At 43.2% G+C, this 144,179-nt stretch overlaps 6 protein-coding genes and 1 long non-coding RNA gene across 13 annotated transcripts in view; 4 read left to right on the top strand and 3 right to left on the bottom strand.

Annotated features, from left to right (window-relative positions):
• Window positions 1–10,934: 10,934 nt before the first annotated feature.
• LOC110537912 (apolipoprotein A-IV) lies at window positions 10,935–12,548 on the bottom strand. The gene is made up of 4 exons (XM_021624383.2): window positions 12,450–12,548; window positions 12,290–12,345; window positions 11,912–12,062; window positions 10,935–11,802 (listed from the first exon to the last, which is right to left on the bottom strand). Exons 2-4 carry the CDS (start codon window positions 12,327–12,329, stop codon window positions 11,226–11,228), a joined length of 768 nt encoding a protein of 255 aa, XP_021480058.1. The 5' UTR covers window positions 12,330–12,345; window positions 12,450–12,548; the 3' UTR covers window positions 10,935–11,225.
• Window positions 12,549–15,581: 3,033 nt separating this feature from the next.
• On the top strand, window positions 15,582–17,199 carry LOC110537898 (apolipoprotein A-IV). Of its 2 annotated transcripts, none has more exons than XM_021624364.2 (4): window positions 15,582–15,681; window positions 15,791–15,844; window positions 16,044–16,194; window positions 16,349–17,199. In XM_021624364.2, the coding sequence occupies exons 2-4, from the start codon at window positions 15,805–15,807 to the stop codon at window positions 16,923–16,925; spliced, it is 768 nt and encodes a 255-aa protein (XP_021480039.1). In that variant the 5' UTR covers window positions 15,582–15,681; window positions 15,791–15,804; the 3' UTR covers window positions 16,926–17,199. The 2 variants fall into 2 exon arrangements, with proteins under 2 accessions (XP_021480039.1, XP_021480047.1); XM_021624372.2 differs by having other exon boundaries at window positions 15,667–15,710.
• Window positions 17,200–29,413: 12,214 nt separating this feature from the next.
• LOC118938435 lies at window positions 29,414–77,998 on the bottom strand. 3 transcript variants are annotated; one of them, XR_005035709.1, is made up of 4 exons: window positions 77,655–77,998; window positions 39,481–39,591; window positions 34,233–34,313; window positions 29,414–29,765 (listed from the first exon to the last, which is right to left on the bottom strand). It is a non-coding gene; the product is annotated as an uncharacterized LOC118938435 (long non-coding RNA). The 3 variants fall into 3 exon arrangements; XR_005035708.1 differs by having other exon boundaries at window positions 77,844–77,998; XR_005035710.1 differs by lacking the exon at window positions 77,655–77,998 and adding an exon at window positions 40,018–43,113.
• A 165-nt stretch (window positions 77,999–78,163) lies between these two features.
• Window positions 78,164–94,822, top strand: LOC110537882 (probable ATP-dependent RNA helicase ddx6). Of its 3 annotated transcripts, none has more exons than XM_021624345.2 (13): window positions 78,164–78,279; window positions 79,826–80,886; window positions 80,980–81,084; window positions 81,201–81,330; window positions 81,917–82,063; window positions 84,489–84,583; window positions 86,267–86,389; window positions 86,573–86,701; window positions 91,572–91,688; window positions 91,808–91,871; window positions 91,972–92,073; window positions 92,210–92,421; window positions 92,711–94,822. In XM_021624345.2, the coding sequence occupies exons 2-12, from the start codon at window positions 80,647–80,649 to the stop codon at window positions 92,416–92,418; spliced, it is 1,461 nt and encodes a 486-aa protein (XP_021480020.1). In that variant the 5' UTR covers window positions 78,164–78,279; window positions 79,826–80,646; the 3' UTR covers window positions 92,419–92,421; window positions 92,711–94,822. The 3 variants fall into 3 exon arrangements, with proteins under 3 accessions (XP_021480020.1, XP_021480011.1, XP_021480026.1); XM_021624336.2 differs by lacking the exon at window positions 78,164–78,279 and adding an exon at window positions 78,628–78,805; XM_021624351.2 differs by lacking the exon at window positions 78,164–78,279 and adding an exon at window positions 78,696–78,716.
• A 1,903-nt stretch (window positions 94,823–96,725) lies between these two features.
• Window positions 96,726–101,850, top strand: LOC110537877 (mitochondrial import receptor subunit TOM40 homolog). Of its 2 annotated transcripts, none has more exons than XM_021624323.2 (10): window positions 96,726–96,878; window positions 97,385–97,596; window positions 98,225–98,292; window positions 98,508–98,600; window positions 98,710–98,811; window positions 100,165–100,270; window positions 100,500–100,622; window positions 100,721–100,797; window positions 101,078–101,180; window positions 101,319–101,850. In XM_021624323.2, exons 2-10 carry the CDS (start codon window positions 97,386–97,388, stop codon window positions 101,456–101,458), a joined length of 1,023 nt encoding a protein of 340 aa, XP_021479998.2. In that variant the 5' UTR covers window positions 96,726–96,878; window position 97,385; the 3' UTR covers window positions 101,459–101,850. The 2 variants fall into 2 exon arrangements, with proteins under 2 accessions (XP_021479998.2, XP_036798245.1); XM_036942350.1 differs by lacking the exon at window positions 96,726–96,878 and adding an exon at window positions 96,889–97,084.
• Window positions 101,851–101,925: 75 nt separating this feature from the next.
• Window positions 101,926–127,698, bottom strand: bcl3 (BCL3 transcription coactivator). The gene is made up of 9 exons (XM_021624309.2): window positions 126,603–127,698; window positions 125,959–126,130; window positions 112,491–112,599; window positions 107,037–107,238; window positions 104,042–104,130; window positions 103,776–103,853; window positions 103,372–103,539; window positions 102,873–102,978; window positions 101,926–102,790 (listed from the first exon to the last, which is right to left on the bottom strand). The coding sequence occupies exons 1-9, from the start codon at window positions 127,252–127,254 to the stop codon at window positions 102,306–102,308; spliced, it is 2,061 nt and encodes a 686-aa protein (XP_021479984.2). The 5' UTR covers window positions 127,255–127,698; the 3' UTR covers window positions 101,926–102,305.
• A 5,111-nt stretch (window positions 127,699–132,809) lies between these two features.
• LOC110537752 (E3 ubiquitin-protein ligase CBL) overlaps window positions 132,810–144,179 on the top strand; it is a 16,996-nt gene continuing 5,626 nt past the window's right edge. Inside the window, exons 1-4 of the mRNA XM_021624116.2 lie at window positions 132,810–134,127; window positions 140,940–141,086; window positions 142,968–143,124; window positions 143,347–143,468. Coding sequence (XP_021479791.2) covers window positions 133,751–134,127; window positions 140,940–141,086; window positions 142,968–143,124; window positions 143,347–143,468 — 803 coding nt within the window. The 5' untranslated portion in view covers window positions 132,810–133,750. The remainder of the gene's footprint in view (window positions 134,128–140,939; window positions 141,087–142,967; window positions 143,125–143,346; window positions 143,469–144,179) is intronic.

The following is a 144,179-nucleotide window of genomic DNA, read 5'->3' as shown; positions in this document are numbered from 1 at the left end:
ATCACGTGAATAATACTGTTCACTATTCACAATCCAACTAGGATCCGTCATTTACCTTCAGAAAGTATTCACATCCCTTTTCTTTTTACACATTTTGTTGTGTTACAGCCTTACATTTAGATTTTTGGCATACATTCAATAACTCATAATGTAAAAGTGTAATAATGATTTTCAAAATGTGTACAAATTAATTAACAATTAAAAACTGAAATATCTTGAGTCAGTAAGTATTCAACCCCTTTGTTATGGCAAGCCTAAATAGGTTCAGGAGTAAAAAGGTGCTTCACAAGTCACATAATAAGTTGCATGGACTCACTCAGCGTGCAATAATAGTGTTTAACGTGACTTTTAAATGACGTTAAACACATCTATGTTCCCCACACTTAAAATGATCTGTAAAGTACCTCAGTCGATGTGGAATAAATCAAGGGGTATGAATACTTTCTGAAGGCACTGTAACTGTTAACATCTGTTATTTCCTCAAAACAATAACTCCCCAGGGTAAGAGGGATCAGTGCAAAACAAGACAGGAGATACTGCTGTTCCCAGGGACATGTCAGGGCTTGGGGATAGAGCTGGGGTGCAGTAGGAAGGATTATGAGTGGGCGGTAGAGAGAGTGGCGTGAGGGGCAACAAAGACAGTTCATACATCACATAAATAGACTTTTTGAGGTAAAAGGAGATACTGTAGAAAATGTAACCTCAATATAACTCTCAAAATAAGGATTTGACAGAGCTAGCTTTATTGTTCACAGCCTGTAAGGAACTGAGACGATGACAAACAAACAAAAGAGAAAGTGCTGACTCCAACTGAGCCATATGAGTTAAAATCACACACCCAAATGTAGCTCTAATTCTCCTTTTTGTTAGGTCTAGTCACAGTTTATGTATTGTTGGACATCAAGGTTAGAGCTTTGGGCAGTAACCGAAAAGTCGCTAGTTCAAATACCAGAACCAACAAGGTGACACATCTCGCTGTGCCTTTGAGCAAGGCACTTAACCCTAATTGCTTCTGAGGCGCTGTAAAATGGAGTGCAGGGAGTGTGGCCGTGACCACACTCCCTGTACAGAAAAACTACTTAAGTAGTACTTTAAAGTATTTTTACTTAAGTACTTTACACAACTGATGAATACAATTGAAGTATATCAAGGCCACATCCTGATCAACAACAATGTCCTTATGGTGTTGCTTGTTTATCACATCATTTTTTTCTGAACATGTTCTGCATAGGAATTTGGTCAGGCATAGTAAGATCTAAGCATAGTTAAGGCTTGGTTAAAGATGGTGTTGTATGGTGAAAGTTAACATCTTGGGCCTTGTAATGGATTCTGGAAAGCCCCAGTGGTACAACAACAGAGCTTTCATAATGATGAATCTTCTGTTGAGTCATTGTTATACTCAGGTAATGAAAGTCTATATATGTGCAATGCTGGCCATATATAGGCCTTGTTATCAGCGCCACTACTGATTCCAGCAGTACCGATGACCTTTACCGAGAATGGTCCAGCAGGTACGCTACCTCTGCTGTCAATACTAGACATTCCTCTCTGTGTGGTAATCAGAAGAAGCCTTCTCCCAAGAAACACAAACTGGAGTTGATTGGTGTGTTCAGAGCCTGATAGTATGAGATAAACTCCAGGAGTCAACTTCTACCTCTTCACTGATTGGTCGGAATGGATATGTACACTACTGTTCAAAAGTTTGGGGTCACTTAGAAATGTCCCTGTTTTTGAAAGAAAATCAATTTTCCATTAAAATAACATCAAATTGATCTGAAATACAGTGTAGACATTGTTAATGTTCTAAATGACTATTGTAGCTGGAAACGGCATTTTTTTAAATGGAATATATACATAGGCGTACAGAGGCCCATTAACAGCAACCATCACTCCTGTGTTCCAATGGCACAGTGAGTTAGCTAATCCTAGTTTATCATTTTAAAAGGCTAATTGATCATTAGAAAACCCTTTTGCAATTATGTTAGCACTTCTAAAAACTGTTGTTCTGATTAAAGAAGCGATACAACTGGCCTTCTTTAGACTATTTGAGTGTCTGCAGCATCAGCATTTGTGGGTGCTTCGAGACAAGCAACGCTGAACCATGCATGAGAGCACCACCTGTTCTGGACGACTGTGTGATCTCACTCTCGTAGCCAATGTGAGTAAGATCTTTTAACCTCTCTAGGGTATGTGGGACGCTAGCGTCCCATCTGGCCAACATCCAGTGAGGTTGCAGAGCGCCAAATTCAATTACAGAAATGCTCATTATAAAAATTCAGAAAACAAAACATATTTTAGATAGGTTTAAAGATGAACTTCTTGTTAAACCAACCACAGTGTCATATTTAGAAACATGTCAAACAATGTTTATATTCAATCCTCAGGTTGTTTTTTAGCCTAAATGATCTATAATATTTCAACCGGACAATAACATCGTCAATATAAAAGGTAAACAAGAAATGCACATGCGCCTGAAAAAACTCTGCGTCACGTTAGGGTCCACTCGTTCAGACTGGTCTTATTCCCTCATTTATAAGAATACAAGCCTGAAACGATTTCTAAAGACTGTTGACATCTAGCAGAAGGCATAGGAACTGCAAATGGAGTCCTAAGTCAATGGATATTGTAATGGCATTGAATAGAAAACTACAAAACCAACAAAAAAAACTACTTCCTGGATTTTTCTCAGGTTTTCGCCTGCTAAATCAGTTCTGTTATACTCACAGACACTATTTTAACAGTTTTGGAAACTTTAGAGTGTTTTCTATCCAAATCTAGGCCGTTTAATTTGGGCATGCTTTCCACCAAAATTCCGAATGCTGCCCCCTACTCTAGAGAGGTTACAGTTTTTCTCAGTCGCTTTGGTACATTTTTCACATCATCCCTAACATGTGCAAAATAATAAGTGCATTTCTCAGAACAATTTGTACAAACTGCAATATACAATAGGTATGTTTCTGAAGCTAGTCAGTCACTAAAAATCCTTAGTACATCTCTCAAAAGTAAATATTCATGCCAATGATCATGTCAGTGTCATCAGAATGATAAGTCATTGAGTCATTGTTCACGAACAAGGTCGTCTAAATGTTTAGGCATGTTGTCAATGTAACTGTGTACTTTGACAGTATTACCTGACATAAACTTAGGCTACAGTTTGGATGACAGTTACCTTATTGAAAATGCACAAGACTGCACTTCTATGGCATATAAATTTTAACAGTACTATTTACATATTACTGTATGTGGGTTATTTATTGAAAGAGACTGGACAACCCAAGGGGCACAAAGGAAAAGAAAGAAAGAAAAGAAACACAGGAAACCACCCCTAAGGCACAACTCTGCCCGCAGCACTGTTGTGCTGTCTCTACACATCCTGACGTTCCTGTCTATTCTCATCCACTTCACACCGGATATTTTCCCTTCCAATGCAACGTGGAAAGAATCTTTTGGAATGCCTTATCCATCCTCTGCAGGTGTCTACTGTGATGTCCTCACATGCTGCATCCATTGCAGCCAGCAGGGTCATCTGTGTGTGTGGCTGACGATCGTACACCTTCCACCTCCATGCTAAAAATAACTCCTCAATTGGGTTAAGGAATGGTGAATAAGGTGGGGGGAATTCTATGAGCATCCTCGGGTGGGTCACAAACCATTGCCTTATGATGTTTGATCGATGGAAACTCACATTATCACAAATGACCACATACTTTGGCAAATCCTCTCTAAACAGACCCCTCTCATCATCAGGGATGAGAGCCCTATAGAGAGTCTCTAAAAAGTTGAGTAGATGCTGGGTGTTGTATGGCCCTATAAGGGGGAAATGGGTTAGGACACCATGCTCCGAAATAGCAGCACACATGGTGATATTTCCTCCCCGTTGGCCTGGCAAGTCCACAGTAGCTCTGTGACCGATGATATTCCGACCCCGCCTTCTGCATTTGGTCAGGTTGAAGCCAGCCTCATCCACGTATACAAAGTTGTGAGAGGGTTCACTTGATTCCAACTCCATTATACGCTATATCCCAGAACACACAGTTGAATTTGTTTTGGTAAGGAAGAGTGACATAAAATGTACATATATTGCATGTTCCTTCCACAGCAATGGAAATGTGTGCAGTTTATGCTTACTGTACTATGTATCACTATAAAATGTTGCTGTAAAGTAGTTACATAGATATATGTTTTACCTGTACATACTGGTACCGTAGCTCCTTAACTCTGTCCTCATTCTTTGGAATGGTACACGGTACAGCTGTTTCATACTCATCTGGTTTCATTGCAGCACCCTGTCGATGGTTGAGATGCTAACCGTATGGATGTTTTCAAAGACATTGTTGTCTTCTATAATGGTCCTTTGTATTTCCCTGAGTCTCATGGCATTGTTTGCTAGGACCATGGTGCAAATAGCCTCCTCCTGTTGAGGTGTGAAAACGCGTCCTCTGCCACCGGTTTGAGGTAATCTTGCAGTCCTATGTGGGGAAAAATGCAGTGATGCATCGCACACTTTCACATAGACAAAAACTATGCGAACACACATTTTACTGTAAAACATACAGGTGGGTGCATGTAAGGTGCAGTATGTATCTGTATAGAGTATATTTCTGTATGCTGTGAAATACAAGTGGACTACTGTAATATGAAGCATTGTAGGAAGTATACAGTATACTGCTTATATACAGTAACAGTGCACTGTACATTGGTGGACATTCCTGTTCTCTCTTCGAAACGTTTGAACTATTGAGGACACGGTTGATCTCCCAATATTCAGCTGCATCCTTCGACCCGCCTCAGCCATTGTAAGGCCATGATTGACAACATGGTCTACAATAGTGGCCCTTATGTCATCAGATATGCGCCTATGTCCTCTTCAGCCTCTTCCTCTGTTTTGCCTTCCACCACGCATCCTTGCTCCTCTTCTTCCTCCTCTTGGCTGTTGATCCTGTTCGTTTCCTGGTCCATCCATTATTGGAAAATTGCAACTCTGTGTTGTGGTCTGTCTATATATGCTTGCCAATTGATTCTTCATGAGATGCACCTTTGAGCAATTTAGACAACTGGTTGATTGTTGGTTGAACTAACACTTTACATTCCTTCATGAGTGAGGGTCAATTTCACCTGCACGATTCATCAATTCACGTATTTGTACAAAAGGTCTAATAGAAATGTGTAAAACTATGATTGACAGTTTATGACAAATAGTTCAACAATTTTGCATGTAATGGCTTATGCAAGGAACTAATGCCTAGATGTTTTGAGGGGTAAGACTATTCATCAGAGAACCATCTACTATATTTTGATCAACATGACATGAGCAATTGATCATGTGGAAAAAAGCTGACACTTGTACATTATCAATTGCAATTTGTTCAAAGGAATAAGAAATTGCTTTAATGATGTGCACAAGTGACTAGATGATTTGGAATTTGTACAAGTAGTATCAAGAATTGCACTTTTGATCTAAGAAATGCACCAAAGCGACTGAGAAAAACTGTAAACAGGTTAACATTTACAAGGCCGCGGGGTCAGACGAATTATCAGGACATGTACAGTGCCTTGCGAAAGTATTCGGCCCCCTTGAACTTCGCGACCTTTTGCCACATTTCAGGCTTCAAACATAAAGATATAAAACTGTATTTTTTTGTGTCCCAACAAGTGGGACACAATCATGAAGTGGAACGACATTTATTGGATATTTCAAACTTTTTTAACGAATCAAAAACTGAAAAATTGGGCGTGCAAAATTATTCAGCCCCCTTAAGTTAATACTTTGTAGCGCCACCTTTTGCTGTGATTACAGCTGTAAGTCGCTTGGGGTATGTCTCTATCAGTTTTGCACATCGAGAGACTGACATTTTTTCCCATTCCTCCTTGCAAAACAGCTCGAGCTCAGTGAGGTTGGATGGAGAGGATTTGTGAACAGCAGTTTCCAGTTCTTTCCACAGATTCTCGATTGGATTCAGGTCTGGACTTTGACTTGGTCATTCTAACACCTGGATATGTTTATTTTTGAACCATTCCATTGTAGATTTTGCTTTATGTTTTGGATCATTGTCTTGTTGGAAGACAAATCTCCGTCCCAGTCTCAGGTCTTTTGCAGACTCCATCAGGTTTTCTTCCAGAATGGTCCTGTATTTGGCTCCATCCATCTTCCCATCAATTTTAACCATCATCCCTGTCCCTGCTGAAGAAAAGCAGGCCCAAACCATGATGCTGCCACCACCATGTTTGACAGTGGGGATGGTGTGTTCAGGGTGATGAGCTGTGTTGCATTTACGCCAAACATAACGTTTTGCATTGTTGCCAAAAAGTTCAATTTTGGTTTCATCTGACCAGAGCACCTTCTTCCACATGTTTGGTGTGTCTCCCAGGTGGCTTGTGGCAAACTTTAAACGATACTTTTTATGGATATCTTTAAGAAATGGCTTTCTTCTTGCCACTCTTCCATAAAGGCCAGATTTGTGCAATATACGACTGATTGTTGTCCTATGGACAGAGTCTCCCACCTCATCTGTAGATCTCTGCAGTTCATCCAGAGTGATCATGGGCCTCTTGGGTGCATCTCTGATCAGTCTTCTCCTTGTATGAGCTGAAAGTTTAGAGGGACGGCCAGGTCTTGGTAGATTTGCAGTGGTCTGATACTCCTTCCATTTCAATATTATCGCTTGCACAGTGCTCCTTGGGATGTTTAAAGCTTGGGAAATCTTTTTGTATCCAAATCCGGCTTTAAACTTCTTCACAACAGTATCTCGGACCTGCCTGGTGTGTTCCTTGTTCTTCATGATGCTCTCTGCGCTTTTGACGGACCTCTGAGACTATCACAGTGCAGGTGCATTTATACGGGATTACACACAGGTGGATTGTATTTATCATCATTAGTCATTTAGGTCAACATTGGATCATTCAGAGATCCTCACTGAACTTCTGGAGAGAGTTTGCTGCACTGAAAGTAAAGGGGCTGAATAATTTTGCACGCCCAATTTTTCAGTTTTTGATTTGTTAAAAAAGTTTGAAATATCCAATAAATGTCGTTCCACTTCATGATTGTGTCCCACTTGTTGTTGATTCTTCACAAAAAAATACAGTTTTATATCTTTATGTTTGAAGCCTGAAATGTGGCAAAAGGTCGCAAAGTTCAAGGGGGCCGAATACTTTCGCAAGACACTGTAGATATCTACCTTAATTACCTGCTACCCTTGCACATCCTTACTCATTGTGTATTTATTCCTTGTGTTATTATTTTTCTATAATGTTTTCAAAAAATAATTCTCTCTGCATTGTTGGGAAAGGCCCATAAGCATTTCACTGTTAGACAACACCTGTTGTTTATGAAGCATGTCACAAATACAATTTGATTTTATTGTAATTTGGTTCACTCTTTGTATATAAATGTCTCAGCCTGAGCTGAACTCAATACCCACTGCTGCTCTCCCTGCTGGGACAGACAGACATGTCCTATTAAAACTGGGACCACGAGCGACAGGGATAGCAGCACAGCTGTTATGAAGAGTAGTGCAGTAGAGCTTTTGTAATGGCTTTCAAGGCATGAACATTGGGGTCATAGAAACAGGGAGAGAGAATGAGAGGGAAGTGAAAGAGAGAATAAGAAGAATGATGGTACGGCATAAGTAGCTGTAGACAGACAGACCGACCGACTTCTACAGAGTTCTGTAACAGAAGACACTTCCTCTTGTCCTAAAAATATATACTTCTTTGTTCCCTCTCATTGTAAGGATGGGTGATGTGGTAATATGCGTCTACCAGGGCAGTGTGTGAGAGGTTGTCGGTTAGCAGTGAACTCTCATAACCCCAGCCAGCTCATCTTGGAGTCAGGACTGATGTGACGGGAGCTGGAGGACTGTGGTCTGTGGTTAGTTGGTCACCTCTGGTCAGAGTGAGACCTCTCACCTCTAACTTCACATGAGTCTGTGATGTCACCACAACTGGCTGTGCCTGGGCCAAAGGGCGCTCAGCTGGGCCCAGTTTGGAACTAGGTTTGATTCCATTATCTGTGTGTGTGTGGTCAGTCATCTGCTTCTGACTCACTGATTTTGCTTACGTAGCTGACTGGTGGTAACTTGCACCGAACAATAGGTTTACCTCACCTCCAATGCCCTTTTTACATAGAAATACAGTGTCCGTTCACTAGCAAACAACAAGGACCATAAATCAAACACAGTTCACTATGTAAAAATGCTGCTCCAATGAACATAAGGAACACCGTAAGGACCATTTCCGTACTTGTCTCTTGTCTCTTGTTCTTATCTATTGACCTTTTGCCAGTTCATTATAGGCTTAGATGTGGGCCATTTATTTAGTCTATCATTACAGAACCCCTGTGGCATAAGGCAGATCTCAGAGATTTGTTTTACAGTCTTACTACCAGGCAAAGATCTAAATCAACATCCACTTTTGGTTTATGTTGAGTTGTCATGTTCCCTGTTCTCACAGAGTTGTTTTATGGACATACGTTCTGCTACCCAATGCAGGTAACAGTAAACAAATAATATGCTTGTCTAACAGTGTTTGGAGCATTAACAGTTTGGCCAGTTGAAAGCGTTTTACTGGTAATTTATATTAGGTTGATAGTGTAATGATGTTGAACAAAGGAAGTTCATGGCTAACCCAGCAGGGTTAACGGTTACTGGTGCCAGTGGCAGTTTGGGGCAGAGCCAAGGAATTTTGTTTACCTCTGGGTGAGGCAGCATGGGAGAGCCCTGGCAGAGCCGGAGGGTGAGAAGGGGAGGATGGGTGATACAGGTACATCATCAGACATGCAGAGACAGCTCTGAACATGCTCCATACCCACCTCTGGAGGGGGTTTGGGATTGTGGGGTGTGATAGGATTTCAGATAGTGTTACAGGACTGTGTTGTTTTTACAAGTAATTCAGAGAGAGAGAGGGAGAGGGAGGGGGGGTAGAGAGAGCTGTACATGACTGTTTGTCAGGTCATTGTATATATGGTTATTTTCTGATTTCCGTGAAGAGGTCAGTGAATCACCATCATTGCACAGGGCTTTATAATTCCCTGAATTGACAATGAACTGCCACTAGATGGCATTCATTCTAAAACTATGTTGAAGGAAAAAGCAAGCCAGTGGTGTGTATTCATGGATGCCAAGGGAAGCCAGGCTTCCCCCCAAAATGTACCAATAAAACATATACAATCATTTATATATTTTGAGCTAAACTGAGTGAACTCAACTGTGAATGGTCCTGGTGCACCAAAAAAAGTGTTTATTGAAGCCAGTTTGGATTTGGATTCACACCAACCACATCACATCAAAATAAACAAAAAACTTGAATTGTTGCATCTCATTGTGTTGTTGTCCTCCGGTGTCCTTATCCAAAATTAGCCATGGATGGAGATAGGGATTTGGATCCAAATGTTAATTTATACATTGTGCCCCTGGCCTCAGAGGGGGGAAGTTCAATATGTAGCTACAGTAGACGTTTTAATAAAAAATAAAAAGTTTAACCTTAATTTAACAAATCAAGTCAGTTAAGAACAAATTCTTATTTACAATGACGGCTTGTGCACCGCCCTATTGGACTCCCAGTCACAGCCAGATGTGATACAGCCTGGAATCGAACCAGGGACTGTCGTGACATCTCACATTGAGATGCAGTGCCTTAGGCCACTGCGCCACTCAGGAGATGACAGCTGCACCACTCAAGAGATGTAGTAGGCTAATGTTAACTAACTGGCTAATCGTTGCCCATGAAAGGAAGTTAGGCTAGCGAGCAAGCATTTTAGCCCAGTAGCCTAGGACAACAACAACTAAAAGCGTGTACTGTATGACAGTCGTAGACCGTTTCATCAACATGAAAGAGAGGAGGATGACATTGGTGTTTCTCATCATGTAGGGTGTCAACATGTTTTTTTCTACTTTTTCCACACCTTCCACACACACACACACACACACACACACACACACACACACACACACACACACACACACACACACACACACACACACACACACACACACACACACACACACACACACACACACACACACACACACAGGTGATTTGATGATGTTGAAATGTTGAAGTTGAAATGGTGCTGGAATAGTGGAGGCTCCTGTTTTCTTTGGGACCTGCAGTAACTCTCCGGTGTTCTAAATCAATAGTTGTTCAGTAGTTTGAAAATGTCAGAAATATTAACTTAATTGACCCTGTTGTAGGTCATGCAACTGTTTGTTTAAGGTAATATGTTTTGTGGACTACACCGGACATATGTTTCTCTCCGGTTTTGTGATGAGACAAAGGTGTGGTTGAATTTATTCTGCCACTGTGTCTTCTTATTGTCTCGGCCTTGGGCCTATATTGTATATCACGGTGTCAAAGCACATGAACTCACGGGTTATAGAGCAAACAACACCATTTTCACAACACAGAGGTTGTAATTATGGCTCCCACTTTGAAGACAAACACTGCGGCCTATAATCCTAATAGCTTTAACTCTCCCTTTGAATAAGATATTTAGCTACTTTAATGAGAAGAAATGTACTTACTATGACAGAGATATGTGGTTGTCTCACCTAGCTGTTTTAAGATGAATGCACTGATTGTAAATCGCTCTGGATAAGAGCGTCTGCTAAATGACTAAAACGTAAATGTAATCTTTAAACATCTTCAAGATTTGTTTATGCTGTGATACACACTTCTTTCTGATGGTATATGAAGCTATACTTGTACCTCTTTTTAACTAGCAGGGGCATATGCGTATTTTACGGAGAGATGACTGGATCAGCGGCGTACAGTAGTCCTACATGCAACCAGTCTTATTGGACAATGTTTGTGTACTATTTGTATGTCCCAATATGACTTTCCACCTCATACTCTTGTCACCACATAATCATTTGGGGAAGCAGCTTAAAACCTTTAAATTAGCATCATAGACACGATACATCAGACACGATACATTTAAGTTATGTTTAGTTTAGCTTTTTATTTCTATAAATTAAGAATACAACACCAATATGGCACAGTCACTGACCAACCTTCAGATAACAAACAAACAAAATACAAAGATGTCATTGACTCATCAGAGCCAATTCAGTTCATACAAAATACAGAATGGGCCTGTTCTGCATTACCAAGTTCATCTTTGTAAACTCTCCCTCATTCTATTGACAACGGTGGTATGTTCTAAGACTTTGAAGGGAGAATACAGTCTTCAAAAGGGCAAGAGCAGTCAGATGGAGGAAAGTGTTTGTGATTTAGTTGGTGTTGGTGAAGGCCTGGTAGAGGGCGGTGAGCTGGGCCTTCAGGTCCTGGGCGTAGGGGTCCAGCTTGACCTTCAGGTCCTCAGCATAGGGGGCTAGGCTCTTCTGCACCATCTGAGCTCTGGTGGTCAGCTGGCTCTGGAGGTTCTCGGTCAGGGGGGCCACACTCTTCTGGAAGTCCTGCAGGCGCAGGTCCACTTTCTGCTTCAGCTCATCTGTGTAGGGACCCAGCTGGGACTGCATCTCCTTCACACTCTGCTCCAGACTCCCCTTCAGCTCCTCACTCTTCTGAAGCAGGGTGGCCCTCAGGGCCTCAGAGTCTAGGGACTCTGCATAGGGGGCCAGATCCTGTTTCAGCTGCTCAACTCTCTGCTGGACTTGTGTCTTGATCTCCTCTGCGTAGGGCTCCAGTTTCCCCTTGACGCTGCCCAGGTCCTGCTCCAGACGCTCTCTCAGCACCTCAGCCTCCTGGGTAATCTTGGTCATCAGGTCCTTGGCTGCAGGAGGAAGCTGCTCCTGCAGGGAGACTGCGTATTGGCTGGCCACGTCAGCGCTCTCTGTGATGCGGTCACTACAGGAGATGAGAGGAGAGGGGGTCAGTTCAGGTCCCCATTCTAGTAATCTGAGCGATTCGACTATAGACACATTATAACAACTACATCACAGATCACATAACTTACTTGACATCCTGTCCCAGCTGAGACTTCCTGATCATCTGGACGGTGTCATCTGCCGTTTGCGTTGCCTTGGCAACGTAGTCCCAGAAGGCATCTGTCAGCTGCTCCAGCTGTGGCTTGGGCTCATCAGCGTAGAGCAGGTTAGCGTGGCAGCCTGTTGGGGCGTAGCAGAAGAGTTAGTTGTTGTGAAACAACTGGTTAGGCATGGCAGCCTGTTGGGGGCATTAAGGTAACTTGAAAATTATACTCCCTCTGCTATGGTTGTTATTATTGTCTATTGACTCAAAATTAATTTGATAGATTGATGGAATGTATTATGTTGCAATACTTCAGCTCTATAAATTTCACTTATAATCTGAAATATTCTTGTATCCCACTCACCAGTGAATACAGCCAGAGCGAGCACCACAAGGACCTTCATGACTCTCAATCAGATTCTGTGAAATAAAGCAACAATCACTTAAAGCGTTGTAATCCACCAGAAAAAAACCATATTGGAATGCTATCAAATAATACCATGGACTTGTAGAATCCAGCTTACCGTCTTTGTGGATGAGTGTGTTGGTGTATCTCTGAGTCCAGTCTGCAGTGACTAGTTTCAGCCGTGTCCTGGCCTGTATATATAGTGAGCAGGACAGTAAGGAACACAAAGTCCAGGAGCCAGTGCCTCGCTGTCAGCAGTGCTCCAAATCATAAACCCTCAGACCGCAGTGCACCACTCAGCACCTGTCTACCTGACCCAGCCCAGTTCTGTCCTGACAACTCACCCTGGACCTGTCCCAATGAACCCCTGGACCCAGAATGCACAGGAGAGCACTGCGTTATCATCACCTCTGGGTAAAGTGTCACAAACAGAGTTTGGGACATAAAACAGTGGTCAGAGATACTCAGTGAAGACCAATCTCCTGGGACTGCATGCTGATAAACACATCTCCATTCAATCCCCTTGTCAATAGTTTTTCAATGACATGCAGTAGTGATACATGTGCAGCAGGACACTTGTTGCCTTGCAGCTATACAGGTCTGTTACTGTTAATATCATCTGAGGGTAGATGTATTGTGTTGAATTGAGGCTTATGCACTTTTACATACACTAGCCTGTTCCTTTCTCTCAACCATAATGTATCTTGGTCATTATATATGATGCTACAACTCTACAATGCTCATAGTGAGTATCTGGTTCACAACAGGTCCGTTTCATGGATTTTTCCTTGATGACACAGAAAGTCCAGATCGAATCAGCCATTCTCTGAGCCAATCACAGCCATTTCTCAGACATAAATAGCACTTTGTCCAGACAACACCTTCCTTCCAAACTTCATGAGATATCACAGTCTGATCAGATATGGTATTGATTTATAGTCCGTTGAAGTTTGATGTCCAGCCAGCTGGCATTGACTCTCAGAATATATTCTATGATATAGTTTTCAGTTTCACTGTGAGGTCATGTGTTCAAGCACCTCCATGTGTCAGTTGTCTGACCAAAGTTCATTTGACCCCGGCCCAGTCCATTCATTAGATGTGATTTCACAATAGCTAGTAGATAATGTATGGTGTCCAGGAACTTATTTGGAATCAATTAAATGTTACAGTAGACTTCCATTTTTCAAAGCAAAGCTCCCCCTTTGTCTTACTGTAGTTCTTTTGTTTAAATGGATAGTGGGTTACTGTGCAATACTGGTAGTGTCGTGGCTTTCGTTTGAAGAAGCAGCGGGGTACGTGTTCATCTTTATTAGCTTAACTGACTGAACACGGAATACAAAATAACACAAACATAGCCGAAACAGTTCTGCAAGGTGCAACCAACACTAAACAGAAAATAACCACCCACAACTAACAGCGGGAAAACAGGCTACCTAAGTATGGTTCTCAATCAGAGACAACGAAAGACAGCTGTCCCTGATTGAGAACCATACCCGGCCAAAACATAGAAATACACAACCTAGACATACAACCATAGAATGCCCACCCACATCACACCCTGAACAAACAAAACATAGAAACATACAAAGCAATCTACGTCAGGGTGTGACAGGTAGTTTACCTTGTCATAACCTCGCCCCCAGGTTATTGCGCAAAGAAATGTCTGGGAACAACATTAACATGTCAAAAAGGTGGATCAGTCTACCCAGAGAATGGCCAGATTGAGAATGTTCCAAGCACTCATTCTACATCACTTGAGTTATTCATGATGTCACATCCTGGTAATCTGGAGCTGTGAAGTCAGGAGTTGAGTTCTAAACCTCATATCTGCCCACTGTGCCTTATTACAAACCATCACAGTGCCACTCTATAGAGAGTAGAATAAGGAGAGGCAGTTGCCTGGAATCTACTATTCCCTATGTAAACGTTTAACACCTCAAATAACCTCTGACCTCAGTGATGACTAAAATGTGTGAAGGTTGACACTGCGCTATAGGTTTGCGTTGGCAGTTGAGGTGACACAACCGTTGGGATGCTACCGTTGATGGCTGAACAAACGCCAGGATGTCTAGAATTTTTTTATTTACATTTTTTATTTTTTATTTCACCTTTATTTAACCAGGTAAGCTAGTTGAGAACAAGTTCTCATTTACAACTGCGACCTGTCCAAGATAAAGCAAAGCAGTGCAACACAAACAACAACACAGAGTTACACATGGAATAAACAAGCGTACAGTCAATAACACAATAGAAAAAAATAAAGTTTATATACAGTGTGTGCAAATGGCGTGAGGAGGTAAGGCAATAAATAGGCCATAGTAGCGAAGTAATTACAATTTAGCAGATTAACACTGAAGTGATAATTGAGCAGATGATTATGATATATACAGAGAAAATAGTCGGCCCAAGAATTGAACCCTGTGGTACACCCATAGAATGAAATCATATCCTTGTCGAAAAGCACTAAATTGACAAGTCAAATGTACTAACGCCAGCATCCGTAGAATCTAGTTAGTATTATATGTGGTTGTGGTCTCATTGCTTGACCTGATTAGAAAGTGTCTTTGGTGTGGACATGTTTAAGGTTGCCGGCCGTCAGCAGTGAAATACCTTTACCCATTAGTATTACCATAAGCAGGGGCGCATCTTTGGTTTTAGAAGTGGGGGGGCCATATTTTGGAAAATTATTTATATATTTTTTATCCAGTTGGATAAACACTCCAAACAGACTACCCAACTGCTCGGAGACGTCCGCATGGTCCTAAAGCACGCAGTTGCCTCGTTATGTATCACATTCCAATTATAAAACTGTGGGTGACAAAAATGCAATTTCAGAATGAGGGGGGGATATGTCCCCAGTGAAAGTTGCATCCCTGACTGTAAGTTTTCTCTAGAATGAGGCTTTCAGTAGAAGGGTCAAGGTCCATGCACAGTTGTCTAATTAGAATATAACCAATAAAACAGACCATGGTGGTGGTGGGGGAGATTTCCAAAATAAACATATTGAAGTTCAATCAAAGCCAGGTTAATCAAGTCTGGTCTGTCTATGTTCAGTCTGTCAGGCTCAGAGAATGAATATGAACATAACAAAATAATGTATTGTCATTGTGATTTGTGTGTGCGTGTGCATGTGTGTGTGTATGTGCATGTCGATATAGTAAGCGAACAGTCATGTGATGACAGCCAGCAAGGAGTTGTAGTAGAAGCAGGAAGAGAGGTGACATGGCAGTGACTCCTGGACTTTGGGCTTTCAGCTACAGCTCTGGTTTCGACTATATATACAGCATGGCACTGGCCTGATAGACACACAGACAGACTGAATACACAGAGATACACCAGGAAAAAAACCGGTGAGGCCAATGCTGAGATTCAAAACAAGGTGTTGGGAAAATGTGATTTTAGGGTTCTAAGATTCAAATGTAATTGAAGTGTAATTGACTAATGATGTTTCTGTTTCAGTGAGAAACGCAAATATGAAGGTGTCTGTGGTGCTTGCAATTGCTATACTCTCTGGTAAGTAACATCTAATGTTACCACAACCATAACTACTCTGTAAAAACATTTTTTGAAACCTTTGAATGCAACAAGATTATTAGAATTATTATTATTTTAAACTTCGAATTCAAGCTCCTTGAACAGTGTAAGGTCATAAAGTAGGTTAGGTTAAACGACCAGTTTCACAGGAACTAACTCTACTTCCACGCTCCAACAGGTTGCCATGCTAACCTGTTCTATGCTGATGAGCCCAAGCCACAGTTGGAGCAGCTGACAGATGCCTTCTGGGACTATGTCGCCAAGGCAACAAAAACTGCCGACGACACCGTCCAGATGATCAGGAAGTCTCAGCTGGGACAGGATGTCAAGTAAGTCATTTGACCTGTGATCTAGTTGTCATAACATGTTTGTAATGTCTGTAGTGGAAGCCCTCTCAGAGTACTAGTCACCTGAGTTGTGCAGCGGTCTAAGGCACTGCATTGCAGAATCCTGACTTGACCAGACCCCTCTCCTCTCCTGCAGTGACCGTATCACAGAGAGTGCTGACGTGGCCAGCCAATACGCAGTCTCCCTGCAGGAGCAGCTTCCTCCTGCAGCCAAGGACCTGATGACCAAGATTACCCAGGAGGCTGAGGTGCTGAGAGAGCGTCTGGAGCAGGACCTGGGCAGCGTCAAGGGGAAACTGGAGCCCTACGCAGAAGAGATCAAGACACAAGTCCAGCAGAGAGTTGAGCAGCTGAAACAGGATCTGGCCCCCTATGCAGAGTCCCTGGACTCTGAGGCCCTGAGGGCCACCCTGCTTCAGAAGAGTGAGGAGCTGAAGGGGAGTCTGGAGCAGAGTGTGAAGGAGATGCAATCCCAGCTGGGTCCCTACACAGATGAGCTGAAGCAGAAAGTGGACCTGCGCTTGCAGGACTTCCAGAAGAGTGTGGCCCCCCTGGCCGAGAACCTCCAGAGCCAGCTGACCACCAGAGCTCAGATGGTGCAGAAGAGCCTAGCCCCCTATGCTGAGGACCTGAAGGACAAGCTGGACCCCTACGCCCAGGACCTGAAGGCCCAGCTTACAGCCCTCTACCAGGCCTTCACCAACACCAACTAAATGGCTCAAACCAACACCACTCCTTGATCCTCTGAAACTTTTTGAGTGATTCTGTCATACCCTGAACTGCACTGTAAAACATGGAAATTAAACTGGGCATATGCCCAGAACATCATATTTATTATTATTTAGTGCAGGGTGAGAAATATAACCAAACATTCACACGCAAATATTTATGTGTTTGTTTCTACCTTGTTAAATGTTGAATAATGTCAACTTTTTATAATTTCATTAATTTTTTAAGAAAAATAAAGCTATTGCAGTTATGAACATATGCAAGATTGTTCCCTCATTCATTCAAATGCTAATAGTCAATTATATTATATTCCCTTTAAGTTCATTACACTCCAATTACACATGCAATATGTCACTCAAGGACACAGGAAAAGTCACAACTATGTCTGTCCCTGTCTCTTTCCAGTCTCTGAGTGTCTCTCTCTGTGTGTGTCTCTGTGTGTCTCTCTCTCTCTCTCTGTGTGTCTCTCTCTGTGTGTCTCTATGTGTGTCTCTGAGTGTCTCTATGTGTCTCTCTCTCTCTGTATGTCTCTGTGTGTGTCTCTCTCTCTCTCTCTGTATGTCTCTGTGTGTCTCTCTCTCGACTCTCTCTCTGTGTCTCTCTCTCTCTGTATGTCTCTGTGTGTGTCTCTCTCTCTCTCTGTGTGTGTCTCTGAGTGTCTCTCTCTCTGTGTCTCTCTCTCTCTGTATGTCTCTGTGTGTCTCTCTCTCGACTCTCTCTCTGTCTCTCTTTCGCTCTATGTCTCTCTCTGTGTGTGTGTGTGTGTGTGTGTGTCTCTCTCTCTCTCTCTCTCTCTCTCTCTCTGTGTCTCACTGGGTGTGTCTCTCTCTGTGTGTGTCGCTCTCTCTCTTTTAGCAACACAAATACTTGTGTTGAGTGTGTGAGATCAAATCAAAGTTTATTTGTCACTGTTACGGTGCGTGAATGAGGACCCAAAAGCGAATTAACGTAAACAGAACTTCTTTAATAACAAAACATAGGTAGGCTCAGATGGACCGGCAGATTCCGACAGGACAGGACAAGGTTGCAGCAAACATGACGATAGTCTGGTTCAGGCATGAAAAACACAAACAAGAATCCGACAAAGACAGGAACAAAAACAGAGAGAGATATAGAGGACTAATCAGAGGGAAAAAGGGAACAGGTGGGAAAAGGGGTGACGAGGTAGTTAGGAGGAGACAAGGAACAGCTGGGGGAAAGAGGGGGAGAAAAGGTAACCTAATAACGACCAGCAGAGGGAGACGGGGTGAAGGGAAAGGACAGAAACAAGACACAACATGACAATACATGACAGTACCCCCCCACTCACCGAGCGCCTCCTGGCGCACTCGAGGAGGAAACCTGGCGGCAACGGAGGAAATCATCGATCAGCGCACGGTCCAGCACGTCCCGAGAGGGAACCCAACTCCTCTCCTCAGGACCGTACCCCTCCCAATCTACTAGGTACTGATGACCACGGCCCCGAGGACGCATGTCCAAAATCCTACGGACCCTGTAGATGGGTGCGCCCTCGACAAGGATGGGGGGGGGGGAAGACGAGCGGGGGCGCGAAGAACGGGCTTGACACAGGAGACATGGAAGACCGGGTGGACGCGACGAAGATATCGCGGAAGAAGAAGTCGCACTGCGACAGGATTAATGATCCGAGAAATACGGAACGGACCAATGAACCGCGGGGTCAACTTGCGAGAAGCGGTCTTAAGGGGAAGGTTCTGAGTGGAGAGCCAAACTCTCTGACCGCGACAATATCTAGGACTCTTAGTTCTACGCTTATTAGCAGCTCTCACAGTCTGCGCCCTATAACGGCAAAGTGCAGACCTGACCCTCTTCCAGGTGCGCTCGCAACGTTGGACAAAAGCCTGAGCGGAGGGGACGCTGGACTCGGCGAACTGAGATGAGAACAGCGGAGGCTGGTACCCGAGGCTACTCTGAAAAGGAGATAGCCCGGTCGCAGACGAAGGAAGCGAGTTGTGGGCGTATTCTGCCCAGGGGAGCTGTTCTGACCAAGACGCAGGGTTGCGAAAAGAAAGACTGCGTAAGATGCGACCAATAGTCTGATTGGCCCGTTCTGCTTGACCGTTAGACTGGGGGTGAAAGCCGGAAGAGAGACTGACGGAAGCCCCAATCAAACGGCAAAACTCCCTCCAAAATTGAGACGTGAATTGCGGACCTCTGTCCGAAACGACGTCTGACGGAAGGCCATGAATTCTGAAAACATTCTCGATGATGATTTGTGCCGTCTCTTTAGCAGAAGGAAGCTGAGCAAGGGGAATAAAATGAGCCGCCTTAGAGAACCTGTCGACAACCGTAAGAATAACAGTCTTCCCCGCTGACGAAGGCAGTCCGGTGACAAAATCTAAGGCGATGTGAGACCACGGTCGAGAGGGAATGGGAAGCGGCCTGAGACGGCCGGCAGGAGGGGAGTTACCGGACTTAGTCTGCGCGCAGACCGAACAAGCAGCCACGAAGCGACGCGTGTCATGCTCCCGGGTGGGCCTTGTCGTCAGAGAGGGAGCGCTGAGAAAGAATGGCTCCCACGCCCACCTCTGACGCGTCAACCTCGACAACGAACTGTCTAGTGACGTCAGGTGTAACAAGGATAGGTGCGGATGTAAAACGATTCTTGAGGAGATCAAAAGCTCCCTGGGCGGAAACGGACCACTTAAAGCACGTCTTGACAGAAGTAAGGGCTGTGAGAGGAGCTGCCACCTGACCGAAATTACGGATGAAACGACGATAGAAGTTCGCGAAGCCGAGAAAGCGCTGCAGCTCGACGCGTGACTTAGGGACGGGCCAATCAATGACAGCTTGGACCTTAGCGGGATCCATCTTAATGCCTTCAGCGGAAATAACAGAACCGAGAAATGTGATGGAGGAGGCATGAAAAGAGCACTTCTCAGCCTTCACAAAAAGACAATTCTCTAAAAGGCGCTGGAGGACACGTCGAACGTGCTGAACATGAATCTGGAGTGACGGTGAAAAAATCAGGATATCGTCAAGGTAAACGAAAACAAAGATGTTCAGCATGTCTCTCAGGACATCATTGACTAATGCCTGAAAGACAGCTGGAGCGTTAGCGAGGCCGAAAGGAAGAACCCGGTATTCAAAGTGCCCTAACGGAGTGTTAAACGCCGTCTTCCACTCGTCCCCCTCCCTGATGCGCACGAGATGGTAAGCGTTACGAAGGTCCAACTTAGTGAAAAACCTGGCTCCCTGCAGGATCTCGAAGGCTGAAGACATAAGAGGAAGCGGATAACGATTCTTCACTGTTATGTCATTCAGCCCTCGATAATCTATGCAGGGGCGCAGGGACCCGTCCTTCTTCTTAACAAAAAAAAACCCCGCTCCGGCGGGAGAGGAGGAGGGGACTATGGTACCGGCGGCAAGAGCTACAGACAAATAATCTTCGAGAGCCTTACGTTCGGGAGCCGACAGAGAGTATAGTCTACCCCGGGGGGGAGTGGTTCCCGGAAGGAGATCAATACTACAATCATACGACCGGTGTGGGGGAAGAGAGGTGGCCCTGGACCGACTGAACACCGTGCGCAGATCGTGATATTCCTCCGGCACCCCTGTCAAATCACCAGGCTCCTCCTGTGAAGAAGAGACAGAGGAAACAGGAGGGATAGCAGACATTAAACATTTCACATGACAAGAGACGTTCCAGGAGAGGATAGAATTACTAGACCAATTAATGGAAGGATTATGACAAACTAGCCAGGGATGGCCCAAAACAACAGGTGTAAAAGGTGAACGAAAAATTAAAAAAGAAATGGTTTCGCTATGATTACCAGAAACAGTGAGGGTTAAAGGTAGCGTCTCACGCTGAATCCTGGGGAGAGGACTACCATCCAGGGCGAACAAGGCCGTGGACTCCCTTAACTGTCTGAGAGGAATGTCATGTTCCCGAGCCCAGGTCTCGTCCATAAAACAGCCCTCCGCCCCAGAGTCTATTAAGGCACTGCAGGAAGCTGACGAACCGGTCCAGCGTAGATGGACCGACAAGGTAGTGCAGGATCTTGAAGGAGAGACAGGAGTAGTAGCGCTCACCAGTAGCCCTCCGCTTACTGATGAGCTCTGGCTTTTACTGGACATGAAGTGACAAAATGACCATCAGAACCGCAATAGAGACAGAGGCGGTTGGTGATTCTCCGTTCCCTCTCCTTAGTCGAGATGCGGATACCTCCCAGCTGCATAGGCTCAGCACCCGAGCAGGCAGAGGAAGATGGTAGTGATGCGGAGAGGGGGGCAACGGAGAACGCGAGCTCCTTTCCACGAGCTCGGTGACGAAGATCAACCCGTCGCTCAATGCGAATAGCGAGTTCAATCAAGGAATCCACGCTGGAAGGAACCTCCCGGGAGAGAATCTCATCCTTTACCTCTGCGCGGAGACCCTCCAGAAAACGAGCGAGCAAAGCCGGCTCGTTCCAGCCACTGGAGGCAGCAAGAGTGCGAAACTCAATAGAGTAGTCTGTTATGGATCGATTACCTTGACATAGGGAAGACAGGGCCCTGGAAGCCTCCTCCCCAAAAACAGATCGATCAAAAACCCGTATCATCTCCTCCTTAAAGTCCTGATACTGGTTAGTACACTCAGCCCTTGCCTCCCAGATTGCCGTGCCCCACTCACGAGCCCGTCCAGTAAGGAGAGATATGACGTAGGCGACACGAGCAGTGCTCCTGGAGTAAGTGTTGGGCTGGAGAGAAAACACAATATCACACTGGGTGAGGAACGAGCGGCATTCAGTGGGCTCCCCAGAGTAACACGGCGGGTTATTGATTCTGGGCTCCGGAGATTCGAAAGCCCTGGAAGTGGCCGGTGGATCGAGGCGGAGATGGTGAACCTGTTCTGTGAGGTTGGAGACTTGGGTGGCCAGGGTCTCAACGGCATGTCGAGCAGCAGACAATTCCTGCTCGTGTCTGCCTAGCATCGCTCCCTGGATCTCGACGGCTGAGTGGAGAGGATCCGAAGTCGCTGGGTCCATTCTTGGTCGGATTCTTCTGTTACGGTGCGTGAATGAGGACCCAAAAGCGAATTAACGTAAACAGAACTTCTTTAATAACAAAACATAGGTAGGCTCAGATGGACCGGCAGATTCCGACAGGACAGGACAAGGTTGCAGCAAACATGACGATAGTCTGGTTCAGGCATGAAAAACACAAACAAGAATCCGACAAAGACAGGAACAAAAACAGAGAGAGATATAGAGGACTAATCAGAGGGAAAAAGGGAACAGGTGGGAAAAGGGGTGACGAGGTAGTTAGGAGGAGACAAGGAACAGCTGGGGGAAAGAGGGGGAGAAAAGGTAACCTAATAACGACCAGCAGAGGGAGACAGGGTGAAGGGAAAGGACAGAAACAAGACACAACATGACAATACATGACAGTCACGTGTGCCGAATACAACAGGTGTAGACCTTACAGTGAAATGCTTACTTACAGGCTCTAACCAATAGTGCAAAAAAGGTATTAGGTGAACAATAGGTAGGTAAAGAAATAAAACAACAGTAAAAAGACAGGCTATATACAGTAGCGAGGCTACATACAGACGCCGGTTAGTCAGGCTGATTGAGGTAGTATGTACATGTAGATATGGTTAAAGTGACTATGCATATATGATAAACAGAGTTGCAGCAGCGTAAAAGGAGGGGTTGGGGTGGGGGGGGCACACAATGCAAATAGTTCGGGTAGACATTTGATTACCTGTTCAGGAACCTTATGGCTTTGGGGTAAAAACTGTTGAGAGCCTTTTTGTCCAAGACTTGGCACTCCGGTACTGCTTGCCATGTGGTAGTAGAGAGAACAGTCTATGACTGGGGTCTTGGACAATTTTTAGGGCCTTCCTCTGACATCGCCTGGTGTAGAGGTCCTGGATGGCAGGCAGCTTAGCCCCAGTGATGTACTGGGCCGTACGCACTACCCTCTGTAGTGCCTTGCGGTCAGAGGCCGAGCAATTGCCGTACCAGGCAGTGATGCAACCAGTTAGAGAATGCTCTTGATGTAGCAGCTGTAAAACTTTTTGAGGATCTCAGGACCCATGTCAAATCCTTTTAGTTTCCTGAGGGGGAATAGGCTTTTTCGTGCCCTCTTCACAACTGTCTTGGTGTGTTTGGACCATTCTAGTTTGTTGTTGATATGGACACCAAGGCACTTGAAGCTCTCAACATGCTCCACTACAGCCTTGTCGATGAGAATGGGGACATGCTCGGTCCTCCTTTTCCTGTAGTCCACAATCATCTCCTTAGTCTTAGTTATGTTGAGGGATAGGTTGTTATTCTGGCACCACCTGGCCAGGTCTCTGACCTTCTCCCTATAGGCTATCTCGTCGTTGTCGGTGATTAGGCCTACGACCGTTGTGTCGTCTGCAAACTTAATGATGGTGTTCGAGTAGTGCCTTGCCATGCAGTCGTGGGTGAACAGGGAGTACAGGAGGGGACTGAGCACGCACCCCTGGGGAGCTCCAGTGTTGAGGATCAGCGTGGCAGATGTATTGATACCTACCCTCACCACCTGGGGGCGGCCTGTCAGGAAGTCCAGGATCCAGCTGCAGAGGGAGGTGTTTAGTCCCAGGATCCTTAGCTTAGTGATGAGCTTTGAGGGTACTATGGTGTTGATCGCTGAGCTGTAGTCAATGAATAGCATTCTCAAATAAGTGTTCCTTTTGTCCATGTGGGAAAGGGCAGTGTGGAGTGCAATAGAGATTACATAATCTGCGGTATGCAAATTAGAGTGGGTCTAGGGTTTCTGGGATAATGGTGTTGATGTGAGCCATTATCAGCCTTTCAAGGCACTTAATGGCAACGGACTCGAGTGGCTACAGGTGTGCAGTCATTTAGGCAATTTGCCTTTGTGTTCTTGGGCACAGGGATTATGGTGGTCTGCTTGAAACATGTTGGTATTACAGACTCAATCAGGGACATGTTGAAAATGTCAGTGAAGACACCTGCCAGTTGGTCAGCACATGCCTGGAGCACATGTCCTGGTAATCTGTCTGGCCCTGCAGCCTTGTGTATGTTGACCTGTTTAAAGGTCTTACTCACGTCGGCTACGGATAGCGTGATCACATTGTCGTCCGCAACAGCTGATGCTCTCATGCATGCCTCAGTGTTGATTGCCTCGAAGCGAGCATATAAGTGATTTAGCTTGTCTGGTAAGCTTGTGTCACTGGGCAGCTCGCGGCTGTGCTTCCCTTTGTAGTCTGTAATAGTTTTCAAGCCCTGCCACATGTGGTGTACTCCTCAATGCCCTGGAAAAAAACAGTCCTGCAGTTCAGCATCTGCTTCATCTGACCACTTTTTTATAGACCGAGTCACTGGTGCTTCCTGCTTTAATTTTAGCTTGTAAGCAGGAATCAGGAGGATAGAGTTGTGGTCGGATTTACCAAGGGAGAGCTTTACCGAGGGAGAGCTTTGTACGTGTCTCCGTGTGTGGAGTACAGGTGATCTATATATTTTTTTCCCTCTGGTTGCACATTTAACATGTTGATAGAAATTTGGTAGAACTAATTTAAGTTCCCTGCATTAAAGTCTCTGGCCACTAGGAGCGCCACCTCTGGGTGAGTGGTTTCCTGTTTGCTTATTTCCTTATACAGCTGACTGAGTGCGGTCTTAGTGCCAGCATCTGTCTGTGGTGGTAAATAAACAGCCATGAAAAGTATAGCTGAAAACTCTATAGGCAAGTAGTGTGGCCTGCAGTTTATCACAATAAATCAAATCAAATCAAATTTTATTTGTCACATACACATGGTTAGCAGATGTTAATGCGAGTGTAGCGAAATGCTTGTGCTTCTAGTTCCGACAATGCAGTAATAACAAGTAATCTAACTAACAATTCCAAAACTACTGTCTTGTACACAGTGTAAGGGGATAAAGAATATGTACATAAGGATATATGAATGAGTGATGGTACAGAGCAGCATAGGCAAGGTACAGTAGATGGTATCGGGTACAGTATGTACAAATGAGATGAGTATGTAAACAAAGTGGCATAGTATAGTATAAAGTGGCTAGTGATACATGTATTACATAAGGATACCGTCGATGATATAGAGTACAGTATATACGTATGCATATGAGATGAATAATGTAGGGTAAGTAACATTTATATAAGGTAGCATTGTTTAAAGTGGCTAGTGATATATTTACATCATTTCCCATCAATTCCCATTATTAAAGTGGCTGGAGTTGAGTCAGTGTCAGTGTGTTGGCAGCAGCCACTCAGTGTTAGTGGTGGCTGTTTAACAGTCTGATGGCCTTGAGATAGAAGCTGTTTTTCAGTCTCTCGGTCCCAGCTTTGATGCACCTGTACTGACCTCGCCTTCTGGATGATAGCGGGGTGAACAGGCAGTGGCTCGGGTGGTTGATGTCCTTGATGATCTTTATGGCCTTCCTGTGACATCGGGTGGTGTAGGTGTCCTGGAGGGCAGGTAGTTTGCCCCCGGTGATGCGTTGTGCAGACCTCACTACCCTCTGGAGAGCCTTACGGTTGAGGGCGGTGCAGTTGCCATACCAGGCGGTGATACAGCCCGCCAGGATGCTCTCGATTGTGCATCTGTAGAAGTTTGTGAGTGCTTTTGGTGACAAGCCGAATTTCTTCAGCCTCCTGAGGTTGAAGAGGCGCTGCTGCGCCTTCTTCACGATGCTGTCTGTGTGAGTGGACCAATTCAGTTTGTCTGTGATGTGTATGCCGAGGAACTTAAAACTTGCTACCCTCTCCACTACTGTTCCATCGATGTGGATAGGGGGGTGTTCCCTCTGCTGTTTCCTGAAGTCCACAATCATCTCCTTAGTTTTGTTGACGTTGAGTGTGAGGTTGTTTTCCTGACACCACACTCCGAGGGCCCTCACCTCCTCCCTGTAGGCCGTCTCATCGTTGTTGGTAATCAAGCCTACCACTGTTGTGTCGTCCGCAAACTTGATGATTGAGTTGGAGGCGTGCGTGGCCACGCAGTCGTGGGTGAACAGGGAGTACAGGAGAGGGCTCAGAACGCAACCTTGTGGGGCCCCAGTGTTGAGGATCAGCGGGGAGGAGATGTTGTTGCCTACCCTCACCACCTGGGGGCGGCCCGTCAGGAAGTCCAGTACCCAGTTGCACAGGGCGGGGTCGAGACCCAGGGTCTCGAGCTTGATGACGAGCTTGGAGGGTACTATGGTGTTGAATGCCGAGCTGTAGTCGATGAACAGCATTCTCACATAGGTATTCCTCTTGTCCAGATGGGTTAGGGCAGTGTGCAGTGTGGTTGAGATTGCATCGTCTGTGGACCTATTTGGGCGGTAAGCAAATTGGAGTGGGTCTAGGGTGTCAGGTAGGGTGGAGGTGATATGGTCCTTGATATGGTCCTTGACAATATAGAGACTTCCTTAGATTTCATGCACCAGCTGTTGTTTACAAATATGCACAGAAACATTATGTACAAAATAAGTTAGAAATAACGTGAAAAAAACACATAATAGCACAATTAGCGGCCATAAAACTGCTGCCATTTCTTCCGGCGCAAGTTTTGCATTGCTTAAATAGAGACTGTTATTTCCTGGGCCTCCTAAGTCCAGACATTTGTATCTCTAGCTCCTGTGTCAGCAACAGGTTTATCCAGTGATACGTCTCTGTCCTTTTACATGTCAATAGTTGTAATGGCATGTGACATTCATACCCAGAAAACATGACTCCCATGTGGGTATATGGTGGGCAAAATGGGCATGGGCTAGCCCACACCAGCCCAACAGGGGCTAGCCCACACCAGCCCAACAGGGGCCATCCCACACCAAGCCCAGCACGGGCTAGCCCACACCAAGCCCAGCACAGGCTAGCCCTCACCTAGCCCAGCACGGGCTAGCCCTCACCAACCCCAGCAAGGGCTAGCCCTCACCAAGCACAGCACAGGCTAGCCCACACCAGCCCAACAGGGGCCATCCCACACCAAGCCCAGCACGGGCTAGCCCTCACCAAGCCCAGCACGGGCTAGCCCTCGCCAAGCCCAGCACGGGCTAGCCCTCGCCAAGCCCAGCGCGGGCAAGCCCTCGCCAAGCCCAGCGCGGGCTAGCTCACAGCAAGCCCAGCGAGGGCTAGCCCTCACCAAGCCCAGCACGGGCTAGCCCTCACCAAGCCCAGCGCGGGCTAGCCCTCACAAAGCCCAGCGCGGGCTAGCCCTCACCAAGCCCAGCGCGGGCTAGCCCTCACCAAGCCCAGCACGGGCTAGTCCTCACCAAGCCCATCGCGGGCTAGCCCTCACCAAGCCCAACGCGGGCTAGCCCTCACCAAGCCCAGCGCGGGCTAGCCCTCACCAAGCCCAGCACGGGCTAGCCCTCACCAAGCCCAGCACGGGCTAGCCCTCACCAAGCCCAGCACGGGCTAGCCCTCACCAAGCCCAGCACAGGCTAGTCCTCACCAAGCCCAGATAACGGTGGGGGCTCATTAAAATATTTGGGGGCGTGGTTTGCACACAATGTTTTTTGTGCAACCGTTACTGCGCATGTAGTTCCAGTTTAAGTGTTCTGTTGTGTGATGCCGATTTATTTTAGATCTTGTATTTGAAGTATTTTTAAAAACACTTAAATATGTTCATGTGACATGAGAAATGGGACAATATTTTAGCCAATGTGAGCAGCCTACTTGGGGCCAATATTTTAGCCAATGTGAGCAGCCTACACGGGGCCAATATTTTAGCCAATGTGAGCAGCCTACATGGGGACAATATTTTAGCCAATGTGAGCAGCCTACACGGGGACAATATTTTAGCCAATGTGAGCAGCCTACACGGGGACATTATTTTAGCCAATGTGAGCAGCCTACATGGGGCCAATATTTTAGCCAATGTGAGCAGCCTACACGGGGCCAATATTTTAGCCAATGTGAGCAGCCTACATGGGGACAATATTTTAGCCAATGTGAGCAGCCTACACGGGGCCAATATTTTAGCCAATGTGAGCAGCCTACACGGGGACATTATTTTAGCCAACACGGGGACAATACGGGGACAATATTTTAGCCAATGTGAGCAGCCTACACGGGGACATTATTTTAGCCAATGTGAGCAGCCTACTTGGGGCCAATATTTTAGCCAATGTGAGCAGCCTACACGGGGCCAATATTTTAGCCAATGTGAGCAGCCTACATGGGGACAATATTTTAGCCAATGTGAGCAGCCTACACGGGGACAATATTTTAGCCAATGTGAGCAGCCTACATGGGGACAATATTTTAGCCAATGTGAGCAGCCTACATGGGGACAATATTTTAGCCAATGTGAGCAGCCTACACGGGGCCAATATTTTAGCCAATGTGAGCAGCCTACACGGGGACATTATTTTAGCCAACACGGGGACAATACGGGGACAATATTTTAGCCAATGTGAGCAGCCTACACGGGGACAATATTTTAGCCAATGTGAGCAGCCTACATGGGGACAATATTTTAGCCAATGTGAGCAGCCTACATGGGGACAATATTTTAGCCAGTGTGGGCAGCCTACACAGGGCCAATATTTTAACCAATGTGGGCATGTTTGGGGTGACAGGTAGCTTAGTGGTTAGAGTGTTTGACTAGTAACTGAGAGGTTGCAAGATCGAATCCCTGAGCTGACAAGGTAAAAATCTGTCGTTCTGCCCCTGAACAAGGCAGTTAACCCACTGTTCCTAGGCTGTCATTGAAAAGAAGAATTTGTTCATAACTGACTTGCCTAGTTAAATAAATAAATAAAACAATTTAAAGTTTGCTGGGTAAAATGTTCAGAGTTCCACTTTGGAATGTGCTACAGACAGGTGTGTATTACTCCTCCCTCTGGCTGGGTCCCCACTGTGTATGAGTGTCTGTCTGAGGGCACACACACACAAGTGTCACACCTCCATGTTCACGTCCCCTCCTCCATCCAGCGTGGAGGGGCAGAGTCCACTGACAACAGGACATGTGGGCTTCCCAGTCTTTCCCCCGATACTGAGAAACAACTCACTCAAACATCAAGCGGACAGTACACAAACACACTGTGGAGGGACAAACAGACGTGTGAGGGGAACATGTGGAAGAGAAATCACAGCAGTGAAAATTATAATGAGTCATAGCAGGTTCAGACAGTGTACTCTGCTAATATGAAGTCATCTTGGACAAACCTGCTTAGTGCCTGTCTTCATTTTTTTGTAATCTATTTTTTTTAAACTACCCAATTTCTTTGCTAAGCAAAGAGGCAACATTTCCTTGAATATATGATCCCACATGATCTCTGACAAGTCAAAGCAACCTGATTCAGGACGAGGGTCCGGCAGGGAAACAAATGATTTCAGATGACACCCTCTCAGATGGCACCGAGGGGGGGATCTGTCTGTTCACACACGCCCATCACTCAGGAGGACACACCATCACAGAGCCAAAAGGCATCGTTAAACCCTGATCAAATGGCCTTCCTCATCCCAACAGAGGAGCATAGTTTAGAGTAATATACAGTATCTCCCTCATCTCATTGACTGTCTATTGAGGAAGACATGATTTTTATTTCACCTTTATTTAACCAGATAGCCAAGATGGCCAAGATAAAGCATAGCAGTGTGACACAGACAACAACACAGAGTTACACATGGAGTAAACAATTAACAATGATGGTCTATTGAACCATATGATGGGAACTGAGAAGACATCGAGAGGTAGTCAATCAGTGGAAAGACACAGGACGGGAGTCTCTTTGAACAAGCTGCGTCTTGCAGCTTATCCCACTATGGTGGTGACGCACAGAATGAGATTAGACATCGTTTTGATGCAGATAAGAGGTTGTTCCAGAAGGAATGGCTGTAGTCAGGGATGGTTTGGCTCTGGCATCAGAAGAAGTATTGAGGAGATACTGTGGATAACAAGCACATATAGATGAGTCATTGTAAATATCCAACCCTGAAGGCAGTGTTTCATTCAGTGTTTCATTCATTGTTTCATTGTGTTCATTGTGTTGTTTTACCCCAGCATGCCCTTTGGTATGACTTGGATCAGACCAGATTGTTTGTAATACAAGGGCCCTGTACAACAACGTCTTTTTTAATCCCTCCATTTATATGGGTGCTGTTTGTGAGGCATTTCCCTCTTCATAAATGTGTGTGCTAACCAGCTGTTGGGATATGAGGGAAATACCTTTTTTTTTTTAAATCTGATTTATCTGATCCCAGGGCTGTCTGGGATTTCCTTCAGAATAATAATAGTGGCAGTGCTAAGAGCAGCAGTAGGTTAGACTTTCCTGCCACCTGGTGTCAAAACTGTGATACTGCAAGAGAGATGGAGCGAGAGAGAGAGAGAGATCTACATCATCACAACACTGTATATAGCCATAACATGACATTTGTAATGTCTCTATTCCTTTGGAACTTTTGTGAGTGTAATGTTTACTGTTAATTTGTTATTGTTTATTTCACTTTAGTTTATTATCTATTTCACCTAGCCATCCAAATCCGTCTGTTTAAGGTAGAGATATGTTTTTTTGTTGTTGCATGGGCTGCGTCGCAATCTACCGCATCTGCCGATATTGCTCTTCTGCATCTGCGGTGAAAGGTGGCAGAGCTAGAGTGGTGTTTGTCAACCGTGAGACTTCCCCAAAATAGGTCTTCTGCCAACTTCTGTCTGTAGCGTCCGAACGGTTTGGGCTACACACTAATATGACCACTCGGTGGACAGCTGAGACTCTCATGAACACTCTCACAAATAGTCTGAATGTCCCTAGTACCAGTTAAAGAAATGAATGGAAGGGAAAGGGGGATACCTCGTTAGCTGTCCAACTGAATTTATTCAACTGAAATGTGTCTTCCGCATTTAACCCAACCCTTCTGAATCAGAGAAGTACACACTACCGGTCAACAGTTTTAGAACACCTACTCATTCAAGGGTTTTTCTTTATTTGTACTATTTTCTACATTGTAGAAAGACGCTCTATTGGGTTGAGGTCTGGGGACTGACCAGGTCTGGGGACTGACCAGGCCACTCAAGTAAACTGAACTCGCTGTCATGTTCTAGGCAATGTTTTTCCACTCCTCAATTATCCAGTGTTGGTGATCGCGTGCCCACTGGAGCTGCTTCTTCTTGTTTTTAGCTGATAGGAGTGGAACCCAGTGTGGTCATCTGTTGCAATAGTCCATCCATGACAAGGATCAACGAGTTCTGTATTCCGAGATGCCGTTCTGCACACCACTGTTGTACTGCACCCCTATTTGTCAGTTTATGGCCCGCCTGTTAGCTTTATTGCCATTCTCCTTCAACCTCTCATTAACGAGCTGTTTTCGCACCATTCTCGGTAAATCCTAGACAGTGTGAAAAAAGCCCAGGGGGGAGGTCGTCTTTGAGATACTGGATCCAGCACGCCTGTCACCGATGATCATACCACACTCAAAGAAATTTAGGCGACCTGTTTTGGGCATTCTAACGTAACTGAATGCCTCGATGCCTGTCTGCCTACTTTATATACAGTAGCAAGCCACGGCCACATGACTCACTGTTTGTAGGAGCAATCAATTTTCGTGAACGAGGTGCTGTACATAAGAAACGGGCTGATATGTGTATATCCAGTATATACAGTACCAGTCAAAAGTTTGGACACACCTACTCATTCAAGGGTTTTTGCTCCCCCCCGCCGAACCATCCCGGCCTGGACGGGTTGCTAAGGTCAGGCGACCACAAATACCATCCTTTGTGTAGCCAACCTGCAGGTTACTATGAACCTTGGCATGTGGTGTAAGTGTGTGCTGGGGCCTACTTTTTCTTTGTGTGTGTCGTGTTGCCGCAAACCTATAACAACATTTTTTTAGAAACAAAATAATTGAAGAAATAGTAACTTTGACCGTCTGCATCCTGCCTTTGTTGTTAGCGGAACCTACAAAACGCTTTGACACAAGTAGTGAAGTAAATGGTTTAAGTTGAACCATTTCTTATCCAGTGTGTTTCTTCCTGAGCGTGCCATGGTTATTTAATAATAAAATAGTGGTGTTAGGCAGTGGTCCAGACCCAAATACAGCTTCTAACGTCATGGTGCTTCATCAGATTAGAACTATGCTCTTGGTAAAATGGTTTCAAAAGGGTTCTTCAGCTGTCCCCATAGGAGAACCCTTTTGAGTTCTATCTCTCTAAAACAGAGATGCTTGTTCTAGGTCCCAAGAAACAAAGAGATCTTCTGTTGAATCTGACAATTCATCTTAATGGTTGTACAGTCGTCTCAAATAAAACTGTGAAGGACCTCGGCGTTACTCTGGACCCTGATCTCTCTTTTGAAGAACATATCAAGACCATTTCAAGGACAGCTTTTTTCCATCTACATAACATTGCAAAAATCAGAAACTTTCTGTCCAAAAATGATGCAGAAAAATTTATCCATGCTTTTGTCACGTCTATGTTAGACTACTGCAATGCTCTACTTTCTGGCTACCCGGATAAAGCACTAAATAAACTTCAGTTAGTGCTAAATACAGCTGCTAGAATCCTGACTAGAACCAAAAAATGTGATCATATTACTCCAGTGCTAGCCTCCCTACACTGGCTTCCTGTCAAAGCAAGGGCTGATTTCAAGGTTTTACTGCTAACCTACAAAGCATTACATGGGCTTGCTCCTACCTATCTCTCTGATTTGGTCCTGCCGTACATACCTACACGTACGCTATGGTCACAAGACGCAGGCCTCCTAATTGTCCCTAGAATTTCTAAGCAAACAGCTGGAGGCAGGGCTTTCTCCTATAGAGCTCCATTTTTATGGAACGGTCTGCCTACCCATGTCAGAGACGCAAACTCGGTCTCAACCTTTAAGTCTTTACTGAAGACTCATCTCTTCAGTGGGTCATATGATTGAGTGTAGTCTGGCCCAGGAGTGGGAAGGTGAACGGAAAGGCTCTGGAGAAACGAACCGCCCTTGCTGTCTCTGCCTGGCCGGTTCCCCTCTTTCCACTGGGATTCTCTGCCTCTAACCCTATTACAGGGGCTGAGTCACTGGCTTACTGGGGCTCTCTCATGCCGTCCCTGGAATGGGTGCGTCACCTGAGTGGGTTGATTCACTGATGTGGTCATCCTGTCTGGGTTTGTGCACCCCCTTGGGTTGTGCCGTGGCGGAGATCTTTGTGGGCTATACTCAGCCTTGTCTCAGGATGGTAAGTTGGTGGTTGAAGATATCCCTCTAGTGGTGTGGGGGCTGTGCTTTGGCAAAGTGGGTGGGGTTATATCCTTCCTGTTTGGCCCTGTCCGGGGGTGTCCTCGGATGGGGCCACAGTGTCTCCTGACCCCTCCTGTCTCAGCCTCCAGTATTTATGCTGCAGTAGTTTATGTGTCGGGGGGCTAGGGTCAGTTTGTTATATCTGGAGTACTTCTCCTGTCCTAACCTGTGTGAATCTCGGTGTGCGTTCTCTAATTCTCTCCTTCTCTCTTTCTTTCTCTCTCTCGGAGGACCTGAGCCCTAGGACCATGCCCCAGGACTACCTGACATGATGACTCCTTGCTGTCCCCAGTCCACCTGGCCGTGCTGCTGCTCCAGTTTCAACTGTTCTGCCTTATTATTATTCGACCATGCTGGTAATTTATGAACATTTGAACATCTTGGCCATGTTCTGTTATAATCTCCACCTGGCACAGCCAGAAGAGGACTGGCCACCCCACATAGCCTGGTTCCTCTCTAGGTTTCTTCCTAGGTTTTGGCCTTTCTAGGGAGTTTTTTTTACACCTGCATTGCTTGCTGTTTGGGGTTTTAGGCTGGGTTTCTGTACAGCACTTTGAGATATCAGCTGATGTACGAAGGGCTATATAAATACATTTGATTTGATTTGAAGCCTCTGTGGAAAGGGTTCTACATGGAACCAAAAGGGTTATATCTGGAACCAAAAAGGGTTCTTCAAAGTGATCTCCTATGTGGAAAGTGACCTTGACCCTGGAAAGGATATCCAGAGAGAATATATATGCATGCCTGTCTTGTTGTGAGCTTAACTGCCTCACACGTTTTGGCTGGGGTAAGTAAAGGATACTTTACTTTACTCTAATTTATGTCTGTAGCTCAATATGTTAAAATAACTATGTTGAATTTGATAGAATATCATTTATTGTATTGTGAGAAAATTATATGCAAGTTATGCAAAACCGTAAATCTAAAGATAAAATACATTTTTAGAATTATATTTTTGATCATTTCTTATCTTTAAAAAAATCTATCATTCTCCCCAGGCTGTTCCCAAGGTCACAGGTAGTTCTGGATATTTTAAATGAAAATAAAATATACTGGCTACAGTCTTTGGACCTGAGTTCTATTGTTTTTAATGAACATACTTATACTGTAGCAGGTGTTTATGTATATGGTGCTTACCATTAATATTATAGACTCTTTCCTTTTCAAGACATCGAAGATGAGTTGGGCATTGACAAAATAAACAAAGGTAAGGTTGACCTTAAATAAAAACATATGCAAAGTATTAATTATACAGTACATAATGCATGAATAAAACACATATTTGTCACAGTTGTGTTGAAAGAATACAGATTTATAGAAAGTCACTTAATATTTTAATAACATACTACTTATTAACCCATATTGGTTTTCTTCAGACGTACGTTTACGTGAAGGGGACATGATGGAGGTGGGTACAGCAATGGTTTACATTATTTATATGTTTTAAATGATAAAGTCTACATCTGAAGAACGTGGGTTAACCAAACCGAATTGTTCCAGAAATTTCAGAGGAATGGCATTCTGGGGGATAACAAACGCTGGCAGTCTCCAGTTCCCTATGTTTTATACTCAAGTCTTGGTGAGTAAAGACATGGGATTCTAATTTTGACTCTCTTGTATCAAATATCATACAACTGTAGCATCTATGCTGTAAGCAGAAAAGTCACTTGTTCAAGTCCAGTTCCCAGCTGTATTATATTTATTTTGTATCACATTACTGATCTTTCTAATGTGGTCACTGTATTTTCTATTTGCACAGATATGAACACTAAAGGGATCATTCTGCGAGCCTTTGACCAGTTCAGGCTAAAAACATGCATGGACTTCCAGCCCAGAGACTCTGAGATGTACTACCTGACAATTGAGAAACGTACAGGGTAAGACATGTACTGGTGGAACATTTGGTAGATATTTTGCTAATCAACAATTAATTATATTGTATTTATGTTAACATGTCTATCCCTGGTAGGTGCTCCTCCTATGTAGGGAGAACGTTTCCAAATGGACAGGTTGTTTCCATTGGACAGAACTGTGATATTATCGCCATCGTGGAACATGAGCTTCTACATGCTCTGGGCTTCTGGCATGAGCAGTCCAGATATGACAGGGATGAATATGTAACCATTGTCAATGAAAACATCCTAGAAGGTCTGAGTCAATGTTTTCCCCAACTAAACAACAGCTATTAGTGTAGTTTTCAGATTATAGCTTTAATGTGGGATTGTTCAGGCATCTACTGCTTCAGATGAACATTAATGATGTGTAGTGAATTAATACTGTACAGTTCTAAATCCTCATATTAGAGAAAAGGGGGAAATGTAAAATATACAGTGCCTTGCGAAAGTATTCGGCCCCCTTGAACTTTGCGACCTTTTGCCACATTTCAGGCTTCAAACATAAAGATATAAAACTGTATTTTTTTGTGAAGAATCAACAACAAGTGGGACACAATCATGAAGTGGAACGACATTTATTGGATATTTCAAACTTTTTTAACAAATCAAAAACTGAAAAATTGGGCGTGCAAAATTATTCAGCCCCCTTAAGTTAATACTTTGTAGCGCCACCTTTTGCTGCGATTACAGCTGTAAGTCGCTTGGGGTATGTCTCTATCAGTTTTGCACATCGAGAGACTGACATTTTTTCCCATTCCTCCTTGCAAAACAGCTCGAGCTCAGTGAGGTTAGATGGAGAGCATTTGTGAACAGCAGTTTTCAGTTCTTTCCACAGATTCTCGATTGGATTCAGGTCTGGACTTTGACTTGGCCATTCTAACACCTGGATATGTTTATTTTTGAACCATTCCATTGTAGATTTTGCTTTATGTTTTGGATCATTGTCTTGTTGGAAGACAAATCTCCGTCCCAGTCTCAGGTCTTTTGCAGACTCCATCAGGTTTTCTTCCAGAATGGTCCTGTATTTGGCTCCATCCATCTTCCCATCAATTTTAACCATCTTCACTGTCCCTGCTGAAGAAAATCAGGCCCAAACCATGATGCTGCCACCACCATGTTTGACAGTGGGGATGGTGTGTTCAGGGTGATGAGCTGTGTTGCTTTTACGCCAAACATAACGTTTTGCATTGTTGCCAAAAAGTTCAATTTTGGTTTCATCTGACCAGAGCACCTTCTTCCACATGTTTGGTGTGTCTCCCAGGTGGCTTGTGGCAAACTTTAAACACTTTTTATGGATATCTTTAAGAAATGGCTTTCTTCTTGCCACTCTTCCATAAAGGCCAGATTTGTGCAATATACGACTGATTGTTGTCCTATGGACAGAGTCTCCCACCTCAGCTGTAGATCTCTGCAGTTCATCCAGAGTGATCATGGGCCTCTTGGCTGCATCTCTGATCAGTCTTCTCCTTGTATGAGCTGAAAGTTTAGAGGGACGGCCAGGTCTTGGTAGATTTGCAGTGGTCTGATACTCCTTCCATTTCAATATTATCGCTTGCACAGTGCTCCTTGGGATGTTTAAAGCTTGGGAAATCGTTTTGTATCCAAATCCGGCTTTAAACTTCTTCACAACAGTATCTCGGACCTGCCTGGTGTGTTCCTTGTTCTTCATGATGCTCTCTGCGCTTTTAACGGACCTCTGAGACTATCACAGTGCAGGTGCATTTATACAGAGACTTGATTACACACAGGTGGATTGTATTTATCATCATTAGTCATTTAGGTCAACATTGGATCATTCAGAGATCCTCACTGAACTTCTGGAGAGAGTTTGCTGCACTGAAAGTAAAGGGGCTGAATAATTTTGCACGCCCAATTTTTCAGTTTTTGATTTGTTAAAATTTTTTGAAATATCCAATAAATGTCGTTCCACTTCATGATTCTGTCCCACTTGTTGTTGATTCTTCACAAAAAAATACAGTTTTATATCTTTATGTTTGAAGCCTGAAATGTGGAAAAAGTTCGCAAAGTTCAAGGGGGCCGAATACTTTCGCAAGGCACTGTACAGTTTGAATTAATCCAGTACCACTACCTCTGAATTCAATGTTTCACTACAATTAAAACCATGCTAGCATTTAATAATCTCAGGGATGCTCAAACTATTGTCTACCAGCTGTCCTACCCTTCCTTCTAAAATCAAATCAAACTTTATTAGTCACATGCGCCGAATAAACAGGTGTAGACCTTACAGTGAAATGCTTACTTACGAGCCCCTAACCAAAAGTGCAGTTTCAAAAAATACAGATAAGAATCAGAGAAAAGTAACAAGCAATTAAAGAGCAGCAGTAAAAAAAAATAACAATATATACAGGGGGGTGCTGGTACAGAGTCATTGTGTGGGGGCACCAGTTAGTTGAGGTAGTATGTACATGTAGGTAGAGTTCATTAAAGTGACTACGCATAGATGACAACAGAGAGTGGCAGTGGTGTGGAGAGGGGAGGGGCAATGCAAATAGTCTGGGTAGCCATTTGGCTAGATGCTCAGGAGTCTCATGGCTTGGAGGTAGAAGCTATTAAGAAGCCTCTTGGACCTAGGCGCTCCGGTACCGCTTGCCGTGCGGTAACAGAGAGAACAGTCTATGACTAGGGTGGCTGGAGTCTTTGACAATTTTTAGGGCCTTCCTCTTACACCGCCTGGTATAGAGGTCCTGGATGGCAGGAAGCTTGGCCCCAGTGATGTACTGGGCCGTTCGCACTGTTGTCCTGGCACCACACTGCCAGGTCTCTGACCTCCTCCCTATAGGCCGTCTCGTTGTTGTCAGTGATCAGGCCTACCACTATTGTGGCATCGGCAAATGTAATGATGGTGTTGGAGTCGTGCCTGGCCGTGCAGTCATGAGTGAACAGGGAGTGCAGGAGGGGGCTGAGCACGCACCATTGAGGGGCCCCTGGGTTGAGGATCAGCGTGGCGGATGTGTTGTTACCTACCGTCCAGTTGCAGAGGGAGGTGTTTAGCCCCAGGGTCCTTAGCTTAGTGATTAGCTTTGAGGGCACGCTGAGCTGTAGTCAATGAATAGCATTCTCACATAGGTGTTCCTTTTGTCCAGGTGGGAAAGGGCAGTGTGGAGTGCAATAGAGATTGTATCAAGTGTGTATCTGTTGTGGGGGTATGCACATTGGAGTGGGTCTGGGAATGTAAACATTGGGAAATGCTTAGCCTAATGGTTGTGTTTTCATATTCTAATGATTAGGACGTAGTGGCTTATTATGTCTAAGTGCTTAGTCTTTAACATTATGCTGTTTGTGACTGCTGTCTTTCCATCGGCCCTATGCAGTGGTGTAGCAGAGCCTGGTTAAGTGGGTATCCTCAAACTGGCCTGCCCAGCAAAGAAAAGGCACCCTGTGTGAAAAATCATCTTAAAAATATATTTCTCTGATTTTCACTCTCAAAAATCACAATTTTATGGAAAAACAAAAATGTGTTGTGATTATAGAATACAGCATATCTTTGTTTGTAAAAATAGATATATATGTAAGACTACAGTTTCAGTGGTTTGTTCCAAACATCAGAAACCAAAGACTGTCCAACTACTCATTATTATGTCAACTTTTATTTGAAATGTTTCTGTATCCTTTGTTGTAGGCTCATTGCCACCACTCTCCCTCCTCCAACAACGACTGAGGACACAACCACTCTCCCAACAATGACTGAGGACACAACCACTCTTCCAACAACGACTAAGGACACAACCACTCTCCCAACAATGACTGAGGACACAACCACTCTTCCAACAATGACTGAGGACACAACCACTCTCCCAACAATGACTGAGGACACAACCACTCTTCCAACAATGACTAAGGACACAACCACTCTCCCAACAATGACTGAGGACACAACCACTCTTCCAACAATGACTAAGGACACAACCACTCTCCCAACAATGACTGAGGACACAACCACTCTTCCAACAATGACTAAGGACACAACCACTCTCCCAACAATGACTGAGGACACAACCACTCTTCCAACAACGACTAAGGACACAACCACTCTCCCAACAATGACTGAGGACACAACCACTCTTCCAACAACGACTAAGGACACAACCACTCTCCCAACAACGACTGAGGACACAACCACTCTCCCAACAACGACTGAGGACACAACCACTCTCCCAACAATGACTAAGGACACAACCACTCTCCCAACAATGACTAAGGACACAACCACTCTCCCAACAACGACTGAGGACACAACCACTCTCCCAACAATGACTAAGGACACAACCACTCTCCCAACAACGACTGAGGACACAACCACTCTCCCAACAATGACTAAGGACACAACCACTCTTCCAACAACGACTAAGGAAGTCAACAGGTACTCAAACCACTCCCCCTTTACACATTACTCTAACGTTACCTGTAATACATACATCATTAAAGTGAATTGTAGCCAAAGAAAACCAACACTATAATCTTTATCTCACCTCTAGCATCCTTGGCTTCTCTCCTGGTTTTGCCTCCTCCCCTGTGGTCATCCTTCTGACTCCTCTGCTGCTGTTGACCCACTGATGTGACAGCTCCCATCCTCACCTGGCCTTTGAATATAGGGAGCAGGAGTGAAAGTCTGGTCCTGGTTGTAGGAAGTCGAGCTAGCCTATTCTAAAACCCATAGACGTTTTTTGCATTTACCAATGTAAGGAATCTGTTTAAATTCATCTTGATTTTGTCCACAACTGACAATAGGATGAGTCATCTCATGTACAGATAATTGTGAATGCAATGACAAAATGGCAAATTGACACAATTGATTATTAATGGTGGGGGACCTATATAATGACACTTTTTAAAATAATTATTTTATTACATTTTATATTTTTCTTTCAATGAGCAGTCAATGTATTAATTCACTCCACTTCTTCTAGTTATGTTTGACTGTTATGATTGAAAATAATATATATATATATTACCTAGTTATGATCATACCTAATTGTCAATGAAAATTGAAAAAATTATAAATGTACCTTCTCAATGAATGCGATCTAATATCTTAATAATTTGAATGTGTTTCTAATAAACTGTCATGTGTCAGTGTGCAGCGGTGAGGACGCAGTCAGGCGCAGGACACAGAACTGAGTCAAATAACATACTTCACTCGGAAAGAAACAACCATAAAATTCCACGCAGGGAAAACACACCATAACACCGCAGTCTAATAACACTCAACAAGGAACAAACATGCACAAAACATACTGGGAACCAGAGGGTTAAATAGGGAAAATAATTATAACGGAATGGGAACCAGGTGTGCACAATCAAGACAAAAGAAATAGAAAAAGAAACGTAGATCGGTGGCAGCTAGAAAGCCGGTGAGCCGAACACCGCCCGGACAAGGAGAGGCACTAACTTCTACGGAAGTCGTGACATAAACACTATCTTCTAACATGCCCCTTTCAGTCCCCCAATATACTTCTACATCCTTTATTTTGAAACAAGTCTTACCGTGTTTGTTTACAACGTTACCTAGTAAATGAATATAACCTTTGTGTCACAGTGCCATGTTTACCTTCTACGTGCAAATAACAGTTTGAAATGGATGTTGTGCCTTTGAAAGAATGTATACAAGTCAATCAATCAATCAATACAAATCACTCATCCCTCATATCAGCACAAATATGTGTAACAACAGGAACAAATAGCAACAAACCTTGCCTCACCATAGACAACAACTGACAGTAACTCTGTTTGATGCTCTTGCAGCTGACTGAAATATGTACAGTTGTCTCTGCATGAGTGATGACACTGTTTCTTGCTTGATGATGTGTATCACAAAAGGACAGACTAACCTGATCCGTCTTTGTCTTTTCAGACATTTCCCATCTCTAATGTCTTGCATAACAGTGAGCACTGAGACTTGACGAACTGTCCCCACTCTTTCCTGAACACTTCTATTTACGGTCTTATACTGTATGAAGAAAACACTCATCAGGTCATACCAAATATTGCATGTGTCTTAGCTGGAAGGTAAAATGTGACATTATCGGCTTACATAAGTATCGGCTTACATAGACTACTGTATATGGTGGTTGGTGGTCCACAAATACTCCTTTCCTCAAGAAGGCTGAACTGGTGTCTTTCATTTTGCTCTTTTGCTTTTTAATGATTTGGAGGTCAGATAATAAAGATCTAATATTAATTACCTCATCCGATTTCCACAGTTTAGTGAAACAGTAAAAAAAAACAAAGATTTTAATGAGAAATAAAAATAATCACTAGGGATATTTAGATGAATGAGGTGATCTTTCTAGTTGCGTTGGAGTGCAATTATTACACTGTCTTTTGTTTTGATGAAAATAAAATATGTAAGGGTGAGGGCAATAATGTGAGCCTGCAGCATCTTTACAATGTTTCTTGAGGTCTGGGAACACCGTTAGAATAAGGGAATCCATGTATAGGCACAACCTTTTCCTCCTCATAACTGTGAAGACAGTTTGAGGGAATTCAGAGCTGCTGAAGTCCAGTTGAGGAATCATCGTCCCCATCCAGGTGGATTTTCAGATAAGGTTCCACTGATTAAGTTTGGACCAAAGCATTAGGGCGGCAGGTGGCCTGGCAGTTAGAGCATCGGACCAGTAACTGAAAGGATGCTAGTTCGAAACCCTGAGCTGACAAGGTGAAAAACTATTTCGATGTGCCCTTGAGCAAGGTACTTAACCCTAATTTGTCCAGGGTCGCTGTTGATAATGGCGAACCCTGGCTGTGATCCCACTCTCCCAAGGGTCTCAGGGAGAGTTGGGATATGCAAAAAAACATTGCATATCATCCAATACAGACTTGTACGTGATAAATATAAATTATAATTTGTTTAACTGTACGATACAGTGATTGCATGACTAAGCAGTCAAGAAAACACTATTGGTCGCAGTCGAATTCCTTTGATGGAAAAAAATTACAGATTGTACAGAACTGATGGAGGAAATGACAGAATCTACAGAACTGTATTACTAAATGTTTCTGTTGCAACTTTGTCTAATCAGGCAGCTTGACTGTTACAAGGACAAGGGAGGATGTATACTTCTTGTGGTGAGCTTGGCTGTCTCACAACGTATGTTTCTGGTACGAACATGATTCATTACTACCTACAATTTAAATATCCAATGAGTTAAAATCAATTCCCGCATTAATTTAAACTGGGACATTAGGCCTACATTTTCATTGTGTTGCACTACTGTAGTGTTTCTTTGTTTGACCATATCTCGTGTTTCAAAACTGTAGCTTAATTCAACCAACAAATCCTAAGTTGTCGATGATATAAGAACAGATTTGTCAATGTTTTCAAACCCAGACATTAATTGTCACGACTTCCGCCGAAGTCGGTTCCTCTCCTTTCCGTGCGGCGTTCGGCCGGTCTTTTAGCCATCATCGATCCACTTTTCATTTTCCATTTGTTTTGTCTTGTCTTCCCACACACCTGGTTTCAATTCCCTCATTAAATGTTGTGTATTTAACCATCTGTTCCCCCCATGTCCTTGTCCGGAATTGTTTATTGTAAGTGCAGGTACACGTTATTCTGGTGTGCGACAGGTTTTACATTACATTAATAAACTGTCATATTTATCTGTGTGTTCAGCCTGAACTAGAAACCTTTGCTGAGTTCTCAGATGGCTACAGAGCCCTTTTAAAAAAATCACTTATACTTACAGTATGTTTATATACATTTTATTTGGTTAGTATTTGGCAGTATTTTTCAAGATAGCAAATTTACTTATTACATTCTGCTTCCCCTATGGACACCCCCCTCAACTGACTTTTACTCTTCCCCCACCCCAACGACATTCATCACAGTTGCAGTTGTTAATATGTAGATTATCTATTTGTTTCTTATAATTTTGTTTTTATTTCACTTGGTCCCCACATCCCCTAATGGTCATGCTCCTCTCCATATGGTCATTCCCCCCACACCCCCTAAACAGTATTTTGTTCTTCCTCCAACCCAATGGACATGTATTTATTCATCACTGACCACCATTACTCCACACACAGAGACGCATACAAAGCTCTCCCTCGCCCTTCATTTGGCAAGGGAGAATAATTCTATCCTCCTGATTCCTGCTTACAAGCAAAAACTAAAGCAGGAAGCACCAGTGACTCGGTCAATAAGAAAGTGGTCAGAAGAAGCAGATGCTAAGCTACGGGACTGTTTTGCTAGCACAGACTGGAACATATTCTGGGATTCTTTTGATGGCATTGAGGAGTACACCACATCAGTCACTGGCGTCAATAAGTGCATCGATGACGTCGTCCCCACAGTGACGTGGCAGATGTGGCATGGCTTGCAAACTATTACAGACTACAAAGGGAGGCACAGCTTTAAACAGGTCAACATTCACAAAGACGCAGGGCCAGACGGATTAACAGGATGTGTAATCCGAACATGCGCTGACCAACTCAAATGTGTCTTCACTGACATTTTCAACATGTCCCTGGCCGTGTCTGCAATACCAACATGTTTCAAGCGGACCACCACAGTCCCTGTGCCCAAGAACACTAAGATAACCTGCCTAAATGACTACTGACTCATAACACTCACGTCTGTGAACATGCTTTGAAAGGCTGGTCATGGCTCACATCAACACCATCATCCCAGGAACCCTAGACCACCTCCAAATTGTATACCGCCCCAACAGATCAATAGATGATGCAATCTCTATTGCACTCCACACTGCCCTTTCCCACTTGGACAAAAGGATCACCTATGTGAGAATGCTATTCATTGACTACAGCTCAGCGTTCAACACCATAGTGCCCGCAAAGCTCATCACTAAGCTAAGGACCCTGTGATTATACACCTTCCTCTGCAACTGGATCCTGGGCTTCCTGACAGGTCGCCCCAGGAGGCGAGGGTAGGCAACAACACATCCACCATGCTGATCCTCAACACAGTGGCTCCACAAGGGTGCGTGCTTAGTCCCCCTTGTACTCCCTGTTCACCCATGACTGTGTCCACATCACTAAGGACCGATCATGGTCCAAGCACACCAACACAGTCGTGAAGAGGGCACAACATCGCCTCTTTCCCCTCAGGAGGCTGACAATATTTGCCACGGGCCGAAAGATCCTCAAAAAGTTATACAGCTATACTATTGAGAGCATCTTGACTGGCTACATCACCGCTTGATATGGCAACAGCTTGGCATCTGACCGCAAGGCGCTACAGAGGGTAGTGCATATGACCCAGTACATCTCTGGGGCCGAGCTCCCTGCCATCCAGGACCTCCATACCAGGCGGTGTCAGAAGAAGACCCTAAAAATGGTCAAAGATTCCAGCCACTGTTGTCTATGCTACTGCATGACAAGCGGTACTGGAGCACCAAGTCAAGGACCAAAATTATTCTGAACAGCTTCTACCCCCAAGCCACAAGACTGCTAAGCAGTTGATCAAATGGCCACCCAGACTATTTTTGTTGTTGTTGCACTGGCTCTATGCACACTCACTGGACTCTACCCACACACTCACTTACTTACTACACCAACACTCCTACACACACTCACAAAAAACACACACCAAAGCATATGTTGATGCCACACACACAGAAACACAATCACATTCTTCACATACACTGCTACTACTGTTTAATATCTATCCTGACGGCCTAGTCAATTTTACCCCTACCTACTGCGCCTTCAGAAATATCAAAGTGGAATCATATTTTACAAATTAAAAATGAAAATCTGAAATGTCTTGAGTCAGTAGCTATTCAACCCCTTTGTTAATAAGGCAAGCCTGAATAAGTTCCGGAGTAAAAATTTGCTTAACATTAGTCCTGGACATGATTTTTTAATGACTACCTCATCTTTGTACCTCACACACAATTATCTGTAAGGTACCTCATTCGGGCAGTGAATTCAACCACAAAGATTTTACAATGCCTCGCATAGAAGGGAACCTAATGGTAGATGGGTAAAAATAAAAAAGCAGACATTGAATATCCCTTTGAGAAAGGTGAAGTTATTATTTACACTTTGGATGGTGTATCAATACACCCAGTCACTACAAACATTCAGGCGTCCTTCTTATCTCAGTTGCCGGAGAGGAAGGAAACAGCTCAGGGATTTCACCATGAAGCCAACGGGGACTTTAAAAGAGTTTAATGGCTGTGATAGGAGAAAACTGAGGATGGATCAACAACATTATAGTTACTCCACGCTACTAACCTAATTGACAGAGTGAAAAGAAGAAAGCCTGTACAGAATACAAATATTCCAAAACATGCATGCTGTTTGCAACAAGGCACTAAAGTAATACTGTAAAAAATGTGGCAAAGCAATTAACCTTTTGTCCTGAAAACTACATTTTATGTTTGGGGCAAAAACAATACCACACATTACGGAGTACCACTCTTCATATTTTCATGCAAAGTAGTGGCTGCCTCATGTTATGGATATGCTTGTAATTGTTAAGGACTGGGGAGTTCTTCATGATTAACAAAAAAAAGTATTGGAGCTAAGCTCAGGCAAAAGCCTAGAGGAAAATCTGGTTGTCTGCTTTCCACCAGACACATTTCAGCAGGACATTTCAGCAGGACAATAACCTAAAACACAACGCCATATCTACACTGGAGATGCTTACCAAGAAGAGGGTGACTGTTCCTAAGTGGCCGAGTTACAGTTTTGACTTAAATCTACTTGAAAGTCTATGGCAAGATCTGAAAATCAGCAAATGTTGCACAATCCAGCTGTGGAAAGATCTTAGAGATTTACTCAAAAAGACTCAGTCTTTATCAGTCAGTTGAAGTCGGAAGTTTACATACACTTAGGTTGGAGACATTGAAACTCATTTTTCAACCACTACACAAATGTCTTGTTAACAAACTATAGTTTTGGTAAGTCGGTTTGGACATATTCTTTGTGCATGACACAAGTAATTTTTTCAACAATTGTTTACAGACAGATTATTTCACTTATAATTTACTGTATCACAATTCCCGTGGGTCAGAATTTGACATACACTAAGTTGACTTTGCCTTTAAACAGCTTGGAAAATTCCAGAAAATGATGTCATGGCTTTAGAAGCTTCTGATAGGCTAATTGACATCATTTGAGTCAATTGGAGGTGTACCTGTGGATGTATTTCATGGCCTACCTTCAAACTCAGTAACTCTTTGCTTGACATCATGGGAAAATCAAAAGAAATCCGCCAGACCTCAGATTTTTTTTTTTAGACCTCCACAGGTCTGATTCATCCTTGGGAGCAATTTCCAAACGCCTGAAGGTACCATGTTCATCTGTACAAACAATAGTATGCAAGTATAAACACCATGGGACCACGCAGCTGTCATACTGCTCAGGAAGGAGACGCCTTCTGTCTCCTAGAGATGAACGTACTTTGGTTTGAAAAGTGCAAATCAATCCCAGAACAACAGCAAAGGACCATGTGAAGATGCGGGAGGAAACAGGAACAAAAGTATTTATATCCACAGTAATCGAGTCCTATATCGAAATAACCTGAAAGGCCGCTCAGCAAGGAGGAAGCCACTGCTCCAAAACCGCCATAAAAAGCCAGACTACTGTTTGCAACTGCACATGGGGACAAAGATCGTACTTTTTGGGGGAATTTCCTCTGGTCTGATGAAACAAAAATATAACTGTTTGGCCATAATGATCATCGGCTTGCAAGCCGAAGAACACCATCCCAACCGTGAAGCACGGGGGTAGCAGCATCATGTTGTGTGGGATGCTTTGCTGCAGGAGGGACTGCTGCACTTCACAAAATAGATGGCTTCATGAGGAAGGACAATTATGTGGATATATTGAAGCAACATCTCAAGACATAAGTCAGGAACAATTTTAACGGCAATTTAAAGGCAATGCTACCAAATACCAAATACTAATTGAGTGTATGTTAACTTGTGACCCACTGGGAATGTGATGAAAGAAATAAAAGCTGAAATAAATCATTCTCTCTACTATTATTCTGACATTTCACATTCTTAAAATAAAGTGGTGATCCTAACTGACCTATGACAGGGAATTTTTACTAGGGTTAAATGTCAGGAGTTGTGACAAACTGAGTTTAAATGTATTTGGCTAAGGTGTATGTAAACTTCCGACTTCAACTGTATTTTATACTTTCTATTGCATCTTGCCTATGCCGTTTTGCCATTGCTCATCCAAATATTTATATGTAAATATTCTTATTCCATTCCTTTACTTAGATTTGTGTGTATTAGGTAGTTGTTAGAATTAGGGAATTGTTAGATTACATGTTAGATATTGCTGCACTGTCGGAACTAGAAGCACTAGCATTTCGCTACACTCACAATAACATCTGCTAACCAACTGTATTCGACCAATACAATTGCATTTGAAGTGTTGAAATACAATCGACACAGCAATACAAGTACCATGTCAAGTAAAGGCATAATTCTACTTATTATTTTTGTACTCAGGAAAGGAGCACAATTTTGAAAAACGCAGCGCAAGTCAAACCAGCACCCTAGACCTCGGCGATGCACTACGGAAAGGAAGACTTCACCAATGGCAACGGCTCCATCGTCATCACTAAGCAAGCAGAATATAGTTGGCCAACGGCTGGACACGAGCTCCAATGACGTCTTAAATCTTAACATGCTGTATAACTGCAGGAAGTAAGCTATAGAACTTTGCTCAGTGAAAGAATGAAACCAAACCATGGACTTATGTGTTTCATTAGCAGCATGTCAATAGATTTTATATTGTATTGGTCATTGATGGGAATGTCGTAACGCAGTTGACAAGGTGTTACGTCATCGGTCAGTGTTTCATTCAAAGTCAAATTTACTTTGACTGAAATACATTTCATGTATTTGAAGCTAATGGGTTCTCAGAACAGTGCATAGTGTGCATAGTCCAATGATATTTGGAGGTTATACAACATAGTGCAGGATGTGCCTTTAGCTAGTGCCTTAAGCACTATGAGTAATCCATGTGTTTGCATCACTACTTGTCTACCATGCAAATACTTCCCTTGTTCCCAATTATGCAGCATCTGCGGTCACATTCCTAGAGACATGCAGCTTTGAGGACAACCAGGAGTGTGGTATGACCCTCTGTGCCAGTATCAGTGCCAGCTGGGAGAGAGTGGGCAGTATCCAAGAGGGGCCAACCTCAGACCACACCAAGGGGTAAGCCTCCATGTTACAATTGTTAGGGCATATTTCAATCAAACATGAAAACTTAACATTTTAATTTGACACATGATATAAGGAGTTAAACATTGATACGTTAGGTGCTGGCAGACTCACAGTGTTTTTATTGTTAGAAGTCATCCCTGATAGTATGGTACATCTTGTGTTTTACAGGCTCAAAACTCACTAAACCATGTCGCTTGACTAATTCCTCATGGCCTGCTATCATCAAGTTGATGCTGCTGATCAGATTCAGAATCACATACAATAGACCAGAACCTCATTTCCCCCTGATGCCATTGATAATACGAAGCTGACGCCAGTGTTCATGGGTCCCTCTCATATATTGATTTTTATTTCTGACAGATACTGATCCAGTGTCTGTGGATAACAGTACCACTTTTCAAAATGGCATGTATACTGACTGACTATATACAAATTGTCTGGTGTTTTATTTACGACATGCATATTTTTGCTCAATATATTATTGATTTTGTTATTTTTACAGAGACTGCCCCTACTTCTGCTACTAACATGTCAACCACTGACAGGGACATCAGAACCTGTACTTGTAGAATTGTATCAACTTATATCACCTTTATAAACCATTTATTAGAGAGCAAATGAAACAATAAAGCGTTTTCCCCACCTCTGTTTCGGTAACAAGCTGAGGGATGGGGCTGGAGAAAAGTGACCACTCTCAAATTCACAGACAGACCTATGGATGCAAGGAATGTCCATCCATGATGTCAAAATAATAGTTTTAACCATGTTGAGGCTATTTCATATATGTTTACATCTACTTTGTTTGCAAACATTGGAGTATAACAAGCTTATATTTTGGGTTCTGATGAGGTACGACAGTTGAACTAAGCTCGTGAAGCATTTAAGTTATATTATTCAGGAATCAATGGGTCCATATCATTCATTTAATAGTGCAAAAATTGATGTAGCAACTGCTGATTTCCCCTTAATAGGTGGTCCAGGTAAATCACCTTTCCTCTTTTGTTCTCTATTACTCTTCCATTGTCCCTCAAGCAAGGAGGCTGATGACATCGCAGATTCCCATCAGACCAACTTCTTGAATGCCCTACCCCTTGAAGTTTGCAATTGCTCAATTCTTTTTTTTTTTTTACCCTTAAGTGTGTGTACTTTGGATATCACTTTAACAGTAAAGGTTCAGAAATCGCTGGAGGACGTATTTAAGAATATAACATAAATGCCTCATGAGCTTAGTTCAACTGTCGTATCCCACCAGAAACCAAAATATAAGTTTGTATTAAAGCAATGTAATTGCAATCAAACACTGTATAGCTTCAAAGCATGGTTTAACTATAATTTTGATATCATGTATGGTCAGTCCTTGCATCCATAGCTCTGCCTATGAATTTGAGAGTGGATACATTTCTCCAGCCCCATCCCTGAGCATTTTACCAAAACCAGTGTCGGGGTATCTGCTTTGTTTGTTATGGTGAGTGAATGAGGACCCAAAAGCGAACTAACTTAAACAGAGCTTCTTTAATAACCAAACATAGGTAGGCTCAGATAGACCGGCAGATTCCGACAGGACAGGACAAGGTTACAGCAAACATGACGATAGTCTGGCTCAGGCATGAAACACAACAAACAAGAATCCGACAAGGACAGGAACAGAAACAGAGAGAGATATAGGGACCTAATCAGAGGGAAAAAGGGAACAGGTGGGAAACGGGGTGAATGGGTAGTCAGAGGAGACAAGGAACAGCTGGGGGAAAGCGGGGGAGAAAAGGTAACCTAACAACGACCAGCAGAGGGAGACAGGGTGAAGGGAAAGGACAGAGACAAGACACAACATGACAGTACATGACAGTACCCCCCCACTCACCGAGCGCCTCCTGGCGCACTCGAGGAGGAAACCTGGCGGCAACGGAGGAAATCCTCGATCAGCGCACGGTCCAGCACGTCCCGAGAGGGAACCCAACTCCTCTCCTCAGGACCGTACCCCTCCCAATCTACGAGGTACTGGTGACCACGGCCCCGAGGACGCATGTCCAAAATTCTACGGACCCTGTAGATGGGTGCGCCCTCGACAAGGATGGGGGGGGGGGGGGGGAAGACGAGCGGGGGTGCGAAGGACGGGCTTGATGCAGGAGACATGGAAGACCGGGTGGACGCGACGAAGGTATCGCGGAAGAAGAAGTCGAACTGCGACAGGATTAATGACCCGAGAAATACGGAACGGACCAATGAACCGCGGGGTCAACTTGCGAGAAGCCGTCTTAAGGGGAAGGTTCTGAGTGGAGAGCCAAACTCTCTGACCGCGACAATATCTAGGACTCTTAGTTCTACGCTTATTAGCAGCCCTCACAGTCTGCGTCCTATAACGGCAAAGTGCAGACCTGACCCTCTTCCAGGTGCGCTCGCAACGTTGGACAAAAGCCTGAGCGGAGGGGACGCTGGACTCGGCGAACTGAGATGAGAACAGCGGAGGCTGGTACCCGAGGCTACTCTGAAAAGGAGATAGCCCGGTCGCAGACGAAGGAAGCGAGTTGTGGGCGTATTCTGCCCAGGGGAGCTGTTCTGACCAAGACGCAGGGTTACGAAAAGAAAGACTGCGTAAGATGCGACCAATAGTCTGATTGGCCCGTTCTGCTTGACCGTTAGACTGGGGGTGAAAGCCGGAAGAGAGACTGACGGAAGCCCCAATCAAACGGCAAAACTCCCTCCAAAATTGAGACGTGAATTGCGGACCTCTGTCCGAAACGACGTCTGACGGAAGGCCATGAATTCTGAAAACATTCTCGATGATGATTTGTGCCGTCTCTTTAGCAGAAGGAAGCTTAGCAAGGGGAATGAAATGAGCCGCCTTAGAGAACCTATCGACAACCGTAAGAATAACAGTCTTCCCCGCTGACGAAGGCAGTCCGGTGACAAAATCTAAGGCGATGTGAGACCACGGTCGAGAGGGAATAGGAAGCGGCCTGAGACGGCCGGCAGGAGGAGAGTTACCGGACTTAGTCTGCGCGCAGACCGAACAAGCAGCCACGAAACGACGCGTGTCATGCTCCCGGGTGGGCCACCAAAAACGCTGGCGAATGGAAGCAAGCGTACCCCGAACGCCAGGGTGGCCGGCTAACTTGGCAGAGTGAGCCCACTGAAGAACGGCCAGACGAGTAGGAACGGGAACGAAAAGAAGGTTCCTAGGACAAGCGCGCGGCGACGGAGTGTGAGTGAGCGCTTGTTTTACCTGCCTCTCAATTCCCCAGACAGTCAACCCGACAACACGCCCCTCAGGGAGAATCCCCTCGGGGTCAGTGGAGGCTACTGAAGAACTGAAGAGACAAGACAAAGCATCAGGCTTGGTGTTCTTAGAGCCCGGACGATAAGAAATCACGACCTCGAAACGAGCGAAAAACAGCGCCCAACGCGCCTGACGCGCATTAAGTCGTTTGGCAGAACGGATGTACTCAAGGTTCCTATGGTCAGTCCAAACGACAAAAGGAACGGTCGCCCCCTCCAACCACTGTCGCCATTCGCGTAGGGCTAACCGGATGGCGAGCAGTTCGCGGTTACCCACATCATAGTTACGTTCCGACGGCGACAGGCGATGAGAAAAATACGCGCATGGGTGGACCTTGTCGTCAGAGAGGGAGCGCTGAGAAAGGATGGCTCCCACGCCCACCTCTGACGCGTCAACCTCGACAACGAACTGTCTAGAGACGTCAGGTGTAACAAGGATAGGAGCGGATGTAAAACGATTCTTGAGGAGATCAAAAGCTCCGTGGGCGGAAACGGACCACTTAAAGCACGTCTTGACAGAAGTAAGGGCTGTGAGAGGAGCTGCCACCTGACCGAAATTACGGATGAAACGACGATAGAAGTTCGCGAAGCCGAGAAAGCGCTGCAGCTCGACGCGTGACTTAGGGACGGGCCAATCAATGACAGCTTGGACCTTAGCGGGATCCATCTTAATGCCTTCAGCGGAAATAACAGAACCGAGAAATGTGACGGAGGAGGCATGAAAAGTGCACTTCTCAGCCTTCACAAAAAGACAATTCTCTAAAAGGCGCTGGAGGACACGTCGAACGTGCTGAACATGAATCTGGAGTGACGGTGAAAAAATCAGGATATCGTCAAGGTAAACGAAAACAAAGATGTTCAGCATGTCTCTCAGGACATCATTGACTAATGCCTGAAAGACAGCTGGAGCGTTAGCGAGGCCGAAAGGAAGAACCCGGTATTCAAAGTGCCCTAACGGAGTGTTAAACGCCGTCTTCCACTCGTCCCCCTCCCTGATGCGCACGAGATGGTAAGCGTTACGAAGGTCCAACTTAGTGAAAAACCTGGCTCCCTGCAGGATCTCGAAGGCTGAAGACATAAGAGGAAGCGGATAACGATTTTTCACTGTTATGTCATTCAGCCCTCGATAATCTATGCAGGGGCGCAGAGACCCGTCCTTCTTCTTGACAAAAAAAAACCCCGCTCCGGCGGGAGAGGAGGAGGGGACTATGGTACCGGCGTCAAGAGCTACAGACAAATAATCTTCGAGAGCCTTACGTTCGGGAGCCGACAGAGAGTATAGTCTACCCCGGGGGGGGGGGGGGTGGTTCCCGGAAGGAGATCAATACTACAATCATACGACCGGTGTGGAGGAAGAGAGGTGGCCCTGGACCGACTGAACACCGTGCGCAGATCGTGATATTCCTCCGGCACCCCTGTCAAATCACCAGGCTCCTCCTGTGAAGAAGAGACAGAGGAAACAGGAGGGATAGCAGACATTAAACATTTCACATGACAAGAGACGTTCCAGGAGAGGATAGAATTACTAGACCAATTAATGGAAGGATTATGACAAACTAGCCAGGGATGGCCCAAAACAACAGGTGTAAAAGGTGAACGAAAAATTAAAAAAGAAATGGTTTCACTATGATTACCAGAAACAGTGAGGGTTAAAGGTAGCGTCTCACGCTGAATCCTGGGGAGAGGACTACCATCCAGGGCGAACAAGGCCGTGGGCTCCTTTAACTGTCTGAGAGGAATGTCATGTTCCCGAGCCCAGGTCTCGTCCATAAAACAGCCCTCCGCCCCAGAGTCTATTAAGGCACTGCAGGAAGCTGACGAACCGGTCCAGCGTAGATGGACCGACAAGGTAGTGCAGGATCTTGAAGGAGAGACAGGAGTAGTAGCGCTCACCAGTAGCCCTCCGCTTACTGACGAGCTCTGGCCTTTTACTGGACATGAAGTGACAAAATGACCAGCGGAACCGCAATAGAGACAGAGGCGGTTGGTGATTCTCCGTTCCCTCTCCTTAGTCGAGATGCGGATACCTCCCAGCTGCATGGGCTCAGCACCCGAGCCGGCAGAGGAAGATGGTAGTGATGCGGAGAGGGAGGCGACGGAGAGCGCAAGCTTCTTTCCACGAGCTCGGTGACGAAGATCAACCCGTCGCTCAATGCGAATAGCGAGTTCAATCAAGGAATCCACGCTGGAAGGAACCTCCCGGGAGAGAATCTCATCCTTTACCTCTGCGCGGAAACCCTCCAGAAGACGAGCGAGCAAGGCCGGCTCGTTCCAGCCACTGGAGACAGCAAGAGTGCGAAACTCAATAGAGTAGTCTGTTATGGATCGATTGCCTTGACATAGGGAAGACAGGGCCCTGGAAGCCTCCTCCCCAAAAACAGATCGATCAAAAACCCGTATCATCTCCTCCTTAAAGTCCTGATACTGGTTAGTACACTCAGCCCTTGCCTCCCAGATTGCCGTGCCCCACTCACGAGCCCGTCCAATAAGGAGAGATATGACGTAGGCGACACGAGCAGTGCTCCTGGAGTAAGTGTTGGGCTGGAGAGAAAACACAATATCACACTGGGTGAGGAACGAGCGGCATTCAGTGGGCTCCCCAGAGTAACACGGCGGGTTATTGATTCTGGGCTCCGGAGATTCGAAAGCCCTGGAAGTGGCCGGTGGATCGAGGCGGAGATGGTGAACCTGTTCTGTGAGGTTGGAGACTTGGGTGGCCAGGGTCTCAACGGCATGTCGAGCAGCAGACACTTCCTGCTCGTGTCTGCCTAGCATCGCTCCCTGGATCCCGACGGCTGAGTGGAGAGGATCCGAAGTCGCTGGGTCCATTCTTGGTCGGATTCTTCTGTTATGGTGAGTGAATGAGGACCCAAAAGCGAACTAACTTAAACAGAGCTTCTTTAATAACCAAACATAGGTAGGCTCAGATAGACCGGCAGATTCCGACAGGACAGGACAAGGTTACAGCAAACATGACGATAGTCTGGCTCAGGCATGAAACACAACAAACAAGAATCCGACAAGGACAGGAACAGAAACAGAGAGAGATATAGGGACCTAATCAGAGGGAAAAAGGGAACAGGTGGGAAAACGGGGTGAATGGGTAGTCAGAGGAGACAAGGAACAGCTGGGGGAAAGCGGGGGAGAAAAGGTAACCTAACAACGACCAGCAGAGGGAGACAGGGTGAAGGGAAAGGACAGAGACAAGACACAACATGACAGTACATGACATTGTTATTGTTTGAAATGCAGATTGCCCCTTTAAAAGCATCTATGACTCATTCATTTAGTGAAAGGTTGATATTTCTGTCCTTTTTCTTCCAGCCTCTGACTTCTCCTCTGGACTGGTGTCTCACCCGCGATCATTGTTATGGCTCTTATGTTGTGGTTGATTCACTAAACGACATTAGAACCTAAACATATAGCTAACAACAGTCTATAAAGCCTGATGACCTACGATGATTTACCAGAGAGATTATATTAATGTATGGTAAATGTTTGTGCCTTGTATATTACCAACGCTAATGTCATCCTGATGGAAATTAAAAATAAAACAGAATGATGGAGGCCACTGTGTTCTTGGGGACCTTCAATGCTGCGTAAATGTTTTTGCACCCCTCCCCAGATTTGTGCCTCAACACAATCCTGTCTCGGAGCTCATTGTACAATTCCTTCAACCTCATGGCTTGTTTTTTGCTCTGACATGCACTGTCAACTGTGGGACCTTATATAGACAGTTCTGTGCCTTTTGAAATGCAGGTGGGCTCCAATCAAGATGTAGAAACATCTCAATTTTGAGTCTCATAGCAAAAGTTCTGAATATTTATGTAAATTAGGTATTTCTGTTTCTAAAACCTCTTTTCGTTTTGTCATTATAGGGTATTTATTAAAAAAATATATATATATTTCACCTTTATTTAACCAGGTAGGCTAGTTGAGAACAAGTTCTCATTTGCAACTGCGACCTGGCCAAGATAAATCAAAGCAGTGTGACACAGACAACAACACAGAGTTACACATGAAGTAAACAATAAACAAGCCAATAACACAGTAGAAAAAAATAAAGTCTATATACAGTGTGTGCAAAAGGCATGAGGAGGTAAGGCAATAAATAGGCCATAGGAGTGAATAATTACAATTTAGCAGATTAACACTGGAGTGATAAATGAGCAGATGATGATGAGCAAGTAGAGATACTGGTGTGCAAAAGAGCAGAAAAGTAAATAAAATAAAAACAGTATGGGGAGGAAGTCCATCTGTAAATAGCCCACCCAATCTATGTACAGCTGCAGCGATCGGTTAGCTGCTCAGATAGTTGATATTTAAAGTTGGTGAGGGAAATAAAAGTCTCCAACTTCAGCAATTTTTGCAATTTGTTCCAGTCACTGGCAGCAGAGAACTGGAAGGAAAGGCAGCCAAATGAGGTGTTGGCTTTGGGGATGATCAGTGAGATATACCTGCTGGAACGTGTGCTACGGGTGGGTGTTGTTATCTTGACCAGTGAACTGAGATAAGGCGGAGCTTTACCTAGCATAGACTTATAGATGACCTGGAGCCAGTGGGTCTGGCGACGAATATGTAGCGAGGGCCAGCCGACTAGAGCATACAGGTCGCAGTGGTGGGTGGTATAAGGTGATTTGGTAACAAAACGGATGGCACTGTGATAGACTGCATCCAGTTTGCAGAGTAGAGTGTTGGAAGCTATTTTGTAGATGACATCGCTGAAGTCGAGGATCGGTAGGATAGTCAGTTTTACTAGGGTAAGTTTGGCGGCGTGAGTGAAGGAGGCTTTGTTGCGAAATAGAAAGCCGATACTAGATTTGATTTTAATGATGAGGAAAATTATTCATTTAATCAATTTTAGAATAAGGCTGTAACGTAACAAAATGTGAAAAAGTCAAGGGGTCTGAATACTTCCCGAAAGCACTGTATGTACACAGAGTATACAAAACAGTAGGAACACCTTCCTAATATTGAGTTGCACCCCCTTTTGTCTTCAGAACAGCCTCGATTTGACTGTTTAAGATACACTTTGAAGAGGTAGGGTTTCAGATGTTTTCAGAAGATGGGCAGGGACTCTGCTATCCTAGCTTTTAGGGGGAAACTGGTTCCACCATTGGGGTGCCAGGACAGAGAAGATATTGGACTGGGCTGAGCGGGAGCTGCCCTCCTGTAGGGGTGGGAGGGCTATGAGATCAGAGGTGGCAGAAGAAAGTGCTCAGGTTGGTGTGTAGGGTTTAAGCATAGCCTGAAGGTAGGGGGGGACAGTTCCTCTTGCTGCTACGTAGGCAAGTACAATGGTCTTGTAGTGGATGCGAGCTTTGACTGGAAGCCAGTGGAGTGTGCGGAGGAGCGGGGTGACTTGGGAGAACTTAGAAAGGCTGAACACCAGGCACGCTGCAGCGTTCTGGACCAGTTGCAGGGGTGTGATGACACAAGCGGGGGGGCCAGACAACAGAGAGTTGCAGTAGTCCAGATGGGAGATGACAAGTTCCTGGATTAGGACCTGCACCGCTTCCTGTCTGAGGTAGGGTCATACTCTACAGATGTTGTAGAGCATGAACCTGCAGGAGCGAGTCCCTTGTTTTCAGAGAACGACAGGGTGTTGTCCACGGTCAAGCCACGGTTCTTAAGTGCAATTACCTATTGTTATTCAGTAATTAAAGCCATTATAATTACTACAGTTATTACCTGGCCATTGATTCCCACACCTCTTTCTTACCTCCATACATCATACACCCAGATGATTTGCTTTGACAATGAAGAAGATGTCATGTTTGTTCAAGGTACACCATTTGTTACCTTGGGCAAATAAATGTTATTTAACAGTATGATAATTGTGTTTGTGGTGAATAGTTGTTTGCAATGCTAACTCACAGGTCTGCAAGGAAAAACTATGGTAATAAAGAGAGTGTAAAAGTTCCAAGTTTTGAGTCACTTCACTTCAAGTCTGGATCCTTTGCAATACCTGGACATACACTACTATAAAAGACACAGAGAAGGGAAGAAACACAAGATTTGAATACGTTTGTCTTATGATTTACAACTTTCTTTTCAGATGACAACATTTGGTTTGGTGTTTGTGTTGTTGTAAAGTATTTTGAATTTGAGGTAACTTGACCATAGCAAGGACATATGTTTCGTATCCATAGGAGAATGTATATTTATATTTTCCTAGTTGTGGAATTCATAACGTTGTCTCGGGTAAGAGATTGAACTGTGAATACCAATTTTATATTGATAAAAAAAATGTATTACATTTTCAAATGACAAAGACATGATCAGAAATGTTTACATGGTTAAGTTATTTATTCATTTACCCGGAATTGCTACAAAATCATATTTGTTTCTTCATCCGCAGCCTCAAGCAATTTTCAGAGGTGAGTTTGTATACTCTAGCCATACATCATTTTATTTAATATAATAACCAGATAAATAAATATACTAGGGAGTTTGAGTAGTCCAGACCAAAGGTTTTGCATTGGCCTATATGGGATTGACACCATTTTTTAAATTGACACTTTTGGAAAACTGTTGCCTTTAATCTACATTCAAATACAAATACAAAATGGATACTAACAATTATTCATAATTTTCTATTTCAAACTTTTTGTTATTTTGTCATTTTTCAAGATATTGAGGATTTCGACTTGGACATCAACAGAATAAACATGGGTAGGTTAAGCTGAGTTATGCAACTAGAGTTGGTTGTTGTCAGTATGTACTGCAATATTCTTTTAGACTCTGTTTTACCTTGATTCCATAGTGAATAATAATTTACAGCATTTAAACTTCCAGACTTAGACTTACGCGAGGGTGATATAATCGAGGTCAGTACACCCTACAAAATATGATGAATTTTGATGAATATTCTGCTGGCTTCAGATGTACTCTTTCACTGTCATTTACTATTTCTGGTCTATTCAAATCATGTAGCCTCGGCATAAACGAAGGGTTCCAAGGAATACCGTTTTGAACAAGGACAAACTATGGGACCTTCCCGTCCCCTATGTGCTAGACGAAACCCTTGGTGAGTACAAATCTTCATCAGGTCTCCATTTATAAGTCCATATATGGACAGACATCCCCAAGTAACATCACACAGTAGATTATACCTGTCACTTGAGGGATGTCCTCAGGTGGGATGTCATATGTCTATACACAGAACGTTGGCTTGTTCTTTGTAAATGGAGACCTAATGATAACCTAAGTGGCCAAAACACGGTCTCCAATAAAGCACATGGGAGCTAAGATTGTAGTGTCTTTTGACCATTTACTGAATATATTATTCTGCATCCAGCATCTGCTCAGAAACAGTGGTTGTACGGATGTAATCTGTTCCTATACTGAGTGAAGGCCTTCCCACCCGGTTGATAAATAAAGGTTGGATAAGTGATGGATCGTTCCCCCAAAGTCCTTAATTTGCCATCACTTTTACCATATGTTTTCTATATGAACTCAGCTTTGAATGCAAAAGGGATCATTCTGCAGGCCTTTGAGCAGTTCAGACTAAAATCATGCGTCAACTTCAAGCCCAGAGGCTCTGAGTATCACTTCATTTCAGCCCAGAAGAACAGAGGGTAAGATCATTTTTTCACTGCCTGACCACTTGAGGGAACATGGGTAGTTTGCCCCTTTTTACTGAAGATATCTGACTTGCTTGATATTGATACAGGTTCATTTTTGTGTCTCCTTGCTTTCTTTTAATGTAGGTGTTCCTCCCACGTAGGGAGATCTTCCAAGTATGGACAGCCTCTTTCCATTGGAAATTACTGTGATCATATTGGCATTGTGGAGCATGAGTTTCTACACGCTCTGGGAATCTGGCATGAACAGTCCAGATATGACAGGGATGAATATGTGACCATTGTTTGGAAAAACATAAGACGCGGTTTGTTTACATTTTCAGTTATAAATTCTAATAATAAGGTCTACATATTATGCATTTTTTTGTTATTAAATTAACTTTATATACATGATGTCTTCACGATGTTAGCAAAATATTGTTTGTGAAAGTAAATGATGGTTATTTATCATGAGTGTAATAGGCTGTTTTTCAAGACTTTAATTTTCGGGAAATGTTAGGTTGTAAACTAAAGCAGTAATTAAGTGTCATGAATCCACTCCTTGTCTACAGGTCATGAGAGGAACTTTGTGAAAGTCTCTCCCCATTATTCGACCACCCTGGGTTTCCCGTATGACTACAGCTCGGTGCTGCATTACAGTGAGACATCATTCAGCAAGGGAGAGGGACCTACCATCATCACTAAGCAACCTGAGTACCAAAAGATTATTGGACAACGCCTTGAAATGAGCCCACAAGATGCCTTAATGCTGAACAAGCTATACGGCTGCAGTAAGTGTGTGTCATGAAACCAAGCATGTCTACTGTACTGCATGTCCAAGTTGAAAAACATGTATATTCTTCTCCTCCTTTCTGTTTTCCTCCTGTAGAAAAATCTATTTCATTTATGGAACATTGCAACTTCGACAACCAGAGATTGTGTGGGATGAGTCGCTGCACCAAGAGTTTTGTAGGTGGCTGGAAAAGAAGGAAGACTGTCATTGGGGGGCCCTATTCTGATTTCACCAACCTGGGGAAGACAGACGGTGAGATTTAACGCTGTAGTACAGCTCACACTTTACCAACAGTTGACTACTTCATGAAAATGCTGTTAATACAGACAGTAAACTGAACTTGTGCTGTAGGACCATTAGATACAAATATCAGACAATTGTTAAAAATGCTTACCCTACTTTACCCAGGTACTGGTTTCTTCATGCACGCCAGCACAGCATCAGGCCAGGAGGGGGACACAGCCCGGCTGGAGAGCAGGGAGATGACTCCCAGTAGGAAGTGCAGTGTCCAGTGTCTGCAGTTCTACTACTACCACAGTGGTAACGAGTCAGACCAGCTCAACGTCTGGATGAGAGTGTATCGTGATGAGAGAAACCCTAACGGAACTCTACACCACATGGGCCAGATCACAGGTTAGGATGATGAGAAGGTGAATCAACCACTTGGAAAATGCACTCCTAGAAATAATTGTTTAATCTCTAGTGTCTCTCTCTGAAGGTTCCCCAGGATCTCACTGGATGCCCTACCACGTGCCCCTGAACGCCACCAAAACGTTCCAGGTGGAGTTTGAGGTGCGTAAAGGAGCAGGACAGTCTACAGGTGGGTTTTCCATCGATGACATCAACCTGTCAGAAACCGAATGCCCCCATCACACCTGGCAGATTAAAGACTTTGAGAATCTTTTAACCACCAGTGACATTAACACTGTTGTGTACAGCCCCAGATACTATTCCCCAGAGGGCTATGCCTACCAGATTGCCATTTATCTTCGTGAAATGTTGTTTGGAGTCTATGTGCGCTTAGTCTCAGGAAAGTATGATGACCAACTCCAGTGGCCTTACCACCATCGACAAGTGACGATTCAACTGCTGGACCAGAATCCCCACACTCAGCAACGCATGTCCAAGCAAATCAGCATTACCACTGAACCCTCACTTCAGGACGGTAAGAGAAATTTAAACATTCAATACGAGTGTGTCCAAAACACAATCAAATATAGTAAGGGCACAGCTCATTTGCAATACCCAGCCTAGCTTTGATCACATTTACAAACAAACCCTTTCGAGACAGTGGCAAACAGAAATGGCCATGCTTATGAGTCATATGACTGAATGCAAATGCTAATATTATGAGAGCCCCCATTCCCTTGCATGTGTATGACGCTAGGTATTCCTCCATTTTGCAGACTATGATTCCTGGAACAATCCCCGTAAAGTCGGAATGCTAGAAAACAGGGGTGATAAGTCCTTCTATGTAAACCCTGCAGTTGGCTACTTAAAATTCCTAACCTTGACGCAACTGAAGCATAGAGAATTCCTCAAGGGAGGCAACATTTGCTTCCTCATCACCATGCAAGGTGAGCCATCAAATCCAGATGCAATTTTTCTTTTTTATCAATGGTCAACATCAGATAACATTGAATTAGGTTGAATGAGATACATAATTACATTTTCTGTTCAGTTTTTTCCTACACACCACTTATAATGCTGATCATATTTATTATCTCCAGATATCTCCAGTCTGCATTTTAACAACTCCCTGCCCTGTCCCAAATGGTCACCACAGAACTTAATTATAAACCCAAACAACCGTGATGAAGGCCCATGTGCCACAAAGTAAGAAAGATCAGTTCAAGGACAGATTAGCATAGATTTGATTCATTCCAGGTAAATATTGTATTTATAATTTTTTTAATTTAAAATCAGTATGCCCATGGTCATTATGTTATTTAGATTCATTTAATTGTATTACGTTCTATATTTATTGTAAACATCTTGCCCACCTAAATGCCATCCTGGGACAGATTATGCCTATTTTAGTCTTAACTATAATAGGCCAGTATTGATAGCAAGATTTACATCTAGTACCCACACTCTCCTTATCCTGCTTCAGTATGTGTTAACATCTCCTATGTTTATTTATAATCATAACTAACCACTGACTGTAATTCTGTCCTAAAAACACACACTTTGCATAATACTGGATGTATGTTTTATGAGATTGAAAAAGCAACAAATTGGGTGATTTGTATTTTTCCCCTGTGACACTAAATTTTGTTTGTGAAAATTAGAATATCCTCAGTGTGGGTCATTTGTCCAGTAAAAAAGTTGTTTGAGCCATTTATCAGCATATACTGTTGAAGTCGGAAGTTTACATACACTTAGGTTGGAGTCATTTAAACTAGTTTTTCAACCACTCCACAAATGTATTGTTAACAAACTATAGTTTTGGCAAGTCGGTTAGGACATCTACTTTCTAATTTTTCCAAAAATTGTTTACAGACAGATTATTTCACTTATAATTCACTGTATCAAAATACCAGTGGGTCAGAAGTTTACATACACTTAAGTTGACTGTGCCTTTAAATAGCTTGGAAAATTCCAGAAAATGATGTCATGGCTTTAGAAGCTTCTGATAGGCTAATTGACATTATTTTAGTCAATTGGAGGTGTACCTGTGGATGTATTTCAAGGCCTACCTTCAAACTCAGTGCCCCTTTGCTTGACATCATGGGAAAATCAAAAGAAATCAGCCAAGACCTCAGAAAAAAACATTGTAGACCTCCACAAGTCTGGTTTGTCCTTGGGAGCAATTTCCAAACGCCTGAAGGTACCACGTTCATTTGTACAAACATTAGTACGCAAGTATAAACATCATGGGACCACGCAGCTATTATACCGCTCAGAAAGGAGACACCTTCTGTCTCCTAGAGATGAATGTACTTTGGTGTGAAAAGTGCAAATCAATCCTAGAACAGCAGCAAAGGACCTTGTGAAGATGTTGGAGGAAACAGTTACAAAGTACCTATATCCACAGTAAAACAAGTCCTATATCAACATAACCTGAAAGGCCGCTCAGCAAGGAAGAAGCCACTGCTCCAAAACCGCCATAAAGAAGCCAGACTACGGTTTGCAACTGCACATGGGGGCAAAGATCATACTTTTTTGAGAAATGACCTCTGGTCTGATGAAACAAAAATAGAACAGTTTGGCCATAATGACCATTGTTATGTTTAGAGGAAAAAGGGGAATGTTTGCAAGCCAAAGAACACCATCCCAACCGTGAAGAATGGGGGTGGCAGCATTATGTTGTGGGGGTGCTTTGCTGGAGGAGGGACTGGTGCTCTTCACGAAATAGATGGCTTCATGAGGGAGGAAAATTACGTGGAGCAACATCTCAAGACATCAGTTAAAGTTAAAGCTTGGTCGCAAATGGGTCTTCCAAATGGACAACGAACCCAAGCATACTTCCAAAGTTGTGACAAAATGGCTTTAGGACAACAAAGTCAGTGTATTTAAACTTCTGACCCACTGGGAATGTGATGAAATAAATAAAAGCTGAAATAAATAATTATCTCTGTTATTCTGACATTCCACATTCTTAAAATAAAGTGGTGATCCTAACTGGCCTAAGATAGGGAATTTTTACTAGGATTAAATGTCAGGAATTGTGAAAAACTGAGTTTAAATGTATTTAGCTAAGGTGTATGTAAACTTCTGACTTCAACTGTATCTAATCTGTCATATTTTAGCATTCAAATAAACAGATTTATTAAATATTAATTCATAATGTTATGCATTTTGCTCTGACTTATACCCTTCGGTTTAATCTTTGATTTCTTGTTTATTCCGCAAGCAGCTGTGTCTTTGTGTCATATGTTTGTACATGCAGGTATGATCCTCATCATGATCGTCCTGAGTTGATGGGGATGATTTCTAGTGAAAAGGCCAAGGTTGGCATGACAATGTAAGATTAAGATGAGGTGGAATCTGAACTTGTTTGGTTACCTCCATGACGAAGATGAGCCATTTTGCAAATCATCAAAACTTACCTGAAGTTTATCACACAGTGCAGCAATAATGTTGCTTTATAGAGCCCTTGAAAAACGTGTTTGAATATAATTAAATATATATATATTTTTTAATTTAAAACTCTGTTTATTAAGTTTTACACACACACACAGACAAGACAAAGCAATATAAATAATATACTCAACTAGAAAAAAAATACAAATAAAAATACAAATAAAAAAATAGCTTTAAAGATACCATACCGGGCAGAAGGCTACAGAGGTTAAAGGGCAATCTATAGTACAGGGACAGAGCAAACACCTCACCATTGTTCCTGTAAACAGTCAAGGGATAAGGGTGGAGAAATGCAACCACTCACAGAGAGTCATGGCCACAGACCGACCATCCACTAGACAAAAAAAAAGTTTACAATGCTTTAAAATAAAAAAAAATAAAATGATTATTCATATAGGCGTGAACAAAATGTAAAAATAACTGGGAAAAACAAGCTCACACTTCAGTCTCTGCCTGGGCAAGATGAACAAGGCATCTGCGGATCACAATCAATAAGCACATGGACCTTAATGCCCCCCCCCCCCCCCCCACAGCAAAAACACAGAGAGAAGCTCCTCCAACCCTTAAGTCACAGACTTATTTTAGTATTAATTGGAATGCCATCAGAGGATGGACTGTTTAAAGTAAGACCGGAATGGAGCCCAAGCCTCATCAAACAGTTTGGGGTTCCCACGTAAATTGAATTGAATTTTTTCTAGTTTCAGAGAGCACAACACATCCCTCACCCAATATTTATAAGATGGGGGAGCTGCCATCTTCCAGTTCTGTAGTATTAGCCGTCTAGCTAAAAGAGTTGTATAAGCAACAGTGTCCGACTGGATTCTTGATAGGGGGGTACCCATGGGCAGTACTCCAAAAAGGGCTGTAAGGGGAGACGGATCTATAACAGTGTCATATATATCAGAGAAACATTTAAATATTAATTCCCAGAAACCTGACAGTTTATGACAGCCCCAAAACATATGCAACAGTGTGGCTGGCTCCACTTTACATCTGACACAGGTAGGATCAAAATCAGAGAATATTCTTTCAAGTTTGGCCCCCGACCAGTGGATACGGTGAACCACCTTGAATTGAATGAGGCTGTGTCTAGTGCTAAAAGAGGACGAGTGCACCCTGTGCAGCACAGATTCCCAGGTGTCTTCCCCAAGTTCCTCCCTCAAATCCTTTTCCCATCGAGTCTTTAAAAGGCACCAAAGAAGGGTTCTGTAAGTCATGAATGATTGCATATACATCTGAAATTGCGCCCCTAGGAAGCTTGTTCAGCTCCAAGATGCTCTCTATAGCTGTATTCGCAGGCCTATTGGGAAATCCAGGTGTGTTAGCCCTGACAAAGTTTCTAGTCTGGAGATAGCGGAAAAAGTGGGATTGGGGGAGATTGAACTTTTCCTGCAGCTGAGAAAAAGAGGAAAATGTATCATCAAAGAATAATTGGGCTAGCGAGGAGAGGCCTAGTGAGTGTCAAATGCCAAAAGCCCCATCATTCAAAGACGGAGGAAATAAAATGTTCTGATTGATTGGGCCTGATAGAGAAAAGCCTCGGAGGCTAAAGGCTAAACGGAACTGATTCCAAATTTTAAGAGACTGCTTTACAATTGGGTTGACACACCTTTTGCCTAGGGACACTGGGAGAGACGAGCACAGCACAGAGGAAAGTGCTGCAGGTTTACACGATTCAGACTCCATCTGGACCCAGAGTGGTCTAGGGCCAGTAGGATCAGTCTGCAGCCAGTACAGAACGGCTCTGAAATTTGCAGCCCAGTAGTATGTCTGAAAATTTGGTAGCGCTAAACCCCCCAATGACCTAGGCTTCTGTAAATGTTTTCTACCAATCCGTGGTACCTTGCCATCCCAAATAAAATGCATGAATGTTTGATCCAGTGAAATAAAAAAAGATTTTGGAATAAAAATGGGTAAACATTGAAATAAATATAAAAATTTGGGCAAAACATTCATTTTAATGACATTAATCCTTCCGATAAGAGAAGGGGGTAGCGAATTCCAGAAAGTAAAAGATTGTTTCAATCTGTCTGCTAGAGCAACAAAGTTTTCCTGAAACAAATTTTCATATTTCCTTGTCACTTTTACTCCCAAGTAAGTGAATTGATCCCGGACAATCCTAAACTGAGAACTTGTAAAAGAGCACTTTAAAGCAGCCTTGTTTACCGGAAAAAGCTCACTCTTGCCTAGATTCAGCTTGTACCCTGAGATTGATCATTTTTAAGAACAGATAGGGCACGTGGCAATGAGGTATCGGGGTTGGAGATAAACAAAAGGAGGTCGTCAGCATATAGCGAGACTTTCTGCTCCCAGCTCGCCCTGATTATGCCTTGAATGGCATCATTAGAGCGTAGTGCAATGGCGAGAGGCTCGATTGCCAAAGCAAACAACAAGGGGGAGAGTGGGCAACCCTGTCTGTTAGGTAATCCCACTCAACGCGGTCAAACGCTTTTTCGGCATCAAGTGAGACCACCACCTCCGGGTCCTCCGACGCTGGGGACTACAGTATATTCATAAGGCGCCTAATATTGAAAAATAAATGCCTATTTCTCACAAAGCCAGTCTGGTCAGAGTGTATTACTTGGTGCAGCAAGCCTTCCATACGGATGGCTAAAAGCTTAGCTAGGATTTTGTAATCACAGTTTAAAAGCGAGATTGGGCGATAGGATCCACATTCCAGGGGGTCTTTGTTTTTCTTTAGTAGTAATGAAATTGAAGCCTGATAAAGACTAGGCGGTAGCTTTGAAGTATTGAGGCACTCTGCAAATAGTCGAGACAAGAATGGGCAAAGCAGACCAGAAAACGTCCTGTAAAATTCGGTTGGAAAACCGTCCGGACCCGGTGATTTACCACTTTTCATCGGACACTGCTGTTGCAATCTCCTCAAGCGTAAATTCTTCTTCTAGACAGTCATGGGAGTCTGTATCAATTGAAGGCATATTCAAGCCATTAAAGAAGGAGTCAATCAGCAAGGGGTCTTGAGGGGATTCAGAGGTGTATAGCGCAGAGTAAAATTGTTTAAATTGATCATTGATCTCTTTATGTATAACTGTGGTGGCACCAGACGGGGTCCTTATTTGTGGGATTAAACGTGAGGCCGCAGATATACGGATCTGTTGCGCAAGGAGTTTACTGGCCTTGTCGCCTTGTTCATAGACTTTGTATCGAGCTCGCAAGAGTAACTGTTCAGCTTGCCTGGTAGAAAGCTCATCAAATTCAGATTGGAGTAGTTGGCGCTCTTTATGCAGATCAGAGGAAGGATCCGTAGCATATTTCTCATCCAATGTGGCTATGGACTCGCTCAGGTCCCGAAGTCGCTGGGAGCGAACTCTGTTTTGGTTGGCTGTATAAGAAATTATTTGGCCACGTAGGTATGCTTTGAGAGACTCCCATATGGTAGAGCAGGACATACCTGGTGTTGAATTAGTTTCTAGGAATAAGGTGATTTCAGAAGAAATGAAATTGACAAACTCCTTATCTGAGAGTAAAATGGGGTTGAGACGCCATTGATAACACATAGGTCGCTGGGGAAACTCTAGTTCAAGCACTAATGGTGAATGGTCAGAGATAACAATACTCTCGTAAGTACACTGCCGAAGGTTAGGCAGAAGTTTTTTGTCCAAAAATAAGTAATCAATCCGGGAGTATGTTTGATGAACATGAGAATAAAAGGAATACTGTCTATCTGTAGGATGTAGGAAACGCCAGGCCTCAAACATAGCATATTTCTGAAGAAAGGATTGAATAAGTAGGGCACATTTAGATGGGCCTGTATTTGTTTGTGAGGACTTGTCAAGAACTGGGGACATTTTACAGTTGAAATCCCCCCCTAAAATCAACAAATGAGAATCTAAATTGGGAATAGCAGACAGAAAGGAAGAAATGAAACTTGTGTCATCCCAATTGGGAGCATAAACACTAGCCAAAACAAGAGGGGTAGAAAACAGTTCACCGGTTACTATGACGTATCATCCCTTAGGATCAGCAATAACCTCAGAAGCTACAAAGGGAGTAGCTTTATCAACCAGAATAGCAGCACATCTTGATTTACTATGAAAGGTCGAGTGGAACACTTGATCAACCCAGTCCTTACGCATCCTAAAATGCTCACCAGTCCTCAAGTGAGTCTCTTGTAGAAATGCAATATTTGCATTCAAACCCTTTAAGTGTGTCAACACCCTCTTACGCTTCACCGGGTTGTTAACCCCTTTGGTGTTCCAAGAAGTGTACTTGATCGTATTATTTCGGCCCCTCTGGGCATTCCCGTTATTCAACCCTGTCATTAGAGCATAGAATGGAAAAGCAATGAGCGCCCAAAACCCCCAGAATAACTTGTCTCAGAGTAATAATGTACGGTGGTAAATGTTTGGAAAAAGTACAGAAAAAAACAGAAAAAAAACTAAAAAGACAGAATGACAACGTTAGAACTGAACAATTCAACCTGCCCCCCCACCCCCTCCCCCCATCCCAGACAATACCTCCCCAAACGAGGTACAAGCCTAAATAGAACATGTTCTCTTCGCACAGTATGTCTGTGAGAGTGCGGTCTTAAACCTAAACCCACAGTCCCGCTCTTTAAAGTCGCGTTTTGTTAGTGGATAAAGCAGCAAAAAGAAAGATTTGTATGTATTTCTTCAAATAAAAAAAAGGCGAATCCCTTGTGCAAACGGAATGACAAAAGCACCACTTGTAGATGTATATAATTGTATTCCCAGTCTTATAACAGGCATTGAGAGAGAAAATAAATAAAATGTATAAAGGCTCTCAGCCAAAAATCTAATTTGAAGTAAGGAAATCGTAGTAAGACAATCAAAAATAATAGTAATTATAATAGTAGTCTAGTTGAAGCTGAGACAGCTTACAACCAATACCAAAAAACTACATTTGCTGGGCATAAATGACGCTCAAAACGTTTAAAATTAAAGTGAGGCCCCAAAAACCGTGTAGCCTCGGGAGACATTTACTGTTTACTGGGTCAATGCAAACGGATGCAGTAAACAAATAACCAAAAATATTTTGAGTCACTGAGACAATGTGTAAACAAACTAAATAGGTGAGCGAGATAAGGCACGCACACTAGATGATCAAAACATTAGATCACATCAAATAAGCCTGAATAGTTTCACCAACTATACAAGACTAGCCTGTTATATCTAAACATAATTGTACCACAAGTGGGTTACTTACTATCCACAGTTCGCAAGCAAGTTGCTGAACTGTGAGCATATTCAAGACTTCTTGATGTGACGTTGAATGTGAGCCATAGCCTCATCCGGAGATTCAAATGTGTAGTCTTTACCCTCATGAGATATCCATAAACAGTCCGGGAATCGCAGTCCATTCTTCACACTTGCATGGTCCGGAAGTACTCGTTTGGCCTGTCCGAAAGCTGCGCGCTGCCTGGAAACAGTGGGGGAGTAGTCCTGGTAGATGGAAAAGCTCTGTCCTTGAAAGCTCAGAGTGGTATTGCGGGCTCGTCGGAGGATCTCCATCTTCTCATGAAAAAAGTGCACTCGAAGAATTATGTCACGGGGCCTCTTCCCATCCCGGGGCTTTGGGCGCAGCGACCCGTGGGCTCGATCAATCAGGGGCTTTTCATCTAAGGCAAGAACATCCTTCAGCAGCCCTGAAACGAAATCCGTGGCGCGATGCATTTCCGCGGACTCTGGGACCGATACAAGTCTCAGATTATTGCGGCGAGAGAATCCCTCTAAACTCACACAGCTCTCCTTCACCTTTTTCAAATCCGCAGCTAGGCGTTTAACTTTAGCCCCCAGGGATGTAGTTAAATCGGAGACATTAGTAGCGGAGGTCTCCAGTGCTGCAATCGTTGTAGTGTGTGACGCAGTTGTTGTTCTGAGTAATGTGATTGCTGGCACAGTCTTGTTCCGCAGGATGGTTAAATCTGCTTTTAAAGTATCAGAAACCTCCTGTATTCTGGCCTCAATCGTAGCAACCACCTGTGTTTTCATTTCAACTATCTCAGAGCGTAGTAGTTTGATGGCCTCGAGAATGTTCATTTCAGCGCCACCAGGCCAAGCCGCACCCCGGAGTAAAGTGTGCGTCCCCGGGCCCTGAGACTCAGGAAAGGGCGGTGATGAGAGCGGGTCTTGTAGGCCAGGTTTTCTCAAAGTCATGCTTTTGGCCTTATGTTTGGTCGACATGCTGACATTCGGAAGCAAAGTAGTCTTGGTTTTTACGGAAAGGGATCACCAAATTAATATTTGAAAATGAATACGGTTCTGCTGCAGAATTCACATAAACTTTAAGAATACCACGGGAGCAAACGGAAAACACGTCAGTCGCACATGGCGTCCCCTACCATCCCCATTTATTTTATTTTTTACAGGTGTGAATGTTATAAAGACCTGATGTGATTGATTTTCTTGCTGCAGATAATTGTGAGCCCATAGTTAATTGAGCATCCAGACTTTTTTTTCAAACCTCCATCCAAACCTTCTTAATTTCACAATTATATGTATCACTGCACCATTGTAGAGAACAGAATGTAAAGTACTGTATGTATTCTGACATTTAAGTTAGTCTCACACAGCAGAGAAAGACTGAACTAACCGGCTCTGTGATCACCTGGACGCAGTGATTAACACTCTGTTTATGACGTTCTGCAGGGGAAGCCATGAAACTAGATTTACAACACCACTCTTAACTGAATATACAGTTGACCACCTTAAAATACATATGAAAGACTGACATTCAAATGACAATGCTTTCATTCTAATTTTTTAAAAGTGATGCAAACATGTATGGTTATGATTACAACCAATCAAATCAATTGGAGCAGGTGTCATCCTATCTTTGAATTTTTAGCTCTAACAGTATTATTTGTTTTTATTCAATATAACTCCAAGTGTTCACATGGTCTAATATTACAAAATCCAAATAAAGCCCTATAACATGACAGCCTTTATGAGCCAGATGCACAATTGTTCAGAAAACCACATCTAATTAAATGAAGAAAATACTCATAACATTAGGCTTGAGGCTACGTGACATGCTTTCCTGTCTCCCCGTCTAACTCATTGTGTGCAAATGTAGATGTCACTCAACATCATCTCTTACTGTTCAGTTATTTTTCTGACGACACATGGAACAAACTGGTCTCACAACCAACTCATTCAAGACATGTCAACAAGAATCAACCCTCACAGCTGTGCAATAGATGACATGCAGCAGTACATTTTTCCATGTGAGAACCTTAACCCCTTTCTACTGATGGAGATGTGGTGTGACAGAGAACGTTGAAAACCTGTACTTTCAAAATGACACCCCATGTAAAAACACAACCAATTGGTAGACGTAAGTGGTTCTCAACCAGGCGTACTAGCACCTATCCGCAGAGGCTACTTGAGAAGACTCATGAGACCATAGGCTTACTGGTAGAAATGTACATGAGGGGGTACTTGTGGTAGCGTCACCAAAAAAGGTTGTGAACCCAGCCAGGTCACCCATGATACAAGTCCGTATTCAACGTTCACCTATGTCTAAGGACGTTGGGAGATGACGTGGAAACCGGACACTAGGGGAAGAGTGAGCGCTGTTACCCAAGTAGGTTTCTGTTTGGCTAAGGCGTTGTGGGCGGGGATGGCAGATGGGCGTAAAGGCGTCCGCATCCTTCCCATTCGAAACAATTAGGAAAAGTTTGTGCATATATTATGATGACATTTTGTTCGTTTTGGACTACAGTAAATACACAGTCAGTGATTGGTCAACAATAAAATCTTTGTTTTCACGCACATTTCATTGACAAATACTGCACAAACATCTTAGTTAGATGTAAAATTGTCCGACTAAGATCTCTTCGTCAAAAATGTGAAAATTAATGACATTTAGTTTTTTGTTTCTTAGATTGTCTATTTTGAGAACGTACATACTGGCAAGTGTCTAAAAATGGACAAACAGTATCGTTGACACTTTTATTGCTTTTTCAAAGAGAAGGGCTTTTAATAAGATAAGCACACTCATTCGGGTCACCTAACCGACTTTGGCTAGGCGCCAGCCTAACTGTAACATGCTGACGCCGTATGCATCTGCCTCTGGTGCCAAAGGTTGCATGTTCAAATCCAGCGATAAAGTTAACTTTTGTATTTCTGTTTTAAGCGTATACCAAACCTTAACCCTTACACTAAATTCAGAAAGTATTCAGACCCCTTTCCATTTTCACATTTTGTTACGGTGCAGCCTTATTCTAAAATTGTTTTTTTTTAAAAGGATTTCCCTCATCAATCTACACAGAATAGCCTATAATGACAAAGCAAAAACAGGTTTGTAGATGTCTTTACATAAATATTCAGACCCTTTACGCAGTACTTTGTTGAAGCACCTTTGGCAGCGATTAAAGCCTTGAGTCTTCTTGGGTATGACACTACAAGCCTGGCACCTGTGTATTTGGGGAGTTTCTCCCATTCTTCTCTGCAGATCCTCTCAAGCTCTGTCAGGTTGGATGGGGAGTGTCGCTGAACAGCTATTTTCAGACCTCTCCAGAGATGTACGATTAGGTTCAAGCTAATGAGGATCCAAATAAACAAATAAACTACCACTCTCACTCCGACAACGACTGAGGACACCATCCCTCTCCCTCCGCCAACAACGATTGAGGACACCGCCAACAACAATTGAGGACACCGCCACTCTCCCTCCTTCAAAAGCAACTGTATGCTATCGTTGGCTGGTCCTCGTTACATATTCATCGCCAAACCCACTGGCTTCAGGTCATCTATAAGTCCTTGTTAGGTTAAGCTCTGCCTTATCTCAGCTCACTGGTCACCATAGGAACTCCGTAGCACACGCTCCAGCAGGTATATTTCACTGGTCATCCCCGAAGCAAACACCCTCTTTGGCCGCCTTTCCTTCCAGTTATCTGCTGCCAGTGACTGGAACGAATTGCAAAAATCACTGGTTGGAGACATATCTCCCTCACTGACTTTAAGCTTCAGCTGTCAAAGCAGCTTACCGATCGCTGCAGCTGTACACAGCCCATCTGTAAACAGACCATGCAACCAACCAACCCATATTTGTTTTTGTTTTTCTGCTCTTTTGCACACCAGTATTTCTACCTGCACATCCTCATTTGCACATACAGTTGAAGTCTGAAGTTTACATACACCATAGCCAAATACATTTAAACTCAGTTTTTCACAATTCCTGACATTTAATCCTAGTAAAAATTCGCTGTCTTCGGTCAGTTAGGATCACCACTTTATTTGAAGAATGTGAAATGTCAGAATAATAGAGAGAATTATTGATTTCAGCATTTATTTCCTTCATCACATTCCCAGTGGGTATGAAGTTTACATACACTCAATTTGTATTTGGTAGCATTGCCTTTATTGCTCAACATGGTTCAAATGTTTTGGGTAGCCTTCCACAAGCTTCCCACAATAAGTTGGGTGAATTTTGGCCCATTCATCCTGACAGAGCTGGTGTAAATGAGTCAAGTTTGTAGGCCTCATTGCTCGCACACACTTTTTCAATTCTGTCCACACATTTTCTATGGAATTGAGGTCAGGGTGTTGTGACGGCCACTGCAATACCTTGACTTTGTTGCCCTTAAGCCATTTTGCCACAACTTTGGAATGATGCTCGGGGTTGTCGTCCATTTGGAAGACCCAGTTGTGACCAAGCTTTAACTTCCTGACTGCTGTCTTGCGATGTTGCTTCAATATACAGTGAGGCAAAAAAGTATTTAGTCAGCCACCAATTGTGCAAGTTCTCCCACTTAATAAGATGAGAGAGGCCTGTAATTTTCATCATAGTTACACTTCAACTATGACAGACAAAATGAGGGGGAAAAAATCCAGAAAATCCTATTGTAGGATTTTTTATGAATTTATTGGCAAATTATGGTGGAAAATAAGTATTTGGTCAATAACAAAAGTTTCTCAATAGTTTGTTATATACCCTTTTTGGCAATGACAGAGGTCAAAAGTTTTCTGTAAATCTTCACAAGGTTTTCACACACTGTTGCTGGTATTTTGGGCCATTCCTCCATGCAGATCTCCTCTAGAGCAGTGATGTTATGGGGCTGTTGCTGGGCAACACGGACTTTCAACTCCCTCCAAAGATTTTCTATGGGGTTGAGATCTGGAGACTGGCTAGGCCACTCCAGGACCTTGAAATGCTTTTTACGAAGCCACTCCTTCGTTGCCCGGGCGGTGTGTTTGGGATCATTGTCATGCTGAAAGACCCAGCCATGTTTCATCTTCAACGCCCTTGCTGATGGAAGGAGGTTTTCACTCAAAATCTCACGATACATGGCCCCATTCATTCTTTCCTTTACACGGATCAGTCGTCCTGGTCCCTTTGCAGAAAAACAGCCCCAAAGCATGATGTTTCCACCCCCATGCTTCACAGTAGGTATGGTGTTCTTTGGATGCAACTCAGCATTCTTTGTCCTCCAAACACGACGAGTTGAGTTTTTACCAAAAAGTTATATTTTGGTTTCATCTGACCATATGACATCCTACCAATCTTCTTCTGGATCATCCAAATGCTCTATAGCAAACTTCAGACGGACCTGGACATGTACTGGCTTAAGCAGGGGGACACGTCTGGCACTGCAGGATTTGAGTCCCTGTCGGCGTAGTGTGTTACTGATGGTAGGCTTTGTTACTTTGGTCCCAGCTCTCTGCAGGTCATTCACTAGATCCCCCATGTGGTTCTGGGATTTTGCGATCACGGGGTGAGATCTTCCGTGGAGCCCCAGATCGAGGGAGATTATCAGTGGTCTTGTATGTCTTCCATTTCCTAATAATTGCTCCCACAGTTGATTTCTTCAAACCAAGCTGCTTACCTATTGCAGATTCAGTCTTCCCAGCCTGGTACAGGTCTACAATTTTGTTTCTGGTGTCCTTTGACAGCTCTTTGGTCTTGGCCATAGTGTAGTTTGGAGTGTGACTGTTTGAGGTTGTGGACAGGTGTCTTTTATACTGATAATAAGTTCAAACAGGTGCCATTAATGCAGGTAACGAGTGGAGGACAGAGGAGCCTCTTAAAGAAGACGTTACAGGTCTTTGAGAGCCAGAAATCTTGCTTGTTTGTAGGTGACCAAATACTTATTTTCCACCATAATTTGCAAATAAATTCATTAAAAATCCTACAATGTGATTTTCTGTATTTTTTTCCCTCATTTTGTCTGTCATAGTTGAAGTGTACCTATGATGAAAATTACAGGCCTCTCTCATCTTTTTAAGTGGGTGAACTTGCACAATTGGTGGCTGACTAAATACTTTTTTGCCCCACTGTATCCACATAATATGCATTCCTCATGATACCATCTATTTTGTGAAGTGCACCAGTCCCTCCTGCAGCAAAGCACCCCCACAACATGATGCTGCCACCCCCTTGCTTCACGGTTGGGATGGTGTTCTTCGGCTTGCAAGCCTCCCCCTTTTTCCTCCAAACATGACGATGGTCATTTTTGTTTCATCAGACCAGGGGCCATTTCTCAAAAAAGAACCATCTTTGTCCTATGTGCATTTGCAAACCGTAGTCTGGCTTTTTTATTGCGGTTTTGGAGCAATGGCTTCTTCCTTGCTGAGCGGCCTTTCAGGTTATGTCGATATGGGTCTCGTTTTACTGTAGTTTTGTACCTGTGTCCTCCAACATCTTCCTGTGCTGTTGTTCTGGGATTGATTTGCACTTTTCACACCAAAGTATGTTCATTTCTAGGAGACAGAAGGCATCTCCTTCCTGTGCGGTATGACGGCTGCGTGGTCCCATGGTGTTTATACTTGCGTACTATTGTTTGTACAGATGAATGTGGTATCTTCAGGTGTTTGGAAATCCTGTTAACGTGACAACAGCCAGTGAAAGTGCAGGGCGCCAAATTCAAAACAACAGAAATCTCATAATTAAAATTCCTCAAACATACATGTATTTTATACCATTTGAAATGTCATCTTGTTTTTAATCCCACCACAGTGTCCAATTTCAAATATGCTTTACAGCAAAAGCACCACAAACGATTATGTTAGGTCACCACCAAGTCACAGAAAAACACAGCCATTTTTTCCAGCAAAAGATAGCAGTCACAAAAAGCACAAATAGAGACAAAATGAATCACTAACATTTGATGATCTTCATCAGATGACACTCAAATGACTTCATGTTACACAATACATGTATGCTTTGTTTGATAAAGTTCATATTTATATCAACATCTGAGTTTACATTGGCACGTTACATTCACTAGTTCCAAAAACATCCAGTGATTTTGCATAGCCACATCATTCAACAGAAATACTCATCATAAATGTAGATGATAATACAAGTTATACACATGGAATTATAGATATTCCTCTCCTTAATGCAACCGCTGTGTCAGATTTCAAAAAAACTTTACGGAAAAAGCAAACCATGCAATAATCTGAGACGGCGCTCAGAAAAATAGTCAAATTAGCCGCCATGTTGGAGTCAACATAAACAAGAAATGACATGCTAAATATTCCCTTACCTTTGATAATCTTCATTGGAATGCACTCCCAGGAATCCCAGGTCCACAATAAATGTTTGTTTTGTTTGATAATGTCCGTTATTCATTTCCAAATACCTCCTTTTGTTAGCGCATTCGGTATACATATCCAAACGCTCGTTCTGGTCAGCGTTACGTCGGACAAAAACTTTAAAAAGTTATATTACAGGTCGAAGAAACATTTCAAACTAAGTACAGAATCAATCATTAGGATGTTTTTAACATAAATCTTCAATAAAGTTCCAACCGGAGAATTCCTCTGTATCTTGACGAGCAAAGGAATGCAAGTATTCATGAGAAATTCGCGTGACCAGAAAATGGTTGACTGCCAGACACCTGATTCATTCTGCTGTCATTCAGTCCCAGAACACAGTAGAAGCCTCATTCAAATTTCTATAGACGGTTGACATCTAGTGGAAGCCCTAGGAAGTGCAACTTCATTAATATCTCAAGGGGATTTCAATGGGAACTGTGTTGAATACATACCAACCTCAGATTTCTCACTTCCTGTTTTGATTTCTCCTCAGGTTTTTGCCTGCCATATGAGTTCTGTTATACTCACAGATATCATTCAAACAGTTTTAGAAACTTCAGTGTTTTCTATCCAATACTAATAATAATATGCATTAATTAGCAACTGAGACTGAGGAGCAGGCCGTTTACTTTGGGCACCTTATTCATCCAAGCTACTCAATACTGCCCCCCAGCCATAAGAAGTTAACAATAAATTTGTGGAGTGGTTGAAAAAAATAGTTTTAATGACTCCAACCTAAGTGTATGTAAACTTCCGACTTCAACTGAATATCACTCCAGTGTAAATTACTAAATTGTAATTACTTCGTCATTATTGGCCAATTTATTGCCTTACCTCCTTCATTCGCACACACTGTATACAGATGATTCTATTGTGTTTTTGACTGGATTGTTAATCCCATGTGTAACTCTGTTGTTTTTGTCGCACTGCTTTGCTTTATCTTGGCCAGGTCGCAGTTGTAAATGAGAACTTGTTCTCAACTGGCCTACCTGGTTAAACAAAAATTTAAAAAACTGAGGAAGACAACTATTCCCCTCTTTTATGAAGTTACTCACTGAAGAGGGTTAAACCAAGGCCTCATACCTTTTAAATGGTTAATAAATTGGGTTATGATAAACTGTATGGTCTCCTGTTCTAGGAGAACTCTGTGTGTGTATTAACACCTGTTTTGAGTGTTGTGCCCTTCAGACATTATCAGAAGGCGGAAACAACCTACGTTCATACATACTCCTCCTGTCTGGGGCCCACCTGGGTATCTGAGGTTCTGAGAATACCACTGGTTTCCTGAGAACACAAAGTCTGCTGCAGGCCTGAAGAAAACAGCCACCTGTCAGAAGATGCTTGGACTCGTTCACCTTGTTATGACCCTATACTTGTGAAGTTTGTTTTTTTAAATTACGTTTTACTTGCATTGAGTGTGATATGTGTTTGTATTACCTAACTTCATGAGTTGAATGGTGCTTCAGTTCTGTTGGCGAATAGCCGAACCGAGTGTGCTAGCATAGTACTGTTTGTCCATTTTGAGACGCGGTAGCCAGTTACACTTCCTCAAAATAGTCAGAACTAATCGAAGATATCCCAAGAAATGTCATTAATGTTGACGTTTTTACCGAAGAAATCTTAGTCGCACATCTAACTATGGTTTTTTTTTGTGCAGTATTTCTCAATGAAAAAAAATGCATAAAAACGAGTCGTCTCTGGTTGAATAACAACAAAGACTTTACTTAATAATCCCTACTGTTGACCAATCACCGACGAAGGGGCGTAGACATCGGCTCCGAACTTCGGCTTGCCTCCAGAAAAAATGTCGTTTGCCCGAACAACCGAAAAAAAACTCTCACCGAAGTCCAAAATGAACAAAATCTCGACATAGGTAGGTGCACGAACTCTACCGAACTTTTTCTACCGAACTTTTTCGAAGCAAGCAAACTTTTTACGTTAAGTACGTCCCAAAAACCTAGATATCTCTAAACAATTTGAGTTCGAAACAGGACACGCTGATTGGGTAGTTCATGTACCTGCGCAGCCAGACGAAGGGTTCCATTAGTTACTACAGTCACAAAGTAAAATGGGTTATATTGTAAAAATGCATAAAAAATGAATTTGCCTTTAAAGTTAGGCATACAGCTATCAGGTTAAAATCACATTTTAAGAAGATAAATTGTATAAATGGGTGGGGCTTATGACTTTGTGGCTGTGGTAACGAGTGACGAACCAGTAGGAAAGCGAAAGAGACAACCAGCTAAAGGCGAGCGCGCGGCCATGTTGAATTGTCGTTTTTTTAAGAAGAGACAATAGAGAGACAAGTCGGTGGGTTTCACGAAACACAAACAGTTTCATAATAATTGGAAATTTGCTTTAATTAAGTTAACGAGAGAAGACGTTCGATGAACATTAAGGTAACGTGTTGTATTTGTTTGAAGTAGCTGATAGTTAATGGGCGCTACTCGGTTGCCTATGCTAGCATGTTTGAAGGAGAGTCGACCAGTCAGCCTACGCTTAACGTTAGTTACCATAGCTAGCTAACCAGCAATGTTTGCTAAGCAAACGTGCTAGCTAGTTATTTCATATTTTACTTTCTAAAATCCGTCGACTGTTTATCTAAATCGTTAGCCTCAGCTCGAACATGTGTTGTGAACGTACTGCTAGCCTCCTAGTTGTCAGTCAAAATATCTCAGCCCAAAAACTTCGATTAACACGTTGTCACAGCTAGCTAGTTAACGTTAGTTGACTAACACACTACGTTAGCTTAGCTAATCTACTTTACCGGGCATTCAATGCCACTATCTAGATAATTTTCCATGTAAAGTTTGCCTACCGTTCATTAGTTAGCTAACGTTTGCTGGTAAACCAATTGTGGTCTCTGTTGGCTGCTCATACGGCTATCAATTTGTGAATTGTTTCATGAGTACACTGATCACCAACTCAGCGCTAACTGAACTATTTTGTTGAACTCAGTCCTAGCTAGCTATCGTAGTGTTTTAGCACTGCCAACTTGTGCGTAGCTAACGTGTACTCGTAACTTATGTTTGGATCTTTTTCTGCTTTGCTTTAGCCCCAGATCGCTGCACTTGGTAACTAACGTTAGCTAACTACTCTTATATCGACCATTTTTACCACGTAACCTAACTAGCTAGCTAAACACCTTGCTAATATGTCCAATTCGCTAGTTACACGTTAAAACTAAAATGCTCAAGTTTAACGTTAGACTCAATTAGCTCACGTTCTGGAAATAAACATAATTTCAAGTGTAGTCCTAGTTAGTGGTTGTTTTGTTTAGAAGTTGAGATTCATTTGCATGTTTAAATTATTGAAACCAATCTCAACTTCCTTTTAGTATTAGCTACAGTCAATAGTTGCACAGGCACAAGTTTTCATTTGTGATGCTTTTGTCCTTATGTATTGTTGCTTTCGTGCAGGTAACCAGGAGTTGAATGCAAATGTGACTGAGTGTGTCAGCTCCACATCTACCACAGCAAAAGAAGAGCACAACAGCAGAACACACATTGTTACTGTCAAAGTGAACAGCACAAAAGGTTGGAACTATTTCCCTCAGTGTTTTGTGTAAGTCAATTTTTTGTGGTTGACAAGCGCACAATTTTTTTGCTTCATAACACACCAAAAAACACCAAGTTGAGAGACTCAGAGAAACATAGGAATAGTCCATGTGAATCAGAAGACAGTACAGGTCTGTTTGAATGTAAAAGACTAAAAGCACTTGAGACTAACAAAGAAACTTACGACCACTCCAGTCCAGGAAAAACGGCGAAAGGGTCTTTGAACATAGAAACAATATTAAAAACTTTACAGGTTGTTGTACACCGAAAAGAGACTTCAGAAAAAGCTATTTTCACCAGGAATAAGACTGCTTCAGGATAATTTACTTTAATGTTTGAATTCTGAAACACTTTCACAAAGGTTTGTTTTTTGAGCGGATATATGATCTGTTTATTCATATAAATGCTAATTTCTCCCTTTTTGGGGAGCGTCGTCTTGTAAATATACAATTTTCATACGCCAGACTCTTCTTTTCAAGAGGGCTGTACGTATAAGTATACATAAAATCTTTAAATTAGAAATCCTGAAAACAAGATTTTATTTTTTTTGTGAACTAAATAACACAAGGACAATAGTTCCGCGAGTGGATAAACGAGATCTAAGGAAACATTGGATAGGGGAAAAAGCTTTACACTGTGAGTGACTAAGGAATTGACAGACTGTGAAGGAAAACCTCTAAGCCATGTCTACAGCAAGAACGGAGAACCCAACATCCATAATGGGACTGAACAAGCCCAACGGGCAGTTTAGAGGACCACTCAAGCCAGTTGGACTAACACCAGGATCCCTGGCAACTACCCCACAACCAGATGCCCACCAGAAGGGAGGCAACATTCCCCAGGGCAGTGGGGGCATCCGTTTTGGCGATGACTGGAAGAAGTGCCTGCAGCTTCCACAGAAGGACTGCAGATTTAGAACATCAGTAAGTCCTAGTGGTACATTCACAGTTTAATAAAGCAAGTCCATCAATCAATAATGGCCCCAGCTTCAACCTTGACGTCTACTCTTTCCCCAGGATGTGACATCGACCAAGGGGAATGAGTTCGAAGACTACTGCCTGAAGCGGGAGCTACTGATGGGGATCTTTGAGATGGGCTGGGAGAAACCATCTCCTGTACAGGTGACTTCCCTCTGCTGCTCTGTCCATGACTATTTTGGAATTTTGTTGAATGTGTGTTGGTGTTTGCTCATGTTTGTGGAACTGTCTCTCACCACCCTGTCTGTCTGTCTCCCCAGGAGGAGAGCATCCCCATTGCTCTGTCAGGAAGGGACATCCTTGCCCGGGCTAAGAACGGCACCGGGAAAAGCGGAGCCTACCTCATTCCTCTCCTGGAGAGGATAGACCTGAAGAAGGACCACATACAGGGTGAGAACTGCACCAGCTGCTACTCAATACCGTTTCAACATCAATCCATGTAATCTCATTTGCTTGTTTAAATCAATTTTGGTACGAAGTCCATCTGTGAAATCTGCACTTAATGTTTTATGATTAATTTGGCCTATTGTGGCGTAATCACTGGTGAACACCCCTATGTAGTTGCCTGAACAATTCACTAGATTGATGCACAAGTAAGCACACATTCAGTGTATGGAGAGGCCATTACAACGGTCCAGTACGCCTGGTGGGACACGGAATCTCTTGACATATGGACAGACCCAGTGTCACAAACTTAACGCCCACACAGTGTGCTCTAATAGAGCTGGACCACAAGGGAATAGCATGCCACAGATTCATAATATGTCAAGGCCACTTGAGTTTAGTGTGTTGGATAAATTACATTCAGTTAAGCCAGTGCCTGAGCTCATCACCTGTCAGTGAAATTGAGCTTTTTAATGGTCTCCAGTTATAGGTTATTTATTCCAATTGATTTGTGGAGATTGTTTTTCTCTTGTCCCTCATTCCCCAAACCCTGTTCTCTGCATAATCCTTCATTTCTCCCTCATCTCTGCAGCCATGGTGATGGTTCCTACACGAGAGTTGGCCCTGCAGGTGAGCCAGATCAGCATCCAGGTGAGCAAGCACATGGGTGGGGTCAAGGTCATGGCCACCACGGGAGGCACCAACCTGAGGGACGACATCATGCGCCTGGACGAGACTGGTAACTACCACTCAGTCACAGGGGAAGGGCAGTCGAAAGGGTTATAGAGTGGCATATCCAATGTGTGAAGAATTGCAGCTGATTATAGCTCTACATGCATTATGGATATTGTTTGCTTGCGTGACTGACACTGAACTTTGTTACTTTAAATCCAGTTTGGCTGTCGATCAAGAGACTTGCCTGTGTTACGCAACAGCACATTGTGCAGATCCTCATTGTGCATTTATGTACTGTACTTACTAGGGCTGTAATGATCAGTACCCGGTTTAAATGTTTAAGATACTTTTGGTCATGTAGTGTATGTGGACACCTGCTCGTCGAACATCTCATTCCAAAATCATGGGCATTAATATGGAGTTAGTCCTCCCTTGGGGCAGTTGGCATACTACTGGCATCTGCCAAACCCAGATTTGTCCTTTGGCCTGCCAGACGGTGAAGCTTGATTCATTACTCCAGAGAACGCGTTTCTAGTGCTCCAGAATCCAATGGTGGCGAGTTTTACACCACTCCAGCCGACATCATGTGCAATGCCAAACAATCTTGGGCTTGTGTGCGGTTGCTCGGCCATGGAAACCCATTTCATGAAGCTCCCCGACAAACAGCTCTTGTGCTGAAGTTGCTTCAAGGCAGTTTTGGAACGCCATAATGAGTGTTGCGAACGAGGACAGACTATTTTTATGCACCTCAGCACTACCACTTTGTTGCTGAGACATTATTGCTCCTAAATGTTTCCACTTCACAATAACAGCACATACAGTTGACCTGGGCAGCTTTAGCGAGGCAGAAATTTGGGGAACTGACTTGTTGGAAAGGTGGCATCCTATGACGGTGCAATCTATGGAGATTGCATGGCTGTTTTTATATACCTGTCAACAACGGGTGTGGTCGAATCTACTAATTTGAAGAGGGGTCCACATTCTTTTGTATATAGTGTATGAGTTATTTTGTCCGCTGTAACAATAGCTCCCTGATTCAAATGTTTAAGGTATGAGTGCATTGATCATCAGGAGCCCAAACCGATCCAAAAGTAACATGCATCGTCAGAAAATCGATTCAAACGTTACGAATTGCCGATTCACTTTTTTGTTATTGCCCAAATTGCTTTCTACGCTCTGAAAATACCTAATCTTTTATGGCAACTGCGTCCTCTCCTTAGTGTTGAACTAAGCATGTAATTATGTAGACAGTCATTGATCTAAAAGTAATTTTGCCTGCTCAACAACCCCAGTCAATATCAGTAGACTGGTCACTCTGTGTCCTGTGTGCAGCTTGGCACGCTGACCAACGATGGGTATTCCTATTCCTGATCTGGTATATTTGCGACTCACATTCACCATTTAAATGTTGGTAAAATGGCTTGCACAATATTAGCCTTTTTTAGTTGAGTGACAACCAATGACATTTTTCTAGTTAAAAAAATACATAAAAATCAAATGCACTTTTGAAAAGGTGGGTAGGCTAGCTACATACTGATCAGGGCATACATTCAATTTTATTTTGATCTTGATCACTATCAGCAGTAGTTTTGCTTAAAACAATCTGTATTTGTCATTTTTAGCTATATAAGGTAAAAGTTTATAATTTCATAACGAAGACGGCAATCACTTTTTCTATCTGTACTACATGGTTGAAGTTAGAGAAGAAAACGAGCTCACTGAGTCCGTCAACTTCCAAACGGTTAAAACCAACTCTTACCCTACGAGGTCCGGAGCCTGCTGGTTTTCTGTTCTACCTGATCATTAATTGCACACGCCTAGTGGTGCAGGTCTAAATCAGTCCCTGATTTAGAATGAACAACAGAAAAATGCTGTGGATCTGGCTTTGAGGTCTAAAGTTACGTTTCAGGGGTCTAAACGGTCCGATTGTGAGACGGGTGAAATCCAAAGTTGTGCTATGTCACAGTAGATTTTTGTTAAGTATTTATACATTACTAGCTCTAACACTTAATCAGCAAAAATCACATTCATTAGTGGGTGATGGTGATTTTCCTTATGGCTCAGATCAGATGCCTACATGCATCATTTACACACAGATCCAGCTCCAAGATACCCAGGGGTGGCAGGTAGCCTGACATGGTGAAAATCTGTTTTGCCCCTGAACAATGCAGTTAACCCACTGTTCCCCGGTAGGCCGTCATTGTAAATAAGAATTTGTTCTTAACTGACTTGCCTAGTTAAACTTAAAAAGCTAATGAGCTCCATCTGCAGCAGATTTAAATTTAGAAATTGAAAATGAATGTGTTTATACAACGGATGTTAGTGGATCGCATCGATACGTTCCTCTAATCGCACTGAATCGTTTCAAACTAAAATGTATTGTACCTGTATCGGTGACAATTTGTCAAGATGCGTAACAACCCGTCTTAAAGGGGAAAGATGAACATCCCCAGTTCACGATTTTCTCTTCCTCGTCCCCTGTCTCTCAGTGCATGTGGTGATAGCCACACCAGGCAGGATCCTGGACCTGATAAAGAAGGGCGTGGCCAAAGTGGATAAAGTCCAGATGATGGTGATGGATGAGGTGAGCTTTACTGGTTGTTTTATTGAAGCGTATGCATATGTTACGAAATCTGGAAAGTATATTTTTTTGTGGAAGAATCCGTAGTTGCTCATTTAGTTTTGCTAATGGAATAATATTGTTTTAATAAGCCAAGTGAACATAGCCCCACTTTGCCACCTGCTCTGTTTGAAATAGTTCATGGGCTGAGGATTCACTCGATTGGGTCATTAACTTCTTGTTGACTGGGGGCAGTATTTTCACGTCTGGATGAAATTCAACTGCCTGCTACTCATCCCCATAAGATATGCATATTAGCCTCCTGGGTGGCGCAGTGGTTAAGGATGCTGTACTGCAGCTCCAGCTGTGCCATCAGAGTCCCTGGATTCGCGCCCAGGCTCTGTCGTAACCGGCCGCGACCGGGAGGTCCGTGGGGCGACGCACAATTGGCCTAGCGTCGTCCGGGTTAGGGAGGGATTGGTCGGTAGGGATCTCCTCGTCGCGCACCAGCGACTCCTGTGGCGGGCCGGGCGCAGTGCCCGCTAGCCAAGGTTACCAGGTGCACGGTGTAGCCTCCGACACATTGGTGCGGCTGGCTTCCTGGTTGGATGGGCACTGTGTTAAGAAGCAGTATGGCTGGTTGGGTTGTGTATCGGAGGACGCATGACATTCAGCCTTCGTCTCTCCCGAGCCCGTACGGGATAGTAGCTACTACAACAATTGGATACCACAAAATTGGGGAGAAAAAGGGGTAAAAAATAAATAAATAATAAAAACAAAGATTATTAGGAAATTTGGATAGAAAACACTGAAGTTTCTAAAACTCTTGAATCATGTCTGTGAGTATAACAGAACTTATGTAGCAGGCGATACCCAGAGGAAAAAACATTCCGAGTTTTGTTTTGTTGTTGAGGTCACTCCAATGGGTTTTCATTGGGAATCCAGATTTAAGGGATGTTCTTGCAGTTCCTACCGCTTCCACTGGATGTCAGTCTTTAGAAATTGGTTGAGGTTTTTCCTTTGTGTAATGAAGTAGCCCTGTTCAAAACGAGGGTCACTTCAAGTGTACTGTTAGAGGCGCGTGACCAGAAAGGTAGCCTCAGTTTGTTTTCTTCCTGTATTGACCACAGATCATCCCGTCTTCAATTTTATTGATTATTTACTTTTAAAAAATACCTAAAGTTGTATTACAAAAGTAGTTTGAAATGTTTTGGCAAAGTTTACAGGTAACTTTTGAGATTGTGTAGTCACGTTGAGCAAGTTGGAACCAGTGTTTTTCTGGATCAAAAGCACCAAATAAATTGACATTTTGGATATATATGGACAGAATTAATCAAACAAAAGGACAGTTTGTGCTGTTTATGGGACATATTGGAGTGCCAACAAAAGAAGCTCATCAAAGGCATGATTTACATAGTTCTGCATTTTGTGTCACGCCTGCAGGGTTGAAATATGTTTTCTCTCTTTGTTTATGGAGGTGCTCCCTTCAGATAATAGCATTGTTTGCTTTTACCCAAAAGCCTGTTTGAAATCTGACATGTTGGCTGGATACACAACACGTGTAGCTTTAATTTGGTATCTTACATGTGTGATTTCATGAAAGTTAGATTTTTATAGTAATTTATTTGAATTTGGTGCTCTGCATTTTCACTGGCTTTTGGCCAGGTGAGGTTAACAAATGTCCTTGTGTCCTGACTCTCTCTCCAGGCAGACAAGCTGCTGTCTCAGGACTTTGTGGTTCTCATCGAAGACATCATCAGCTTTCTGGCTAAGGGGCGTCAGATCCTACTCTACTCTGCCACCTTCCCCATCAGTGTGCAGAAGTTCATGGTGAGAGGACTTGCCTTGATGACTGGGGGGGCTAGAGAGTGAGCGAACGGGGGGCGACCAAGGGGGTGGTTGGATAGACCGAGGTGGAGGTTCAATGAGAGAAAGGAGTCTGAATTAAAAGTTGACAACTGAATTGTCTTTACACTCAATTGTGATCTGTTTTCCCCCTGTCCCCCTCTCCAGGCGAAGCACCTTTCAAAGCCCTATGAGATCAACCTGATGGATGAGCTGACACTGAAGGGCATCACCCAGTACTATGCCTACGTCACTGAGAGGCAGAAAGTCCACTGCCTCAACACCCTCTTCTCCAGGGTGAGTCTATCTAAAGCTGTGGACGTAGTTTATTGAGCTATGTACAGTGCATTCGATAAGTATTCAGACCCCTTGACTTTCTCCCCATTTTGTTACATTACAGCCTTATTCTAAAATGTTTTGAATTATTTTTTCCCCCTCATCAATCTACACACAATACCCCATAATGGAAAAGTGTAAATAGGTTTTTATACACTTTCGCAAGTGTATTAAAATAAATACCTTATTTACATAAATGTTCAGAGACTTGAAATTGAGCTCAGGTGCATCATGTTTCCATTGATCATCCTTGATGATTCTACAACTTGGAGGCCACCTGTTGTAAATTCAATTGATTGAACATAAATTGGAAAGGCACACCTATCTAGATAAGCTTCCACAGTTGACAGTGCATGACAGATCAAAAACCAAGCCATGAAGTCGAAGGAATTATCAGAGTTCCGAGCCAGGATTGTGTCAAGACACAGATCTGGGGAAGGGTACCAAAAAATGTCTACAGCATTGAAGGTCCCCAAGAACAGTGGCCTCCATCATTCTTAAATGGAAGACTCCTCCTAGAGTCTTCAATTCCTTTGCGTCCTCAGAGCATGTGCATACCAGCTGGCTGGTGTGTTTATGGACATATTCAATCAATCCCTATCCCAGTCTGCTGTTCCCACATGCTTCAAGAGAGCTACCATTGTTCCTGTTCCCAAGAAAGTTAAATGAACATCGCCCCATAGCACTCACTTATGTCATCATGAAGTGCTTTGAGAGACTAGTCAAGGATCATATCACCTGACACCCTAGACCCACTCCAATTTGCTTACTGGCCCAAAAGGTCCACAGATGATGCAATCACACTGCCCTAACCCGTCTGGACAAGAGGAATAACTATGTAAAGAATGTTGTTCACCGATTACAGCTCAGCATTTAACACCATAGACCCTGTGTCTCGACCCCGTCCTGTGCAACTGGGTCCTGGACTTTCTGACGGGCTGCCCCCAGGTGGTGAGGATGGGAAACATCTCCACCCCACTGATCCGCAACACTGGGGTGCCACAAGAGTGTTCTGAGCCCTCTCCTGTACTCCCTGTTCACCCATGACTGCGTGGCCATGCACGGCTCCAACTCAATCATCAAGTTTGCAAATGACACTACAGTGGTAGGCTTGATTACCTACAATGACAAGATGGCCTACAGGGAGGGGGTGAAGGCCCTCGGAGTGTGGTGTCAGGAAAATAACCTCAATGTCAACTAAAAAAAAGGAGATGATCTTGGACTTCAGGAAACAGCAGAGGGAGCAAACTACCTGCCCTCCAGGACACCTACACCACCAGATGTCACAGGAAGGCCAAAAGATCATCAAGGACAACCACCACCTGAGCCACTGCCTGTTCACCCCGCTATCATCCAGAAAGCGAGGTCAGTGCAGGTGCATCAAAGCTTGGACCGAGAAGCTGTTTTTCAGTCTCTATCTCAAGGCCATCACTGTTAACTTCTTATGGCTGAAATCCTGTTAACGGGATTGATTTGACAACAGCCAGTGAAAGTGCAGGGCGCCAAATTCAAACATCTCATAATTAAAATTCCTCAAACATACAACTATTGTACACCATTTTTTTAAACTTAATCCGACCACAGTGTCCAATTTCAAAAAGGCTTTACGACAAAAGCATACCATGCGATTGTTAGGTCAGCACCTAGTCACAGAAAAACAGCCACTTTTCCAGCCAAAGAGGAGTCACAAAAAGCAGAAAATGAATCACTAACCTTTGCTCTTCATCAGATGACACTCATAGGACTTCATGTTACACAATACATGTATGTTCATATTTCTATCCAAAAATCTGTTTACATGGCATGTTCACTAATGTTATGCTTCCAAAACATCTGGTAATTTTGCAGAGCCACATCAATTTACAGAAATACTCAACATATGAATCCAATCTCGAATCTGTGGAAAGAACTGAAAACTGCTGTTCACAAATGCTCTCCATCCAACCTCACTGAGCTCGAGCTGTTTTGCAAGGAGGAATGAGAAAAAAATTCAGTCTCTCGATGTGCAAAACTGATAGACATACCCCAAGCGACTTACAGCTGTAATCGCAGCAAAAGGTGGCGCTACAAAGTATTAACTTAAGGGGGCTGAATAATTTTGCACGCCCAATTTTTCAGTTTTTGATTTGTTAAAAAAGTTTGAAATATCCAGTAAATGTTGTTCCACTTCATGATTGTGTCCCACTTGTTGTTGATTCTTCACAAAAAAATACAGTTTTATATCTTTATGTTTGAAGCCTGAAATGTGGCAAAAGGTCGCAAAGTTCAAGTGGGCCGAATACTTTCGCAGGGCACTGTATGTTGATGAAAATACAAGTGTTATGCATGGAATTAAAGATATACTTCTCAATGCAACAGCTGTGTCAGATTTCATAAAAGCGTTACGGAAAAAGCACGCCATGCAATAATCTGAGTACAGCGCTCAGGCACCAAAACAAGCCATACAGACACCTACCATGTTGTGGAGTCAACAGAAGTCAGAAATGGCATTAAATATTCACTTACCTTTGATCTTCATCGGAATACACTCCCAGGAAGCCCAGTTCCACATGTTTTTTGTTTTTGTTTGATAAAGTCCATAATTTGTCCAAATACCTCCTTTTTGTTAGCGTTTAGTTCACAAATCCAAATTCACAAGGCGCAGGCACTTAATCCAGACAAAGTCAAAGTTCCATTACAGTTCATAGAAACATGTCAAACGATGTATAGAATCAATCTTTAGTACGTTTTTAAAATCTCAATAATATTCCAACTGGACAATTCCTTTGTCTTTAGAAATGAAAAGGAACGCAGCTCACTCTCACGGCCGCGCGCATGACTTAGCTCATGGCATTCTGCCAGACCTCTAATCAAACAGCTCTTATTCACTCCCCCTTCACAGTAGAAGCCTGAAACAAGGTTCTAAAGACTGACATCAAGTGGAAGCCATAGGAAGTGCAATCGAACCACATTTTACACTAAATTGGATAGGCAAAGACTTGACCTACAAACCTCAGATTTCCCACTTCCTGGTTGGATTTTTTCTCATGTTTCTTTGTGCCATGAGTTCTGTTATACTCAGACATCATTCAAACAGTTTTAGAAACTTCAGTGTTTTCTACCCATTTCTACTCTTAATATGCATATCTTAGCTTCTGGGCCTGAGTAGCAGGCAGTTTACTCTGGGCATTTTATTCATCCAAGCTACTCAATACTGCCCCCCCAGCCATAAGAAGTTAAACAGCCATCACTAACATTGAGTGGCTGCTGCCAACATACTGACTCAAATCTCTAGCCACTTTAATAATTAAAAATGGAATATAATGAATCTATCACTAGTCACTTTAAACAATGCCACTTTGTTTACATACATAAGTAATGTAGGGTATGTATATACTGTACTCTAAACCATCTACTGCATCTTGCCTATGCGTCATGGCCATCGCTCATCTATATTTAAATGTACATATTCTTATTCTTTCATTTACACTTGTGTTTGTATAAGGTAGTTGTTGTGAAATTGTTAGATTACTTGTTAGATATTACTGATTGGTCTGAACTAGAAGCACAAGCATTTCGCTACACTCGCATTAACTCCTGCTAACCATGTGTATGTGACCAATAAAATTTGATTTAGAGCTGGCCAAACTGAGCAATTGGGGGTGAAGGCCCTTGGTCAGGGAGGTGACCAGGAACCCAATGGTCCATCTGACAGAGCTCCAGAGTTCCTCTGTGGAGATAGGAGAACCTTTCAGAAGGACAATCTCTGCAGCACTCCAGAAATCGGGCCTTTATGGTAGTAGCCAGGTGGAAGCCACTCCTCCGTGAAAGGCACATGACAGCTCACTTGGAGTTTGACAAAATGCACCTAAAGGAATCTCAGACCATGAGAAACAAGATTCTCTTGTCTGATGAAACCAAGATTGAACTATTTGTCCTGAATGCCAAGTGTCACATCTGGAGTAAACCTGCCACCATTCTTACAGCTAAGCATGGTGGTGGCAGTACCATGCTGTGGGGATGTTTTTCAGCAGCAGGGACTGGGAGACTAATCAGGATCGAGGGAAAGATGAACAGATCCTAATTGAAAACTTTCACCCCAGTCTGCGGTCCTGAGTGCTCTGGAGCAAGTTAACATTCCAAGAGGACAATGACCCTGAGAACACAGCCAGGCAACGCGGGAGTGGCTTTGGGACAAGTCTCATGTCCTTGAGTTGCCCAGCCAGAGCTCGGATTTGACCCGATCGAACATCTCTGGAGAGACCAAAAAATAGCTGTCTAGCGGCAGTCTTCATCCAACCTGACAGAACTTTTGAGTGGATCTGCAGAAAAGAATGGAAGAAACTTACCCAAATACAATTGTGCCAAGCTTGTAGTGTCCTACTTGTGGCTGTAATTGGTGCCAAAGGTGCTTAAAGTACTAAATAGTTGTGATTCAAAAAAAAAAATATTATTTTCTAAAAAAAACTGTTTTTGCTTTGTCATCATGGGGTATTGGTGTAGATTGAGGGGTGGGGGGCTAATCCATTTTAGAATAAGGCTGTAATGTAACAAAATATGGAAAAATTAAAGGGGGTCTGAATACTTTACCAATGCACTGTACCTGCTTGATGAGTAACCTTGAAGGAGCCTTAGCTCCCAGAGATTTCGCCTCATGTTTTGCTAGATAGCCTAACTCTTGAGGTGGGTTGGAAACTTGTTCTATAACTGGTCCTTTACATACGCAGTCAGAAAAGCTCAACTTGTTTCAGTCGTAGAGATGTTGGCTAATGGTAGAGCAGGAAGCCATGTTTCAGTCATCCATTCATAATGAGTACATTGTCTCATCAATGCGTCTTTTGTTCTCCAACAGCTCCAGATCAACCAGTCCATCATCTTCTGTAACTCCACCCAGCGGGTTGAGCTGCTGGCCAAGAAGATAACCCAGCTGGGCTACTCCTGCTTCTACATCCACGCCAAGATGATGCAGGTCAGCTCAGCCGGCCCAGCCACTTGCACTTTAGATGTAGACCGCATGGAATACCTTCTCATTAGACCGTGTGTAGCCATGTTTTGCAAACCCTTGCACTGGTTTTGCCTTTGAAACAGGAGTACAGAAACCGTGTGTTCCATGACTTCAGAAACGGACTCTGCAGGAACTTGGTCTGCACAGGTAACCTATTTTATCCTTGAGTTGAATGATTGCTTGGTCGATAAAATAAAAAAAAGATAACCGATAGACTGTTAAATTATTCTCTTGCATCTCTGCTTAGATCTGTTCACCAGGGGAATTGACATCCAAGCAGTGAACGTAGTGATCAACTTTGACTTCCCCAAGAATGCTGAGACGTACTTGCATCGCATCGGCAGATCAGGTGAGACCATACACTGTTTTCATTACGCTGTCAAATCAGACCTTGGGCCACATGTCCTCCAGCTACCATCTGCTCATCTCCTGGGTAAATAAAGCATCAAATATAAGCCTGTTGCTTATTTTAACACCTTTTCCAGGGAGGTTTGGTCACCTGGGTCTGGCCATCAACCTGATCACCTCTGAGGACCGCTTCAACCTGAAGTCCATCGAGGACCAGCTGGTGACCGACATTAAGCCCATCCCCGGCAGCATCGACAAGGGCCTGTACGTGGCGGAATTCCACTCTGCCGACCCAGACGCAGAAGACGAGATCAGAGGCAAGGACGGCGAGTTAAGTGCAGCATAAACGGTAAGGTTTGTCCACTTATGCAGAGATAAGTCTCCCACTACTCATAGAAAGGACTGGGTAGTTTTCACCTTTGGTTTATTTCATCTGAGTCCTTTGACTCCTTGCTGGTCAGTGGTCATAAAACAAAATAAATCTGGGCATTGGGGCCTGAACTGAAAAATGGTTTACTCATGTTCAGCCTAGCTCTTGATAAAAGATTCTCGGTGGATAGGATTGTTGAATTGGCTTTACTTCTGCTTTTGCAATTTGATTACATTAGTTCCTAACTGGAGCCATGTCTCTTTTCCAGGAGAACAAGAGGCGTCTGGCATTCATCACACCATCCCCTACTGCGCACAGACATTCAGATTAGTTTGACCTAATATAAACAATTCTACAGGATGCATCTTCCAGTTTTTTTATTTTTTATTTTTTGGGATAATGTTTACAGCAGTGGTCAGTTTGTTTTGGCACAGATTACATCTGTTTTTTAACCAACATGATATGTACCCAACTTGTCAATAATTTTCTAAGTCTGCCGTTTTTCTGTATGGTCAGTGTATCACTGGTGGCTTCTTATACAGTCACATTTCATCATTTCCTGTTGAAAAGGCCCTCCTCTCTTGTCAGGTTCACTTCCTATAGACTTATTTCTGAGCAGATGACTGTCGAGGAAACCAAACCAAAGCTGAACATGTTGATAGGGGAGTATGGATTTACTCAAAACCAAAAGGACCCCCTCTGCTTTAACGGCTGTTTGGAGAAAGCTATCACGGTGCTATATGGTGGAAATACAAATAGAACTACATTTTTAAAAGTTTCTTTGTTTTTAAGTGTTAATGTGACTTTACAGTCGTACATGAAAGGCACCTCCATGAATAGTTTTTGTCAGACGCACATGGATGAGTCCAATGATGAGTGTTGATTAGTTGACTTATTGTTTATTTGTTTCGTATTTTACAGCCTCCTTAGTAGGCTATAGCACCAGATAGACCCGTAACTCTGTGGGCAACAGATCCCTTAGACAAGGAGATGATGGCAGTAGAACCTGACATGGATAAGAGCCTGTATCAACAGGGTAAACATTTTATTTAGATGCACCGACCCCCCCCCCCCCCCCCCCCCCAACACACACACACAAAAATGATTACACATGCTGAAGCCAGTCATCTTATTCTATCGCTCTCTGACTCTTCTGTTCCTCTCACATTCTTCCTCTTAACTCACTCGCGTGCCTTAATCTAACCTCCGCTCAGTGTTTATACTGTACATCTGAAAGGATCTGTCTGTGTGAACCAGAGCTCCAGAAAGTAGCTTGAAAGTTTGGTTCCAAAAAGAGCTTCTCTGGTAATGTTCTCACCAAGTCAGTGCTTGTTTTCTCAGCTTCCCAGAACTCCCCTCTGTTTTTAATGTGGAGTAGTTGAAAATGATCTAAGGTAAATTTTGCAAACCCCTCTCCTATTGGTTAATATTAGGATTTAGGGATGAAAACCTGACTAGATCTATCTGTAGCTTGCCAGGAAGCAGGAATGGTCACACAGGGTGGGGGGGACCCTAATCTTTAACACAAGAAGTGATTTGTTACAATACTGGCAATTGTCGTTGAGGAATCGCAGCATTTCAGTAATTTTCTCAATTGTTATGCAATGTATTTTTTTCCTCTTTCGTACATATTAGGTAGTCTGACAGAGCAATGGTTGTGTTGAGGGAAGATTGTGGCAGTACTCTCATTGGCCAAAGTACAGTGTTCTACTTTTAAAAGGATAATATTGCCAAATACAATCTTGTCTTATAGCGACAACCCTAACAGATCCTACAATCTTCAACATTAGAGATGTAGCAGAGGGCTGGCCTCTGCATTGAGTGTAGCACCAGCAGAACAGAACAGGGACCATTGTAATGCATGTACTGTAAGCCCTTATTTAAACAGCCTACAATACTGAGCACTGTTTCCCCACATCTGGCTCTGGAGTATCCCTGTAAATGCTGGAGTTGATTTAACTTATTCCATTGTCAATTATCCTCAATTGAGGCACTTGAGCACTGAAATGGGACTTATGACTTGAGCATTGTCAAGTGTCGGTGTTAAACGTTATTAATTGGTTAATCTCAGCACACCAGCCGCCCACAGCGATGAGCAATAGCTTTGGGAGGAGGCTATAAATTGGGTAAGTGAAGCAGTATTTGCCAGGGGTACTCCAGGGCCAACTATAAGAAGACTATGGTAGACTTGTTGATTTGAATTTATTTCTATCCAACTCATTTGGTTTGAGTAATGCTCCTGTTGTAGTTGTCTTGTGTTGGCAGAGGTCACCTGCTGAGCTGTAAAGTGGTAGGAGGATGGCTAAGCAAAGTTTATTCTACAGCCAATTGTGTCAATGCCAGCACCTGAAGGAATCAAATAAAGGCCTGATTCTCCATCCCTCTGTCTTAAGTTTTCATGTGTATTGGTTCATCACTGAATGTTGTGCATGTATTTTTGACAAGTTACATTGTATCAGTGGTCAGCTAACATTGTGGGAAGTATGCATAACCTATTTGGCGTAGGCCTGTCGTGAAACTAGCTATATGTATGCATTAAATTTGCTAGGTCAGATTTGGTGTTAATGATAAATTGGGAAAACATTTTAAGATAGCATAATATACAGTACCAGTCAAGGTTGGACACCTACTCACCTTTTCTACATTGTAGAATAATAGTGAAGACAACTATGAAGTAACACAGAATCATGTAGTAACCAGAAAAGTGTTTAACAAAGCTAAATATATTTTAGATTCTTCAAAGTAGCCACCCTTTGCCTTGACTGCTTTGTACACTCTTGGCATTCTCTCAACCAGCTTAATGAGGTAGTCTTGAAGGAGTTCCCACATGCTGATCACTTGTTGGCTGCTTTTCCTTCACTGCGGTCAATCCCATCCCAAATAATTTAAATTGGGTTGAGGTCAGGTGATTGTGGAGGCTAGGTCACCTGATGCAGCACTCATCACTTTTCTTCTTGGTGAAATAGCCCTTACACAGCCTGGAGGAAAAACAAATGGTAGTCCCACTAAGCGCAAATCAGATTTGATGGCGTATAGCTGCAGAATGCTGTGGTAGCCATGCTGGTTAACTGTGCCTTGAATTTTAAATCATTGTCATCCGCAAAGCACCATCACACCACCACCATGCTTCACTGTGAGAACCACACGCGGATATCAACCGTTCTTACAAAGACACTGGTTGGAACCAAAAATCTCATTTGGACTCATCAGACCAAAGGACGGATTTCCACCTGTCTAATGTCCATTGCTCGTATTTCTTGGCCCAAGCAAGTCTCTATTATTATTATTATTATTATTATTATTATTGGTGTCCTTAAGTGGTTTCTTTGCAACAATTTGTCCATGAAGGCCTGATTTGCACAGTCCCCTTTAAGCAGTTAATGTCTGTTACTTTAATTTATTTGGGCTGCAATCTGAGGTGCAGTTAATTTGAGGCTGGTAACTAATGAATTTATCCTCTGCAGCAGAGGTAACTCTGGGTCTTCCTTTCCTGTGGCGATCCTCAGAGACAGTTTCATCATAGTGCTTGATGGGTTTTGCGACTGCACTTGAAGAAACAATGGACTATCGTTTCTTTGCTTATTTGAACTGCTCTGCCATTATATGGACTTGGTCTTTTACCAAATAGGGCTATTCTGTATACCACCTCTACCTTGTCACAACACAACTGATTGGTTCAAATGCATTAAGGAGGAAAGAAATTCCAATAAACTTTCAAAGGCACGCCTGTTAATTGAAATGCATTCCAGGTGTCTACCTCAAGAAGCTCATTGAGAGAATGCCAAGTCTGTATTAAAGCTGTCAAGGCAAATGGTGGCTTTGAAGAATCTCAAATTAAAATATATTTTGATTTAATTAACACTGTTACTACATGATTCCATGTTTGTTATTTCATATTTTTGATGTCTTCACTATTCTACAATGTAGAAAATAAAAATAAAGAAAAACCCTGGAATGAGTAGGTGTGTCAACTTTTGCCTGATCCTGTACATTCTACATGTAGATTACCCTTGGAATGTCTTGCCTCGATTGAATGACGCAACCGATTGGAAGGCGCAAAATACGCCTATTAATTTCGTATTCAGGTGCTAGTCAGAAGTAGGAAACTCGTAAATGTTGGACTTGCTAAATGGCGGTAGTTATACACGTGTTGCATTCAACCCATACCTCTGTGGTTCAAATATTTAGTGTTTAACTAGGTAGCAGCTCAGTCATTTCAGAGTTCTGACTAGGTGATCAACCCAGCACATCACGCAATATTTAGGGGATTCCTAGTGGTTGGATATGCTGGCCAATGGTAGTTGATTTTGTAGATACACTACCCAATCCATGGGGTTTTTGGGTGCGGTGGGCGGGCCTAAAATGTGCACCGGAAGCTTGTGGAACTTTGCCGGTGCGTAGCTTGAATTACCGCTGAACACGCACGAACAGTCAACGTGAGTAGCTCGCTAACACATTTGAAGCATGAAACGGACAACTGTAAAACATGTATTTATTACAGAAAGTTGATGGTGTTACAGTTTTGTCTGAGGCATGTGCAGTGCTGCAATTGTTATCGCTAGGAACATTAGCAAGCTAATGTTAGCTCAGTCAGTGACTGTCAGTCAAGTCGACCAAATCTCAGAGCATTCCGAATTTTTCTGTACGTAAATCCGAGACACTCCATTAAGTATGATACAGTGTCTTACGTTTGGTATGGTTGCATAAGACAGATGGTTACTTGAGGCCAAAAAGAAAGGCCACTGTGGTTGGTATGGGTGGGCATATGCTATCCAGCTAACGTTACGTTTATGGCTTAAATACCCTTTGGCCTTGACCTAGCTGTGCTAGTCTTTGTCCCAGTTAATGCATAGAGTTGGCTAGCCACTAGCTAGTAACTGTTTACAGAACATCAAGTATCTCATCCCATCTCTCTCGTTGTCTCTCTCTCATTCTGCTTCAGCATGGGCAGTGTGTTGGCTGCCAGCTCCCCCACTCCCCCCCCTGCCCCAGGCAGTGGTGTTGTCCAGGGGGCCCCTGGGTTGGTGTCAGTCCCCCCAGGGTTCTCCATGCCCTCCGTCCCTCCCCCCTCTGTCCCCGGACAGCCAGCAGGTGAAACGGGGAGCCCCCTCCCCAACCCTGGTACTTATGAGGAGTGTCATCGCAAGTGCAAAGGTAAGGATCTTTGTCATGCGGTATGTCATTAGAGTTGTACAGGTGTATCCTTCCTGTTCGAATAGGCTGGGCAATGACATGGCAGATTTTATGCTCTATCGTTTGAGAGGTGTGTTTTTCCTCAGAATCAAAAAAATGTTGGTCTCATATTTTAGATTGTGTTCAAATAAAACTTTGTTTGCATTGAACAGTTTCTGTTCTGACCATAGACTTGGACTACTCTAGTGCCCAAAAGCCAGTTTTAGCAAGGGCAGCACCATTGAGGACTGAAACCATTTTGAAATCAACTGGGTGGGACTTGCTATTTGTAAAAGAAGGATCACATAATTCCTTCCGGGTCATCAGGAGGGATTAGCCAATGAATTATACGTGTGAGCAAACATTCCTTAACTGCAGGTGGCAGTAAATCGGCAACCTTTCTTTTATACCTGTTCAAATAACTCACTCCAAGTGGCAGATTGCACCCTTTCAGTTTGTTTACCAACTCAGAGTTAATAGAATATGAAAATTCACTACTTCCAAATGGAGTTGGCCTCAATGGCGGCGACTTTGCTCTCACAGACGCCATAATGGGACCGATACAAAGTTGGGTCCTCTAACTATCTCTGTGGTTCTAACGCCATTTCAGAGGTGTTCCCCATCCAGATGGAAGGAGTGCGACTGGTGGTCAACAAGGGCCTGAGTAATCACTTCCAGGTCAGTTGTGGAGCTAGAGGAATATATATTCTAGATGCAGCCAGTAAATTAAAGCCAGCGTTAATATGCATTCTGTTGCAGCTATTATAAAATGAAAAGGAACTATCTAACCCTCAAGGCTGTAAAGTTCAAGGAGGTGATTGTCCTATTTCATATGGATCAGAATACTATATTGTTTGACACTTTATTGGATGTCTGCTGTATATGTTCTACAGGTCAGTCATACAGTTACTCTCAGCACCTTGGCTGAATCTGGCTACCGGTTTGGTGCCACCTACGTGGGCACTCAACAGACAGGACCTGCTGAGGTAAACTAACTGTCACTTGTCTGGTCTGGAAATCGTCTCTCAGCCACTTTACCCTTATATTATTATACTCTAATAATATTGTTGTTTCATGTGTTGAACCCCCCCCCAGTCCTTCCCAGTCATGGTGGGAGACATGGACAACACCGGTAGTCTGAACGCCCAGGTTATCCACCAGCTCACCAGCGCCGTGCGCTCCAAAATAGCCATCCAGGTACGTCACTGAAGGCCACACCAGGATCAGGAAGTTTATGTAGACTACTATTCAAAAGTTTGGGGTCACTTAGAAATGCAAATGTTTTGTCCCTTAAAATAACATGAAATTGATCAGAAATACATTGTAGACATTGTTAATGTTGTAAATGACTATTGTAGCTGGAAGCGGCTGATATTTAAAAAATGATGGAATATCTACATAGGAGTACAGAGGCCCATTATCAGCAACCGACACGTTGTTAGCTAATCCAAGTTTATCATTTTAAAAGGCAAATTGATCATTAGAAAACCCTTTCGCAGTTATGTTAGCACAGCTGTAGACTTGTCCTGATTAAAGAAGCAATAAAACTGGTATTTTTTAGACTAGTTGAATATCTGGAGCATCAGCATGTGTGGCTTCGATTACATGCTCAAAAATAAGAATTTTCTTCTGAAACGCATCAGTCTATTCCTGTTCTGAGAAATTAAGGCTATTCCATGTGAGAAATTGACAAGAAACTGAATATCTCGTACAATGCTGTGTACTACTCCCTTCAAAGAACAGTGCAAACGGTCTCTAACCAGAATAGAAAGAGGAGTGGGAGGCCCAGGTGCACAACTGAGCAAGAGGACAAGTACATTAGTGTCTAGTTTGAGAAACAGACACCTCACAAGTCCTCAACTGGCAGCTTCGTTAAATTGTACCCGCAAAACAGACACGAGTGTACTTGTCCTCTTGCTCAGTTGTGCACTAGGGCCTCCCACTCTTTCTATTCTGGTTAGAGACAGTTTGTGCTGTTCTGTGAAGAGAGTAGTACACAACGTTGTACGAGATCTTCAGTTTCTTGGCAATTTCTCACATGGAATAGCCTTAGTTTCTCAGAACAAGAATACATGGACGAGTTTCAGAAGAAAGTGCTTTATTTCTGGCCATTTTAAGCCTGTAATCGAAGCCACAAATGCTAATGCTCCAGACACTCAACTAGTCTAAAGGCCAGTTTTATTGCTTATTTAATCAGGACAAGTTTACAGCTGTGCTAACATAATTAGAAAGGGTTTTAAAATGATAAACTTGGATTAGCTAACACAACGTGCCATTGGAACACAGGAGTGATGGTGCTGATAATTGGTCTCTATACGCCTATGTAGATATTCCATTAAATATCAGCTATTTCCAGCTACACTAGTCATTTACAACATTAACAATGTCTACACTGTATTTCTGATCCATTTTGTTATTTTCATGGACAATTATTTATTTTCAAAAGCAAGAACATTTCTAAGTGACCCCAAACTTTTGAACGGTAGTAAATATTCAACTTACTGTTTATTAATCTGTGTATTTCCAATAATGTGTTTGCTATTTCAACAGACTCAGCAGCACAAGTTTGTGAACTGGCAGTGTGACCTGGAGTACCGCGGTGACGACTTCACTTCTGCTGTTACCCTTGGCAACCCAGACGTCCTCCTCGGCTCTGGTAGGATTGTTTTCTCATCATCAACACTGGTGGTCCATGATGCTGCAAAACGACCCATCTCTCCTACAAGCTTCATCACGTACAGCAATAATGTTCTTGTTACCCAGCCTTTTGATCACATGTTATGATGGCCTCTGTTTACAGAGTGAACAGGTTGGTTATTATTCAGACATGAGTCCTTTATTCTTGTGCTCTACTGTAACATCTATGATGATGTTGCTGTCCTCAGGTATTATCGTGGCTCACTACCTCCAGTCCATCAGTCCAGCCCTGGCGTTGGGAGGAGAGCTGGTTTACCACCGGAGGCCTGGAGAGGAGGGAGCAGTCACCTCCCTAATGGGCAGATACACAGGTGAGACCCACTCTGACCCACATCACCTTCTGTTAGAGCCAGGAGTTTTTTTACTGGTCAGGTCACTGAGATTAATATTCTTCTGGTTTTTCCTCCAGGCAATAATTATGTTGCCACATTGACTCTAGGGGGTGCCGGGGCTCATGCAACATACTACCACAGAGCCAATGACCAGGTACCCAAACTAAGCTATCACCTCTACCTTGCCCCCAGTCTAGACCACAAAACTCCTCAAGTTTTAGTGTGGATCACTGTGCAAAATAGTTGGGAATCCACTGGTAGCGTACCATCTCTCGACCATGACTATATGCACAGTACCATCCCTCTCCTATGAGATGTGCTTAATGGAAAGTTTGACCATGGAGGTGTTAGCCCACTGAAATACTTGAGGCTATGTAGCACCACAGTGCTAGGTTTGTTTGTGAGACCATCTTGTTGTCGTTCTACCAACGCAGCTGCAGCTGGGGGTGGAGTTTGAGGGCAGCATGCGGACGCAGGAGACCGCAGTATCGTTTGGGTATCAGCTGGACCTCCCTAAAGCCAACCTGCTCTTTAAAGGTAAGCCACTGTCTGTCCCACGACAGCACAGCTATTCAGTCAGACCTCTAGGGTTAATTGAGTTGAGCCATTTGTCAATGAATGTCCCAGGTCTGAATTATTTCCTGATCTGTCCCTCCCCTCCATCCCTGTCTCCAGGTTCGGTAGACAGTAACTGGGTGGTGGGGGCGGTCCTGGAGAAGAAGCTGCTGCCCCTGCCTCTCTCCTTGGCCCTGGGAGCCTTCCTTAACCAAAAGAAGAACACGTTCCAGTGTGGCTTCAACGTCACCGTTGGCTAGACCTCCAGCCGCCTCCGACACACTGGGTCGTGCTTGGACCAGCACTTGTCATGTATGTATCTACTGGATTCAGAGACTCTCCTATACTGTGAATTGTGGGGCAGAGAGTTACTCTATACCAAGGAGCCAGGCCTACATATTGTAGCACAAGTGTATTTCCTTACAATCGATACATTCTTTAGGAAAGGGAAAAAGCTATATTTTTACCAAACTTCAGAAGCATTTTGAATACATTATCTTGGTCCTAGAGTCATGAAATGTTCAGAGTACACTGAGTGCAGTTACTGCTTTTGATACATGTAACAAACATTGGCAGAAATGGAGTTGAGGTTTTCAACAGACCGTGATGAAATGTATTTAGAATCATAAATAAACTACTTTTGTATTTTGGGCTTTTGATGACGTTAAAGACCATTAAGGTCGTGCATGTGTCCGTGTGGTGCTGTATGCATGAGAACAAATAGCAGTGCATAGAAAAATATTTATTCTTGGACTTATCAATTATTCAAAGTAAACAACAGTGAGCCTGAAAAATAATGAGTTTCAAGTAAGGTAGGAGCTCCAGTTTCCACACAGCCCATCACACACACACACACGGTGATAACAGTTCTGAATGCAGTCTATTCAGGAAACTGCGATAACGTTCATTCTTCCAGTGTAGGTTTCATTGCATTAGTCCCTTTACAAATCCATATGCATCCAGCTGAGCGCTAGAGGAACATAATCATACCAGCATAAGCTCTATAGTCCAACAGTAATAAATAAACTGTTCCTCTTTGTTTTAAGCTCAAGTCCTTCTGGTCACCAACCAATAATTCAGCAGGGATACTGAAAGTGCACCTCTTTGTCAACCGTTACCTTTGCCCATGCTGACGCTCGTGATGGAGACATCTGATTGGTCGCTGGAGGGCCGGGATTGGCCAGGGGTCATTTGGGAGGCAGTGGCTGGGTAAGGGATGTTGGTGTGGAGGACGATAAAGGGAGGCTCTGGATAAAGAGGTCTCTGGACTCCAGGGGAGTAGTAGGCTAGTAAATGTCCTATTTGAGCATCAGTGATGGGGGACTGGTGGTGCATTGCTGGAGGGTAGCTGTAGGCCCTTCTCTGGGTCATGCTGATGTCCACTGCAGTCATCCTGTCGGAGTCAAGCCTCACCGGCAGCTGTTCGCTCTCCTGGATCTTCATTGGAGACTGGCGGCCTGACAGGCTCTCTGCTGATTGGCTGTGAGGAGAGGGAGTGGGAGGTGCCCGGGGGGAATGGGATGCGTTGTGGTGAAGAGGCGAAACTGTGGGAGTGGCCAATGGTGAAAGGCCTAGGCTGGGAGATGGGGAACCTGGGGACAGAGGGGTGTGATGAGTTTACTGTGTGCCCGAATGAATGCATGATGCACATAAGTGTACTCGTCTCACCATTACCTCTGTTCTGTGAGTGGGGTGTGCTCCTGTGTGGTGAGGCTGGTACACACTGTTGAGCTTTGGGCTGCTGGTTTCTGGAGCCCTTCCCTCGTAGTACATCTGTTACCTGAGGACAGAGATCTAAAGGGTTAGGTTACCTGAGAGGACACACATTAACAGTGCTGCAATGACAACTAGTGAGTTCACAGCATCTGTGGGGCCAGCTACTGAGTGATAGCAATTCCTTAGATTATTTGTGTGTTTTATTGTTGGTACGATTTGTCATTGTCAGTTTGTTACTTTGCCGCTGATAAGAAATTCGTTATTAGGTACAGCCACTAGAGGGAAGCACCCACAAGGATTAGTTCAGTCCTATGTCCACACTATTGTTCATTTAACCTACTAACCTCAGTTTTTATTCTCCTACACATCCGTAAAGCTATTGATTAGCGTGAAACAGAGGAGAGAGAAAAAAAAGACCCTCTTCCATAGATGCAGTGTTAATTTTCTCCCTCCTCACCATCTTGTTCTTGGCCACCATCGCAGGGGTGTCATTGTGGTAGTTCTTCACACTGCTGTCGGCTCTGTTCTTCAGTAGCAGCCTGGCTGTGTCTACCTGGCCTCGCCCACAGGCACTGTGCAGGGCCGTGTTCCCACTGTACGACTGGCCATTCACATTACAGTCATTCTGAGGAGGGGGCAGGAGATTGATGAGAAGATATAAGCGGTAAAAATAAGTAACATGGTCAGTCTTTGACGATGTGTAACTAGACAGTCACTTAATGTTTTTCTTGCAAATCATTTTCCCAGAATGAAAAGAGAAACCTAAAAAGGGGAACAGGGGAGAACCTACAGACCATTTTAAATATAGATGAGCTGACTTCAGTAGAACAGCTGAGTCACATACAACACACGTAGCCTTACCTCTATGAGGAAGTGCACCATGTCCATATTGTGGTTCTCTACTGCGTGTATGAGAGGACTGTGGCCACTCTTGATGTCCTGCTTAGAGAGAGGAGAATGGGGACTCTGTAAAGTGGAACTGGAATTCATCTAATGAGTATTACCTGGTATTTAGTAATTGGATGACGCAGTAGGTTCAGTATGCCAGAATAACTCAAAGCCCATTTGAAATGGCCCAGCATTAAGGGGAGAGATGGAGAGTTAGGTGGGGGAGGAAGGTGACTGACCATAGCATTGATGTCCGCCCCAGCATCCAGCAGTATTCTGACCAGCTCCTTGTCTCCACCCTGTACAGCTAGGTGGAGAGGGGTGAGGCCTGGAGAGAGGGGGGAACAATAAGCAGTTAAGAGAATCACACGCACACACGCTCCAGAGCCCATGTGTATTCTAGGGGCTTTCTGCTGTTTTGAGTTCAAGGCAAACCATGCTGTGCCCAGACTTGTCACACAGACCACCACAGCAGGAAATGCCCTCTTCCCCTCTGCCTCACACACCCACCACGGGACCCACAGCCTGAGTCAAACAGGGGAATGTGAGAATCAATAATACCAGTAGATTAATCTACAATCATATCAAATGGGTAGGTCACTTTCAGTGCAATTCAACTTACACAACTTAAGTCAGTCAAGCAACCATTTGAAGTGTGTGCTACATAACGTTAGTATCTGTGTCGCAACTCAAATATTCCCACATGAATATGGGAATTCCCATATTATTAGGCATAAATGTTGACAACATTGTGGGGGGGTTACTTGCTTTATTTGGGTTAGTAGTATACATCTCACCGTTGCCACTTCTTGTAGACCCCCTTCAGCCCCCAGCTGTGCCCTGGACACCATATGTGACTTGATTGCCCCCCCCCATCTATCTTCAGAGTTCGTACTGTTAGGTGACCTAAACTGGGATATGCTTAACACCCCGGCCGTCATACAATCTAAGCTAGATGTCCTCAATCTCACCCAAATTATCAAGGTACCTACCAGGTACAACCCAAAATCCGTAACCATGGGCACCCTCTTAGACCTCATCCTGACCAACCTGCCCTCCAAATACACCTCTGCTGTCTTCAACCAGGATCTCAGCGATCAAGTCAGAAACCAATATTCTGTCAGTTTGAAAAAGCTAGCTTTCTGTTAGCTTTCCTAACAGAAATTTGCTTCCTGTAGCACTAATTCCAAAAAGTTTTGGGACACTAAAGTTCATGGAGAATAAGAGCATCTCCTCCCAGCTGCCCACTGCACTGAGGCTAGGAAACACTGTCACCACTGAAATCTCAGATAATTTCAATAAGCAATTTTCCACAGCTGGCCATGCTTTCCCTCTGGCTACTCCTACCCCGGCCAACACCTCAGCACCCCCTGCAGATCTCTTTTGTATCGTCTGAGATCCCCAAAGATTGGAAAGCTGCCTCGGTCATCCCCCACACCTTAGACCCAAACTGTTAGACCTATAGCCAGCCTGCCCTGTCTTTCTAAAATCTTTGAAAGCCAAGTTAATAAACAGATCACAGACCATTTCGAAACCCACTAACTTCTCCACTATGCAATCTGGTTTCCGAGCTGGTCATGGGTGCACCTAAGCCACACTCAAGGTCCTACACGATATCATAACCGCCATCAATAAGACAGTACTGTGCAACCGTCTTCGTCGACCTGGTCAAGGCTTTCGACTCTGTCAATCACCACATTCTTATCGGCAGACTCAATAGCCTTGGTTTCTGAAATGACTGCCTCGCCTGGTTCACCAACTACTTCTCCGATAGAGTTCAGTGTCTCAAATCGGATGGCCTGTTGTCCGGACCTCGGGCAGTCTATGGTGGTGCCACAGGGCTCAATTCTCAGGCCGACTCTTTTCTCTGTATACATCAATGATGTTGCTCTTGCTGCTGGTGATTCTCTGATCCAACACCATTTTGTATACACCTGGCCCTTCTTTGGACACTGTGCTAACAAAACTCCAAACAAGCTTCAACGCCATACAACACTCCTTCCGTGGCCTCCAACTGCTTTTAAATGCTAGTAAAACTAAGTGCATGCTCTTCAACCAATTGCTGCCCACACCCTCCCGCCCGACTAGCATCACTGCTCTGGACAGTTCTGACCTAGAAAATGTGAACTACAAATACCTAGATGCCTGATTAGACTGTAAACTCACATTAAGCATCTCCAATCCAAAATTAAATCTAGAATCGTCTTCCCATTTTCCAACAACGCATCCTTCACTCATGCTACCAAACATACCCTCGTATAACTGACAATCCTACCGATCCTCGACTTCGGTGATGTCATTTACAAAATAGCCCCCAACACTCTACTCAGCAAACTGGATGTAGTCTATCTGTGCCATCCGTTTTATCACCAAAGCCCCATGTACTACCCACCACTGCGACCTCTATGCTCTCGTTGGCTGGACCGCACTACATATCCGTCGCCAAACCTACTGGCTCCAGGTCATCTATAAGTCTTGGCTTGGTAAAGCTCCGCCTTATCTCAGCTCACTGGTCACCATAGCAACACCCACCCGTAGCACACGCTCCAACAGGTATATTGCACTGGTCATCCCCAATGCCAACACTTCCTTTGGCTGCCTTTCCTTCCGGTTCTCTGCTGCCAATGATCTCTGAATCAAAAATCTCAATCTGGAGTCTTATCTCCCTCTAACTTTAAGCATCAGCTGTCTGAGCAGGTTACCGATCACACTACCTGTACACAGCCAATCTGTAAATAGCACACCTGACTACCTCATCCCAATATTATTACTTACCCTCTTGCACCCCAGTATCTCTACTTGCACATCTGCACATATCACTCCAGTATTAATGCTAAGTTGAAATAATTTTCGCCTCATGGCCTATTTATTGCTTACCTCCCTACATTTGCACACACTGTACATAGATTATTTTGTTATTGACTGTATATTTGTTTGTAACCCTGTTTTTGTCGCATTGCTTTGCTTTATCTTGGCCAGGTCGCAGTTGTAAATGAGAACTTGTTCTCAACTGGCCTACCTAGTTAAATAAAAGTGAAATAAATAAAGATCTATTATTGGTTTAGCCAAGTCATGTCTGGCATGACTACCACAAAGGAGCTGGCTATAGCAGAAACACTGTCAATTAGGTCATATTGGAAAGTTCAGGGGAATTTTGAATTGATGAGTTCAATTTAAATGAATCCCCTGAAATGTCTCAATTGAATCGATCCCAACATAGAAGTAATAACTTACCCTCATAGTTCCTGACCTCCAGGCAAGTCAAGATGGAGGGGTGGGAAAGCACCACAGAGAGGCAGGCCTGCTGGCCGTGTTCACAGCAGAGGTGGACCGCTGTCTGACCGTTACGGTCCAGAGCCCCCGGATCAGCACCCGCACGCAGCAACGCCCCCACCAGCTGGGCCTGATGGGTAATGACAGCCAGATGAAGAGGGGTCTGAGAAAGAGGGAGATAATTAATCTTTAGACAATCTCATTAAACAAGAACATTTGAAAACCAGGAGCCTCATAAACGTTGGATAAATGTTACTCAATATCTGCTGTCACCATTTATGAAAAGACTGCGCACGTACAAAGTATTGATTTATAAACTTGGCGTACACCATAGTTTCCCTTTATAGACCCGTTCTGAAACTGTGCTTGTGAACTTACATTAAAACACCGGCTGAAAAACGTCCCATCATTCATGGTGACAATAACGCCCTTATTTGCTGTATACTTTGGAAGTATTCAAATTAGGCGAGGCCGTTTTCTAAAGGCAATAGCGAACTTGATCCAATGTCTTTGGAAGGGATTGTAGAATGTTAACTTTTGCAGTAACATTTTCTGTAGTCCCAGGCTATCTGACCATTTATGAAAGACAACTGCAAATTGCTGTGGACCTTCATTTATTTAAATAGGCAAGTCGGTTAACATTCTTATTTACAATGACGGCATAGCCTGTCCAAACCCTAACGACGCTGGGCCAATTGTGTGCTGCCCTATGGGACTCCCAATCACGGCCAGTTGTGATACAGCCTGGAATCGAACCAGGGTCTCTAGCACTGAGATGCAGTGCCGTAAACCGCTGCGCCACTCGGGACCTGTAAACAGATCGTTTTGAATTTAATAGGGCCTAATGATTTGCATTTACTTTCTCAAATCTACCCCCTTTCCACCTCGTGAGTATTAAACCATCACAGAAAAGGTGAGGCATTTTTTTTATGCAATGATCATGGAAATTAAAAATAATAACCCAGGATTTAGATGCCTATTTCTAATTATTTTAAAGTGCTAAGATAAATAGATTCTCACTAAAGGCAAATGATTGAATCTTGTTATTAACCTGTTTATTATGAATAAGTGTGTCCATATCCCCTATTTGTACAAAATACTAATCTGCTTGTAATGCAATACTTCAACCACTAGACAATGTGCATAAACATGGTCTAAAGTTTGTGGGAAGGTGAGCACATTTCCATGTCAAGCTTAGTTTTTATAAATGCCAACTTTTGCACATACGCACACTTCATAAATGAGGTAAACCATTTTGTTTTAACCAAGAGGAGGAGGAAGAAGGATAGTGTATTACTCCTGTTAATGGAATCGCATCTCCATCCTGTTCACAAGAGCTGATAAACGATTGGCTAGATAAGGTTGGACATACGCCCCCAAACAAACCGGAGCTGCCCAGTCACGGCAAAGAAGGCTTTCTGGCTTTATCAGCATTAGACATCGGCAGACAAAGATAAAACGCCACACAGGATGGTAAACACACCGTCAAAGTCCAAAATGCAAAACAGCTAGGAGATGGCTTCCACCAAGGTCAGGGTGAAGATACAGCCCCATATGGGTTTTCTTGTTTCAAAATTAGATGCACCTAAAGTAGTTGAAAGAACTAATGCTTTTTCGAGCCAGGTCGGATGTGATCAATGAGGTAAAAACCTGTTTGTCTCAAGTGACCGGAACAGACCATGTTGTGTAGGAACGCCTGGGACCCGGCCCAGGTGATTCCAGAGACATGCCACTATGCAGGGGATTGCAGATTCCAACACAGGTTTACTGAAAGCACTTGTGCAATCTAGGATGTTCCAGAGACTATGGCCAATGATTAATTGATTCATAAAACCCGATTTGATAAAGGTAAATGTTAACTTTGTCAGTGGTCCAATGTCCAGAGACATTCAGAAAGGGTTTAGGGAAGTCACTTGATCTGGAATCTATCATTGTTCAGTATGATTAACCTCAGTGGTCAGGATGATGTTCATTTAGTTTCACTTTGATTCAGGAAAAGCACGTACTTAGGGTGAGGGGGGGCTATGTTCCAGTAAAGAACAGCAGCAAAATACCAAAGCAGTGGGGGGAGAAAACACTGGTGAAATGCCGCCAATGTCTCAATGCCAGTGGCCCTCACTGCCTGAGAAAACACTCCTACTTCCCTGAATCCTCAGTTACTCATGACTGATCTCACACACACTCGAGTGTTTGACCTCCCATGAACTACCAACAGTCTGACTCAGTCATCTTCTGCTTCCTAGAATGTACCGGAAGATGAAGCCGTAAAGGACGTAACCATCAACATGTCACAATACTTAATCAAAAGGCCAAATCAAAGCTTTTATGATGGTCCAAAAACACTCAAGTTCATTGAGTTTAGTTCTAGCTTCCTGTAAACCATTCCAGAATGACAAACAAAAACTGCACAGATAAGAGGGGCAGAGTGTGGGGAGGGAGAGAAGGGGGAGCATAGGGTAAGAAAGCCAGGGAGGAATAGCTGGAAGTGGTATAGAGGGGAGGCAAGGGGATAGATGGGATAAGAGGGAAAATCCCTTCCCTCTCCCCTGCTGGCTGTGTCCAGAGTTACATTCCAATGAAATTAGCAGATAAACCAGAAGAACAGAGGAGTGGAGGGGAGAGTTCTAGGTATGAGGAAAAGCCTTGAATGGGTGGGTGTGTGCCAGACAAGGATACAAAGAACAGGAGGAGGAGGTAAAAACAATATGAGAAACTAAAGGTGTGGATTTAATCCCAAAATCCCAGACATGAACTATCCAAATCCAATGTCATTAGTAACCCTTTGAAGTAATCAATCATTATTTTTCAAAGTTTTAATGGAAAAGTAGGTAAAGTGTGTTTTATGGTTGTGACCAGGTCATCATCACTGATAACGTTGTTCCTGTCATGATCTGTTTGCATAGGTTCCGCATATGCATTCAACAGCCTGGCTGGCAAATGGCCTGTCCAAATCTGGTCCATAGTCCATATCTGACCCATTGCAATCACTCAGGACAGCATCTTCTCATTTTGAGGGATAACTGCAATGTTGCATGCCTTGTCTGGGCAGTCACCTAGATCCAACATATCCAGAACTCAAAGTGAAACTAAAAGAAAGAACAGAGTAGAACGTCAGGTAGAACAAGAACTATGTATGTGTATCAGTATGTGTACACCTGGATGGTCACTATTGTTGCCGTCAACATGTTTACTCATTCTATGACCACACTGAACAAAGTTGAGTAATTGCAACCTTAAAGATGGTGTACCAAAAATCTTTGTCCCATCTTTAACATACTTTTACTAACCTTTTGTTTAGGAGCTTTGATGCAGCCATCCTCTACTTCCTGGTTGCACCATGAGAAAACAGCTCTGGTCATGTGACAATTTACACATTTCATTGCTACCCTTTATTATTTCAATATTTTCTGTAAATGCATTGATGTAACATTTATAGAGCCGTATAACTGGAAACGTGTTTTACGGTCACTATTGTGACCGATGGGATTAAATAGGTTAATGTTGTAGTTGTGCAACTTCCCAGGAAAGACTAACAAAGGCCCTTAACATACCATGGAAGAGCTCATTCTACTAGTTATTTTGCATAATTTATGCAATAGGAGGGGTCAACTCACAATGTACTGAGATAAGATCAGAAGGAGACAGCGACTAGAGCAGAAAGGGAAAGTCCCTGATTCTACCCTCAACCTCAGCAACAACTTATGTTGAAACAGTGCAGAGCAGGGGGGGGGGGGGGGGGGGTCATGTGACTTCTCAGAATGAGGATACTAAGTGCACATACACATGCACTGTAGAAGCCTCACACAGCCTCACACTGCATGCCACAGGCATACACACACAAAGCGGCAACAGTAGCGTTAAGGACATGGTCATTTTGCAATATCTGAACAGTTTCCAGGGAATTTGCATAACCTAACATGGGAGTAACATTGGCCAGAGAATTGGGAAGTGCACCAGCTAGTAGATGTCAGTGTTTGGTTAGTAGTAGTGTCAGTGTTTGGTTGGTTAGTAGTAGTGTCAGTGTTTGGTTGGTTAGTAGTAGTGTCAGTGTTTGGTTGGTTAGTAGTAGTGTCAGTGTTTGGTTGGTTAGTAGTAGTGACAGTGTTTGGTTGGTTAGTAGTAGTGACAGTGTTTGGTTGGTTAGTAGTAGTGACAGTGTTTGGTTGGTTAGTAGTAGTGACAGTGTTTGGTTGGTTAGTAGTAGTGACAGTGTTTGGTTGGTTAGTAGTAGTGACAGCTGTTTGATACTCCCACACTGTTTCATAGCACCAGTGCTGCAGCTGATCTGGTAGTCGCACAATGTGCACATGCAACTCAGTACTGATATTAACTCTGTCAAACCGTTGAATTAAAGTGACCACTGAAGTATTGTTTGGACTGCACAACACATTGAATTGCTTAGAATGGCTAGAGAATGTATTTTTTTGCTGACAAAAGAAAATGTAAAGGTATTGTTTTTAAGATGTTTATTTTGGGTTACAGACTATCCTATATAGTAATTTACTTGATTATCACTGACAAATCTAATAAACAAAAAAACTGGTTATCAGGCTTGGCAATAGGGTCATTTTGTTATCTAACACAGGCCTATCTGGTATGTCACATCATTGTGGCGAGCATCACGTCTCTCAGCCTGGACTGAATCTCACATGACACGAACGTATGCAGCCTGTCTGCTAGACTATACACTACAGACAGGATATCACTGTAAATGCTGGTGAGAACACACAACAAACTACCGACGTTATTTCTGGTAAGTGAGCGATGTGTTGTCTGAAACCCCAGTTGGGTGTGTGTGTGTGTGTGTGAAGGGTTCAGGGTGATTTCTCTGGGGTGATTAGGCAGACTAACAAAGCTGCAGAGGGGATGTGACATTGACAGGACACGATGGCACGCTGGAGGGGGGAAGAGGACTCATTTGAAAGTGATGGGAAAAGGGCATGAGGTATTGATGAACAGAGCACACAACATCACTTCAGAACACCCAGCCCTGAACAAAGGATACCAATCATAGCACATCCTCCCAAGCAATAGTTTTGTGCGTGTGACTTTGGCCTGCGGTAAGCACAGGTAACCAGAAACTACATTTCTTCTGATAACCGGCAGCCGAGAGGTAGGTGTCTACGGTAAAGAGGCTGGGCGAGGAGGAAATCAAGGACTTCCTCTATCACAACTTTCCTTGTTGTGATCTAAAATCTGCAGTGAGTGGGAAGTGTGTGTGTGTGTGTGTGTGTGTACTTCCTACATTATCAGGACCCCAATGTCCTAACAAGGTAGAACAACATTTTTCAGGTCGAGTTTTTTTCAAATGCTATTTTAAGTTTAGGGGTTTTGGGGTTAGGGAAATAGGATTTTTACATGCAAAAGTCCTGACATTTCTGAAAACAGCTGTGTGTGCTCGAGCATGTATCTCACCTGTCTCAGGTTGTTATAGATGTCCAGGTCTGTGTGAACCAGTCCCAGGAGAAGGATCATTCTTTGGATCTGAGCTTCCTGCCCCTGCACCACTGCTATGTGAAGAGCCCTGTAACACATGCACCGGAGTCAAAACTACACACAAATAACAGGTACACATACATACAAACTATTTAAATGCACACACAAAATTGACACACTTTCACACAACTCCAGCATGATTGTAAAGTCGCTGCTTATATGTCATGACACAGAAACCCACTGATGCCTTAACTAACCTTTAAGCCAGCTAACTAACACTGGGCCAGGATAGGAACTGATTGACTGACCTGAAAAATCCTATGGCCTACAAACTGACTGACACACTAACTGGCATGTGATGGCTGACTCTGTAAAACACAATTGCGGTATAAAGTTTACACAAACCTACAATATGTTGACAAAATCAGGCTAACCCATAAATGTATCTCACCGGTCTGCCCCTGCACCATTACTGAATGACCGAGCACTGGCCAACTTCACTTGACCTGACCTGATTCTCCACAACTGACAGTTAGGCTGAGAGAAGAGCAGTCTGGTGCGTGACTCATTACAAAACATGTTAAACTGATCAAGTTGACTAGGAAACTGATATTTATATTGTATGTAAAGTGAAAGAACAGAAACAGGCAAGAATGACAGGAGTTCTTGAATTTATATATATATATTTATACATACACATTCGAATGGTAGTGCGTGGGTGTATACACACCCACTACCGTTCAAAAGTTTGGGGTCAAATGGCAGCGTCATTAAATGGTACCCCCAAAATACCAGTCTCAACAGTGAAGAGGCGATGCTGGCCTTCGAGGCAGAGTTGCAAAGAAAAAGCCAGCTCCTTTCTATTCTGGTTAGAGCCAATTCCAGTTTCTTGGCAATTTCTCGCATGGAATAGCCTTCATTTCTTAGAACAAGAATAGAATAATGAGTTTCAGAAGAAAGTGCTTGGTTACTGGCCATTTTGAGCCTGTAATTGAACAGACAAATGCTGATGCGCCAGATACTCAACTAGTCTAAAGAAGGCCAGTTTTATTCCTTCTTTAAATCAGCACAACAGTTTTCAGCTGTGCTAACAATTGCAAAATGGTTTTCTAATGATCAGTTAGCTAATCCAAGTTCATCATTTTAAAAGGCTAACACAATGTGCCATTGGAACACAGGCGTGATGGTTGCTGATAATGGGCCTCTGTACTGTAGATATTCCATTAAAAAAGGCAGTTTCCAGCGACAATAGTCATTTACAACATTAACAATGTCTACACTGTATTTCTGATCAATTTGATGTTATTTTAATGGACCAAAAAAAAAAAAAGTGCTTTTCTTTCAAAAACCAGGACATTTCTAAGTGACCCCAAACTTTTGAACGGTTCTGTGTGTATATATTTTTGAACGATAAGTGCACACACACACACACACACACACGTTCAAAAGCTTGGGGTCACTTAGAAATGTTCTTGTTTTTGACACACACACACACACACACACACACATACATATATATATATTTCAGAAGCTAATTTCAGTAAACACCCGTTTGGTTTGATGTAATTTCCTGTTGTGTGACAATGGCACGGCCCTCTGTTTTTGGGAAGATAATCACCATTAGAACTACGGTCTCCATTAGGGGCTTTGTGTGTTTTCATGTCTTTCAGCTTCCTCCAATGAATATCGATCGTAAATGCAGAACAAGAGAAAAAAGGTTGACAGGAAATTGGGTAGGGACATTGAGAGAGTAATTTAAAAGTACCTTTATGTAAAAGTAATTTATGGTAATAAGATTTGTTTACTTCCTGATCTATTGTCCATTACAACAGACTAAAGAACATATTGGTGTTTGGCATGTCTACCTACTGCACATACAACTAACGTCTCAGGAGATGAGTAACAACATATTTGCATACTGCAAAGAGGAAATGGAAGATAAAGAAAATACAAAACAAATTTAGCGGAAAACCTTTTTAAATCTCCAGCATCTACCTTGGCTTTCTAACACTGGTCACAAATGATACGTGCTGCAGGCTTACACAATACAAATGTAATGTCCTGAGACAAAAACATGTTCTCTTTCAGAGAGTTGCGAGTTGATAATGTCATACATTCCTCCACATAACTACACCGAACAAAAATAAACACGTGTTGTTTTCATGAGCTGAAATAAAAGATCCCAGAAATGTTCCAAAAGCTTATTTCTAAAAATGTTTACATCCCTGTTTGTGAGCATTTCTCCTTTGCCAAGATAATCCATCCACCTGACAGGTGTGGCACATCAAGAAGCTGATTAAACATGATCATTACACAGCAACTGTTCAGTATCTGACCGTAAGGCCCTACAGAGGGTAGTACGTACGGCCTAGTACATCACTTGGGCCAAGCTTCCTGCCATCCAGGACCTATATACCAGGCAGTGTCAGAGGAAAGCCCAAAAAATGGTCAAAGATTCCAGTCACCCAAGTCAGACTATTCTCTCTGCTACCACATGGCAAGCGGTACCGAGCGCCAAGTCTAGGACCACAAGGCTCCCTAACAGCTTCTACCCCCAAGTTAAGACTGATGAACAATTAATCAATTAAAAATGGACACCCAGACTATTTACATTGAACCCTCCCTCCCTCCTTATACTGCTGCTACCCCCGCACATTTACTCAGTACCGGTGCCCCCTGTATATAGACTCGCTATGTTGTTATTCTACTGTTACTTTTTATTTATTTTGATTTAGTAAATATTTTCTTAATTATTTATTGAACTGTACTGGTGGCTATGGGCTTGTAAGTAAACATTTCACAGTAAGGTCAACACCTGTTGTATTTGGCACATGTGACAAATAAAATTAGAATTGACAGGTGCACCTTGTGCTGGGGACAATAAAAGGCCACTAAAATGTGCAGTTTTGTCACAACAGTACCACGGGTGTCTCAAGTTGAGGGAGTGTGCAATTGATATGCTGACTGCAGGAATGTTCACCAGAGCCTTTGACGGATAACAGCCCATGAACACAATTTAATTGTATCAATGGCAATTTGAATGCACAGAGATACCGTGACACGATCCTGAGGCCCATTGTCATGCCAATTATCCTCTATCACCAGAGCCTTTTGTTCAGTAGAAATTGTAGTACAAGTCCATAGCTTGAGCCAACAATTCCCTTAGCATCAACAGTGAACACAGATTTAAAATATAAAATAACTTACAACTTATGCTCTGGCTCGGTGTACGACAGCGTGTCCCAGTTCTTGCCAATATCCAGTAACTTCGCACAGACATTGAAGACGAGTGGGACAACATTCCAAAGGCCACAATCAACAGCCTGATCAACTCTGAAGGAGATGTGTTGCGCTGAATGAGGCAAATCAGTCACACCAGATACCGACTAGTTTTCTGATCCAATCCTCTACCTTTAAGGTATATGTGACCAACAAATGCGTATCTGTATTCCCACTCATGTGAAATTCATAGATTAGGGCCTAATCAATTTATTTCAATTGACTGATTTGCTTATATGAACTAACTTAGTAAAATATTTGAAATTGTTGCATGTTGCGTTTTGTATTTTTGTTCAGTTTAAATTGTAGTACTAGTCCATAGCTTGAACCAACAATTCCCTTAGCATCAACAGTGAACACAGGTTTAAAAATATATATAATAATTCACAACTTATGTTGGAGGGCTCGTGTGTGAGATAGAGAGAGGTCATACAGCTTAGCTCTGTTTTACCAGGCAGAGAGAGACTGACTTGACAGCTGAAGTAATATTTGGGTGCCAAGCCGAAACATTACATTCTTTCTGAGATTGATTTAAGGCAAGTTCTAACAGAACACTTATCAGCATACGGCCTTGGGTGGATCTCATTATTGCCTCTCTTAAAGACAGGTGCGTACCTACCTGCACTTAAGAGTAATTAAACCTAACATTATGCATTAGGAGTATATTGTGTTATACAGGGCAGTATGTTACTAATACAGACTGATCATTGAGACATTGTTCATCTCTGATCAACCTGTGTCACCGTAGACCTTCATATTCAAACAGTGGCTGGGTGGATGCATCTTTCACAACACAATCACAACACATACAATGCATAGCACAGGTGTGGAGATGTGTGGTAACATTTTACAGAGCCTGAGGTTTGGAGGCGGGTGTTTGACTGACGTCAATGCAAAAGGCAGGTCTAACCAATCACAACCAGCCATCTCATTCGTGTAGCTAGTGTAACACAGACCAAAACATGTCAACAAACCATAGCCAATACAACCTTGTTTTCCTCATTTCTTGTTCAACTTGAGTAAACAAATCTTTCACATAGAGAAAGACACAATAGGGATGACAGTTTGTCTTTGTAAATGAAACCCATCTCCATACAAGTGTAGTTGTAACCGGCACTGTGGTGAATGATGCAACTGAAGATGACCACAAGACAGTCTCATAACAGTAAAACGTGTGACAGTGTTGACGCCCCTCTCTCGCAATCTGACCTGACTAATGGCCATACAGCACAGTGAAGCCACTCAGCCGTCTGATCAGTGTGAAAAGCAGAAATTGTTTGGCCGTGTGTGTCGGTTCTTTCCTCAAAGCTCCCCTTACCGGGTAAGTGAGAACCACCCATCACCTTACACACCGTACAAATACCTCCCCTCACCACACACACACACACTGTACAAATACCACCCCTCACCCCACACACACACACACACAGTACAAATACCACCCCTCACCCCACACACACACACACAGTACAAATACCACCCCACACACACACACACACAGTACAAATACCACCCCTCACCCCCCACACACACACAGTACAAATACCACCCCTCACCCCACACACAGTACAAATACCATCCCTCACCCCACACACACACACAGTACAAATACCACCCCTCACCCCACACACACACACACACACACACCGTACAAATACCACCCCTCACCACACACACACACACACACCGTACAAATACCACCCCTCACCACACACACACACACACCGTACAAATACCACCCCTCACCACACACACACACACACCGTACAAATACCACCCCTCACCACACACACACCGTACAAATACCACCCCTCACCCCACACACAGTACAAATACCACCCCTCACCACACACACACACCGTACAAATACCACCCCTCACCCCACACACAGTACAAATACCACCCCTCACCCCACACACAGTACAAATACCACCCCTCACCACACACACACCGTACAAATACCACCCCTCACCCCACACACAGTACAAATACCACCCCTCACCCCACACACAGTACAAATACCACCCCTCACCCCACACACAGTACAAATACCACCCCTCACCACACACACAGTACAAATACCACCCCTCACCACACACACAGTACAAATACCACCCCTCACCACACACACACCGTACAAATACCACCCCTCACCACACACCGTACAAATACAACCCCTCACCACACAAATACCACCCCTCACCACACACCGTACAAATACAACCCCTCACCACACAAATACCACCCCTCACCACACACCGTACAAATACACTTGTGAATGTGGTATCTGTCTAAATGGCTGACCCCATTTAGTCGACTTGTCGATTGTTTGGTCGATAGGCTGTTGGTCGAGCAGTATATAATATATATTTTTGTGGCAAAAGTGACCTGATGGCTTCACGCCTGTCTCAGTGGACTAATCCATTGCGGAGGCCACGGGGATTGCTCATCTAAATCACCAGTAGTACATTTCATTTCCCATATTTCTAGTCTACAATGTTTTATGGTAATTGCTGTTATTGCATTCAAGTTATTACTACAACAACAACAACAGTCTTTTACCATTCTCATTGGAGTGGACACTGTTTGAGGATCGCACAACCTAGGCTACACTTCTGAGGAACAAGTTTTGGTTTATTTCATTCCATTTAGGAGTTGTCAATTTACTCATTGTAATTTGTAGTCGCTTCTGTTAATGTTGAGTAAGGACGAGCACCTGACTATACATAGAAGTAGGCCTAGGCTACCTGGTCTGCGCGCAAATGTAGGCTATAAATGTGCCCATTTGGGGATCTGATAGTATTTCTGATTGTCTTAACTCACCACCACAGTGGTGAAAGTAATTTTTTCTTCACCTCAAACAGCGAGTCAACTAAGTCTGTTTTTACATCCATTGAGAATGACAAGGTCATCCTCAACGTAGACTATTTGAAAAACATTTTTAGCTCTCTTTTGATAACCACTGAGCGTGAAAAGGGGGAGAAAAGAATAATGCTTTGATCCCGTGGAAACTACTTATCCCTTGCGCAAATAGCCAAGTGCTACAGTGCCTTGCAAAAGTATTAATCCTTGGCGTTTTTCTATTTTGTTGCATTACAACCAGTAATTTAAATAGATTTTTATTTGAATTTCATGTAATGGACATACAGAAAATAGTCCAAATTGGTGAAGTGAAAAAAATGGCTTGTTTAAAAAATTCTCTCTAAAAAATAAAAAAACAGAAAAGTGGTGTGTATATGTATTCACCCCCTTTGATATGAAGCCCCTAAAGATCTGGTGCAACCAATTACCTTCAGAAGTCACATAATTAGTTAAATAAAGTCAACTTGTGTGCCACATGATCTCAGTATACATGCCTGTTCTGAAAGGCCCCAGAATCTGCAACACCACTAAGCAAGGGGCACCACCAAGCAAGCAGCAGCATGAAGACCAAGAAGCTCTCCAAAACGGTCAGGAACAAAGTTGTGGAGAAGTACAGGTCAAGGTTGGGTTATAAAAAAAATCTGAAACTTTGAACATCCCATGAGCACCATTAAATACATTATTAAAAAATAGAAAGAATATGGCACCATAACAAACCTGCCAAGAGAGGGCCACCCACCAAAACTCACAGACCAGGCAAGGAGGGCATTAATCAGAGGTAACAAAAATACCAAAGATAACCCTGAAGGAGCTGCTAAGCTCCACAGCGGAGATTGGACCACTTTAAGTCGTACACCCCACAGAGCTAGGCTTTACGGAATAGTGACCAGAAAAAAAGACATTGCTTAAAACTTCTTAGGGATAGGGGGCAGTATTCGGAAGTTCGGATGACTGAGGTGCCCAAAGTAAACTGCATGTTACTCAGGCCCAGAAGCTAGGATATGCATATAATTGGTAGTATTGGATAGAAAATACTGAAGTTTCTACAACTGTTAAAATAATGTCTAAGTATAACAGAACTGATATGGCAGGTGACCACCCATAATGGCTTTCTATGGGAAAATCAAAGGAAATCCTCCCAGATTGCAGTTCATATGGCTTCCACTAGATGTCAGTCTTTAGAAAGGGTTTCAGCTTGTTTTTTGAAAAATGAGCTAGAATTTGTAGTTTTCCTAGGTGGCTCTCATTTTGACTTGTCTTGTGGCGCAAGTGGATGAGGGCGCACACTTCGTTATTTATCGCCGGTATTGAACACACTATTCTCCATCTTAAATTTGACCATTTATTTACATATTAGGGTACCTGAGTATTGATTAGAAACGTTGTTTGACTTGTTTGGACGAAGTTTATTGGTAACTTTTGGGATTCCTTTGTATGCATTTTGAACGAGGGAAACGGGTGGATTACTGAATCAAGCGCACCAACTAAACTGACTTTTTGGGGATATAAAGGACTATTGAACAAAAACAACCATTTGTTATGTAGCTGGGACCCTTGGGATTGCAAACAGAGGAAGATCTTCAAAGGCAAGTGATTTATTTTCTCTATTTCTGACTTTTGTGACACCTCTGCTGGTTTGGAAAATGTTTAATGCTTTTGTATGCGGGGCGCTGTCCTCAGGTAGTCGCATGGTATGCTTTTGCCGTAAAGCCTTTTGAAATCTGACAAAGCGGCTGAATTAACAGGAAATTATGCTTTTAAACAATGTATGACACTTGTATTTTCATGAATGTTTAATATTATGATTTTTGTATGTTGAATTTCGCGCTCTGCAATTTCACCGGATGTTGTCGAGGTGGGGTGCTAGCGGCATGTCTAGCCCAAAGAGGTTAACTTCTTATGGCTGGGGGGCAGTATTGAGTAGCTTGGCTGAATAAGTTGCCCAAAGTAAACGGCCTGCTCCTCAGTCGCTAATATATGCATATTATTAGTAGTATTGGATAGAAAACACTGAAGTTTCTAAAACTGTTTGAATGATGTCTGAGTAGAACAGAACTCATATGGCAGGCAAAATCCTGAGGAGAAATCAAAACAGGAAGTGAGAAATCTGAGCTTTGTATGTATTCACCACAGTTCCCAATGAAATCCCCTTGAGATATTAATGTTGCACTTCTTATGGCTTCCACTAGATGTCAATCGTCTATAGAAATTTAAATGAGACTTCTACTGTGTTGTGGGACTGAATGAGAGCAGAATCTCAGGTGACTGGCAGTCAGCCATTTTCTGAACATGCGCATTCCTCATGGTATCCACTTGCGTTCCATTGCTCATCAAGACACAAAGGAATACTCCGGTTGGAACTTTATTGAAGCTATATGTTAAAAACATCCTAAAGATTGATTTTGTACTTAGTTTGAAATGCGCTGTCTCAGATTATTGCATGGTTTGCTTGTTCCGTAAAGTTTTTTTGAAATCAGACACAGCGGTTGCATTAAAGAAAAAAATAAGCAAACACATTTGTATTTGCCAAAAGGCATATGGGAGACTCTCCAAACATATGAAAGAAGGTACTCTGGTCAGATGAGAAAAAAATGTTGCATTTTGGCCATCAAGGAAAACGCTATGTCTGGTGCAAACCCAACACCTCCCATCACCCCGAGAAGACCATCCCCACAGTGAAGCATGGTGATGGCAGCATCATGCTGTGGGGATGTTTTCCATCGGCAGGGACTGGGAAACTGGTCAGAATTGAAGGAATGATGGATGCCGCTAAATACAGGGAAATCTGTTTCAGTCTTCCAGAGATTTGAGACTGGGATAGAGGTTCACCTTCCAGCAGAACAATGACCCTAGGCATACTGCTAAAGCAACACTTGAGTAGTTTAAGGGGAAACATTTAAAATGTCTTGGAATGGCCTAGTCAAAGCCCAGACCTCAATCCAATTGAGAATCTGTGGTATGACTTAAAGATTGCTATATACCAGCAGAACCCATCCTACTTGAAGGAGCTGGAGCAGTTTTGCCTTGAAGAATGGGCAAAAATCCCAGTGGCTAGATGTGCCAAGCTTATAGAGACTTGCAGCTGTAATTGCTGCAAAAGGTGGCTCAACACAGTATTGATTTTTGGGGTGGGGGGGGGGGGGGGGGGTGAATAGTTATGCACGATCAAGTTCTGTTTTTTTTGTTTGTTTCACAAAACAATATTTTGCATCTTCAAAGTGGTAGGCATGTTGTGTAAATCAAATGATACAACCCTACCCAAAATCTATTTTAATTCCAGGTTGTAATAAAATAGGAAAAATGCCAGGGGGGAGGGTGAATACTGTCGCAAGGCACTGTATGTCTGTCCGCAGCTCATAGTAGCGGCACTTCACTACCATCTTAATTTGCCTAATAACTCCCACCAGATCAACATTGGCACTCAAGTGATTACAGTGATAATAGGTAACCCATCAAAAACAACTGACTGGGTTCTCCCATGCAGTGAGGAAGCAGAATTAATGAATCTGCAGCAGTCTTTGTCACATAGTAAACATGTATTTGTGGAGTATGTGAGTAGATGACAAACATGCATTATTGCAGCACAATGAGGATGACAACAGTAATGGCATCAGTTCTGATTAAAAACAGTCCCCAGATGAGTATATGCGAGGTGCCTCTCCCAACATTCCTCAAAAATCTATCACAATCTAACACCCAACTGACCTAGTAACAGGTGTCTCCATTCAGTGCAATGGTGAGATTATCACACACTTGAACAAGGTTCCTCTCTTTCTCTTTCTCTCAAGATGAAACTGTGCTCTCTCCTGTTCCTGGAAGTGGGGCAGACCACAGCCCCAGATAACCCAAAGCACACTGACGCAGGAGCGCTGGGCCGCACTCATACACACACACTGAGCGACAGAGACTGGCAGTGGCGTACATGTGGTATCCTGTTTTGGGGGAGGCGTGGGAATGCGGGTTGCTGTGGCCAGCAGACCAGCTGAGAGAGCGACATCTAAGACAGGTGTATTAAACAAAGGGGAACTAGAAACACACCACAGTCCAACTTACAATAAATCATTTTTAAAAACCCTTTGTCATTTAGCAGACCCTCTTATCCAGAATGCATACATTTCTTACTTTTTTGCAAATTGGACCCCTGTGGGAATTGAACCCACAACTCTGACATTGCAAGCACCAAGCTCTAACAACTGAGCCACCCTAAATCTGGAGCCTGACATAGCCTTTATGGTTGCCTGTCAGTTTTGGAAACAATTTTACAAATAATTGCTTTATTGATCTTTAAAGCAGCCTCTATGGTCCTGGCCTTGGGAACAGCCTGCCGGAGGATCTGAGGGCGGGCCTCAGAAACTGGAGACATTTTTAAGAAAAATCTCAAGACATAAAAAAAAGCCGTGCTTTTACGTAAGGTGCTTTTAGTCATACTATTTACTTTTTTTATACCATTCTATATTTATTTCAATCAATTAGTCTCATGTCCACCTATTTTATTGTTATACTATTTAATTTGTTAAGCACTTTGAAATGCAAATGTATCCTCTAAGAAATGTGCTATATAAATAAAGTTTGATTCGATTTTTGCCATGGCAGCACTATAGCTATTTCCTCCAGTTTATTGACCCCGCCCCTACCTACATGTCTGCATATCCCTGGCCAAGCACAGCAGTGAGCCAAAGTTGTTGGGTACAATACATGTGGTTTACAAGGAACTGCTGAACAAACTTCATCCCCACCTGTATTATATAAGCATGACTACACTCAATGTGAACTGTCCCCATGTTACTGCACTGACTACACACCTGTCTTTCATTCAAGCAGCTAGAAGGACAATGAACAGGGAGGGGAGTGTGTCACAGAGGGGTGAGAGATGAACAGGGGAGAATGAGACAGGGGTGAGAGTGTTAGTGAGAGATAAGCAGGGAAATGATCAGAAGAAAAAGCGAGAGAGATCGATGAGGGAGAGAGAGAGAGAAAGCGGTAAATGAGGAAGTGAGGAGCGGATGTTTGGGTTTTGAGCTCATTCATTTAAAAACACAGAAATGAAAACAGAGATACAGAAAGACCTGAGAAAACCACAGTCACACATTGAGAGGCGCACGCTCAGAGGTTTTCCCGAAACTGAGGGGCTCAGAGGCGATGAGAACTGAGGATTAACACCCCATTGACGTAAGCACACACACACACACAGACACACTTAGGGATGGTGGGGGGGCTGAGAAGTGGCGCTGTCTTTCTGCTGAAATCTAACTTTTCATCAGACAGACCACAATACAAGTAGCTACCAGCCAGGGAAATGTACTTCTTTACAGTCTACCACTTCATCAAGTAGTTTGACTTCATAAGAACAGCACCCAAAAGCCCCAGTACAACCACCTAGGTACTGTTCGATTATTAAAAAAATGTAAAAGTACATTTTTTAAAAAGGCACAAAAAAATTGAGCTACTGAAATGTAAATGCACTTTAATACTGATACATCTTAAACATCCTGTGATCAGATTGCAAGGTGTTTTCTTCCTGATTGATTTCAGTGCTGGTCCCTGGGCTCTACATCACATGAAATCATCCCAAGCAGAACTGCCATGGCTCGAAACCCACAGCCAGGTCTGCACTTTCTCGATCATGTGTTTTTTTGTGATGGGATGCAAATGACAGTGACACACGGCACTTAAACTACAGGAACATGACTTGCTTGGAAGGACATATGATTTCAGTCACATGACTATTTTTGTATCGTCCTCGCATTTCTGTCAGTGAACAGGTGAGTGCTCAGGTGTAGAAGGTCAGAGAGGGCATCGGTGCGTTTTGTTGGTATTAACATGTGATTGAATGTACCACATCCACTCCTTAACCTCTAACATAAGGTGACCAGACATCCCCGATGTTGGTGGCCTGTCCCAGGCTAGTACTGGCAATGTCCCTGATTATCCCCCAGAAAGAAAAGCAACTCTGAATTGAAATTGAGGCTGATATTTCAGTAATCAAAAGCTGTATGCAATCGGATTTCAATGTAAAATTTCTCACCACTTGTATCAAACTTGTTTGCTCCCTTCTATGAGAACATTTGGTCAGTGATACATTGTAACAACTGCATGAACAACCATGCCCATAGCTAGAAAACCTTTCCAACAGCATAGGCTACCAAACTGGGGTGATTCAAAAATTACCAAGGTAGGCAAAAATTAAGAAACATTTGAGGGGTTAATCCATTTGTGTTATAAATAATTAAAGTATTTGAAAGGACTATAGCGGAAATATATAGTTAAAAATAATTCTGTGGGCGGCCTCCCGAGTGATGCAGTGGTCTAAGACGCTGCATCGCAGTGCTAGCTGTGCCACTAGAGAACCTGGTTCCAGTTCAGGCTGTGAGCAGCCGGGCCATGACTGTGAGACCCATGGGGCGGCGCACAATTGGCCCAGCGTTGTCCGGGTTAGGGGAGGGTTTGGCCGGCAGGGATGTTCTTGTCCCATCGCGTACCAGCGACTCCTATGGCGGGTCGGGCGCAGTGGCGGCTGGCTTCCAGGTTAAGTGGCCGTTGTGTCAAGAAGCAGTGCGGCTTGGCTGGGTTGTGTTTCGGAGGACGCACGGCTCTCGACCTTCGGCCTCTCCCGAGTCCGTACGAGAGATGCAGTGATAGGACAGGACTGTAACTACCAATTGGATACCACCAAATTGGGGAGAAAAAGGGGTTAAAAAAAATATTTAAAAAATATAATTATTCCATGGGATATTTTGATCTTCTTTCTACATTTTTTTGTGTGTTGTTATCTGGTCACCTTACTCTCAGAGTCAAGCCTGTCTCTCATATGAAGACTCACACAAACAATGCAAAGAGACACAGAACACGACACACACACACAGTACAGATCACAGCGGTCAAGTTCAATCCCAGAATCCCCCTCACCCAGTGACACTTTCACTGAGCAGTAGTGCAGAGAATTGACTCCATTAATCATTACGGAGACAGGAAGTGAAATGAAGGTAAAGAATGTGGTGTGGTGTGATAAGGGTACACACAGCACACTCCTCTCTCTCACCACCAACACCCCTCAGCCAGGTGAATCATAGACCAAAACAAACAGACTGTGTGACATCTCCTCTCCCTCCAACACATACCTAACTGATCTGGGTCATATGTGAAATGGAAAACAAAAATGACCTACTGAACTCGACCCAGTCCATAGCGCCTTGCAGGTAGTCAGGGTTAGCAAGGAACCCTCAGAGGGCAACAGTACTAGGCCCTATCTGCTTCATGAGACTAACTGAAGTTCAATGCATGTAGGGTTTTCAAAAAACAAACATACGTGTCACCGTCGTTGTCTTGGCACGTCGCCTGGGCAACATCTGCCAGCAGGTGTTCGGGATGTCCCGTCGGGTAAAGAGAGGACTGGAGGGGAGAGACAGGCACGTTCACAACCAGCGGTGACCTGCTGGGCCAGGAGTAGAATGGGTACCCTGGATAGGGATCTGGGTGACCTAGGGAGGGAGGGGGTAGATAGAGAGAGATGTTTGGTACAATAATGTGAAATAAGGAAATTACAGATGACCCATTGACATGTTTTGCAAGTTTTTAATCAGTTCAATAATTTAATCACTGGAAGGTCTGGCAAAACAGTGTCTCAATGACTGGGGTTCCAAAGCAGGACTAACCATCACTGCACAATGACAAACGATCTATGAAGGAACATTCCACAGAGAAAAAAATAGTTTGACTCAAAGGCAAATGACCACTAACTGATTCAGAAGTATATTCTTTTTCAAACCAATAACTTTGATTATAGTCAAATTAATACACTTATGACATGACTGTCAGATATGATTAGGCATTTTAAGGAGAAAAAAACATATGAAAATGCGATGGGATAAACTTTGAATAATAATGTAATGAGCTGTACACTTTCATTTTAATATTTTTGTACGTGTCTTTTGCCAGGGCGGACTAACTTACAGTAAGGACGGAGTGCTTGCGTTGAACGAGCCGGATCGACGCTTTGGTGTCCATTGTCAAAACCGCGGGCGACGGACAATTGTCTGTGTGAGACCGATGCCAGGGAACCAATATTCTCATTGTCGTAGCTCTTTAAAAAATTATTTGGAGGACTCGGTCTGCTGCACAAGTCTTTGTTTTTGTAGGGGGATAAGCCCTCATCTCTCTCGGGTGGGTTACGTGGCTGTTCCGGCGTCTCCCATTCGGTAGGAAATTGACGTTTCCTAAAAGGAAGCCTCGAGGAAGATATGTCCCGTGTTCGTGTGTCTGTTGTGCTGCGCTCACCAGGGTTCGGAGTGAATGGCGTGTGATAAGTTACAACTGGGGAGTGTTTTTTCTCCAGAACTGCCGGGTTTCCCGTGTTCACAGGAGGTTTTATCAACGATGATCCACAACGATGTGCCAGCGGCTCCACCGTCGGGCTGGCATTTCCGTTTGGACAGTCATCCTCCGTGTGTGGGGCAGTGGGATACGGTACTCTCGCCCGAACGGAGCGACCTTTGCTGGTGGGAGTCCCGTCGGCACCGTTCCCACACTCCCTATTTGTGGTGCGCAAATCCAGTGGCACTGTGGTTTGAGTCTGGTGACCGTTCATGGTCATGGTCCTCGGCATGAACACGGATCAAGTATCCTGGAATCAGCCTCAGGAGTTTGTCGTCTCAAAACATAGCAGTGATTCAAATGCCAATTCAATTTATGTCTTCTATAGCCTAGGCACAGTCTCCTTCTCCACGAAAGTATCCAAATGTCGTTTTGCATTTGGAGTTTAATAATGTAATTTGCCATGCCAAAACAAGAATGTCTCGAGGCTATTCTCCAAATCCATAAATGTTCCTTTTGAGAATTTGTGGACACTGATAATTGAAATAAATTAAATCACACAACTGAATTGTGGTAAATGTTTTGAATATGATAAATAAGACTAACCGAATAACCTAACTGACGGTAACACACCTGCAATATAACTGCAGGTAGGCAAGTGAAGAAAATCAGTAGGCAATTATGTTCCTTTTATTGCAACGAATCAAATAGTCCGTAAACTGTCTCTCTCTCATTCACATAACCAAATCCCCGAAACTGGGGCTTTCCCTTTCGTATAAGAATTAACTCTTTACCTTCCTGTTTGCAAACTCAAACAGTGCGTTCTGACGGTCTACTTTTTTTTTTTAAACCAACGCCTTTAAGACATTAAAGGTTTCTTGTAACTCAAATGTTCAATGTTAATTAAGACATATGATTGATTTAATTCACTTAATGTTCGAATTCCTGTTTTACCCCGGTTTAGGCTATGGATTGACCTAATATGTCAACGATGACGAATTCTTTTTTCAGATTTTAAATTAGGACTAGCACAAACGCTGCTAGAGATGGCAAAATGGCACGCAATGCTCGAATTCTGCGTAAAGTGCATTTGGCACCAGGAAGTGGTGAGAAAAAATGTGATCTAATCCAGGGGTTTCAAACTCATTCCATGGAGGGTTTAGTGTCTGCAGGGTTCTGATGGGCAAGGCATTGTGCCCTTGAGCAAGGCACTTAACCCACCACAACTCCTCCACGGGCGCACAATGTGGCAGCCCCCTCCTCCAAACTGTATATGTATGCGTGTCTTTTGGAGGGGTTGAGATAAAGCAGAGGTCAAATTTCAGTGTGACTTTATGTACAATTGACCCCCCCCCCCCCCCCCCCCCCGCAATACACACACACACACACACACACATCTCACCCAACCTTGTTGGTTTGCCTCCAGCTGATTCTTTAGTTACCAGGGTCAATTTGGGACTTTCCTCAGATGTATCGAAGTACGGAAAATCAAGCTTTGTGTCTAAAGTCCCTGAAACACCCTGCTGAATCTGTGCTGACACGTTGTGCAGCTGCTGGATACAGTAGATAGTCAAGGTGTCCTGTGGGATGTGGTGGGATGATCAACTTGTTGGAGGCAGGTAGCCTAGCGGTTAGAGAGGTGAACCAGCAACCGGAGGGTTGCCAGTTGGAATTCTGGGTCCGATGGGAAAAATCTGTCTGGGAAATGAACTGAAACCAGAGGGTTGCTGGTATCAAATCCTAGATGCCATTGTGCCCTTGAGAAAGGCACAACAACAGTTCCCCGGGCGCCCAGTGTGGCAGCCCCTAGTACCTCTCCAAAATAACCTGTGTGTGTATGTGTGTCTTTCGGTTGGGTTAAAAGCAGAAGTCAACTTTCGGTTGGACCTTGTGTGCAATTGACCAATAAAGTGATCCTAATCTTAATCTGTTTGAGCTACCCTGGCCAACCGTACACTCATACAGCACCCACCTCTTCATGACTGTATGAGCGACTTCTGCCCTTATTTTATGTCTTTACACTAAGCTCGTCAAAATGCAGAAAAGTGCAGCATTCTGTTAAGAACAAGGCGTGGCAGGATGGTTTTGTGGTGGTGTAGAGGTGAATGGACAGACAAGATGGAACACCCTGAGAGAGTGAAAGGAGGTAGGGCTGCACGATATGGGCAAAATATTGAATTTCGATTTAAAAATAACAAGTAAATATTGCGATTGCAATTTGACTTCCGATATAGATCAAAACACTTGGATGAACCATTTGAAATAGAATGATTTATATTAAGAAGCAAAGTGGAAAGCAACACAGCTGTGTGTTTGTCGTCTCTCTTCCTCTCCTCATGGCTGCTCCTCGCTGTTAGATTCACTATAAGTTTGCATGCTGTTCTGTAAGGTTTAATGCATTCAACAGATTGTTCCAAACAAGAATGATGTTGCTTTCCACTTTGCTTCTTAATATAAATCATTCTATTTATTGGATATTTCAAACTTTTTTAACAAATCAAAAACTGAAAAATTGGGCGTGCAAAATTATTCAGCCCCTTTACTTTCAGTGCAGCAAACTCTCTCCAGAAGTTCAGTGAGGATCTCTGAATGATCCAATGTTGACCTAAATGACTAATGAGGATAAATACAATCCACCTGTGTGTAATCAAGTCTCCGTATAAATGCACCTGCACTGTGATAGTCTCAGAGGTCCGTTAAAATTGCAGAGAGCATCATGAAGAACAAGGAACACACCAGGCAGGTCCGAGATACTGTTGTGAAGAAGTTTAAAGCCGGATTTGGATACAAAAAGATTTCCCAAGCTTTAAACATCCCAAAGAGCACTGTGCAAGTGATAATATTGAAATGGAAGGAGTATCAGACCACTGCAAATCTACCAAGACCTGGCCGTCCCTCTAAACTTTCAGCTCATACAAGGAGAAGACTGATCAGAGAGGCAGCCAAGAGGCCCATGATCACTCTGGATGAACTGCAGAGATCTACAGCTGAGGTGGGAGACTCTGTCCATAGGACAACAATCAGTCGTATATTGCACAAATCTGGCCTTTATGGAAGAGTGGCAAGAAAGCCATTTCTTAAAGATATCCATAAAAAGTGTTGTTTAAAGTTTGCCACAAGCCACCTGGGAGACACACCAAACATGTGGAAGAAGGTGCTCTGGTCAGATGAAACCAAAATTGAACTTTTTGGCAACAATGCAAAACGTTATGTTTGGCGTAAAAGCAACACAGCTGAACACAACATCCTCACTGTCACACATGGTGGTGGCAGCATCATGGTTTGGGCCTGCTTTTCTTCAGCAGGGACAGGGAAGATGGATGGAGCCAAATGCAGGACCATTCTGGAAGAAAACCTGCAAAAGACCTGAGACTGGGACAGAGATTTGTCTTCCAACAAGACAATGATCCAAAACATAAAGCAAAATCTACAATGGAATGGTTCAAAAATAAACATATCCAGGTGTTAGAATGGCCAAGTCAAAGTCCAGACCTGAATCCAATCGAGAATCTGTGGAAAGAACTGAAAACTGCTGTTCACAAATGCTCTCCATCCAACCTCACTGAGCTCGAGCTGTTTTGCAAGAAGGAATGGGAAAAAATGTCAGTCTCTCGATGTGCAAAACTGATAGAGACATACCCCAAGCGACTTACAGCTGTAATCACAGCAAAAGGTGGCGCTACAAAGTATTAACTTAAGGGGGCTGAATAATTTTGCACGCCCAATTTTTCAGTTTTTGATTTGTTAAAAAAGTTTGAAATATCCAATAAATGTTGTTCCACTTCATGATTGTGTCCCACTTGTTGTTGATTCTTCACAAAAACATAGAGTTTTATATCTTTATGTTTGAAGCCTGAAATGTGGCAAATGGTCGCAAAGTTCAAGGGGGCCGAATACTTTCGCAAGGCACTCTATTCTTCATCCCTTTACCCTTGTGTGTATAAGGTAGTTGTTGTTAGGTTAGATTACTCGTTGGTTATTACTGCATTGTCGGAACTAGAAGCACAAGCATTTCGCTACACTCACATTAACATCTGCTAACCATGTGTATGTGACAAATAAGATTTTATTTTATTTGCTGCTTACACCAAATGTTTTTATTTATTTCACCTCTATTTAACCAGGTAGGCCAGTTGAGAACAAGTTGTTATTTACAACTGCGACCTGGCCAAGATGTAGCAAAGCAGTGCGACTCACTATAGGAGCTAACCATTTTCGTGAACGGGGTGGTGTACCTAATAATCTGTAAATCTGTAAATTGACAACAAACTGAATGTGACATGGCACTGGAGAATGATGCAGGGAAGATCCCTAGTCTCTGTAAACATTGCAACATACACTTGGAGATCTCTTTGGTGCAGTGAGCAGCCTCACACGCTCGGACTGTGAACTTGTTGCCAGTGTCTCCATCATGTGGATAATGTAAGTATAGCCTGGTTATAAAGAATTCTACCAGGCCAATGCAGTTCCAGGCTCCGCCACTTGTCGGCAGTAGAGACCCAATCATACAGGAAAGGTGCATAGTGGTTTTCTTCATTTGGAAAACTGACTTGGCTTCATCATTATCAAGCATTTTATCTTAACACATCCCATGTCTTTCCAATGTGCTACTGCATAATGATGACTCTACACTAAATCTAACATCCATGCCTAACAGCTGCCAAGAGAATGGTTGCCTTACGATGGGTGGCAAAGCCTCACACACTCTGCAATGGATTTCCTTATTCATGGTATTTTGGTATGTGTATTTTATTAGGATCCCAATTAGCTTTTGTAAAAGCAGCAGCTACTCTTCCTGGGGTCCACACAGGACATGAAACATGACATAATACAGGACTTTAATAGACAACAGCTCAAGGACAGTACTACATAAAAACGTTTTTATTTTTTACAAAAGGCACACATAGCCTACATATCAATACATATACACAAACTATCTCGGTCAAATAAGGGAGAGGCGTTGTGCCCTGATGTGTTGCTTTATCTGCTTTTTTAAACCAGGTTTGCTGTTCACTTGAACAATATGAGATGGAACGGAGTTCCATGCAATAATGGCTCTATATAATACTGTACGCTTTCTTGAATTTCTTCTGGATTTGGGGACTGTGAACTTATTGAAGTTATTCATGAGCTCAACTTGAACTGTAATTTTCTCGACAGGGTGCAAAATCAGACAATATTAAAATATGGACTACAACACTTGACAGTGTGTAATTGTGTACTGTCTGTTGACAAAAAAATTATAAAAACTTGATACAAAAATGAATAGAAAAGATGTATTCATGAGTCTGTGGCAGTTTTTAGACACCTCCAACTTTATCCAATTGGGATGGCATTTACCGTTCTCTCTAGGTCGTTTCCCTTTTCAAACGTTACAACAGAGAAGAATATGGTGCTAACAGTTAAATGCCAATTTGTCATTGAATGCCTTTGTATTTTCTGCATGGTACCACGGTCTCACAAAGGGAAGACAGCAGTTGAGAGCTGCTTTAAGCATTAAACATCACTGGGCCTTGACCTGCAGTGCAATGACTTCACACACATCCTGTAGCACAGTGCTCTTCATCTTTGTGACATCTAATCACTATCAGTTTCCACTACTCTCTCTCTTTCTATACTCTATTTTTCTCTTCTCTCTCTACTATCTCTCTTTCTTACCACCCTCTACACGACACACTCTCCTTGTGGGTATCCCCTGTTTCCTCTTCCCCCATACTTTCTTAGTAATCGATTACCTCTAAGCCCAAACCTATCTCAGCCTCACTCCACCTTCACACACAAAGACAACAAACCTGTTCATCTGGCTGCAAACCCGGAAGAACATCAAAGAAAGAGAACGAGAGCATGAGAAAGTAACACAAAACAAAGAGAGAGAGAGAGAGAGGGACCAGCCAGAGTCAGACTGAGACATAAAAAAAAAATTCCGTTGTGCTGCAAAGAGAGCCTGGGGTCTATATCTGAGACACCATGTTGTAGATGAAATCAGAGAGCTACGCCACTTAGGGGGAGAGATAGTGCCTGGCATGAGAGTGTAAAATGTTGCCCAAGAAGGGGTGGAGAGAACAGGGCAGGAGAGGTGTTGAGATTGTTTAGGAAGGGTGAGTGGTTATTTGTCTGTCTTGTTCTGCCCTCCCTTGCTCTCTCTCTTTCAGGGTTTTCTCTTTACACTTACTCTTTACAAAATGAACTGGAAAGACTGTTCCTAAAAAAATCTTGGCTACTTCTGGAAAACTGACCAAAGAAATTGAGGATTTATGAATTGAGGACTTGATGAATGTAGGCTTGAAAACAAACATTTTTGAGAGATTGTTTGTAAACAGTTTTGAGAGATTATTTGTAAACATTTTTGAGAGATTATTTGTAAACAGTTTTGAGAGATTATTTGTAAACAGTTTTGAGAGATTATTTGTTTGCGCTTTTCTGGACAAGACGTTTCCCCTCCACTCTTTCTAAACCTCAGCAGCTGTCTCCATTCCTGTTGGACTATGGTATATTCTGGCGCTCTGCCCCTATCTGGGTTACCTGATTTCATTGGATTATTCTTTGGATTACTGAGGAACACTGGTGAAGATATATTGTATAAAATGTGCTCTTTTCAACCAAAGCTGTCAACCATAAAGATACAATGACAACATTTACTAAGCTGTCCATGCCATACGTGCCAGACATCTAGACCACTCCCTCATTCAACTGTCACAGATAGGGCTGCCAGACACAAACCGCCAGGGTGCACTGAATTGATCCCACTCGGACTAACACACCACAACCAGGAATCCCTCCTCAGGACAATGGCCACAGGAGGGAACGGGCTAGGATCTGACCGGAGCCTGAAATCCACCTCCCAGCCGTCGAGTGCCTCTGACCAGCGGCAGGTGGACAAGGCCCTAAAAAGGCTGGAGAAGCTGCACCAGCTGTGTACCAACCCCAGGCTGGGCCTGAGGAACAGCCCCCCGTACCTCCCCGATGTGGTCTCAGAGACAACCACGCTGCTCACCCAGGTGTGGGAGCCGTACAGGGGTCCTGCAGCTGGGGGGCAGGCCCCCCGGGGGGACGAGGGGGAGTACCTGAGGATCCATGCAAGACACCTGCTGGATAAGACTAACCGGGCCGTGCTGCTGTTTAAAGAGGGGCGTGATAAGATGTTCGAGGAGATGTCCAGCTACAGGTGAGAAAGAACAACAAGGGTCGGGACATAACTTGATATATTTGGTTCTGAACGATATCTTTGTAAAAACTCAAACGGATCAAAAAGTTACCTGCATGTGTCTCCAGTTAGGATTTGGAGCTTAATCCAATTACCATACGCTTTGTCAGTGTTGGGGAAGCTACTCTAAAAATATAGTTTACCAAGCTACCGATTACTTTACACTGAAAGAAGTTGAGCAACACTAAAGCTACCCTTAAGAAAATATAGTTTACTACAGAATGTATAAAACATTAGGAACACTTTCCAAATATTAACTTGCACCCCCTTTGCCCTCAGAACAGCCTCAATTCGTCGGGTAATGGACTCTACAAGGGGTCAAAAGCATTCCAAAGGGATGCCCAAGTTTACAGTGATACCCTGTCTGTAGTGTATAGTCTAGCAGACAGGCTGCATACGTTCGTGCCATGTGAGGAGCCAGGGGGAGATTTCAGTCCAGGCTGAGAGACATGATGCTCGCCACAATGACGTGACTACCAGATAGGCCTGTGCTAGATAACAAAATGACTCTATTGCCAAGCCTGAGAACCATTTTCGTTTTAATGTTTATTAGATTTGTCAGTGATGATCGCAAGTAAATGACTATATACAGTGAGGGAAAAAAGTATTTGATCCCCTGTTGATTTTGTACGTTTGCCCACTGACAAAGAAATGATCAGTCTACAATTTTAATGGTAGGTTTATTTGAACAGTGAGAGACAGAATAACAAACAAAAAATCCTGAAAAATGCATGTCAAAAATGTTTATAAATTGATTTGCATTTTAATGAGGGAAATAAGTATTTGACCCCTCTGCAAAACATGACTTAGTACTTGGTGGCAAAACCCTTGTTGGCAATCACAGAGGTCAGACGTTTCTTGTAGTTGGCCACCAGGTTTGCACACATCTCAGGAGGGATTTTGTCCCACTCCTCTTTGCAGATCTTCTCCCAAGTCATTAAGGTTTCGAGGCTGACGTTTGGCAACTCGAACCTTCAGCTCCCTCCACAGATTTTCTATGGGATTAAGGTCTGGAGACTGGCTAGGCCACTCCAGGACCATAATGTGCTTCTTCTTGAGCCACTCATTTGTTGCCTTGGCCATGTGTTTTGGGTCATTGTCATGCTGGAATACCCATCCACGACCCATTTTCAATGCCCTGGCTGAGGGAAGGAGGTTCTCACCCAAGATTTGACGGTACATGGCCCCGTCCATCGTCCCTTTGATGCGGTGAAGTTGTCCTGTCCCCTTAGCAGAAAAACACCCCCAAACCATAATGTTTCCACCTCCATGTTTGACGGTGGGGATGGTGTTCTTGGGGTCATAGGCATCATTCCTCCTCCTCCAAACAGTTGAGTTGATGCCTAAGAGCTCCATTTTGGTCTCATCTGACCACAACACTTTCACCCAGTTGTCCTCTGAATCATTCAGATGTTCAGCAAACTTCAGACGAGAATCTATATGTGCTTTCTTGAGCAGGGGGACCTTGCGGGCGCTGCAGGATTTCTGTCCTTCACGGCGTAGTGTGTTACCAATTGTTTTCTTGGTGACTATGGTCCCAGCTGCCTTGAGATCATTGACAAGATCCTCCCGTGTAGTTCTGGGCTGATTCCTCACCGTTCTCATGATCATTGCAACTCCACGAGGTGAGATCTTGCATGGAGCCCCAGGACGAGGGAGATTGACAGTTCTTCTGTGTTTCTTCCATTTGCGAATAATCGCACCAACTGTTGTCACCTTCTCACCAAGCTGCTTGGCGATGGTCTTGTAGCCCAATCCAGCCTTGTGTTGGTCTGCAATCTTGTCCCTGACATCCTTGGAGAGCTCTTTGGTCTTGGCCATGGTGGAGAGTTTGGAATCTGATTTATTGATTGCTTCTGTGGACAGGTGTCTTTTATACAGGTAACAAACTGAGATTAGGAGCACTCCCTTTAAGAGCGTGCCCCTAATCTCAGCTCGTTACCTGTATAAAAGACACCTGGGAGCCAGAAATCTTTCTGATTGAGAGGGGGTAAAATACATATTTCCACCATTAAAATGTAAATCATCATTTATAAAAAATGTTACATGCATTTTTCTGTTTTTTGTTGTTGTTTATCTGTCTCTCACTGTTCAAATAAACCTACCATTAAAATTATAGACTGATCATTTCTTTGTCAGTGGGCAAACGTACAAAATCAGCAGGGGATCAAATACTTTTTTCCCTCAATGTAGGATAGTCTGTAACCCCAAACAAAAATCTTAAACACACTCCACAATACTTTTATATAAAGCCTGCCAAGCTCTTTTGGCAATGCCAGATGACCATACTGTGTCAGGACAAAACAAGACTTTTAGCCCGTACAGAGAACTTTGTTTAGCAATTCTAAACTATGAAATATTTCGCCATATAGACAGAGTGTACAAAACATTAGGAACACCTTCCTAACACCTTCCTAATATTGAAGGAAGGTGTTCCTCAGAAAAGCCTCAATTCTTTGGGGCATGGACTCTACAGGGTGTCGAAAGCTTTCCACAGGATGCTGGCCCATATTGACTCCAATGCTTCCCACAGTTGTGACAAGTTGGCTGGATGTCTTTTGGGTGGTGGACCATTTTTGATACACATAGGAAACTGTTGAGCATGAAAAACTCAGCAGCGTTGCAGTTCATGACACACTCAAAGCCGTGCGCCTGGCACCTACTACCATACCCCGTTCAAAAACACTAAAATCTTTTGTCTTGCCCATTCACCCTTTGAATGGCACACATACACAATCCATGTCTCAATTGTCTCAAGGCTTAAAAATCCTTCTTTAACCTGTCTCATCCCCTTCCTCTACACTGACTGAAGTGGATTTAACAGGTGACATCAATAAGGGATCATAGCTTTCACCTGGATTCACCTGTTCAGAGCTAAATGTTTTGTACACTCAGTGTACAATTATAATATTTAATTCTGAAATGTCATAGACTCCAAATTGCAAGACAAGATCACTTTGGGGTCATATGTTAACAGAATTTGTTATTAAGGCTATTAAACACAAAACTATGTTTCAAGTGGGAATTAGGCAGGTCTGATGCCAAAAAAAGGAAGGAAATTATTGTCTGCTACACCTATATATATATATATATATATATTATTTTTTTCCAAGTAAAAAGTGTCTAGTCCCAATAGTTAGCTACATCACAACATTTCAAAAAAGTAATTCATTACTAAAAACACTACCAATATTTGAATTGAGTTCAACTACCACCAAGCTACTGCTAAATGTAGTTGAATTACTAGTTGAACCACATGGAGTTCACTACTCCCCAACACTGCACATTGTTGACATGGTTTTTGCTCTCCTCATTCACTTTTAATCTAGCATGAATAAACATGAATACTTTTCATATCCACAGAAGCGAAACAATTACTACTCAAAAAACATTATGCATGTGTAGACTACAAGACTATTGTACTATACCAGAAATTGAACCCTGAGGATACCATGATTTAGAGTACATTTTAGGATGTTGACTTTTCCACCTGAAAACAATTCCGTTCTGGGTTGACCGTTACTAAGACAAATAAATCAGCTGTGGGGTCAAGGGCAGGGCACGTGTCCGAGATATCTGACTCCACCAGCACCATGACACAGACTTTCCGCCAATATTTTCAATGCCCAACATTCAAATAAATGTTTAATTCTTAAGTAACTACGACCAACTAGGAAAATTAAAATGCATGGTATTAGATTTGCAAATTCATAAGGACTTGGTTGGCATTAGACTTGATATGTACACTAAGTGAATTTTGGAGCACAGCCAGAGACAGAGCAGAACCACAATAGACACAAATAGACCTGAGCACCCATTATTATCCAGTTATAGTACGAGCGAGACGAAAATGAACATTCCCAGTTCCCTCAAGTCGGCTGTCTTAAAACATAAACACAGAATCAATATGGCATTTAAGGTCGTGCTACTGCAGATACAGCAGGACTGGCAAGTCTTAACATAAGTGTTATTCCCTTCGCTCCTTGTCGTCCGTATTTTGCTCTCTGAATCTACAGAATGTGTGTATCATGAAATCACATCAATTTGCATTATGCCTTGTCATAACAAAAATGTAAATTAACAACTGAGAGAGGCAGATTGTTGTTAGTTTATATTAATAACACCCACATACAATGAAACAAACATTGACACCTACTCGCCCACACTCTCCTTCAAACCCCTCTCTGTTCGTAGAAAGCAACACAGAAACAAAAATAGACTTTCTCTGTTCTTATATGTTTTTACACACTGCCCACGCCTGGGTAAAATGCCGTAGTTTGCTTTAAAGCTAAATTCAATGGCAGGGTCCCTGCAGGTACAATTCCAATTAACCACGGTTGTTGCAGCAATAAGTAACAGCTATAAGGTAGATATTGTATATTACATTAGTGATAATAGTCTATTGCAAAAACTGGTAACTATGCCACATGTACTGTTGCCTTGTTGGTCTTCAGTGAGTGGCAGGCACATAGTACTATCACGCGTACACTATCAATGCCATGCAAGCTCTTTTTTTCAAATAAGAAGTTGCTATGCTTTACACACACCATTGAGCTCAACTGTAGACAGGATGTAGTGAATGAGTGTGGTGGAAATAAAGAAATGAACATGGTCAACCAGGTTAGTTAAGGATGGAAACTTCAGTCCTGCTCTCAACTGCCCGTACAGCCAGAGAGATGAGAGAATGGTTGAGACGGTGAGTGGAACACACAGTAAGAGGTTTGTGGCCGGATCTTTCCTGTCCCTGGCAGGCTGATAATAGACACTCAAGAGAGGAGCCACACAGTAACCTTTGAGTTTCTTGTTGGTTGGTCAAGTTGCTAACGGAAAATTATGTTTCTGCAGCACAAAACGAACAAGGACAGGAAGAGCTAGACTGTGACATCCTGTTTGTACAAGCATGAGTGTACCTGTGTGTGTGTGTGACATAGCGAGAGAGAGTGAGAGAGAGAGAGAGAGAGAGAGAGAGAGAGAGAGAGAGAGCAATACAGAAATACGCTACGGAGAAAGAAGGAACAGCCAAGTCAGAAATCAGCTTAAAGTAATTGAAGAATCCATAGAAACTAACCACTTCTGGGAAAAATGGAAAACTCTGAACAAACAACAACACAAGGAGTTATCTATCCAAAATGAAGATGTATGGATGAACCACTTCTCCAATCTTTTTGGCTCTATAACAAAGAACAAACAGCAAAACATTTACACTACCGTTCAAAAGTTTGGGGTCACTTAGAAATGCCCTTGTTTTAGACCTGGGCCCTGACAGTAAATCTCAGTAAGACAAAAGTAATGGTGTTCCAAAAAAGTCCAGTTGTCAGGACCACAAATACAAATTCCATCTAGACACCGTTGCCCTACAGCACACAAAAAAACAATACATACCTCAGCCTAAACATCAGCGCCACAGGTTACTTCCACAAAGCTGTGAACGATTTGAGCGACAAGGCAAGAATGCCGCGAAAAAGGAACATAAAATTTGACATACCAATTAGGATCTGGCTAAAAATACTTGTTCAGTGCAACCAACCAAGAATTCACAAAATGGGACAATCACCAAATTGAGACTCTGCATTCAGATTCTGCAAAAATGTAATCAGTGTACAAAGTAAAACACCAAATAAGGCATGAATTAGGCCAATACCCGCTAATGATCAAAATCCAGAAAAGAGACGTTAAATTCTACAACCACCTAAAAGGAAGAGATTCCTAAACCTTCCACAACAAAGCCATCACCTACAGAGAAATTAACCTGGAGAAGAGTCCCCTAAGCAAGCTGGTCCTAGGGCTTTGTTCACAAACACAAACAGATCCCACAGAGCCCCAGGACAGCAACACAATTAGACCCAACCAAATCATGAGAAAACAAAAAGATAATTACTTGACAGATTGAAAATAATTTACAAAAAAACTGAGCAAACTAGAATGCTATTTGGCACTAAACAGAGAGTGCACAGTGGCAGAATACCTGGCTACTGTGACTGACCCACAAATCTTTGACTATGTACAGACTCAGTGAACATGGCCTTGCTATTGAGAAAGGCCACCGAAGGCAGACCTGGCTCTCAAGAGAAGACAGGCTATGTGCACACTGCCCACAAAAGGAGGTGGAAACTGAGCTGCACTTCCTAACCTCCTGCCAAATATATGACCATATTAGAGACACATTTTCCCTCAGATTACACAGACCCACAAAGAATTCTAAAACAAATCCAATTTTGATAAACTCCCATATCTGTTGGGTGAAATACCACAGTGTGCCATCACAGCAGCAAGATTTGTGACCTGTTGCCACAAGAAAAGGGCAACCAGTGAAGAACAAACACCATTGTAAATAAAACCTAAATTTCTGTTTATTTATTTTCTATTTTGTACTTTAACTATTTGCACATCATTACAACACTATATATAGACATAATATGACATTTGAAATGTCTTTATTCTTTTGGAACTTTTGTGAGTCTAATATTTACTGTTATTTTGTATTGTTTATTTCACTTTTGTTTATTATCTATTTCACTTGCTTTGTCAATGTAAACATATGTTTCCCATGCCAATAAAGCCCCTTAAATTGAATTGAACTGATAGAGAGAGAAAGAGAGGGATACATTACTGCTTGTTAGAGGGTACAATACCCATTATGTCTATGAGATCTAAAGTTTATTTTAATTCTAGCTGCCACTGTTGCATTTTAAGCTATGGACCACCCTTATCACCCTAGTTGATACATTGTAAAAAGCTCAGAATAGCTTCATGTTATTTTCTGTTATTCACAGGAGAAACTTGACCAAGCTGTCCCTGCTCTTCAATCACATGCTCTGGGAGCTAAGGGCCATGTTTCCAGAGGGAAGCTTTCAAGGCAACACCTTTAGGCTGACTAAGACAGAGGCTGGAGAGTTCTGGAGGCGAGAATTTGGAAACAAGTGAGTGTTGGGTGGGGTAACAGTGGAACTAGAATGGAATAAGGGACGTGGGCTTGACAGAACATTCCACAAATAGGAACAGTCTATTTGTATGTACACCACTGGTCAAAAGTTTTTGTTCACCTACTCATTCAAGGATTCTTCTTTATTTTGACTATTTTCTAGATTGTAGAATAATAGTGAAGACATCAAAACTATGAAATAACACATATGGAATCATGTAGGAACCAAAAAAGTGTTAAACAAATCAAAATATATTTTATATTTGAGATACTTCAAATAACCACCCTTTGCCCTGATGACAGTTTTGCACACTCTTGACATTCTCTCAACCAGCTTCACCTGGAATGCTTTTCCAACAGTCTTGAAGAAGTTCCCACATATACTGAGTACTTGTTGGCTGCTTTCCTTTCACTCTGTGGTCCGACTCATCCCAAACCATCTCAATTTGGTTGAGGTCGGGGGATTGTGGAAGTCAGGTCATCTGATGCAGCCCTCCATCTCCTTCTTGGTAAAATAGCCCTTACACAGCCTGGAGGTGTGTTTTGGGTCATTGTCCTGTTGAAAAACAAATGATAGTCCCACTAAGCCCAAACCAGATGGGATGGCGTATCGCTGCAGAATGCTGTGGGAGCCATGCTGGTTAAGTGTGCCTTGAATTCCAAATAAATCACAGACACTGTCACTAGCAAAGTACCCCCACATTACAACACCTCCTCCTCCATGCTTTACAGTGGGAAATACACATGCGGAGATCATCCGTTCACCCACACCGCATCTCACAAAGAGATGGCAGGTTGGAACCAAAAATCTCCAAAGGAAAAGGACACATTTCCACCGGTCTAATGTCCATTTCTCATGTTTCTTGGCCCAAGCAAGTCTCTTCTTATTATTGGTGTCCTTTAGTAGTGATTTCTTTGCAGCAATTCGACCATGAAGGCCTGATTCACACAGTCTCCCCTGAACAGTTGATGTCGAGATGTGTCTGTTACTTGAACTCTGTGAAGCATTTATTTGGGCTGCAATTTCTGAGGCTGGTAACGCTAATGAACTTATCCAGAGGTAACTCTGGGTCTTCCATTCCTGTGACGGTCCTCAAGAGAGCCAGTTTAATCATTGCGCTTGATGTGTTTTGCGACTGCACTTGAAGAAACTTTAAAAGTTCTTGAAATTTTCCGTATTGACTGACCATGTCTTAAAGTAATGATGGACTGTACTTTGTCATTGCTTATTTGAGCTGTTCTTGCCATAATATGGACTTGGTCTTTTACCAAATAGGGCTATCTTCTGTGTACCACCCCTAACTTGTCACAACACAACTGATTGGTTCAAACACATTAAGCAGGAAAGAAATTCCACAAATCAACTTTTAAGAAGGCACACCTGTTAATTGAAATGCATTCCAGGTGACTACCTCATGAAGCTGATTGAGAGAATACCAAGAGTGTGCAAAGATGTCATCAAGGCAAACAGTGGCTATTTGAAGAATCAAAATATTTTTTGTTTACCCCATGATTCCATGTGTTATTTCATTGTTTTATGTCTTCACTGTTATTCTACAATGTAGAAAATAGTAAAAATGAATAAAAACCCTTGAGTGAGTCGGTGTTCTAAAACTTTTGACTGGTGGTGTAGGCAGTTTTTTTCTAGTCTTGTGAAAAGTATTCTGTTCCTCCACTTGCGTTTTCACTCCTCTCACTTTCACACTCGTTCTCTCTCTCATTTTCCTTCTTCCTTTATCTCACACCCCTCTCTCCCTTTCCTCCCCTCCTCTCCTCCCCTCCTCTCCCTCTCCTCCCCTCCTCTCGTTCTCTCTCCCTCTCCTCCCCTCCTCTCCTCTCCTCCTCTCCTCTCCTCCCCTCCTCTCGTTCTCTCTCCTAGGTGTATTGTGCAGTGGAGCAGTTTTAAGCAGCATCTCCGTAGGGTCCATGGCTTTGAAGAGGGGATGGAGTCCATGGCTCTAAAGTCCACTGTAGATCTCACCTGTAATGACCACATCTCAGTGTTCGAGTTTGACATCTTCACCAGGCTATTCCAGGTACGTGTGATCCATATATGTTAGCCCTGTTCTAAGTAGCCCTACATCCTGGTTAATTAGACACCTCGCATAATGTTCAGTGAACATGCATTCTGTCACTTTCCAAGACGTCTCTCCCATTCTTTCTCTCCCACTGTCTAAACAAAGCCAAAACATTCCAAAGTGGAAAGAAATAACACATATTTCAACTGATAGTAAATATGTCCTCCCCTCTCCTGTCAGCCCTGGAGGTCTCTTCTGAGGAACTGGAACCAGTTGGCAGTGACCCACCCCGGCTACATGGCCTTCCTCACCTACGACCAGGTCAAAGCCCGCCTCCAAAACTACCTGCACCAGCCCGGGAGGTGAGGACAGGAGAGATTGTTTGGAGGTGGATGGGTTGGGGTGTGGCGAGAGAGAGTAGATGAAGGGAAGGAACCGCGGGATAGGAAGGACTCAGGAGAAAAGAGAGGAGATGTACCATACCCTACAACAATATCTGCAATGATTACTTTTAATGGGACACACTGTCATTATAATTATAGTGATAGTAAAGAATGATACCTAGATAAGTAGAGGTAACTGCCAAAATAATGGAAACACTTGAAGAAATGAGGGGTACAAAGTATAATGAAAGAAGGTGCTTCCACACAGGTGTGGTTTCTGAGCTAATTAAGCAATTGGCATCCCATTATGCTTAGGGTCATGTACAAAAATGCTGGGCAGGCCATTATTTTGCCCATTATTTTGGCTACTATGGCTGTAAGATGACACCCACTGGGCATGAGAGGTCACTGAATGGTTTGATGAGCATGAAAACAATGTAAACCATATGCCATGGCCATCTCAGTCACCAGATCTCAACCCAATTGAACACTTATGGGAGATTCTGGAGCGGCACCTGAGGCACCGTTTTCAACCACCATCAACAAAACACCAAATTATTGAATTTCTCATGGAAGAATGGTGTCGCATCCTTCCAACAGAGTTCCAGACACTTGTAGAATCTATTCCAAGGATGCATTGAAGCTGTTCTGGCTCGTGGTGGCCCAACGCCCTGATAAGATACAGAGTTG

This window comes from Oncorhynchus mykiss, chromosome 2 (genome assembly GCF_013265735.2).
Source record: "Oncorhynchus mykiss isolate Arlee chromosome 2, USDA_OmykA_1.1, whole genome shotgun sequence".
Lineage (NCBI taxonomy): Eukaryota > Metazoa > Chordata > Actinopteri > Salmoniformes > Salmonidae > Oncorhynchus > Oncorhynchus mykiss.
The sequence above is the reverse complement of the archived record's forward strand: the minus strand, read 5'-3'. Positions and strand labels throughout refer to the sequence as shown.

Bases quoted from the DNA above. Each gene is read 5' to 3' on its own strand.
- LOC110537912 (XM_021624383.2), bottom strand. From the start codon at position 12,329: ATGAAGGTCCTTGTGGTGCTCGCTCTGGCTGTATTCACTG. The intron at 12,063-12,289 runs GTGAGTGGGATA...ACGCCCCAACAG, and splicing joins CGCTCTGGCTGTATTCACTG to GCTGCCACGCTAACCTGCTC. The intron at 11,803-11,911 runs GTAAGTTATGTG...CATCTCCTGTAG, and splicing joins CAGCTGGGACAGGATGTCAA to TGACCGCATCACAGAGAGCG.
- LOC110537898 (XM_021624364.2), top strand. From the start codon at position 15,805: ATGAAGGTGTCTGTGGTGCTTGCAATTGCTATACTCTCTG. The intron at 15,845-16,043 runs GTAAGTAACATC...ACGCTCCAACAG, and splicing joins TGCAATTGCTATACTCTCTG to GTTGCCATGCTAACCTGTTC. The intron at 16,195-16,348 runs GTAAGTCATTTG...CCTCTCCTGCAG, and splicing joins CAGCTGGGACAGGATGTCAA to TGACCGTATCACAGAGAGTG.
- LOC110537882 (XM_021624345.2), top strand. From the start codon at position 80,647: ATGTCTACAGCAAGAACGGAGAACCCAACATCCATAATGGGACTGAAC. The intron at 81,085-81,200 runs GTGACTTCCCTC...CTGTCTCCCCAG, and splicing joins AGAAACCATCTCCTGTACAG to GAGGAGAGCATCCCCATTGC. The intron at 86,390-86,572 runs GTGAGAGGACTT...CCCCCTCTCCAG, and splicing joins TCAGTGTGCAGAAGTTCATG to GCGAAGCACCTTTCAAAGCC.
- LOC110537877 (XM_021624323.2), top strand. From the start codon at position 97,386: ATGGGCAGTGTGTTGGCTGCCAGCTCCCCCACTCCCCCCCCTGCCCCA. The intron at 100,271-100,499 runs GTAGGATTGTTT...TGCTGTCCTCAG, and splicing joins AGACGTCCTCCTCGGCTCTG to GTATTATCGTGGCTCACTAC. The intron at 100,798-101,077 runs GTACCCAAACTA...CTACCAACGCAG, and splicing joins ACCACAGAGCCAATGACCAG to CTGCAGCTGGGGGTGGAGTT.
- bcl3 (XM_021624309.2), bottom strand. From the start codon at position 127,254: ATGCCGAGGACCATGACCATGAACGGTCACCAGACTCAAACCACAGTG. The intron at 126,131-126,602 runs GTAAGTTAGTCC...CTCCCTCCCTAG, and splicing joins GCAAGCACTCCGTCCTTACT to GTCACCCAGATCCCTATCCA. The intron at 112,600-125,958 runs GTATGTTTGTTT...CATGTGTTACAG, and splicing joins CAAGACAACGACGGTGACAC to GGCTCTTCACATAGCAGTGG.